General features: G+C 42.6%; 2 protein-coding genes and 1 long non-coding RNA gene across 6 annotated transcripts; 1 reads left to right on the top strand and 2 right to left on the bottom strand.

The window, feature by feature from the left end:
* Positions 1-2130: 2130 nt before the first annotated feature.
* Positions 2131-50769, bottom strand: NADK2 (NAD kinase 2, mitochondrial). Of its 2 annotated transcripts, none has more exons than XM_006116756.4 (12): positions 50075-50769; positions 40414-40502; positions 39741-39829; positions 36376-36457; positions 31836-31919; positions 28113-28249; positions 24633-24711; positions 14795-14938; positions 13159-13214; positions 13015-13068; positions 12391-12514; positions 2131-3900 (listed from the first exon to the last, which is right to left on the bottom strand). In XM_006116756.4, the coding sequence occupies exons 1-12, from the start codon at positions 50522-50524 to the stop codon at positions 3762-3764; spliced, it is 1527 nt and encodes a 508-aa protein (XP_006116818.2). In that variant the 5' UTR covers positions 50525-50769; the 3' UTR covers positions 2131-3761. The 2 variants fall into 2 exon arrangements, with proteins under 2 accessions (XP_006116818.2, XP_075788653.1); XM_075932538.1 differs by having other exon boundaries at positions 14795-14890.
* Positions 50770-50842: 73 nt separating this feature from the next.
* LOC142829972 (uncharacterized) lies at positions 50843-69145 on the top strand. Its single transcript, XR_012904952.1, has 2 exons — positions 50843-51091; positions 68569-69145. It is a non-coding gene; the product is annotated as an uncharacterized LOC142829972 (long non-coding RNA).
* On the bottom strand, positions 55791-106810 carry RANBP3L (RAN binding protein 3 like). Of its 3 annotated transcripts, XM_075932536.1 has the most exons (15): positions 106167-106809; positions 87837-87895; positions 87548-87584; positions 86719-86796; positions 85335-85409; positions 83931-84071; positions 83168-83313; positions 82507-82610; positions 79949-80033; positions 78970-79072; positions 75233-75363; positions 73870-73990; positions 73090-73232; positions 68624-68822; positions 55791-59021 (listed from the first exon to the last, which is right to left on the bottom strand). In XM_075932536.1, exons 1-15 carry the CDS (start codon positions 106429-106431, stop codon positions 58978-58980), a joined length of 1731 nt encoding a protein of 576 aa, XP_075788651.1. In that variant the 5' UTR covers positions 106432-106809; the 3' UTR covers positions 55791-58977. The 3 variants fall into 3 exon arrangements, with proteins under 3 accessions (XP_075788651.1, XP_075788650.1, XP_006116817.2); XM_075932535.1 differs by lacking the exon at positions 55791-59021 and having other exon boundaries at positions 64070-68822; positions 106167-106810; XM_006116755.4 differs by lacking the exon at positions 55791-59021 and having other exon boundaries at positions 64070-68822; positions 83931-83999; positions 106167-106808.
* Positions 106811-119868: the final 13058 nt, after the last annotated feature.

Genomic DNA, 119868 nt, shown 5'->3' with positions numbered 1-119868 from the left:
AGAATATAATAAAGACAAACAAGGTTTGTCATTTTCAAATTCTAAATTAGAAAAAGGTCACGTTGGCTTATTATATCCAAATGATTTAAAAACAACCACCACAATATTAAATAGAATTGGTATGATTGGTTAAAGCATCCATAAGAAACTAGGAAATCTCACCTACAGGTATAAATTTTGGGATACATTTAAATGACAACTTTCCCTTTTTTAGTTCTGATTGACTTATCTAACATTTCTTCCTGCTTAGCAAGTCAAAAGATTTTAATAAATATTTAAAAGAGCACTTGCAACAAAAAAAAGACAGCAAAACACAAGGCATGAAACCATTTCATATCTATCTTCAGATTTAATTTATTCCATGTACGTATCAGCATACCGCTGTTTCGTTTTAAAAAGCAAAGTCAAATTTTAGTTTAGCAAAATATTAAGCTGTAACTACTGCTTAACTGAAACATTCTGGATTAAATAGGCTGCTGAAATAGGTTATAGTTTCGGAATTAGTACCAGTTTGGATGGACAAATCAGACTGTTTGGATTTCCATATTTATATCAGATAGGCTGCCTATGTTTCTTTAAAAACACTAACATTTACCAAAAGTATACAGATTTTTACACTTAATTTGTAAAATAGGTATGAGCTCTTCCTACTGATTTATCCAATGTAGATTTCTGATCCCATTCTAGTATTTCTAATGAGCACAAACAACCAGTTGCATCTCATTACTTTTGTTTGTACTCCAGAAATGTAGTAAAATGATTAACTACAGCTACAAAGTCAGTAGAGAGCTGTCACATAAAAGTCATATGTGGGTCCTGCAGCTTAGCAGGCTTAGGACGGAAGTTTCCATCCCCGCTATAACCACCTTAGCATAGCCCAAACAGCACCTGCAGGCTCTCTCAGCGTTAACCCATGCCTTGAGCTGGGAAACTACTAAGCCATAAATAAGTTCGACCTTGGTCTCAGCTCATAAGAGTGATAAGAATGTCACTGAGCCAGTAGAAAGTGCCGCCCCTAACTGAGTCTCAACCGGGCCCCAACCTCGAGGGCTGACCGGGATTCCCTCATGCTGGAGCCATGTCCACTGCAGCTGGGTGCGAGGTAAAGTGAATGGAACGGGACTCCCCGCAGACCTGAAAGGGACGTAAGCATTCCAAAGAGCCTTTGACTCCTTTAAACATTGTTCTATAGTGCTTTTGCTAGAGTGTACCCTGTGAACTGTAGTAGCAAGCGTAATAAAGTACGTTATTCCTAATTGGCTCTGTGTTGAAGCGCATCTACAACCGTTGGGCCCCGGCCCTGTGAATTGACAAGAGCCCACGAGAGATCCAGGTCCACAAACTCATTTAGAGATTCTTTTTTAATTGTTATGAATCCAATTGATACTTCATACCAAATCTTAAAAGTAAGTTAAAGACTGGACCTATACTACCTTGGCAGTGTTGCTTTTCACACAGCAGTCTCAATTTAAGAGTCTGACACTCAAAAGTTTAAAAAAAAAATCCTTTTGTTGAACCTCGCTCTGTTCTGAATATTACAGCACATAATATTCTCATTTATTTGGGAAACTCTTCACAATTGTGGGTAAGTGGAAGATGGGAGTTTTTACCATACCTTGTAGTGTCCTTACTTCAGTAAGTTAAATCATACTGTTATTTAATGAATGTTAGTTAAAACATTTTAAGTGAAGTGTTCTTATAAAGTATTTAAAATACTTAACCCCAAAATAGCCTTTACACATTTGAAGTGTGTATTTACAGGGAACAGTTGCAGCACTTCAACAGCGGTGGATATTTGCCAACCAGCGTACCCCATTGACAGAATGCAGAAATTACAGTTGAAAGATGGATTATATCATATGTAACAATGAATTTACTGGAATACTCTCTGGTTCCTGCATAGTCATCTCTCTCTTAAAAAGAATGATTAACTAACATTCACTTTTAGAACAAATTTGCAGGGGTTTTTGCATTAGACATAGAAGAACATCTGTTTGGTAACAATAAAACCCAACAGTTTCAAAAAAGCTTATTTGGCAATTTTGACTCCACCTTCCCACTTGCTGCCCAAAGACATTTCAGGTGGATATTTATGCCAGATTTCAGTCTATAGTATTTTTTTTTTTAAAAAAAGAAAAAGATTGTATCTAAAGTGTGAACAACTAACTATTGCTAAACTAATTATAATGGCTTCATTGGTTTAACCATCTCAGGGCCCTTCCTCTTAATGTTTAATTGGAGTTTAACTTTTCATGCTGAGTGTGAAGAAAATAAGTCTATTTAAACTATTTATTTGATAAGCGTGCGTCATTCTTCTTGTTCCACCTATAAAATAAGAGGTTGACATGTAAACAAATATACTGACTGCCATGAGAATTTGAGAAAATCTTCAATAAAAAGCTCTTCTCTGAAGTAAGTTAACTCTACAGTAGAAACAAATCCTTTGCTGCTCTTAAGTCCTGCCCTTTAATTCACATGCTATTCATTCATCACCATTCCTGAGATGATCAGAGTTGCTTAAAATTATGTAGATAACAAATGGGTTTTCTCTTTTGCAGACATTGTGTTTAAATACTTACCTGCATGATGAAGTTGTCCTTGTGGGACCAAAGGCATAAATTGGTCACAGTCAGTTGAGTGTCAGCAGCATTTATATAGGACTCTTTATGCATAAATATCAAGTATCTGATTTGCCCTGTAAAATACTATCTCCATTCTACAACAGGTATAGAGCTTAATCCTGTGTCCCATCCATTAACCCTAATATCTCCCACATGTTTGGCATACAAAAAGAATTACATGGGTTTCACTGCATCTTCAGGAATATAGTCATGAAGCAGATCAAGTACACAATTTAAAACCAAATAATTTAAAATTGCTTTTTAAAAGTAAACAACCTATACAATTCCATACAATTCTCCTCAACTGTCTGATTGAAGAAACATTTGCTGGCTAGCAAATGTAGTCAATAAAGCAGCATAATTTGTTACAGTTAAAATAATTGGTATTAAAAAGTAGATTTATAGCAGGCCAAAAAAAAAAAAAAAAAAAATCTAGATTTCAGAAGCAACATGGGGAAGAGCTACCTCACCCCAAATAAATGAGTTTTTCTGGTCACCAGAACAAACATTTTCCAAAAAATTCCAAAAAGAGTATAAAAATCACTGGAAAAACTGAAAGATCTACCACAAACTATACTACAAAGTAATGTTGTAAAATTTTGAAAAGGGTACAAAAAATTCTCATTTCTGTTAGACCAACATCAGGATTTATTTTCCAAAGTCTATTCTTTATGCTTTCACCAACTCAATAAATCTTAGCATACTTTTCTGTAAAAGTAAAATATATATGAAAGGTTGAGGTGTTTGTTTTATTCAGTTCCAGGCTTCTATTAAATTGAACAGTTGAATATTCAAGGCCAACCACTTTATTTCATCTGAACCCATCTACCTAATTTTTTTTTAAAAAAAGTGTTCTGTCACATTCATCTTAAAAGGATAAAAAAAATCACATTTCACTGAAGTTAGATGTATGACTTAGATACATTTCCTCTGTGTCAGGTGCAAGCACAAAAATCAGTTTTTTCAAAGATCCCAAGGAATTAGAAATGACTTCAGGTCTCTCTCTCAATAGTCTTGCATCCAGAGAAGCAAAATTTCCAATTTAAAATACAGTATTCTGATGTACTGTCTATCTCTGCAGTGAGTCCCTTCTCTGGATGCAGGATTTAGCAGAATTTGATCAGATTGTATAAAATATCTTCATTCTTCTAGCAAAACAGTGCGCAATGCATCTTCTCTATTGATCAATATTGAAGCTATTGCCCCATCATTAAACTCAAAAGAAGTTCCTCCATCTACCACCATGCAAGCATCCCAACAACGTGACCGGACACAAACTCTGCAAAAAAAGAGACAAGTATTACTCTCAGATTTCCTATAAAATAGTTAGAAAAAACAGTACTTCATACTGTTGGACAAGTCTATTTCTGATAGACTGAACAGCCTTTTTTGTGTGTTGGTAAATCAGAAAACATCCTAAGCCAGGGCGCATAAAAACTGGCTATTTTAAAATAAATGTATTTAAATTTAAAAACCATCTAAGTTTGTTTTTATTAAATAAATCTATTTAAAAAGTAAATTTGAAACTGATGGCCTATTTTTAGGCCTAAACTCATTGCAATCTATTAATATCAATTAAATAAAAAATATGTTTGCAGGAAAGTTTTAAAGAAAGTCAAAGCACTGAAGTCACTGGGTCAGAAGAAGAAACCAGAAATTGTTGAACAGCATAATCAACTTTTGACAGCAGTAGCTTCTTGTGTATACAGGAAAAACACCTTTAGTTCAGTTTAATCAATTAGTTAAATTAAATTACTACTTAATTCACCATTTAGACACCAATTGGGAGTTAGAAAAGCTGGAAAGCTTCTATTTCTCTTCCAAACTGTGAATTAAAACTAGGAGTAGGAGGAGAAGAGCTACGAGTCATAATATCTTGAAGAACATGTTGGCAGTCTGTTCAATTTACTTCATAAAAATATTTGCTTCAATAAATTACATTTAAATGCAAAACATGTTTTGATAAACTTTTTTTCTTATGTATCCAGCACATTTAAGGTCATTTTATTTAAGTAGAATAATAGAATACTAGGACTGAAAGGGACCTTGAGAGATCAAGTCCAGTCCCCTGCCCTCACGGCAGGACCAAGCACCCTATGCCACCATCTAAATTGTGGAAGAAGATATTGAACAGAACGGTCTCAAAACAGATCCCTGTAGAACCCCACTTGTTATGCCCTTCCAACATAGCTGTGAACCATGTTACTCTCTGAGAATGGTCAATGGTTAATAATGACTCTCTGAGAATGGTTATCCAGCCAATTATGCACCCACCTCAGAGTAGCCCCACCTGGATAGTATTTCCCTAGTTTATTGATAAGAAGGTAATGGAAGACTATATCAAATGTTTTACTAAAGTCTGAGTATACCATGTCCACTGCTTCATCCTAATCCACAAGGCTTGCTATCCTATCAAAGAAAGCTATCAGATTGGTTTGACGTGATTCGTTTTTTTACAAATCCATGCTGGCTGTTATCACATTATCTTCCAGATGTTTGCAGATGACTCCATACTTCCTTGCTCCATTATCTTCCCTGGCACAGAAGTTCAACTGACTGGTCTGTAGTTACTTGGGTTATTTCCCTTTTTATAGATGGGTACTATATTTGCCCTTTTCCAGTCTCCTGGAATCTCTCCATGACTTTTCAAAGATGATAGCTAAAGCTTCGGATATCTCCTCTATTTGCTCCTTGAGTATTCTAGGATGCATTTCATCAGGCTCTGGTGACTTGAAGACATTAACTTTTCTAAGCAATTTTTTACTTTTTTTTAATTTTAACTTCTAAATCTACCCCATTTTCACTAGTATTCACTATGTTAAACATCCTGTCACCATCAATCTTCTTTATGAAAACTGAAACAAAGAAGTCATTTCCAAGTTTCCTATTGTTTCTCCCTCTTCCCTGAGCAATGGGCCTACCCTATCCTTGGTCTTCCTCTTGCTTCTAATATATTTGCAGAATGTCTTCTTGTTACCAATTTTGTGTCTCACTAGACTGAGCTTGTTTTGTGCCTTCACCTTTCTAATCTTGCCCTGCGTACTTGTATTGTTTGCTTATATTCATCCTCTGTAATTTGACTTAGTTTCCACTTTTCATACAACTCCTTTTTTATATCATGTAAGATCTCCTGGTTAAGCCACGGTGGTCTCCTGCCATACTTTCTATCTTTCCTACACAGTGGAATATTTTGTTTTTGGGCCCTTAATGTGCCTTTGAAAAACTGCCACGTGTCTTCAGTTGTTTTTCCTCTTAGTCTTGCTTCCCATGGGACCTTACCTACCAGCTCTCTGCCTACTAAAATCTGCCTTCCTGAAATCTTTTGTCTCTATTTTGCTGCTGTTCTACTATTCCTTAGAATCATGAACTCTATGATTTCACGATCACTTTCACCCAAGCTGCCTTCCATTTTCAAATTTTCAGTGAGTTCCTCTCTATTGGTTAAAATCAAATCTAGAACAATTTCCCCCCCAGTAGTGCTCTCAACCTTTTGAAATAAGAAATTATCCACAATGCAGTCCAAGAACTTATTGGATAATCTGTGCCCTGTTGTGTTATTTCCAGACATATGTTGGGAAACTATGTCCTATGGGACATATGTCCCAAGCAGTGTTCCTTCTAAGATTTTCCATCCTGGAGCAGGTCGAATTTTCATTTGGTCAGGTTGAAATTTCTTATGTGGAACACCAATATTGAGGTAGTATGTGGATGTGCAAAGAGCAATGCTTACAAGTATTTAATATGAAATCAAACAAAGAAAATTAATACTACCCTTGGCTGAGGAAGTGGGTTGTGCCCACAAGAGCTCATGATACTATTTATATATTTTTGATAGTCTAAGGTGCTACAGGATGGACTGAGTGCTGGCAGTACTGATCATCATAGCTTACTTCATTAATTGCTGCATAAAGTGCAAAGCAGGAAAAATAGAGGAACAAATCAAAGCACTCATTAGGGACACAGGCAAATAGGGGAAATAAGTTCCTTTAATTGGTTATGGAAGGCCTGTTTTGAAGTATCTTGTTAATTCACATAATTACTTTACTAATGTGGCTGTGGTTCCTGGTGGCAGCCTCCCATTGCCCACTGAGCCCACCATGTGGGTACAGTTCCTGGTGACACTTGGCCTTAACCCCCAGCAGCCTTATCAGCAATGGGAGCAGCAGCCCCTCAGTGTGGCTCTGGCCACCAGAGCAGCTATCCAAGCAGCTCTCGCCAATGCAGCCCTGTCCCCAGGCCATGGGAGCAGCTACGTCACTCACCTTCAGGTCCAGCAGGAAGGTTGAGAGCTGCTGCATGGCTCCAGGAAGGAGGTGGGCGGGCTCATAAATTTTTGTGCATGCACCTTAGAAGGAACCCTGGTCCCAACTAATAAAACCTTTTCATAATGCTCATTTCTGTACATTAATTGAATTTCCATTCAAATAAAGCTTGGATAATTCATAAGCAACAAAAATTAACCATTCAAGGTAGTGTTTTTCAACCTTTTTCATTTGCATAACCTTCAACTTTGAATAGAACTGCAGACCCCTTTGTAAATCTTAAACATGCTCTACAGACCCTCAGATGTCTGCGGAACATAGTAGTTTTCAACCTGATCAAGTAAATAAAAAACACTTAATTCACTATGCAATAATTAAAAAACTGAAAATTAAGAATCCTAATAAGTGTAAGATATGCTATATAGAAAGGTATATACATAACATATGTTTCTAGTTAGTAAAAAGAAATAGTAAATTTAGTGTAAAAACTGTATTTAACTGCAAAACAAGCTGTTTTTAATGTAATTATCAATCACTAAAAATCAACCACACTTGAGGAAAATAACTTTAATTTACAAATGCAAAACAAGATTAAAAATCAATTATATCTGTCCTCATCCATATAGAATCCCAATGAAAGGATGCATGATTCTTCAAGCATCTTTTCAAACAAACCTCAAACTGTATTAAACAGTAAAAAATAAACAGTATTAGCACTTTACTTAGGAGACTGTAAGAATCTACATAAAGGATGAAAGTAGCCACCCAAATGGAGAATTATTCTGTCCGCTAGGAAAAAAAAGACATACCCTACACAGCGTGACTGTTCAAACAATAAGAATGCAGCAGTTCAGATAAGTTTTAAAAAGAAACTACAATTCAGCCCATTAAATGCTGACTTGCTTATTGGAAGATTTCTTACAATACTACATGGAACATCACCCAGTTCAGCACAATGCTACATATTTGATGTCCAATTAACTCACATACATCAATTCATCATTGTATACAGCAAAAGCAATTTCAGCATTTCCAGTTAGTAGCTCTAGTGATTTTCAAACAAAGTAAAAGATTTACAAATTCTTCATTGTATGTGAAACAGACGTGGGTGGGCAGATAGGAATGATTTTACCTTTCATTGCTACCGAAGTGCAAGCTTGAAGGTGATATTGCTTATTAGAAAATCCCTTATGTAGCATTGGCCGATTACTGTTAATATTAAATGGGTTTCACTACCACATATTTTAAGCTAAAACTTAAAATGTATTTTCTAAAGGCAGCTTCTTCTAATACTGAACGAAACACCAACAGACATTACCACTATCATATTCTTCCAGATAACTTACATTTAAAATGAAAAGGAATTCAACTGTTGGGGCTGATCCTTCACAACATGTAGAAAGTGAGAATAGCATTAATAAAAATAAGTTTTGAAAAATGTCATATTGAACAAAAATGGGACAGCAATTAAAGCAAGAAGAATCCTAAGGCCATAAATCTACACATGCGAGGAACATAGTGATGGATTAAGACGTAGATGGGCAATATACAGGCAGTCCCCAGGTTACGTACAAGATAGGGACTGTAGGTTTGTTCTTAAGTTGAATCTGTATGTAAGTCGGAACTGGCGTCCAGATTCAGCCGCTGCTGAAACTGACCGCCAGTTCTGACTTACATACAGAATCAACTTAAGAACCCCAAGCATCCCCAAGTCAGCTGCTGCTGAAACTGATCAGCAGCTGATTCCAGGAAGCCCGGGGCAGAGCAACTCTGCCTCGGGCTTCCTGTAGTCAGCGCTGGTCAGTTTCAGCAGCGGCTAAATCAGGACCCCTGACCAACCCAGCAGCACCCCATCTGCTCTGCCCCAGGCGTCCTGATTCAGCCGCTGCTGAAACTGACCAGCAGCGGCTGAATCAGGACCAGAGCAGCTGGGGTGCTGCTGGGTTGGACCAGTAGCGCCCAGAGCGGCGCTGCGGGACCAACCGGCAGCACCCCAACTGCTCTGCCACAGGCGTCCGGAGAAAAGCCTAGTCTGGTGGGGGGGGGGGGGGCGTACTAGCTGCCCCCCCCCCCCTCCCCCCCCCCCCAGCAGACCAGGAAGACATGGGCGGCGGACCGAGAAGCACCGCAGTCCCGCCGCCTGGGTCCTCCGCGGGACAGCTGCGGGGCGTCTGGGCTGTCCCGCTGCCAGCTTCCCCCGCGGCTTTGCAAAGCCGCGGGGAAGCCGGCGGCGGAGCAGTCCAGGCGCGCCTGGGCTGCCTCACTGCCCGAGCCCCCCCGCGGCTTTGCAAAGCGCGGGGAAGCCGGCAGCGGAGCAGTCCAGGCGCGCCTGGGCTGCCTTGCTGCCCGAGCACCCCCCTCCCCGCGGCTTTGCAAAGCCGCGGGGGGGGCTCGGGCAGCGAGGCACCCCAGGCGCGCCTGGGCTGCCCCGCCGCTGGCTTCCCCGCGGCTTTGCAAAGCCGCACGGGGGGGGGGGGAGAGGGGGCTCGGGCAGCAGGGCTGCCCCTCTGCCCGAGCCCCTCCCCGGCTTTGCTCTGCGTCTTCCTGGTCTGCAGACCAGGGAGACGCAGAGCAAAGCCCCAGAGTACGCGGGCAGCAGAACCGCGAGGTCCCGCAGTCCGTGTACTCTGGGGCAGCCCCGTTCGTAACTGCGGATCCGACATAAGTCGGATCCGCGTAAGTCGGGGACTGCCTGTAGTCCTAAACCATGGTCAGAAGGTAACTGTTAATTTAGAAAACAGTAAAGTTTCTTTCCTTAGGGTCACAAAGAAAAGCTTAAACACATGACCCAAATATGTATCCCTGATGCAGCGATGTCAGCCTGAGAATGCAAAAAGATTGAAACAATAGCTCTGAGGTGTGAACTGGCCTATGTATCACCCCAGAAATTGGTGACAGAAAAATGCAGTATGCCCAAGTCCACAAACACATGCAGATTCAACCCCCACTACTATCCCTTACCCCTGCTGGGGAAAGAGAAGGTCCAGGCACGCTTCGGGGAGGAGGCAGGGAAGAGGCCTGGTGGGGATTTGAGAGAAGGGGTGAAGTGGGAGCCCCTGGCAAAATGTGAAGTGACACACATTTAAAGCAAGATCACACGTGAGGTGCGTGCTGATTGCACACAACATTGTGAGGGTATGTCTACACTACCACCCTAGTTCAAACGAGGGTGGTAATGTAGTCAACCGGAGTTGCAAATGAAGCCCGGGATTTGAATTTCCCGGGCTTCATTTGCATGTTGCCGGGCGCCGCCATTTTTAAATGTCCGTTAGTTCGGACTCCGTGCCCCGCGGCTACACGCGGCACGAACTAGGTAGGTTCCAGGAAACCTAGTCCGAACTACCTAGTTCGTGCCGTGTGTAGCCGCGGGGCATGGAGTCCGAACTAGCGGGCATTTAAAAATGGCGGCGCCCAGCAACATGCAAATGAAGCCCGGGAAATTCAAATCCCGGGCTTCATTTGCAACTCCAATTGACTACATTACCACCCTAGTTCAAACTAGGGTGGTAGTGTAGACATACCCTGAGATCTGTGCATGCCTTTTGCTCCTTTATATTACTTTTGCCAGCAATTTAATTTGCTGCTAATAATGGATCACTGTGTTGAAAAAGCATGATAAGGGAGAATCAAGTGTGAAATATTTAATTTTATTCTTGTGGTCATAGAGCATGTGATCAATCTTGCAGCCCACTGAGATGGAGGGTCACTCATGCCACCCACTCACTAGCTTTGGTTACCCATCAATGATTTAGAAGAATGAATATTATTTTCTAATGCTATCCAATGAATGTCAATAATTTCTATTTATCACAGTTTTCATCCACGACCGAAAAGTCTTAAGAAACCGACATCTTCTTCCAACCATACTTAAACAAGGAAAAAAGTTCCAGTAAAGCTAAAGACCAATCCTGATCCTCATGTTATCTTCAAATATGGTTAATTTAAACATAGCTTTTATTACATGATTGTTCTCTTTTGAGGTAAGAGTCGAATGTCCTGCCTCCTATCTCTGATGAAAGAAATAGGTCCCCGAAAGTCTTTTGCAGTATGAAAATGGGAACTACTTCAACTCTGCAAAGCCTAACCTCAGAAACAATGATAGAGATGCAGCCCTGTTAGTCTGGTCTAGCTGAAACTAAAGACACTATGTAGCACTTTAAAGACTAACAAGATGGTTTATTAGGTGATAATCTGTGGGCCAGACCCACTTCCTCAGATCAATATATGGAAGAAAACAATGTTACTGATCTCTGGCCTGGGTAGACTGCTGCTGCCTGAGTAAGTTTCATGTAGTAGGCTATGTTTACTCTGCACAGCTTACAAAGACAAGCCTTGCCACTATGAAGCATGCAGTGTAGCTCATCCTGACCGACAAAAGTTTTACCAATGAAAAAAGCCAGCAAAGAGAGCTCTCTCCTGCAGACAAATACCAGCTATGCTGCATGCTTTATTGCAGCCAGGCTTTAGCAGCGCAACTGTGCCACTATAAGGAGTGTAGTGTAGACACTGCCTTTGTCTGGACAGCTTTAGGAGGGAGGACTTATATTGAAAGCTTCAGGTTTTTTCACAGAGATAGGAACATTGTATAGATTCTTATGCTCATACTACCACCCATGCGTTTTCTGCAAGAAAAGTCTCACTAAATACAAACCTCCCCTTAGGCAAGGGTTCTCTCAGACTTCCTAAGAAAAGAGGTTTCTAGCCAGCCCACAGATCAACAATTCCTTTGCAAAGGAGCATTGGTTTGCAGAGCAGAAAGGGGAGAACATGGCAGCAGAATCTCACTGCTAGGAGAAAAACAGTGACTTGCCACCTTTATTGAGGATGACTTGTGTGATTTTTGGAAAGATAATTTCATAGAAACAAAGCAATCTTACTTGGAATTTCAAGATTTAACAAAAGCGACAAGGAGTCCTGTGGCACCTTATAGACTAACAGATGTATTGGAGCATAAGCTTTCGTGGGCAAAGACCCACTTTGTGCATCTGACGAAGTAGGTCTTTGCCCATGAAAGCTTATGGTCCAAAACATCTGGTAGTCTATAAGGTGACACAGGACTCCTTGTTGCTTTTGCAGATCCAGAATAACACGGCTACCCTCTGAAGATTATCCAGATTTTATCTCTGCACTATCCCATCTTTAATTTTTGTACCAAACAAAATAAGTGTAAATTTATACTCAAACAGAAGGTCTAAAATTCGGAATATGCAAATGGTGGTGACTAGTAATTGTTGAGAAGTCATCTTACATCAAAAGCTTCCTGCTTTAATCATTTTCTCATGCAACTATTTTGGGGGGCCTTGATCACATGCAGACCTCAACAAAGAAGGAAACTCCTTGATTTTATTCAGTTTGATAAATAGAGAAGAAGACACTTGCTTCTGACTCAATAAGGACAAAGAAACCTGAGCATCAAGCACATTTAAGTCAAGCTCTCAGACTACCTATTTTGTTTTACATATTAGTTAAACATTAAGTATTCAATTTCTTTTATAGGCAATACTTACTTTGAAAAGAACCCACGCTGCAGACTACTTGAGAAAACCCGGTTTACAATAGGCTCTCGAATACTGAAAAACATCTTTGGTTCTTCTGGACTATACAGCAGGGAGTCATTATATTCATTTGTTACTGTAAGCACAGAAATTGAATCATCAATGTTCAAGGTTGCACATTTCAGGCAGAGAAATAGTTCCACTATCAAACTGGTATTTAGATAGCATTTATGTTTTTTTGAAAGTGCTCAGTTAGAATACCAAGGATTTATCTTTACAGTTCCATTGCATGAGTAACCACTAACAGGGTCACTCAATTCATAATGGTCAATTCAAAATATTAGTTCTCAATTGTAAAGATCTGAAATTCTCTATCAAAATTTTTATGCCTGTTACAAATTAAAGTATAAAGATTCTAGAATTGCATGTATGATGATTCTAGAAATCATATGGTATATAATATTTAATTAAATGTGCTTCCTCTTAAGGAAAAACTGCTGTTTAGTGTAATAAAACACTTTTAAGTGCTGTAATTGTTAAGTAACAGGATACAACCAATATGACTTATTAAAAATATGTTATAAAACTATAACTTTAAAACTTTTATTTATTTTAAAAGTTGTGATTTTCACTAACCTTTCTGTACTAGTTCCCTGCTCAAAGGAAGATTCAAGCTCTCGTGCTTTTTAGCTGTTGAACCAAAGGAAGAAAGGGACCCAATTAGACTGGATCTTCTTCAGATATAATTAACATGTAATGCTTTCTGTGCTGTCAACTCACCAATCTTAAGGATCTCTTCAACAGCCTGGGTTGCCACCTTGTTAATATTATAAGACCTAAACAAAGAAGAGAGTGTTTGGTAAGTAAAGTGAGACAATCTCTTCCATAAAAATTTCAAAATTAATCAGGAGAAAAAAATGTTTATAATCAAATTTGAGCAAAGATAACCATTTCAGAAAATGCCTTAACACAACTGTTGGATTAAAAATGATCTACATTTTGGAAAGCACAGTAATCCAAAATTGAAGTCTAATTAAATAATGAAAGGATTGGAAACACACAGATACATTTACACAAATGATCTTAACTCTGCCTTTGTTGCCATCCTTAATTACACCAAAATGACAATTGTTTTCTTTATATCTAAAAGGATAATCAACTCCAAACTGGAAAATTGAATAGTGTATGTGCATAGCCCTCTTACCCTCATTCTTCCACCTACGTGCTGGACCTAGGATTGCCAACTCTCCAGGATTGTCTTAAAGCATTGGTGGGCAACCTGCGGCCCATTGGGGATTTGTGTGTGGCTAACCAGACATTTTGTTTACTACTGCTCTCATGCAGAATTGCCAGACACAGTTCTTAAGAGACCCTAGGACAGGAGAGGGCAATAATTTTTTACAGAGGCCACTCCAAGAATATTAATGGAGGAGTCGCAGGGCCTGAGATGGAGGCTGGGTGCAGACGGGAGCTTGCAATAAAGGACTGGGATGCAGGAGAGGGTGTGTGGTTGGGGGAGGGGGGAGAGAAGTTTGGGTGAAGAAGGTAGTTGTGACCTGGATTAGGGGGACTAGGGTTGTGCTCTGGGGAGGGGTTTGGAGTGCAGGATCTGGAAGGGGATATGGGTGCAGGAGATAGGGCACAGGGTTTGAGGTAGTAGATAGGGGGGCAAAGAGTTGAAGTGCCAGAGGCTGGCTTTGGCAGGGAGATTGTGCTGGAGGTGTGAGCAGCGTGCAAATCCCTTTCCTCCCTCTCCCAGACTCAGAGCTGTTCAAACAGAGCCCTGTAATGGCTGCATTCTCAGCACCATGTGGGGGACAGGCAGGGAGTCTTCCCTGAGGTTCCCCACTGCATCTGCGTGCCAGATCTGTAAGCTTGGAAAGGAAAGGTGGAAAAAAGGAGGCAGAGAAGGCTGTTTGGGTGATTTCCAAATATGCATCTCCATGCTTTCCAAAACAAGTGTCAGTTTTTTTTCTAGATTGCCGTTTCAGGCAGTTTTAAGAGATGGCTGCTCAACAAGAGTCGATAGTTCAGTGATATGAAATTGATGAACTCTCCAAGTCAGCCAGGCTGGTTCCTTCCTCCTTGCCCTCCATAGGCCACATCATCTACAGATGGATTCTTCCTCACATTTGCCAAATCCTATGTCCCCCAATCACTCTCCTGATCCTCCAAGGCCTTCCCTTTCCATCATGTAATCATCTGCCACTCCTAGCAAGAACCATCTATGACACATGATAGGCAGAAAAACTGAGCATACATTGATCATAATGATTTCTCTTTTAAATGATGCATGTGTTACTTATCAGATAGAAACTTGGTTTATGGCAACCCATATTGCCCAAAAAAATTGACCTGATGTACTAAAAGTTAAAGACAATGAACATATCGGAGAAAAGTAGTAACACTAACTTACCAGGCTTTTGACCCTGTTCCAGTGCATACATTGAGCCCTGAACTCTTCTGCTTTTCCCATGGACCATCATCAACTGATACCTCATAGTAGGAGGCCCTATGAAGCGAGAATTTAAAACTGGGTTTGCAGGATTTATAGTTCACCCTGAATAAGACAGAACACATAGCCTTATATCAGGCATGTAGAAATCTAGAATGACCACTTTCAAATATGCTGACAATTTCACAACAGATTTTTGTACAGATGATTGTTGATATAGAGCTAAATATTGCTTTGTGACAGTTTTTAGTGAACTACTTTGCTAGCAAAAACATTAATTTGCATTGTGTCATCTGCAAGAATCACAAAGGTAAGCTGTGTTGGTACCTTTCAAAGTTGTCCAATCAACACTAAAGTGTTAGTTTGAACTTTTTTGGGGGGGGGCGGGGTTCCTATAAAATACTTTCTAGTTATTACAAAATAGCTTATAGCATATTTTGAAAAAAATAGTGTTTTCTGTATTTTAACGTGAGCTTTTCTAAGCAGATTTCTCAACTGTTGATACTATTCCTACTGCATTCCATGCAGATTAGAAACTCTTTATAGTTTATATACTGGCCACAACTTTGCATACAGTTGCAATTTCTGCACTTTCAGAAATGCAACAGCTATCTCCATTTGTACAGTTGTAACTATCTTCACAGTTGTTGAACTACTGCATAAGCCATGCTAGTGCTATAATTTGGTCTCATGTTACCAGATTATACCAGAAAACAAACTGGTAGGAAATTCTATGAAGAGGAAATATTGTAATGCCAGTAAGAAAGAGCACAGCTTCAAACCAAAATTGTGATTACTTCAATAGCAAGTAATAAATCCAAATAGATTCTTAAAATAACTTTGACTTAATTAAAATCATGAAGTCTTGTTTGTGCTCTATATAAATTCCTTAAAAACAAAAATGTAGTAAACTAGCAGTCTTGTTACATGAGCATCTTGGAAAGCCATCGGTTTTTCATACAACAATGGCATTACACTTCTGTGTAGGCTACACTGTGTGGCATTTTTCTCAACTATTTTGCCTCAAAACTTCCCTGTGCTAGGGCTGCTGAAATATGAAAGTTAGTTCTGTTTGTAAATCCAATCTAGATCATGCAATGTAGCCTCCCGATAACAAGATGTATATCAGCAGCACACATTCATTAGTAATTTGAGTCACATTTCAAAAGATCTTCTTATAAAGTAACTACATGGGCGATGAAAGCTCTTATCTGGATAGACTGGGAATAAAACACCTTAAAAAAGGATCTTAATTAACTTTTTTTTTTTTAACATGAATGCAGAGCTTTGGTAGTGCACATTTTAAAATAACTCAACATGGAATTCAACCCCCATCCCCTATTTATTTTGAAATTGAACCTTTAATAACTCCATTCATCTGAAGAAGAGGGTTTTGCCATGAAAGCTCATGATCAGGGCTCGACAAATAATGCAGTCTACTCGCCCGTGGCAAGTAGACTGCAACCCAGAAGAGCTGGGTTTGGGCGATCTGTGCATGCTCATGATACTATCTACATGATACTATCTACATGAGCCCTGCTCATGATACTATCTACATGTTGTGTTAGTCTTTCCGGTGCTTCCAGACTATTTGTTATTTTTTAAGTTTTTTCAACATGGAAAGACGGAGGAAACTAAAATCAAGTTATTAACAAATGGAGCGCACAAAGTAGATGACATGTCAAACACAATGGTGAGCATTTATAGAACAGCCAGTAGTTATTCCAATATCATGACTCATTTTCTTTACTGACCTGTGAGTAAATTCTTATAGGGAACTTTAAAGCCTTTCCTAGTAGATTCTTTCCACTGTTGCTGGGACAAAAGCTTAAATAAGTGCTTGTATTTTTGTCTTTCTATGTTTTCATAAAGCAACCAGACCTGTGGCATCTACATGTCATCTCTAAATTATCTTCAAAGCATTGCACAAATACCAGTATTACCCTAACAGGGTTACAATACAATGTACAAGAAACAGTCAATCCTAGTTGTACTATTTTTGCTATAAGAATCTCTGATCCAGGACATGTTCCTAAAAGGAACATCTGCAACTGTGCTTATGGAATGCAATGTAATCAAATAGTGTTTTCTATATTATGTAGATTCAAAGAGCAAAAATACTATTTTCTCAAGTAAAAGGCTGGAGCACCTGTGCACCTCTATTTCAGTGGTTAACTGATTTTTCGGACTTGGGATGTAAAATCCCGTTTAGAGTTAAACCTAGGTATCTGGAAAACTAGAGGAAAAGGTAATAATAGAGGTTACCTACACTTCTGTAACTGTTGTTGATGTGTTGCACGCCTGTTCCACTGTAGGTATGTGTGCTCGTTTCATGCACACTTCTTGGAGAACTCTTTTCCCCTCAGTGGTACCTGAGAGGCAGCTCAAGCTCCCCTCTCTGTGTACTGCAGTAAGGAAGTGGAGATTTCCCCCAAGCTCCCTCAGTTCCTTTATACTGGAGAGACTCTGATAGAGAGGGGAAGGAGGACAGGCTGTGGAATAGACAGGTGCAATGCTCCAAGAAGAACAGTTACAGAAGGTAGGTAACCATTTTTTCTGTGAGTACTTGTTTGTGTCCATTCCACTGTAAGTCACACATGAGCAAACATACATGGAAGTGAGCTCAGAGTCTATCTGAACAGTAACTGAAGGACAACTCATCCGAAAATGGCATAAGAAGAAGAAAAAATTTGGACTGATGACCAGTTGCAGCTTTACAAATGCCTAAAATTGGCCTACGAGTCAAAAATGCTGCCATTGTTGCCTGTGTTCAAGAAGAACATGCTGTAATGCTGTCTAGTAAATCTCCAGCTCACACCAAGGCAGCAGGCTAATTCACTCACAGACTCATAGAAATCAAAAGTGTCAAAAGCCATCATAATATGTTGTAGCATAGTTCAAAGGAAATGTAATAGTATTGTCTTCATTTATCTGTAACCTTTGGACTGGTATATTACAATGTGAATCTCACACATACAACCTGCACTTAATTTGTCCTTAAATCAAAGGATGAGAATGAGTGTTTAGATGAGAATTTACTCAATGGTCTAGAACCACATGAAAACTAAGGGACTGTCTGGATGGATATAACTAAATGTACAATTTATGTCTGTGACTGAATTGCCCATTAACTGGAATTGAACCCTGAGAACTGTAAACGTGAAGCATGCTAACTTCAAAACAAGGGTTGTTGCAATCAGCAATGGGAAATCTACAAGCTCATGGTGTTATGGAACACCGTGCAATATGACTTTCCAGGGAAGACTGCTTGGATAACATGGAAATTAGCTACAACCTTGGAGAGAAATGTTGGGTGACTGTTTGCCCATCCTTCTAGCTGAGATGGTAGCCATTAAGAATGCTACTTTCATACAGAAGTCATGCGAAGAGCAACTTGCAGGAGTTCAAAGGTTACCCTTAATGGGTAACTCATGATGGTTGTATTACATCACAACATGGAAAGAAGCATCCTTTAAGTTGATGGCAACACACCAGATCTCCAGGGGGAATAACCACCAGTTTAACCACGTGGAATTTAAATCTTCTCCAGAAATGGATTTAATTATTAGATACAAAATAGAGCCTCTTTCATTTTGAATCAGAAAGTATTGGAAATAAAGTATTTCCTGACAGCAGAATTTCCTCTATGACCCCAGCTTGAAGAAGCTACAAGACATTCTACTGAAGGATGATCTCATGGGAGTGGTTCTTGAAGGATGGTTGTGGGAAGAAGCAGAAAGGAACTGGCGAGAATGCCTCAATTCTATCATGCATAACATCCACTGGTCTGATGTTATATGGTCCCCACTTGGAAAGTGGAATAAGCAGTGGGAAAACAAAGGAGGGAAATGGATGGAAGTACAGTAACTACACTCAACCAAAGCATTAAAATGTTTGTTTGAATGAGGTGAATGGAGAGAATGAACCTGCTGCAGTAGAGGGCAGTAAAAGACACCTCCTCTAACTCCTGCCCTTTCTCCTCAACTGAGACTGGGGAAGATCATGATATCTATATGGCTTCTGAGAACAGAACTGTTTCCTCTCTGCCATAATATTATTAATTCCAAGAGGTGTTAATGTTGCCTCAGAACCTTTTAAGCTATTAAGCCTTATCGAAAACAGAGACACTTTCAAAAATAAGGTCCTAAATGTTCTGCTGGGCTTCTGCACGGAGACAAGATGATTGTAACCATTAACATCTTCTCATGATGATAGCTGATGCCATGATTCAAGCTGTCACATCTGCACCATCTGAACTATCTTGCAGAGCAGTTCTGGAAATCAGATTGCCCTCATGGACCTTTACCTCAAACTCCTACTTACATCTTTTGGCAGTTTGTCTGTAAATTATATAATCTCCCAGATGGTGAAGGCATGGCAGCCCAAGTGTGCCTGCTAGTTTGCAATCATAAGTTGTAGACTACCTGTAAGTCCAATAAAGTCCAGGCTATTCGCTACTTTGCCTTTCAGGATCAATTCTTGGTGACCCTGTATCTCCCATTCATTAGCAGCTACCATGACCAAGGAACCAAGGGGAGGTAAGAGGTAGGGAGGAGGCTTTTGGGATCTCCAGTCTCCCAGCTGGGCTGCAGCAGCCAGGAGAGTAGAGGAAACTACTTGGATTACAGCAACTTGTGAAAAACCCAAAACTCTCTCCAAAGACTTAGATCGCATGAGGTAGGTGGAGGAAATGAAGGGTATGGGTGAGTGCTGGCATTGGTGAGGTGTGTGTGTGGCGGGAGAAGGAGCTTGTGGTGTGTCCTCTGACTCCCAGCTGGGCTGCAGTTGCAGATGCCTACAACTCGGATGCAGAAATCTCTCCCAGCTGGGCTGGGGACAAGGGGAGCAGATTGCATGGAAGTAGATGGAGGAAAAGAGAGGGTAGGTAGGTGCCAGCATCTGTGTGGTGAGATCACAGAACCCTACAGCTGGAAGAGACCTCAGGAGGTCATCGAGTCCAGGTCCCCTGTGCAAAGCAGGAAACGGGGGTGGGAAGTTTGTTTGGGGCATCCTGATTCTCATCTGGGCTGCAATAAGAGTCAGACCTTGTCTCAGCACAACAGCTTCTAGTGCAGGGGAGAGACGTGGGACTCTCTCTTGGGTGGGAGGGAGAGGAAAGCAGACTGCATGGGGGAAGGTGCCATAATTTCAGGTGAGTTATGCTGGCATGCTGGGGCATGAGGGTACATGGGAGATGGGGTGCTGCTGGGGAAACTCCCTTGTCTCATTAATGCAACAGAGGGCGCTTAGTCCAAGTACGTCTTCCCTTTTCTTCTTGAGGCTGTAATGAGGTGGAGTTGGTATTAATTACCAACTGATGGTGACAATTACAAGATCTGAAATATGCCAGGAAAAATATGATGAGGGGTGTGAAGGAATAAAAGTAGCACCCTGTATTTTTCACTGTTAGACTTAAAGAGCAAACACAAAATGGTGAATTTTCTGCAGTTCTAGACCAAAATATTTTTAATTTAGTATCAAGAGGGAAAGATATTGATTTTGGCCATGATGAATTTGTTAATAGGTGGCCATCACACCAGAGATGTTAGAAAGCTTGGGCTAAAATGTAATTTGTTTGGAGGGAAACAGATCCAGAGCAGAGAAGTAAGGAGGGCTAAGAGAGTCTGCATTAGCAGATTTTAATGAAGAAAATGACTTCATTTATTTTGGTGTTTTTCTATATAAAGCATTTAGGCTGCTTTTGTGGATAAGGATTCAGGCTTTGGTGAATGAGAGCAAAATGCCTAGCTCATGACAACTGCATGATTATATTTCAAACAAAGTTTACATAGGTATTAATAGCTTAAGGTAGGAAAGAAAAGGATTCTTTTAACAGATTTTTTTTCTGAGTGTTGTAGATATCTGGTACATGTTTTATGCTTTTATTTAGTGTCCATGTCTGATTTATTTATATAGCTGTTTTCAGAATATCTCATTTAAGTGTGTTTACTAGCTTGAGTTGTTAGAAAGGATGATAAAATATGTATTCCTAGGGAAGTGTTAATTTTCTTTTTATTTGAGCTTTAAATAAACATCTTAAGCATTGCTCCTTTTTAATTATCCTTTGTTTTAATATTTCTTCTTCCGTATCTATAAACTGTTTACAATATATATTTTATCTAGCTTGGTTTGTTTGTACTGGTAGTGCACATCCCCACACAACTTCAATATTGGTGTTGCACATAAGAAATTTAACCTGCCCAGAAGAAAATTTAGCCTGCCCAAAGATGGAAAATGTTAGCGAGAACACTGCCCGTCAGCACCGAGAAGCAGAGTGCCCGGTACCAAGGTCATAGCTTCGTCCATATGGGAAGTGAGTGGGTGCAGAACCATGAAGATTGGTGCCTCATTTGTTATGGAGTCACTCACCATTGGTATCACTGGTATCACCAGCATAGGTGGTTGGGTAAGAGGCTCTTTTGGCACCAGCGTTGTTGTACCTTGTGTTGCCCTTGGTGCCAGGGTGGGCATTTTGCTCTTAGATTTTGAGCAGAATGGAGGGTGTAGCTGCTTAGATGCTGTAGCCCCTTGGGACTTGTCCACACTGGACATGCCCAATGCCTGTCGGTCCAATGAGAATGGTGAGATCAGTATCAAGGTGGACTTTGGTCTGAGAGGCTGGGTTTTTTTTTTTTTTCAAGGCAGATCACTCCGTGGCGAGGGCTGCCATTGGCAAGTTTCTTAGCTGGAGAGTCCTGAGGAGGTGGAAGAAGAGGACCCTGATCTTAGGCCACTGCCAGGGACCGTTGTGGAGGTGGAGTATGAGACTCCAGTTCTGAAACCAGTCTGAGGGATTTCTTCATGAGGAGAAGTTTTAGTTGGAGGTCCCGTGCCTTGAATGACCTCGCTTCTAGTTTCTTGCAATGGAGGCATTTTTGAGGGATATGTGCCTCCCCAAGGCATCGGATGCACTGAGCATGGCCATCCAAGACTGAAATGGAAAACCATCAAATAAGGCATCTTTTGAAACTGGGGGAACCTGACATGATGAAGATCCCGTTAGAGAAGGGTATGGGAGAGGAGGGAAGAGAAGAAGAAAATATGTTTTTAAAAGATGGGTAGCAGGGGAACAGTAGGGAACCCAAAGTAAAAAAGGCTAAAAGAGGGGTATCTTACTGGTAAAGGTATGAAGCAAGGCTAGCTGCTGTGTTCTGACCTAAGCCTAGAGCAGTAGAGAAGGAACTGAGGTACGGTTGACAATACGCGCTGGTTGAACGCTTGCAATGCTGCAAGATGGCACAGTACGCACATAGGGTACTGCTGCTGTAAATCTCAGACTATACGCAACGGGCACTGAAACACATACAATAGAGCATCCAAAAGGACACTCCTTGAAGAAGGTCTAACCAGGGCTCGCCGAACCACGGCGAGCCCCGCTCACCAGCCGCGCTGCCCGAACCCAGCTCTTCCGGGTTATAATCTACTCGCCACAGGTGAGTAGATTACATAGTTTGTTGAGCCGTGGGTCTAACTATTTTCTTGCATCAATAAGTGGGACTGAGGAGTAGGGATGCGAATGGGTAACCAGTTAACCGGTTACCCGATAAGCATCATTGGGAGAAGCTTATTGGGGAACAGTTAACTGGCGCCCAGGAGCAGCCCTGGCAGAGGTGGCAACTAGAGTCTGGCTGACAGGGGTTTAGCGTAAAGTGCACAGGACAATTCCTGGCCAACGCAGCATCGTTCTGGCACTGAAAAATTAAACATAGTTCAAAAGTAAAAGCAGCTAAAACTAACTTAACTCCTAGCACAGGGGCCACTTCAGAAATTTTTTAAGTGGCTCCAGGCCACATCAGAAGGGGTGGGGCATCAAGCGGAAGGGGCAGGGCCAAGATACTTCCTGGTTCCCCTCCCCCAGACCAATCTGTCTGGGGGTGAGTGTGCGCCTTTGTTTACCCTTCCCCTCCCCTCCCCCCGGTGTTCTCCCTAGGTGCCCATGCCCCTGGTGTGGGAGGAGACTTCGCGCACTCCTAGTTGGCCGGAGGGTGGGAGCGTGCGCAAAGCCTCTTCTGCTCTGCCCTTGCCCTGAAAGCAACATGCAGCGCTTCAAAGCACCAAGTGCTCCTGGCAGGGCAGGAGGCGGCTTTGCGCATTCCCTTGCACCCAGATCCTAATTGGCCTGGGGGTGGAGGAGCAACAGGACCTCCATGGGCCAGATCCACCTGCTTGGTGGGCCAGATCCAGCCCGCAGAGACACTTTTGCCCACCCGTGTCCTTACAAGAGGGTGTATCCGTACAAAGGAGTGAGGAAATCATTTTTAACTATTCTAAGATTGCTTTGGTAACTGTACTTGGTGATAAGATGGAAATGAAGGCTGTCAAGGCAGTGGCGGGCACTTGAGTTGCCTCAGCAAGGAAAAAAGTTCTCTGATAATGGTGCGTAAGGCAAGCACACACACCTACAGTAGACTGGACACATGCAAGCACTCAAAGAAGAACAGAAATGGGATACAAAGGGCTGAAACAAGAATTTTAAACTTAGATACAAAAGTAGTCCAGTATCTTGGAGAAAGCAGCACTAAGCTTTGGATACTTATGGTCTGAATTTCTCTACAAAGCCACTCTCCCAGGACACAAATGCTTGAATGACAAGAATTATAGTGTTGCTAGTGATTGAGATTGTGGAAAGAAAGATCAGAAGTTTGGTTTTGACCATGTTAAGGTTAAATTTATGGCAAGACCTCTAGGAGGAGAGGCTGGACAGATCTCTACTCAGTCTCCATTCTTAGGCTACGTCTAGACTGCAAGCCTCTTTCAAAAAAGTGAACCGCTTTTTCGAAAGAGGGCACCCAGGCAGTCTGGATGCTCTCTTTCAAAAAAGCCTTGTTTGCATTCAAGAATGCCTTTTTTCGAAAGAGCACTTTCGAAAAAAGGCATTCTTCCTCGTGAAATGAGTAGTACCGCTGTCAAAAGAAAAGCCTTGTTCTTTCGATTTAATTTCGAAAGAACGCGGCTGTAGTCTAGATGAAAGTGAAGTTTTTTCGAAAAAAGGCTACTTTTTTTGAAAAAACCCTGCAGTCTAGACACAGCCTTAGTAAGTTAAGGATAGACAGGTAAATCTCCAAGTCATCATAAAGATGGTGATTGAAGCCAGCGAGAACATGAAGCCACCAAAACGAAGGGTGTAAAGCAAGGGTGGGGAACCTAAGGCCTGGGGGCTGGATACGGCCCCCATTTGCCTGGATCTGGCCCCCAAGGCTCAGAACTCCCCTCCCAGCATTGGGGAGCCAGTGCTGGCATTCCATCCCTCTTCCACTTCCCTGCAGGGCTGGAGCATACAACAGTCTTGGGTTCCATTAGGCTCTGGTGTGCAAGAGGAACGTAGGGAGAGTCTTTCTCCTTCTCAGTCCAGGGCCACGTCAGTAAGGATTTTGGGTTTTTTTGTTTTGTGTTGTTTTGGGGTTTGGTTTTTTTTTGGTTCTCTCATGTGCCGCCCCCCTGACTGATTTTTCTGTGGGTCAGCGGCCCCCGACCCAAGACAGGTTTCCCTCCCCGGAGTAAAGCAATAAAGGAACCCAGGACAAAGCCTTGTGTGATGCCACAGGCACAAGAATAGATCTGAAAGAATGGCTAGAGAGATACAATGATCATTAGGAATAGAGGTTATGTCACTCAATGGCTATATCACATCTTTGTATCTATTTTTGTTACCCAGTAAAGTCTGATATTCATGGGCTGAAAAGAAAGATGACAGCAAACACAATGATTACCAGCTGAATTTTCATAAACTGATATTTAAAACAAAAACAAATTTAGACTGTCACTCTTCAATGTTTAACAATGCAGAAGTTAAGGGTACCTGGATGAGAGAGACTCTCCAATGAAGACTTCATTTAGTGCTCTCACTGGCAAAAGGTGTGGTCCAGAAATGTCAGATCCTGCAGGTATTGGAGCAAATGACAGTTACTAAACAAATTATTGTGGTGAGTTTTAAATTACATTTCTAAAAACTGAATTCTCAAAATTTTCTTAATCCATTACAAATAGCAGTCACTGATTATAATTGAGATTACATAAATTTGGATTAATATCAATTTTCAGTTCATTAATATCAATTTTCAGTTTTCTGAAGAGTTCATTTTTTCTAGCTGAGACTTTTCAGGCTTGGTATCTACTCAAAGAAACACTTTCCAGGAAAGCTGAGAATGACTATAGTAACAATTCAGGCAGTGTCTTGCCAAAAAACAAGTGGAGAACCAGACAAGCTGAATTCCTCTCTCTATATCCTGGGTCTACCACCCATGGCTCATGAGCCAAATATAGCTCTTGTGGAGCCCCCAACTCAGCCCCTGCAGTTCTCCCTGCAGCATGGAGCCAGTGCTAGTGCTATAGTCTATTCCTCCTCCCCCTTTCCCCCGCAAGCTTAGAACACACCAGTGCTGGCTTCCTGCACGGGGCAGGCACAGGTGGCTGGGGGAGAAAGCCCTGATTCTTTGTGCCGGATTTGGCATATGGGAAAAAAGTCCATCATTTTTGGCTCCGTGCGCCGCTCTTTTGTTCCCCCGGCCTGTGGGGAACCAGGAACCAAAAATGGCTCCGTGCACTGCCCTTTCCTTTCCCTGGGAAACACTTCCTGCAGGCTTCCCCTGCAAATCCTTCTTGGCAAACAGGAGGCTGTGTTACACATGGCATGAAAGCAAGTAAGTGCCCCTCCAACCCTCATGCTCAGACCCTACACCGCCCCTCACTCGGTTCCCCTGGCCACACTCCCTGCCCTCCCCACCAGACAGCCTGCCCCATCCCGCTCCTGCCCCCTGGCTAGACAGCCTGCCCCAGCCTGCTCCTGCAACCTCCCTCCCACCAGACCTTACACCCTCACCTTCTGACCAGATTCTGCACCCGCAGCTTTGTCCCCCACACTTAACTCCTCACTTTTGGCCCAACCTCAGAACCTTGAGGGGCCCCTCAAAATTCACTAACCCTGGAGCCCTGACCCTCAGTTCTCCCTACCCTTCCCCCCACCAGCGGAGTGACATGTTTCAGATGGAGGTCAGATTAGTGAGGTTTGGGGGGTTTTGTAGTTTGTTTGTTTTCTGGCTTCTCACTTGTGGTCCCCGATTTTTCAGTGGGTCAGTGGCCTCGGTCCAAAAAAGATTCCCCACTCCTGCCATAAATACAATGTTGAACCCTTTTGTGTTGCACATAATATTTTACTTCATTTAAAAATGAAGCCTGGCCAACAAGCCCCCAATTGGGGACCAGCCCCCATTTGGCCCCCGTGTCATAAAACTCCAGCAACCCGCCACACATACCAACCCTGAGCCCATCACACACCTGAACCCCTTCCCTGAGCTCCTCATACCCCCAACATCCTGACTCCTGCACCCCCACATTCCCAATCTCCTGCCATAACACTCGTGCACTCTCACATCCCCCAACCTTGTGCCCTGAGACCATCATACACCCAAGTCCCCTACCCTGACCCCTCATACACACCAACCCTGACTTCTACACTCCCGCATCCCCAGCCCTCTGTCATAAAATTGACAGAAGATAGCCTGAATGCATGCATGAAGCTGGATTTGACCAGCTGTGATGTAAACTTCAAATAAGTGTGAAAAAGATGCAGAAGTCCCATTAAATAAAGTCTGTAAGCACAATGTTTTATTTGTGTTATTATTAATCATGTCAATTATCAATAATATTAAGTTGTATATTTTCAGTCATGCAAATGGGCATTCTTATACAGCTCTTTGTTGACCACTTATTCTGAATTTTGATGTAAATTGGCTCTTTGGTTTGAAAAGGTTGCCAACCCCTGCTTTATATAGTGACAGGTTACCCCCAAAAAAATCATAATTATTTCTGGTATTATGATGGTGACACTTGGCCTGCAAAAGGTTAGGGTTATAGCTTGAAGAATGGTTTGCAAAAAATTTACCTTACTGTAATTGTGATTCTTCAAGAGAATGTAGTATGTGGAAAACCCATTATTGTTACATTTGAATAAAACTCATGTGAGATCTGAATTTTTGAGTATCAGTGTCCATTGATGCCACACCTACCCTGTGTCTCCCCACGAAAACATAAAAGGCAGTGGGGGGGGAGGGGTAGGGAGGGTGGAGTGCTGCAATTTTCTCTGGGCTCCCCATCAATTCTATGACCATGTTGCTAAGGACTCCAAAATACGGGGATGGAGGGCAAGTTGTAATCAGTGTGGATCCCACATCTCAAAGAGCCCAATAACGGTAAATAAGTAGGGTAAGTAATCGTACTGTAGATTAGGAAGCATTCTTTTTCCTTCAAGTTTGCATCCCTGTGAATCCCTCTGTACAGAGGGCTCTGATGGTGAACATTCAGTCCACATAGATCAATATAATTCATGGCAGTGGTATGCCAATAAACCACAAGAGTTCAGAATATTAGATAAAATTTGAGTTTTAGACAATTCAGGCAAAGTTAAAAACTACCAGGTTGTACATTCACCAGATTCTGGATTGCTGCCATGGGTGGTAAGAAGCAACAGAGGGAGGTTCGTAAGATACCCCACCTCCCTGTGTGCCCTTGAACAGGAGCACAAGCACAGCGTGCACATGTAGCCCCAGACACTTCCATTCAAGACTCCAATCTCATTCAGCTAAAGCGGGATTCACACTGCAACATAGCAGAAAAACACTGCTTTGTCAAGAGGGGAGTCATCTTTGAAAGTTTGGGAAACTGTATAGTACATCTTATGGCCTGTTGATGCTAATTTTCCAGGGTTGGACAGCCAATCTTTCCCCCAATCTCCCTAGCATTCTTACAGTTAATACTAACTATTTAGGATGAAGGTTTTCAAGTCTGTCATAAAACATTCATATTACCACCTTTCCACAGACAAGGCAAATACCGAGAACTGTACAACAGGCTCTTTTTTCCATTTGAGTTTTAATTGTCAAAAAAAAGTAGCATTTTCTTTAAGGAATAATTTCACCTTAAAGAGCCAATAGCAAAATACAAGGAACACCATTCAAGAAGCTTGTGTCTTGCTTCAGGCTATGGCAGATGACATTTTTTAAATAGAGAGTCAACTATTAGCTAATTCTAGAAGCTAATATGTATATAGTCTCAGGTAGATATATTTCAACACTCAAGACAGAGCCCCTGCTTCAAGTTTGGGTCCCAATCCTAAGGACCAATCCCCATCCCCCTTCCCTGAGCTTGTGCGAATACATTTATAACAATTTTACAAGCCTACAATAACTATACTCCCCCCAAAAATATTACACAACCACTTGGCCATTCAAGTGAGCACTGCTAAGTTTTGTTGGTTACATTCATAATTCTGACTCCAACTTACTTTGATCATAGAATCTTCCATTAACATGGGCCCTGCTGTACTGCTCCTGGCTTAACTGCTGTTCATGCAAATCTACAGGAGTAGGGTTAATACCAGTTCCTTCAAGATATATCCGGATTCGCTGCCGCCACTGCCACCTTAGAGAAAGAGATAGGTACCAGTGTTGGAGTCAAAACATAAGGCCTCCATTTTCACTGCGTCACTGATGAACTCAAAACTTAAGTAACTAGATACAGCAATATTCTTTACAAAGGCAGGAGACAGCCAAATTCGTAAATCAGTTTAAAAAGCTTACCAATTTCTAGCACCAAATCTGTCAAAGATAATTCAAATTCATCATAGAATTTATACTAAACATGTATTTTACATCTATTTTTGTTTTGTTAAATGCTGACTGACAAATTCTCTAGGTCTAGAGGCATAACCATAGTTGAATACACACAGGGTATCAGCACTTGAATAGTATTTACATGTCCTTCCATAAATTGTGGCAACGATCTATTCCCCAGAGTAGAAAAACAATTCCTTCTCACGCCTCCTATTTTACCTGAAAAACTACAGCAGTTTCTTCTCCAATTTTGAGCAGAAAGCCTGAATAGCTGAAGCAGTTACAAATAGATGTTTAAAGGCAGTACCACGGACTTGGTGGTGATAATTAGATACAGCAACTAGTGGAAAACTCAACTTGCTTATCAAATCACAATATCCCTCTCTAAGAAGGCTCTAAGGGTAGCCTAAAAAAAGACTACAGATTGAGGAACTAAACAAAGGATTTTATTCCAAACAAGTTGAGCAGTCCTACAAGCCCACAGACAGAAGAATATAAGACAGAACGTAAGCAAGAGTGCTAATGGAACCTTTATACTAGGGATGTAATAGTATAATCATTTAAACTGTTCACTGATAAGGTTACCACTGACAGTTACATGCAGGCTCCCAGTCCCACTCCTAGGAAGCCAGCTGCCATACCGCGCTGCTGGATCTGTATGAGAGCCCGCAGCCTGAGGTGGCAGCTTACTCCTCAGAAGCTGTGTCAGGAGCGGGACGAGGAACCAGGAATGGGAACCCACTTAAAACAGGGAGATTTAAATGCATGTAATTAAGTTACCCTGGGAGCTGGTGTGCATGGAGAGCCGTAGTGGTCAATTGCGGAAGAACTTTGTACGTGCTAGTTTAGAGGTGGTGAGGCCAGCATTCTTTCCCCCTTTCCCTATATCTGATGAGCCAAAGGCAAGTCTTTGGGAACGTATGCCATTTAAGATAAGCATTGTTGCCAGTAAAGCAAGAACAAGTATAAAATAAGGGTAAAGGGCAAGAACTCAAACAATTCTGTTTACCCTAATGTACTGATCACGTAAATAGGGCCAAAGAACAAGAAGATCCAGATCAGACCAGATTGATAACTAACAGCTAAGCCCTACATCAGCATGTAATGAGTAAGCCCTGGAAATTTCCAAACAAGACAGGAAAACTGTATTTAAGGCTGCCTCAGAGCCTAGCAAATCGGACCTCACCGATGGGCTTTGGGTACCGGCGCCTCGGAAGCTGAGACAACCTCCCACTTCGTCCACAGCCTACCCAGGGTCCCAGGCTTGCAGGAAGGGACATAAGATATGCCGCTTCTTTGTTATGTTGATCTTCCAGTTATGGGGCTCAGCTGTTAGCTGTCAGGAAATAAACTACTTGTGTTTGACAGATACCTGTGTAGCGTCCTTTGCACTTTGAGAGCCCAGTGTCAGAACTGAGACTTACTCTTGCCGACTACAAGAGCAGGTTTTTAAGACAGCTCCCTGAATGTATCAGCTCCCCCTATCCGCGCCCCGAGCTGCTGCCTTTAATACAGAGACAGCAGCACAGGGCTGTAGCCAGTTCTTGTGGGATGCAGTGTACACCAGGTGCCAACTTTTAAACCAGCTCCCTGCGCATACCAGCTCCCACCTGCCAACCTGCACTGCTGCCTCTATGAAATGCAGCAGCACAGGGTGGCAGGCAGCTCCCCAGAAGGCAGTGCATGCCAGGAGCTGGTTTTTAAGCTGGCTCCCAATGGGTACTGGATCCTGCATATATCTGTAAACATTAACTGATGAGCCCAGGCTGCCACAGGCAGCAGAATGGGGCGGCAGCCAGCTCTTTGGGAGCAGGGTCAGCAGACAGGAGCTGGCTGCCTCCCCCCACTACTTATACTGAAAAGCTCACAGCACAGCCAGCTCCCCGGGAGTTGGGCCAGCCAGCTCTTTTTTTGGAGAGCCCACAGCTCCTGAAGAGCCCAGCTCTGCTCCTGGAGAGCCCACTGAGATTTTCAGTGATTAGACAGTTACCTAATTAACTGCTTTTTAACATCCCTACTTTATACCAAACCCATCTCACTATGAACCCCACTGTAAGCGGCACTGTTATCACTCTACTTTTAAGGCTGCCCCACACTTCCCATTATAAGACTCTGCTTTAGAATTTTACCAAACAAATCATCTGACTAAAATGTTAAATGCCACATGCCTGCCTCAGAATTTTTGGGGAACTTTTCAGACAAAATTGTTCAGACGATTCTGACCATTAGGCTGAGGGAAAATACATTTTGCCCACATTAAAAATATCTGGTAACCTTTTATAGTATGGTAACTATTTTATTTTCTAGCTCTGTTTTACCTGCATTCTGCCATATATTTCAAGTTATAGACATCTAGGATGATGATGTGCTTTCGCAGCACATTTGACACAACACAAAGAAGGTGCCAATCTGAAATTTCTCAGGATTGCTACAGACCTCAATCAAGATTTAACAATCTGAAGTGCCATCTAAAATCTAAGAGGGACAAGGTGTGTAGCATGCTTTCAGACTGTTAAAAAAGCGACACTCTGATGCAGAAACTAGAGAACCTGAATCACCAAAAGAGAAAAATCACTCTTTTTTGTGACATCTAATTCAGCTGATGAAAATGAACATATGTGGGTCGGCACTGCTTTGGATCATTATCAGAACCTATCAGTATGGACATGTCCTCTGGAATGGTGTTTGAAGCATGAAGCAACATGTGCATTTTTAGTACATCTAGCATATAAGTATCTTGCAATGCCAGCTACAACATGGCATGTGAATACCTGTCCTCACTTTCAGGTGACATTGTAAAAAAGAAACAGAAAGCATTATCTCCTGCAAAAAAGTAACCAAATTCGTTTGTCTATATAATTGGCTGAACATGAAATAGGACTGAATAGACTTATAAGCTCTAAAGTTTTACTTTCTCTGTTTTTGAATGCAGGTATTTGTACAATCAACTTTCATGATAAAGAAATGGCATAATACTCTTATGAAGTGGACTGCAAAATACAATGTTGCTCTTTACTGTGTAAATATTCCTAATAAATATAAAGTGAGCACTGTGGAATTTGTATTGTGCTGTAACTGAAATCAATATATTTAAAAATGTAGAAAATATCCAAAATATTAGTAAATGGTATTCTATTAACGATGTTATATTTTTAATCACACAATTAATTGCAATTTTTTTAATCACTTGAATTTCTAGTACAAACTGAATCTAGGTCTCCCAAACTCCAATTCAATTCTTTAACTATAAAGTAATCCTTCAAGGTGCTAAGCCTTAAAACTCAGTTCATGATTTCACATACTTACTTTCTTCTTCTGTTAGTAATGTTGCCCATCATTACACGTGTTCTCCTCAGGAAATACATTTTGTAAAAACAAAGAGCATAGAATCCTACCTGAACTCACCACGATAAAACTTCTGTAATGCTTCTGGAAAAGAGTGTGTATATCGCACAGGCAAACACAAATGTCCTTCAGATCTACAATGAAAAGAAGACAGAACAATAGGAGTGGCAGTCAAAGCTGTGAGTTGAGTGTTCTGATAGCTACATAAAAGCAAAGTTAGATTTTCATTTTCTAAAAGTGATTTGTGATCTCTCTCACTAGGAAGTCAGGCATTATGCAGTGGCAATAGGTTATAGAGCCTTTTACTTGTTGGTACATGATTCAAATACAGACAAAGATGCTAGTGGGAATTAATGCTATCCAATGGCTACTTGGTAGCCTATGTGAAAACAGAGTGAATCTACTCAACAGATGAGTTATTCATATTCAAATCATAAATAGCACATCTAGGCAATCTTGCTGGCAAATCTGGCAAAGCAGCAAACGGTTACAAAGCAAAGACACAAACCTACTCTGTCATCCACAAAGGACAGGGCTGAGGCACAATGGAAGAAGTGTGGGCAAACTTGCACTGCTTGTTCTGTAGCTACAAGACTTTGGTCTCCATGGTTGTCAAATCACTTTTCATCAGTATATATTCAAACACTTCTTTAAAAAACTGGCAGCTAAGCAGTATTTCTCTGCCCTCAATCTGAACTGACATATCATAGGCATTTGTTTTGTTTCTGACATGGAAACTAACAAACATGGTGCAAAAAGCAGACTGACAAAGGCTACCAAATATATGTGAAATGAGGAGGAAATTGATTTACTTACACAAACTTACTATGACCATAGGCATTACACTTGATCTATCTCTCCGTAAATGAAGAGACTATTTCTCTACTCATCTGAGTTGAGATTAAACTGTGAAGCATTCTCATACTATGATGACATACTAGAAGACTTGCCCAGCTCTTTCAGGGCAGGGGGCTTTCTCCCTTTCCCCTATCCCCTCCAGGGGCTGGGGAGGAGGCAGAAGGGCAAGCAGGGGCTGTCTCCCAGGCGGTGGGGGGAGAGGGGGGGGGCAGACAAGATGGCGAGCTCTACCTCTGCTAGCAACTCCCTTAATGGTAGGGCTGCCTGTGGTGGTCACTCTATAGTATAACTCTCCCCTGCAGACACACTGCCATCAGTGGTGAAGGAATATCTCGTTCCATCTCTCTACCCCCTCCCTTTCCATGTACTGGAAAACAGCCCCATTCATGGCACTTCCAATTTTCCTGACACAACCAAATCCCAGCCTTGCTTTAAGTTAGGAGACAAGAAAGCTGCATACCAAATTTGGTGGTCATAGCTCTTACCATTTAGGAGGCATTCTTAGACTCAGACAGACAAATGCACATTTCTGAAATATAGATAAATAGCACTACTAATTGTGCAGGTACTTTTTGGAAGCCTGTTGAAAGTAGATAAAAAATGTTTTAATCCCCTTTCTTTCTGGGAGCAGAACAAATATCTAGTGCTGTCTGTACACTATAGCATGTATGAACCTCATCAGTTTCTCTGCTTGGCATATGCACACTTATAAATAGACCAAAGAAAGAGAGGTTACTCTCCTTGTGTATTAACTGAAGTTCTTTGAGATGTGTCCCCCTACAGGGGTTTCACTGCAATTTCAATTGCATGAGTGCATGCGCACTTGGAGATTTTCAGTAGCAGTGCCCTTTCAGCCTAGATAAGTGCTTACTATACATGCACATCCTCATGGCTGGCACTTCGGTGACATAGAACTGTGTCCTGGGCTATACAATCTCCTCCTAAAGTATATATCAGCAAATTTATAACAAGAAATAATGCATGCAAAAATCCATGTCAAGAGTGAGTGGGAACCACAGTCCCTTTGGCTCCGTCAATAATTGATATGAACAGGTTGGGAAGATTTTCAAAACAGTTTGCTTTTATCAGATAGAAGGCAAATACCTTCTGATGTCTAAGATGTGCAGGATAGCATCCTCCCATGGATGACTTGTTTGACATGAAATTTAGAGAACATCTTAAGAAAGCATTTAAGATGGATGTAAAATCCCTCATATTTGAAAAATACTGAAAAGTGGGGTGGGGAGCAGGAGGAAGAACACCACTCAATTTCTATTTTCTGACTCTTTGGGCAGAGGCGATAGTCACCAAAAAGGACATCTTTGTGGAAAGATTAAGGCAGTAGCAGGGTTCAAAGGGAGTTTTCATAGGGCTCCTCAAGTACCAAATTTAACTCGCACACAGGAACAGATTCTTTAATATTAGGGAAATGGTTCCTTAACTTGTTGATAAACCTCAATGTTGTGGGGTGAGCAAGCACAAAAAAAATCCCTCAACCGCTCACATCGCTAGTGAATACAATGTTTCATTTATGTTATTACTAATCATTATGTCAATTATTATTATTATTACATTGCATATGTTCAGTCACGCAAATGGGCATTCTTATATGGGTCTTTGCTGACCACTTGTTCTGATTTTTTATGCCGTTTGGCTCTTTGGTTTGAAAAGGCTGCTGACCCCTGATCTTGGTCTTCTTGGTCCTGCCATGAGGGTAGGAGACTAGACGATAATTTTTTGAGATTCCTTCCAGTTCTAGGAAGACTATGATTCTATGTGTGTACAATCACTCTAAGGAAAACTATGTTTAAGCATCCATCTGATTTTCCACAGGAGCTGTTGGGTGCTTGGCATTTTTGGAAGGAAAAAAAAAAAGTCACAACTGCCTAACATTGATCTAAATGCTGAACCGTAGACTTCTATTTTTAAAGATCTTGGTTTTCAACATTAACTGTATATGGCCTGGTCTAGACTAGAAATTTTGGTCCTGCTGTTAAATTTACACCTGGGGGAATTCTGTGCCACTGCACGTGTAGACTTTATGTCCGTCCCCCCCCCCCCCAGACTTCTGCAGAAAAGACATTCTGCCCTGCCAAAGATCTGCTGTAATTACACCAGAGGCTGCCCTGGTGCCAGAAGAGGGCAGCTGGCTCAGAGCCAGAGCAACCAGCTGTGGAAAGGAAGGAGGAAAGACTGCTTTGCTCATAGCATCCTGCCCACAGGGCCAGGTGAGAAGGCAAAGGATATGGGGGAGATGGACAGAGCAGAGCGCATGGGGCTGCTAGAAGGTCACAGGAGCGAGTGGAGTGACAGCATTGAGCCAGGGGCTCAGTAGATGGGAATGCAGGGCCACATGGGGATGGGGTGATGGCCGAGTAGGAGTGCAGGGACAGATGGGGAAGATGTGTCAACTGAATGAGAGAGACTAGGGATGAACCACTGAATGAGGGTGGCTCCCAGGCTTCCTAACAATCCCTCCTCCATACCCCCCAAAATAATCCTGTTTTACACTTCTCCCAACAACACTCAACAATCCTTCAGGTTCATTCCCAGGCTCCTTCCCAGCAATTACTCACCTCTCTCAGTTCCTCCGTTACCCCCAACTTTCCCAAGCATTAACAATGTTTCTCAAGGGAAAGGGAAATACATTTCTTTATTTTAGTTTAAATGAATTATTATGCAGTTCTGTATTAATATGCCTGATAAGGAATGATGTAAAAAAAAATCCTGAATCTTTTTTGTTGTCTGTATCATTGCAGAGATGATTTCAGACAGGTATTTTGAAATAAGTTACCAAACTAATTGAAAATGGTGTGGATCTATAGTGCTAGTTTGACAAATAAAATATGAACTATGCAAAACTTTAAAACATTTTACATAGAATTTAATTTTTGATGCAAAATTGCCCCCAAAGTAGTTATTTGATCAGATAACTTGAGTGCAAGCAAATCTAGAAAATGTAAACATTTGTTAATGGACAAACATTTGTTTCTGGTTCAACGGCTGGGAACAAACTTGTATATCCTTGAAAAGCATCTGTGGAACTTTTTTGGGGGCGGAGTCCGCAAACCCACAAAAAAATCAGTCAGGGACCACACAAGTGAGAAGAAAAAACAAACCAACCCACCCTCACTGACATGGTCCCCAGCTAAGATGGAGAAAGACACTCTCCACATTCCCCTCACATACTAAAGCTTGGGGGGAGGGGGAGGAGGCTAATAGATTCTGTGTGTTCCAGCCCCATGGGAGTGCAAGCACAGACTCCTCAATGCTAGAGGGAGGACCCCCCCAAGCCTCAGGGATTGTATCTAGGTGAGCCATTAGGTTTCCCACCCCTGGCTTAGTTCATGTACATCCTATTAGCTTGAGCCACCTGTCAACTCACATTAAAAGATGACCAATAATTCTAGCCTAAGAAAAGCTCAACAGCTGCAAAAAGACTTTCAGGAAACAAGAAATATTCTCACCTTGAAACATTAATTAACCTCCATTTACCAAGTAAGTGTATGCTCATTTTTGGAGCCAGCATAGGATTCAAATAATAGTAGACTAACATGAAAATAGATGGAAAGAGCCACTGGCTACAGAGATAAGTAAAAATGTGTTTGCTTGGTAATACTGTTTACCTTAATAATGGCAGCAGTTTAATCTGATGTTAACGGTATTATACATTGAATAATAATTGTACTCTATATAGTATATACTTTGTTTTCCTAAAGGTGTTATTCTTACCTTTCTGGATCAGTATTTACTCCAATAACTGGTTTCAATCTGTCAAAAACTTTACTAGCTGCCAGCAACATTGTGCCATCACCTACAAAAAAAAAAAGTAGTAAAAAGAACAGCTGATTACTTTCAATTTAGTTTGGTATATTTAAATTCTTAAGTAAATGTCATATACAGACATTATCGTTGCAATCATATTTTTAATATTTCTATACAAGCAGTAGGTTAAATAGGTTTTACAAAAGCAGAATAGAACTGCTAACTCTCCATTTCAGTGCTCTCCACTGAAAACATCTGTCTGACTTTGAAATTAAATGTTGGATACTACCAAGATATTAAATGTATTCAGAATTGCAATGAAAATTCAATATGTATAAAAAGTACAATGGAGCACCACTTATCTGATGCTTGGACCATACATTTTGTATTGGCAAATGTTAGATTAGCATCTGTGGAGGACTGTGTGTATTAAACTGAAACTGAAATTTAAGTTTATCTTTTCTTCTTTGGCTACCTTTTCTAACAAAAAAGGACTTAATTTTTCAATCAAAACTATGACTATTACAAAAGGGGAAGAAGGTTCATCTGCAATATAATTCCTAACATTAATCAAGCACTTCAGAAATAGCATTTGGGTTTTAGTGCTGCTTCAACTGTATATGAAGTTCTCTTAAAATTATGGCCACCAGTTATTTTTCAAAGATAATGTTTTCCCAATGTCTTAGATGTTTCCCCAAAAACAGAGCTTTAAAAATCCACCACTTTAAGTCAAGTAGAAATCTTTCCCAAGTACTATCAACTTCTTTAAATATAAGCTCTCATTTGAAATGTTTAGCCCTCATATTTGCAAACAGGATCTGCAAAATGTGAGCAAAATGAACTAATATAGACACAAGAACACACTGCAAACAACTCCAGTTCCTGCTGATAATTATATTTTGCCAACCAAATAAAAACTAAACAGAATTCCATCACTGTTCACTGCTGCTACCATAAAATCTTGAGTATAATGCGCACCTACCTTTTAAATGTCAAAATCCCAGAATAAGATGAACTCTTATCTATAAGGCGCACCCCCATTATACTCGCAATTTTACGGTGTGTATATATCGGAAGGAAGGGGCCACTCCCACCTGCAGGCTCTCCCGGGAAATGCGCACCCAGCACCGGGGAGCTGCACCTGCCATGAGCGCCCGCTGCACAGCTGCCAGCCAGCCGCGCTGACCTCGCACCTGCCACAAGGGCCCCCTGCCCAGCTGACCTCGCGCCTGCCACAAGGGCCCCCCGCCCAGCTGACCTCGCGCCATGCTTTGTCCAGGAGCCTGGCGGGGAGGGTGAGTTAAAAACTTTACAGATGACCTCCTATGTATAATGCGCACTGCGGCTTTAACCCTTAAAAACTGTGAAAAAAAGTGTGCATTATACTCACGATTTTACGGTATTCAGAGTAGTGCATGCAATTCTGAAACTGACAAGAATCAGGCCAGTTTCTCTGATACTACTTTAGAAAGCAATAAGCAGTGGATCACCAAAAATCAGAGGCTAAAGGAAAGAGAAAAAGAAGCAACCAGAAAAGAGGCAGAGCAGCAGAGACCAGAGATTCCTTACAGCAGCAATGAGTTTCTTTTGTGGATGAAGAAGAGACGGTCCTTCCTGACATGCAAGACAGGAGATTTGGAGACCTCTGAATTCGTTATACACTTACAGGTTGAGCCTCTCTAGTTCAAGACTCTCTGATCTGGCAACATTCATGGCTTCCTTCGGCCATAGATGCCCCAGGACTGGAGCACTCGGGGAAAAAATGTGGCAGCAGGACTACAATGTTGCTGGACCAGAGTGCCCCAGCAGGTGGCAGGAGCCCAGAGTCCAGCAATCGGACATGGAGCCCAGCAAGGGAGCCAGTGGCCAGGAGCAGAGCCTGCGAGGGGAACTGGAAGTGGGGGCTGTCTGGGAACTGGGCGGCTGGGAAGCCCTGCAGCAGAGAGACTGGAAGCAAAGCCAGGCCAGGAGGGGAGCCGGACCAGCAGTCGGGAGCAGAAACCCAGAAGCTAAAAGCACAGGGGCTGGCATTGACCTTCCTTGGGCCAGCAAACTCATTGGTTAGGGACTACAGGATGTCCCTGCTATACAACCACCGGGTGACGCTTGTAGGAAGTGTGGCATTATAAGCCCTTCCATTGCCCGCTTTTACATTGCACAAAAAAAGACCAATTTGCACAAACAGAAGTCAGCTGAAGGGAAAAATTACTCACTTTACATCATTTTGCTATACCTTCACATTTTTTGGAACGTATGGTGACAGACTGCTGGCTAAGCCAGAGCTCTGCCTCTACAGCCTGGCTGAAAAGGCCAATTGCAGACAGCTGTGCAATCCCAGGCCTGATGGGCTAATGGAAGCAGCTGTGGGCCTCATTAGCCAGAGGGCTATAAAAGACAGCCAGAGGGGAAGTCAAAGTGGAGGAGCCAGGGTGTGGCTGAGTATGCTCCCAAGTCATACTCAGCTGAGAGGCTGGCTGAGCTAGCTGCTAGAAAACAAAATAAGTGTAAATAAGTGGTGGGAAATTGGCACTGACAAAAAAGGCATGGGTGACCGCACCAGAGAGGGTCTCCAGTTGGTTTGTGACCCAAGAAGGGGTCTCAAGGCAAGGGGCCAGGGTGAGGACCTTGTCACAGTATCTTGAACATCTAACAGGGATACCCTAAGGATTTGACTACAGGGTGTCAGACCTGAGAGGTCCAACCTGTACTAGCCAAAGGATAGCACTGAAGATGAAACCTACAAGAAGCATGTAGAGACACCTGCCTGGAAAGAATCCCAACAGCTGGTAGTGTATTTGTTTTGCACTGATCTCCCCATTTTTTTTTATGATCAGTCTTAAGTCCTCAGACTACTATTTTAGTTAAATGATATGCTAACTGGATGAATGTGAATGTGAGCAAGAGATTTATAGAGGGGTGGGGGAGAATAGCATAAGCCATGCTAGAAAAATAACTGTTCCTCTTTATTACCAGAGACACCTAAGTATGACAGTGTTTCTACCATAACATACTATTTGCTATTCACACAAGTATTTATCTGAGTGTATATTTCATGCTGTATCTCACAAACTTCCCCAAATCCACTAAACATTTGTGCTCAGTTTCTTAAAATTTAAAATTAAAGCAAGAGGGAAAAGAGGGTGAGTTGGCCAAGTCATTTAATTATGCCTCGATTTATTTTTGCCAAATTAATTATAGCAAATATATATTTACAGTAGAAATGGGTATGCTTTCTTATGAGTATTAAGCATTTTAATTCTTCATACAGCTTCAAACACATCTACTACAATTTATTTATTTCCAAGACACCTTCCCTGGACACAAGTTAATACCTCCTGCTGATATAACAGCATCTGCCCACTGAACTGTGTCTTCATCATAATCTCGGCGTTTAACAAGACGGACCTCGATCTGTTCGTTCCTGAAAGATACAGAAATAGTTTGACAAGAAACCACATAGAGCACACTAATTCAAGCTTTCAGCAAAACATGAAATAGGGATGTGAACGGGTAACCAGTTAACCGGTTACCCAATAAACATTCCCCTTTCCAGGAGAAATGTCAATACCAGCTGGTAGAGACTTTGCTGCTCTGTCCTCAGCACGGAGCAGCTGCTGTCATTGAGGGAGAAGTGCCTCTCCCCAGCCATACAGCTCTTTGCACCAGTCCCGAGCACCTGGCTAGGCAGGGCTCATTAAGCAACTGTGGGGCTGTGTTTGTGCGCAGCCTCAAGAGAACACTGATTTCAGACGTGGTAGGAATGGTCTTTGAAACTTTGTGACCAGGTAGCCAGCCTGTCAATATCACCAGGTCAGACAGCTAGAGTGAGCAAAGCCTTGTTATTACAGGATGCTAGTTCTTGCAAAACAATCCAATACAGATCTTGAAACAATCGTTCCCATACTTCAGGGACATTTAATAACCCCAGATATACTTAATGAAAAGTTATTTTAGTCTGTCAAAAATCAAACTTCTCCCAACCACCACTAATCTGTATGCTCTTACCTTAAACTGTCTACAACATGCTCCACATTTTTGGTATGAATATAGTGTCGCTCCAGTAGTCCACTGTAGTTAGATCCTTTCAATGCAAGCTGTAGAAGACAAAGTGACTTTGAAACAGCCAATCATTACAGTGAATGCTATTGAACAGAAAATGAACATACATTGGTGTAAAGTATCAGCTTAAGACTAGCAAAACAGAATGCATTTGAGAATTAGAATTATGATTATCAAATAAACTTGAAAAGATTTCATATGAATATTATGCTATAAAACCTGTCTGCAGAACTTGTAAAAAGGACAAAAACAAAGATACTCTGAAATAGCATTCTATACAAATGATAATTACATTATTTTTGGCATAGCTAGCCATAAGGAGATAATATTCCTCAAGCCATGTTTGAGATAAGCACAAAGTTGTCTAACAGTGTTATAAAAATGTAGTGTCTTAAAAACAAACAAAAAAACCCAGCTTTTGAAATGTGTCCCGGGAATCCATAAACACATTTTCTAAACTATTTGTATCAACTACAAGACAAAGTGAATAGTTAACAGTTGCATACTAGCATCGCACTCTCCTTGAAAAGAAGCTGAGAGATTTATTAAGGACCATTTCCTTTCAGTATCCTTTGAAGAACTAGTCAGATATTTAACACTACAGAAAAATGCACCTAGCTACAAGAAAGGGTAGTCCTGTGATGAGGAACCAGGATTCAAAACATCCATATTCAAATCCCAGGATGGCCACAAACTTCCCATGTGATCTTGGGCAAATCAGTTCATTTGTGTCAGTTCTTCCAATGGAGGAACGAGTATACCACAATTTTCCCCTTCATCTTTTACCTTATTTCTTTAGACTACATGGTCTTTGTAGCAGGGCTTGTCACGATGTGCTTATACAATCTTAGCACAATGTGATCCAAAAATGCAGATTAATGCCTTTAGATCAGAGAGAGGCAATAAGCAGCCTACAAACCATGTGTGATCAGCACTTTATTTTCCTGTGCATCCACAGGTATGGCCGCTCATCGTCCCTGTTGGCCGCAGATCACTGTTCCCAGCCAGAGGAAGCTGCTGGAAGCAGTGGCCTGGTTTGCACCCCTTCCTTACAACTTCCACTGGCCAGGAACAGCGATCCATGGCCAATAGGAGCTGCAAGCAGCCATACCTCTGGGTACACAGGTAAATAAAGCACCAGTGGCCTGCGAGGAGCTAACCTTGGCAAACCATTTCCAGCCCGCAACCCTCTTCTTGTCCACACCGGTCTAATTACTCTATATAGTTTAACAGCTCAAGTCAATAAAGAAACAGAAAGCTAGTCCAAATATCTAAAGATTGCTCAACACCACACTCTAAAGGGCACTAAGCAAGTGTCTTCCAACATTATACAAAAGCTATTCTCAGTAAAACTCACGTGAAATAAAATAAATAGAAGGGAAATATGAATACAGGAATAGGACTTTTCCTTTAAAAAATTATGTGTTTCTCTTAGCTGTGATTTGGACAACTAATTCTTCCCTACGGACAAAGAATTCCTCTTTTGTCTGCATTAATTGGCCATGTGGCCCTCTGAAGGTGAATTAGGACAGAGTTTCTCAACCAGTTGTACGAGTACCCTTATGGGTACTTGAGAGAAGTCTGCAGGGGTATAGCTACACAACTGAAATTTGGAGAGAACTGTATTTTTGTTTTAAGTTTTACAGAGCTTTATTATTTTTGCACTTTTTACACCCAAAAATTTGACCGCCCACCCAGCTACGATTAAGTTGTTTAAACAAATGTGTTGCAATGGTAGTCAAAAAATGTGTGTGTTTGAAAACTGTAGGTCCTAGGGATATTTTTTTTTTTAAAAAGGGGTACTTTATAAAAAAAGGTTGAGAAACACTGAACTAGGACACTAAGACATCCTCATGATCCTGCTTCGGAAAGGAGAAGTAAACTAAGACTCAGATGTTTTTGTATGAGTAATAAAAAATTTTAAATAGCAGAAAGCAATAATCCTGACAGGCAATAAAAGATGGCAGGTCTGGATGTGAATAAATTTAAAAAAAAATCCTGATGTAAAGCTAACAATTGGAAAATAAAGGCTGATTAGCCAACTGTCCTATTTCCTAACAAAAGGAGAACCAAGTAATGAGAAGCTGTTAAAATACAGAAGCAATTACTAGAACCCATATTTTTATTTAAATAGAAGTATTTTAAACTGAAGAGAAATAAAAATATTAGTGTTAATGATACCAGCAAACTACCTGTAATCAGTATAAATGTAAAATAGAAACATTTAGAAAACTTCAAAAGTTTTCTACGCTCAGTACTTGTTAGACCAAACATGTTTCCATTGTATTACAGTTATTAATAATGGTAAGCTTGGGAGCCTATTTCAAACGCTATTTATTTTAATGGCCGCACTAGAGCGCAATAATTTTTTATTCGTTTTCTAAAACAATCTAGCAGTCTGGTGAATGAGATTTTGAACTACAGTAATGCTGCTCCACGAACTTGTATTACTTGCTGATAAGAACTTTTAGGATTTGTCTACATTGGCACCCCTTTCCGGAAAAGGGATCCTAATGAGACCAGTCGGAATTGCAAATGCCGCGGGGGATTTAAATATCCCCGCGGCATTTGCATGAACATGTCTGCCACTTTTTTCCAGCCCGGGGTTTTGCCAGAGAAAAGCGCCAGTCTAGACGGGATCTTGTGGAAAATAAGCCCTTTTCCGGAAGATCCCTTATTCCTACTTGAAGATCCCTTATCCCTTGAAAGTAGGAATAAGGGATCTTCCGGAAACTCTGCCTCGGGCTTCCTGTAGTCAGCCGCTGGTCAGTTTCAGCAGCGGCTGAATCTGGACGCCAGTTCCGACTTAAGTACAAATTCGACTTAAGTACAAACCTACAGTCCCTATCTTCTACGTAACCCGGGGACTGCCTGTACACCACTCTGTTAAGCCTGTTGGGTCACATCACTCCTTGCTGGTCAGCGAAACTAATATCTGAGGTTTCTGCTGAGTCTTCTGATCAAGTATTTTAAGCTTCCAGGTCTTACCTTTAGTATTCCTATTTTTTATGTCTCTGTGGATTTTGCAATCTGTATAATTAGTTCTTTGTTTTTATTTCTCCATTCGGAGTTCATTTCATTTGTACAAACAATTTTAAGTAGAGGATTTCATTTCCAGTTCAAGAGAGGCATGGACAGGATTATGATGCATTCCACCAAGTGTATGTGCCTACATGGGAATTGGAAAGTCCTTGAACTATGACATCTAGTATAATCAAGTATTTTTATACTAAGGTATTACTTGCAAAATTTTATCATTCAATACAAAAAAAAATTAACACTAGTCACATGACATCAGTCTCCTAAACTCATCAGTGCCTGATCCATACTGGTGGACATACTGAACATAAGCCATTGGTACCTGTAGCACAGTGGTGGACAACCTGTGGCCAGGAAAGAGCATTCCAGAGGAAAAAAATCATGGCATTCCTTGAAATTCACACCTGCTGTCAGTAACACTGACTGCAGAGCTCAGCAGTCTCTGCTCTCTCTTGGGTCATGAAAGGAAGGTACTGGACACAGCACAGACCCTGCAAATCCAGGTATTAGTAAAAGACTTTCAGGCTCAGCTCCCTCTCTAATAAAACCTCTGTAACTGGCCTCCCAGGAAAAACACGGACCATTCTGTTCTACTGTAAATCCCATATAGTAAAAGGTTTATAGACTCTCAGGAGAGTCCATTCTTGCATCCCAGCCAGTTCTCTAAAGAGACCCAGAAGGGGCATCTTTGGTGAAGAGAAGACAATAAACCAACTTCCTTGGGGACAGAGAGATCATCAGAGTGAATTGATTTAAATCAAGTCTATTAAAATCATTGATTTAAATAATTTAAATTACCTAAAAAAAAAATCATTGGTTTAAATCAAGTTTCCCACTGATACTACTTCACATATTTCTTCAAAAAGTGCAAATCTGACCACAAGAACATGTTAATTTACAGCTCAGTACAGTATTTTACATCATCTTAGAGCAGGGCTACACAACTTTGGAAGCCCCAGGGGGCCACAATGATACTCACAACACATGCTGAGGGCCACAACTTAAGTGTGTTTGCATATACAGTAAAACTCCGATGGTCCGGCATCTGACGGTCCGGCACTCCTGATGGTCCGGCACCATCAGGAACCCGGAAGTGCTCCGGGCAGCCGGACCATTGGAGCTGCTCTGCCCCCAGCTTCCCCGATTCAGCCGCTGCTAAAACTGACCAGCGCTGAATCCGGGAAGCAGGGGGCAGAACAGCTGGCGTGCTGCTGGGTAGGTCCAGTAGCGCTGCCCCTCGGGGCTGCGGGACCAACCCAGCAGCACCCCAGCTGTCCCGGATTTAGCCACTGCTGAAATTGACCAGTGGCTGACTCCAGGAAGCCCGAGACAGAGCTGCTCTGCCCCAGCTTCCTGGAATCAGCCGCTGGTTTCAGCAGCAGCTGACTTGGGTACACCTGGGACAGAGCAGCTGGGGTGCTGCTGGGTTGGTCCCTGCAGCGCCGAGGTTTGGCGCTACCAGACCAACCCAGCAGTGCCCCAGCTGCTCTGTCCCAGGCGTCCCGATTGAGCCACTTCTGAAACTGACCAGGGCTGACTCCAGAAAGCCCGGGGCAGAGCAGCTCTGCCTCTGGCTTTCTGGAGTCAGCAGCTGATCAGTATCAGCAGCGGCTGACTTGGGGACACCTGTGGCAGAGCAGCTGGGGTGCTGCTGGGTTGGTCCAGTAGCGCCGAGGAGCAGCGCTACGGGACCAACCCGTCAGCACCACAGCTGCTCTGCCCCAGGCGTCCCCGATTCAGCCACTGCTGAAACTGACCAGCAGCGGCTGAATCGGGGACTCCTGGGGCAGAGCCAGACTATCAGAAGGGAGGGCTATGAGGGAGTCTGGGGTAGCATCCCCCCACCCCACCCCAGACCTCTCACAGCCCCCCCCCTTCTAATAGTCCAGCATATCTGATAATCCGGCACCCCGTGGGTCCTAAAGGTGCCGGATTATCAGAAGTTTACTGTACATGCAAATATATACATGCATGTTAAGAGGTGAGTAACTGGGTAATCATTTAGTTGATACACTTTGTATCAACTACACGATTAGTTGATAAGGAAAAGCGCATACTCCCGCTATGGTTCTTCAGTTTAAATGTAGTAAGAGCCAGGCACACAGGCAGCCTAGCTCCTTCTACATTTAAACTGCAGAGCTACAGGGGAGGGAGAGTCTCCTGGAGCTGGCAGAGACCAGGGTTTACTCAGTCCTGGCTCATGCCCTGTCCAGCAGACCCTGTCTGTAGGGGGCCCAGCGGGGAGCTGGGACTCCCCATGGACAGGTACTGCTGACAGAGCAGCTTCTGTTCACAGCCATCCTGGGCTGCCGCAAACAGAGGCTGCTACTAGGGAGTAGCCCCAGTGTGACCTCCTGTGGACAGGGACTGCTGCCAGAGGAGCCTCCCCTGGCCCACCCGCACTGCTGCCTCTGAGAGGTAGCAGCGCAAGGGGTGTGGCAAGTGGCATGGCAGAGATGGTGCTGGCTGAATCGGCTTTTAAGTCATCTCCACCCCACACCAGCTTCTGCTCCCCCGCTCCCAATGCCTCTATTATAGAGGAAGCAAGGAAGGGGGAGGGAAATGAGAGTAGTCGACTCAACTACCTGATAAGCCTAGGCTTATAGGGTAGTTGACTAATTGACTACTCTTCTACATCCCTAATTCTGTCCTTGAATATTAGGAAACACCGATACTAATAATTAGACACAAAGAAGAGTTAGAGCTAGGAATGTCAACATGTAGTAGACTACATGATTAACCGATAAAGCTAGGCTGATAATTAATCTTACTGACGCATGCCCAACTTACTGCCTCTGTATCAGAAGCAGCAAGGGAAGCAAGCGGGAACCTGCTCCCATAAGCACCGGATCCATAGAGCCACATGCCTCCCTCACAACCACACAGAGTGTGAGGTGGACAGGTGGGAACTGGTACATGCAGGAAGCCGGGTTTCAAGCTGGCTCTCAGCACATGCCAGCTCCATGTAGCCGCTGGCACCCCCTTGCTACCTCCTTCAGAGGCAGTGAGGAGAGGCAGGCAGGAGCACTGGCTCTGCAGAGCTGCCTACCCCCCACCTCTTCACACTTCTGCCCGCAGGGGGGCAGTGTCAAGGAGGCTGCTGCGGAGCAGCCTCTGTCCACAGTGGTCCCAGTCTAGATAGCACTTAACTGAATAATCATGTAACCACAACAAAACTTAGAGGTTATACAATTATTCGATAGTCCCCAGGGGGCAGGGCTGGCTGCCAGTGTGCTCCCAGCCCCCCACCTGTGGACCCCCCCGTCACTCTGTATTGCTGCTTCTGTATCAGAGGCAGCAGTGCAGGTTGGCCAGAGGCAGCACTAACCCTTGTTGGCAGGTGAGTCTACCGTGCCATGTCTACGGTGAGTCCGCGCTCCCAGCGCCTGACAGCTTCTCCGGCCCCCAGCCTTATGCTGCTGCCTCTGATTTTAGAGGCAGCAGTGCAGGGGAGGGAGCAGGCAGCTCTGCAGATCCAGTGCAGGTGGGAAGCCAGCCTAAAAGCCATAGGTATCACATTCCACTCCCCCCACCCCCAACCACCATTGCTTCTTCTGATACGGAGACAGCCAAAGGGGTGGGGAATGTGTGTAGTTGATAAAATTAACTGCTTAATCCTAGGTTTATAGCTTAATCATGTAGTCGACTACGCTTGACATCCCTACTGGTGTCTATGTGTCTAAACAAATACCCCAATCACCAGGGCTCGACAATGGCAAGTAGATTACACCCTGGAAGAGCTGGCGCGGAGCGATATGCGCATGCGCGGAGCACAGAACCACGTGGCTGGCAAGTGGGGCTCACCGCCATTCAGCGAGCCCTGCCAATCACAGTGGTACACAAACTCATGAAAAATTTCTGGCTTTCACTACTCTGCAGGTTCCAGACTCTTAAATTTGAGCAGGTAAACAGAAATGTCAATAAATATGGTGGATCCAAAGAAAGTGAGAATAAACAAGAAGTTATTTTCACAACAGCATTTTATGTGTACTTAGACATAGGCTTCTGGAAGGCCCAAGGGGAGGATTTTATAGTGGCTGAGGTGGGATATAAGGATCTGAATATATAGCTGTGGTGGGGAAAGAAATAACACATTTGGGATATAGCTGTGACAGTGACAGGAAAGGGAGAAGTCAAAAATAGCCCCCATAAGCCTACAAATAAGGCTAGAAACCCAGAGCTAAGGAAACAATGGTATCCCTTTCTCTGCATGAAGGGAATCATACATATATAGCTTTTACCACATACACAAAGCAAATATTAGGACAATTCTCTTAGTCTTATAGTAGTTCTTGGAACTTCTCATCCAGAATGTAACTGACTTACATGAGCCTTTTGAATTACCATATCACAGTATTACTGGACAGATTAATCTCAGCAATTGCAGCCACCATAGGAAATATAATTTCAAAATTCACAAGAAAGAAAAGTTTTAAAACAACAGATTTGTGTTCTTCTAATGGCACTCTATAAACATGGAAGACATCAAAGCTGTATGAGTGTTAAATCTGTTGTTGCCCTTAGTTTATCAAAAAGATGCAGAATAAATCCTAACAGGCTAAGACCAAAGCTATATCTGAAAATTTCAAATGTCTACCATTTTATGTCTATACTCCTGCCTACGGTGTCACTTAGGGTACGTCTAGACTACATGCCTCTGTCGCCAGAGGCATGTAGATTAGGCTACCAGACATAGTAAAATGAAGCAGCTGTTTGTCGGCTCAGCGCGATAAGTCTGGACGCGCGGGTGTCGACATCAAAGGTATCTGTCAACCACCCAGGTAAGCCTCCTGGGATGAGGTTTACCTGGGTGGTCAACCAATACCTTTGATGTCGCCACCCGCGTGTCCAGACTATCACGCTGAGCTGACAAACAGCTGATCAGCTGTTTGTCGGCTCAGCGCAGCAGCCATGTAAATTTAAATGAAGCGGCGATTATTTAAATCGCCGCTTCATTTTCCTATGTCTGGTAGCCTAATCTACATGCCTCTGGCAACAGAGGCATGTAGTCTAGACTTACCCTCAGAAAGTTAGGAGACCCCAAGTTTGACAGTGGATTCAAACATACAATAAACAGAAGCAGATTCTTGGTGCAATGCACATTCTTACAAATGAACTAGGCAAGCCAAAACCTAGAATACTAGGGGTTAGGTACTACTACTTGTATTAGGGATGTGAACTATTATCCAATAATGCTTATTGGATAGTTGACACACTAGTTGACTAGTCGCCTCCCCCCTTTGCTGCCTTTATCAGAAAGAGGTAGCAGGATAGGGGAAGAGGCGCTTCAAAGCAACAGCACTGCATGGAGCCTGGGGCCAGACCCCAGGAGGCTCCCGGGCTACACACGGCTTTTCAAAGCAGTAGACCCTGGGCTCCACATGGCACTGCCACTTTAAAATGCCACATGCAGCCTGGGGTCAGATGGGGAGTTCTCTGCTGTCTCTGGGCTCCGTGCAATGCTGCCATTTTGAAATGCCACGGGGATCCTGATGCCAGACTCCCCGTGGCATTTCAAAGCAGCAGCTCCACATGGGAGACTCTGAAGCTTTGAAAAAGTGCAAGGAGCACAGGGCCAGCAGGGGAATGCTTGCGTCCCCTGCTGACCCCACGCTCCCCACAGATCTTTAGCCTTTCAAGGATAGCAACACTCCTGGGGCGGCTGTTACACTTCAAAGCTGGAGGCAACCTTACTGAGTAATCTAATAGCCGATGCAAATTGCATTGACTATTCGATTAGCCAATTAATCTAAATTTAACATCCCTAGCTTGGATGATGGAACTAGCTGCAATAATCTCAAACTCAAAAGAACAAATAAACAAAGAAAGGCTGTGAGGCTGCTGCCAGCAAATCAGTTTCTATTTTAACATATCCTTTTGGTTACTTTGGTGATTAATCTATAAAGGATGTTTCCAGCTGATATTACACAATGATAGTTAGTTCATTTGTATGTAATGTCCTACAATCAGATCACTGTCAAAGTTTTGAATTTGCTGAGACTTACATTGTTTGTTTTCATTAAACCAGTTAGTAACACTAGAAATCTGAACTGTTCTCCTACTGCCTATGAAAGCCAATGTATGCAGCGCTGTGCTAATGTCTGAAAGCAGTGTTTGAAACTGCATGGTTGTTTGCACTATTTTGTAGCCCTCCTGGCCCCAGGAAATGAGAAAGATATGAATGAGGTAGCAACTGGTATTGGAACAAGTACTGTTGGTGAGACAGGCAAGCTTTTGAACTTCACAGAGAGAGAAAGCTTGTCTCTTTCATGAACATAATTTGGTCCAATAAAAGCTATTACCTATTCCACCTTGTTTCTCTCAAGCTGAACAGTAAAAAAAGTGCACCTCCCTGAGGCTGGAGCCAAGGCCATACTGAAAAGCACATGTAGTTTTAAGGATCTCAGAGTTTCTTGGCTCTAGATGCCTACAGACAGAGCTGCCTGTTCCCCCACAGAGGCTGATTTGGCCTGCTTCCCTGAACGGGTGAAACCGGGACTACCCAAGGGGGAACCGGAGGGGCCAGGGAACGAGCCTGGCTGGGGTTGATGAGCTGTGCTGCACTCACCAGCTGTTTGAGATCCTCCTCCGAGAGCCCCGCGTAGCGGTAGCGCTGCTGCTCGAACTCGTACCTGGTGGTCTTGGCCACCACCACCACCCGGGAGGGGCGGAACCCACGGCCACAGGCGAGCCCCGCGCTCCTCCCCCGCCGCGACAAGGCGAACCCCGAAGAGCTCTGCTGGCCCAGCGCGGAGGGAGCGGGTGCAAGCGAGCCTGAGCTCTCTTGCTGGAGGAGCCGCAGCGGTGCGAACCCGGCGGCGGCAAGGGCGGGGAGCAACGACTCGGCCGGGCTCAGCCGGCTGCGCGCGAGAAGTCGCCGCTGAAGCCCGCCGGGCAGCCCGGCCAGTGGAGGCGAAGCCGCCGCAGCCGCCGCTTGGTATTTCAGCAGGGAGCGCAGGGCGGCCGCCCGCCTGGCAGCGCAGCGGCAGCCGCATAGGAAGCCCGGGTAGCAGGTCATAGCCCGGGGCCGTAATGGCCGGGAGCCTGCACCGGGAGCCCACCCGTGGCGGCTCCAACAGCGCAGCTCTTCGAGGGGGCGGAGACAGATCCGGGCAAACCAGAGCCCGCTCCCTCCAAAACGCTAAGCTCACATAGTACGTGCGCGCCAGCCGGGTCCTCGCGGACCCAGCGCACTGGTCCGAACGCACTGCGCACGCGCTGCGGGCAAAGGCTGGTGAGGGAGAGGGAAGACAGGCACACCCACCCACTGGAGCACAATATGAACTGCGCATGCGCCCGACTCAATAGACCTGCCACCCATAGAGGGGAACTCTCCCCGCCCACTGGTAGGAAGACCAGCACATGTCAACCAATCAGGGAGAAGAGAACGCCAAACCTAGGAAGGAGTGGAGTAAGAGCCCACGGGGTGTTTATCTACTTTAGCCCATAGAGAAGGGCGTTCTGTGTTGGGAGTATTATGGGTTGCGCATGCGCCTGTCCCTTCCCTTCACCCGTCTCCCTCGTGTGCCCATAGGCCTAGGAGTGGGGAGGGTCAAGAGCAAGCGATTGGATTCGAGTTGAGGAGGTGAGTGCGCGAGCTGAAGAACAACTGCCGTCACAGAGCCAGTCAGAACCGGCTCGGAGGGGGTGGGGCGTGGCGGTTACGCAGGGGAGTTGTTGACTGTGGGCAAGGGACGTTGGGCTGTCAAACTGCGTCCTGCCTCTGGCAGCTTCCCAGTCTGCATGGAGTGCGGGGTCACTGCCAGCCAGGGTGTGTCTAGACTACAGGGTTTTGTTTTTTTTAAAGTGACTTTTTTTAAAAAACTTCCGGTGTCTAGACTGTTACCGTGTTCTTTCGAAATTAAATTGAAAGAACATGGTGGTTTTTTGGACTGAGGTAAACCTCATTTTACAAGGAAGAACGCCTTTTTTCAAAAGTGCTAGGAATGTAGCCGTGTTAGTCTGGTGCAGCTGAAACAAAAACAGGACTGTGTAGCACTTTAAAGACTAACAAGATGGTTTAATAGGTGATGAGCTTTAAGTGGGTCTGGCCCACAGTCCTGTTTTTTGTTTCAGCTGCACCAGATTAACACGGCTACATTCCTAGCAGTCCTGTTTTTTGTTTCTTTTGAAAAAAGGTGTTCTTGAATGCAAACAGGGCTCTTTTGAAAGAGAGCATCCAGACTGCCTGGGTGTTGTCTTTCAAAAAAGACTATTTTCAAATTGTTTGGTTGTGCATTCCCTACTGCAAGATCATCTAACTTAAGCCATTGTTGAGGGTATGTGGTTGTGTATAATGGGATACCCTTATTTTTTTAGTCATGGAAAATATTTCAGAGCTAGAAAATCAAGTATTGGACCATTAGAATTTATACTAATAGTATTACTTTGAACTTATACAAACTTAGGATATTTAAACTTTCTTGAAAGTGTTTCTAACTTAAAACTCACACATCTGATGTAATATCCATGTTTACATGGGAAAATGAGGCACAGAAGTAAATGACTTGCCCCCAAGATCACCAACTCAGAACTGCTGATTCAGTTCCCAATCCTGTGTTTGGCTGGAAGGCCAAACTTCCTTTGATTTAGCATAACTGTACTTATATTATTGATTAATGTTCTATGTCTGCTTCATGTAACTAGTTATGAAAATGTAATAAGCATAAATCATCCACTTTTGCTTTTACCATACTTCTTATATAAAATTTATATCTTTATATGTGGGAGCCTGGAAAAAACATTCAGCATTTACTAAACATTTTATTATCTTCTCTGCTTCCAGGCAGAGGCAAGGTATGGCAGAGCGTGGGGGGGGGGGGGGGATGCAGAGGAGTCACATGCTACCCTAGATTGCTCAGTCACATGATTTGTACGAGCCACCTCCTGCAGGGGAGCTGCACTGGGTAGGGAGAGGCAGAGGCAAAAGGAATAGCAGGGCAATGGGGGGAGGGAAATAATAATACTCCAGAGAAGTAGATTGTTTAGGAATTTGACTGCAGTGTCAAAACTGTCTCTTTAGAATGAGGTGTATATAGACTGATAGGAAAGAGGTTATGTTTTCTGAGGTCTGGTTCTCCTTGCAGGCTCTGAAGATCTGAGAAAATTCCAATTCCATCTGCAGGAAATCTATCTGGAACATTGTGCAGTTTGGGACCTGCTAAATCTCTTTGGGTATGTCTACACTACAGCACTAATTCGAACTAACTTAATTTGAATTAGTTAATTCGAACTAGGCGTTAGTCCTCGTAGAATGAGGTTTACCTAGTTCAAATTAAGTGCTCCGCTAGTTTGATTTAAATTCGAACTAGCGGTTTGCATGTATAGCTGCTATTAAAGTTAATTTGAACTAAGGGCTTTTAGTTTGAATTAACTTTTTAGTGTAGACATACCCTTTGTTGCAGGCACATGAAGGCCTGAACATTGTCCTTGAATCTGTAAGGGTGTAGAGCAAGAAGCCTGTTCTTCTCTGAAAAGCTTAGGCCAGGCCCTAACCTGTGGGGCATGGAGGAATGTTCAGTGAAGCCCAGAAGGGCCTGGGCTATCCCCCATGGGAAGTGGGAAGGGAGTGCCACCCAGTTCTTGTTGCGGCCCCAGCTGTGGCCCTAGGTTCCTGGCCCCAATCTGGCCCCATTCCTGGCCATAGCTTCCAGCTCCCAACCCTGACCACAGCTCCTGGCTTCCCACTTGGACCATGGCTCCAGCTGTAACACTAGAGCCATGGTTAGGCCCACTCTCCGCTACAGTTCTTCTTCTGGCTGTGCTCCTGGACTCAGCCCCCGTTTCCTATTGCAGCTGTAGCCCCACTCCTGGCCCCGGCTCCTAAACGCAACCTTGGGGTTGGGGTTGGGGATGTTGATCAGGCAAGGTGGAACATCAGCCAAAAAGTTTGGGGATCACTAGCTTAGGTCCATCAAATGGGATGTCTTCAACAGTATTCTGTACCTCTAGGAAGTCCAGAATACTGTAGCCAAGATGCTCACTGCATGACCACAGCAATGGATAGGTGTGTTTCCTCTCCTTGACAATCCATGCTTATATTGTACAGGGGAAACATCTTCAGTATGAAAGTGGATTAACTTCACTTACCGCAAATTTCAAATTTGCAGATAATTTTTTAATGACTGTAGTGTTTGTTAAAGACAACATAGCTCTGAAGTCTGCATTTTTAGCTTGTATAGGAGAGGGAATAAGAGAGAGTACGTCTACACTAGCTCCCTAGATCAATCTAGGGAGGCTAATGAGGGCATCCAAAATTGCAAATCAAGCCCGGGATTTAAATATTTTTAGAAATTGACTAGCTCGAAGTAACTGCCCGTGTCTACACGCGGCAGTGAAACGGGATTCCGATTTAAAGCCCCTAAATTTGAATTAGCTGGTAAACTTCATTGCAGGAGGAATACCATCTAATTCGAGTTAGGGCTTTAAATCAGAATTCTGTTTCACTGCCACATGTAGAAGCGGGCAGTTACTTTGGGCTAGTCAATTTCTAAAATGGCGACCGGCCAGGAACATGCAAATCAAGCGCAGGATATTTAAATCCTGGGCTTGATTTGCAATTTTGGTTGCCCTCATTAGCCTCCCTAGATCAATCTAGGGGGCTAGTGTAGACTTACCCAGAGGGAATAGCAGTGTAAACTTCTCTGCCAGCATGCATCAATTTTAAGTCATGGAAGAACTACCCCAAGGAGAAATGGAGTTTAGTCTCCATACATTTTCAGTCCTTGGCCACTCTGCATAGATTGCCAGTAGCAGTGAGTTTCAGTGACAAATGTGATGGCGGTTTGCTGATGTGGACCCTTATTCACTAGGAAGAGTACTGAACTAAAAACTCATTTTAAATAGGTGAATGAATGATAGAAAATGGTAACAAGTTTGAGGTAGAGATTTAGCCTGCGGATCTGAAGGTGAAAGGCTCTAAATTTCATTACCAAACACTTGGGCCATGTTGATCATCAAACGGTTTTTATCAGATTGCCTATCAATCTATCAGAAGCAGATAAATTTTAATGTTGACTACTACATCATTCTTTTTCCAGAAAAGGTGAGTTTTCAGCTACTTTTGAAAATTATAACTGAGTTAATGTTTAAGGGTATGATTCTGCATTCCTTGTATGTTCAAATCTTTATTGGTTTCAGTGGAAGTTTTGTGTGCACAGGTTATATACTGACTATTTTTCACAATTAAAATACAGGCAGTCCCCAGGTTATGTACAAGCTAGGGACTGTAGGTTTGTTCTTAAGTTGAACCTGTATGTAAGTCGGAACTGGTGTCCAGATTCAGCCGCTGCTGAAACTGATCAGTTTCAACAGCGGCTGAATCTGGACGCCAGTTCTGACTTACATACAGATTCAACTTAAGAACCCCAGGCATCCCCAAGTCAGCTGCTGCTGAAACTGATCAGCAGCTGATTCCAGAAAGCCCGGGGCAGGGGCTTCCTGTAGTCAGCCACTGGTCAGTTTCAGCAGTGGCTGACTTGGGGACGCCTGGGGCAGAGCAGCTCCTCTCATCGGCGCTACTGGACCAACCCAGCAGCACCCAAGCTGCTCTGCCCCAGGCGTCCTGATTCAGCCGCTGCTGAAACTGACCAGCAGTGGCTGAATCAGGACGCCTGGGGCAGAGCAGCTGGGGTGCTGCCGGGTTGGTCCAGTAGCGCCCAGAGCGGTGCTACGGGACCAACCGGCAGCGCCCCAGCTGCTGTACCACAGGCGTCCGGAGCAAAGCCGCAGAGCACGGGGGCAGCGGGACAGCCCAGACACGCCGTGGCTGTCCTGCTGCCCTTGGGCTCCGCGGCTTTGCTCTGCTTTGCTCCCCGTCTCCCTGGTCTGCAGACCAGGGAGACGGGGAGCAAAGCAGAGCGGAGACGGGGAGCACGCGGGCAGCGGACAGCCCAGACGTGTCTGGGCTGTCCGCTGCCTGCGTGTTCCGCGGCTTTGCTCCCCGTCCCCCTGGCCTGCAGGCCAGGGAGACGGGGAGCAAAGCAGAGCAAAGCCGCGGACAGCCCAGACATGTCTGGGCTGTCTGCTGCCCACGTGTTCTGCCGCTTTGCTCCCCGTCCCCCTGGTCTACAGACCAGGGAGACGGGGAGCAAAGCAGAGCAAATCCAAGGAGCACGCAGGCAGCGGACAGCCCAGATGCGTCTGGGCTGTCCGCTGTCCGCGTGCTCCGCCGCTTTGCTTCCTTTCCCTGGTCTGCTGGAGACATAAGTCGGATCCGCGTAACTCGGGGACTGCCTGTACGTTGGTCCCCCTATTGAGCCTGAATTTTTAAAAAAAGTGACAGGTTTCCTTTTTTAAAAAAATATATTTATTTTTATTCAGAGGTATAGTTGAGACACAGAAGATGACATCTTGTTAGACTGAAAATGTATGTTATCAGTAAATTGTTTGGCTAAAATTGTTTTATATGCTGCAATAAATTCAAATACTTTAATTCAGTATTGAGAGTATTTCATAGTAATGTTATTTTTAAAAAGTAGAGATTATAGTGCAACACTAAAATAGCACAAATAATTTAATGCATCAAGATATCAACATTAAAAACTCATACCATGAATATGCATTTATATGGCTCCATCACTATTATAACTGAACACCTCCAAAGTAGTTAAAAAGAGAAACAACATTTCTTTCTCCCTTCTCAGCTCATAGGTGATGTGGGTGTGTAAACTTTCAGGGGGGAAGAGCAAACTCACAAGATATAGGTCATTCATTTAATTCTGAATTATCACAATTCCATTGTATCCGTGTATCTTCTGGGTATGCATATCAGGGCAGCATCTATGAAAGTTCTGTATCTCACTCCTGAGCCTTCCTTTGTTGAGTTTTGTGGTTGTAAACTAACATAGTTGTTGTGGGAGTCATGGCTGCAAATTGTTGAGGTACCAAGATCTTGTTCATTGGAGAGTTTGATTGTCAAGATAAATTTGAATCAAACTCAGCATTCAAAGGAAAACCAGTTCAGAGAATGGAGAAACTCACCAACATTCTTATTATGACCTGTTGCTGAGTACATGGGCTGCTGCCTTTAACAACAGTTGAAGTTTTTTTCAGTGTGTGTAGCTTTTTCTTGATGTGAATTACAATAAAAAAGTGGAGCTCAGTAATGAGAGATATCTATTGACAGGTATGAAACCGATCAGCAGGATTAGTCAGTCACAGAAAAGGTGCATTTTTATGGCTATTTGCCATCAGTAAAAGTAGATGCAAAAGGCTCCCAAAACAGTGACCTAACTTGAGGGCAGATGCCCTTACAATGGCATTTCCATTTTTCTATCAGCATCACCTCAGCCTTTCCCAGATTCACTTTTAGCCAACTGCTCTTCATGCTGGTGCTAATTTTGTTGAGGCATTGGAAATTCTGAGAAATAGTACGATTTATTATTCTTTTTAAACGTTATGGAGCTGAATGTTCATTGTGTGCTGGCATCTAAATCCATGTTTCACAACTTCTCCCAACAACTTCATAGAAATGATTAATGAAATGGGAGGTACTCTGTTGGTGGCACCTTTTGAGAGAAGTAACTATTCAAGCCTCTGGGTTTATTCTCAAACAAAAGGCAGAAGCCATTTCAGGGTATTTTTTTCACATCTGTAGCTGCTGGTGGTGGAAAACAAATAATTTATAATCAATGGTATTAAATGCTATAGTGAGGTGAATATGGATATTTCCTTATTTTTGTTGTTGTTGGCAAGAAGAACAGAGAGCATCTGTGTATCAAATGCTGTCTTTGTAACATGCAACGGCCTAAGAAGGATCCAGTATTCTTGTTTCTCAATCTGCTTAGTTCGAATAGAGGTTAGACAATGGGCAATGGTTGGTGGGGTTACTACCATCAAGTGATGATCTTTTTAGTACTCGTTGGATTATTGTATGTGTTAGCATGGCTGTTAGACATACATCATCAAAGGAAATAGTGTTCAGGGATACCAGTACTTAATAAAGCTATTACATGTATCTGTAGTTTTAGTTCACAGATTTAAGGCAAAAGTTGAAACAGATCTCCAGAAGTATTGTATGTGCATCCATTTGCACGTGCCATCTGTGCAATTACTTATTTTGTATAAGAAAAGGGAGTTTTCATAGACTCGAAGCTGGAAGAGACCTCAGGAGGTCATCAAGTCCAGCCCCTGCCCAAGGCAGTCCAATCCCAACTAAATCAACCCAGCCAGGGCTTTGTCAAGCCGAGACTTAAAAACCTCTAAGGGTGGAGATTCCACTATCTCCCTAGGTAATCCATTCCAGTGCTTCACCATCCTCCTAATGAAATAGTTTTTCCTAATATCCAACCTAGACCTCTCCCACTGTAACTTGAGACCATTGTTCCTTGTTCTGCCATCTATCACTACTGAGAATAGCCTTTCTCCATCCTCTTTGAAACCTCCCTTCAGAAAGTTAAAGGTTGCTATCAAATCACCCCTCACTCTTCTCTTCTGCTGACTAAACAAACCCAAATCCTTCAGTCCCTCCTAGATCATGCACTCCAGCCCCCTTATCATTTTGGTCACCCTCCGCGGGACCGTTTCCAATGCATCTACATCCTTTCTATAGAGGGGGCCCCAGAACTGGACACAGTACTTCAGATGTGGCCTTAGAGAGCTGAATAAAGGGGAATAATCACTTCTCTGGATCTGCTGGCAATACTCCTCCTAATGCACCCTAATATGCCATTAGCCCTCTTGGCTACAATGGTACACTGTTGACTCACATCCAGCTTCTCATCCACTGTAATCCCCAGGTCCTTTTCTTCCTGAAAAAAATGCAGAAGAACGCTTCTTGTGCAAGAGGGGGTTTTTGCGCAAGAAGGACCTGTGTAGAGGGCTCTTTTTTGCGCAAAAGCCTCTTGCGCAAAAAGCGGCTGCTCATTAATGATGCAAATAAGGCACAGCGATAGTCCACGCTTTGCCTCATTTGCATATTTTTTGCACAAAACAGCTCAGTATAGACATAACTAAGGAGTTCTGCTTGAATATGGACTGCAGTATAGGATCTTAAATGTTATCAAACAACAACAATGGATTTTTCCAATAAAACTACATTTAACGTTTTCATGATACACAGCTTTTTGTGGATAAACATTATATAAAGAAATAATAAATATACATTCTTATAGAAATATCACAATTCTATCAATACGATGAGTGAACTTTGATAAGATATTAAATCCCTCACTTTATTACTGTCTCTATATACAATCAATTCCAGATCTGAAGGTTTTGTAATGCTTCTTGAATAGTGGAGACCATCCTGTCATTCCCCTTCCACTACAAGAGATGAAGATTGAAATCCTTAAAGTGCTTCTGACATCTGTATCTGCTGTATTAAGCTTATGTTGCCTTAAAAGTTAATCTTTGCTTGAAAATCATATAGTGTAAGTGCATAGGATTTCCTTATACAAGGATCTGCTGAGATGGTTTATGATTTTCAGCAAAATGAGCTACTAATTATATTGTTCTAATCATATGTAGTTGTCATGAGCACACAACAGGCTGTCTGCGTATCCATCTAGAATGATCTGAAATAGAATTTAATATATCTGGTTATTTCATTATGTTCACACTTTGAATCAAATCAGTATTTCATAATAGAGTAATAGGTTAAAGTCAGGATATAATATATTTGTTGGTTATATACATATAATTTAATTAGATAACCCCGGAACAGCTATACACACTTTTGCAGATAAGTCAGCATGACTACTCACTCTGATCTTTAACTGCTACTTAAAATCAATCATTCTTCATTTAATAAATTGATTTTATATTTTACCTACAACAATGTGTCTTTGGGCGATGTGCTTGGGGATCCTCAGATCAGACTACAAAGACTACTATATGTGTATTTCATACCAAGGGAGTTAACTAATACTGTAACAAGCTTACACTGACCAGGCTTCAAACCAGTGCAAGACAATACAGTTCAGGTATGCAAGGCTAGGGAGCAGTGTTCCCTGTAAGCTGTGCACTTGTGCAGCTGCTCAGGAGAGATCTAAATGCTGCCCAGCTGATTAGCAAAGTGCCTACAGCTAGGTTTTTTGTTTCTAATTGTGGCGCACATTGGCACTTGCCTCGGTGTTTATAAAAATTATTCTACAGATGGATGGAAAAAATCCTCACATGGACTGAAAAGATTAGAGGGAACATTAGTGGGCAACTTGGAGGAACTGGCTGGAGCCTCTTTATTGCTGATTTATGAGTGGCTGGGAAATCATTCACGTAACTCAGCTATATCCCTGCCTGTGGGTGACTGTGTAAGTACAGTGCCTGTCAGATACTTATAGTTTGATATTAACATTACAGTGTGAGACACAACCCATGCTGGTGGGTTTGGAGGGCTCAGTAGTTCCTTAGTCCATGTTGTACCCCAGGGACCCTTTCACAGTGGTGCAGAAAGCAGGGTGAAAGGCACTGCAGATGGCATTTACAATATTTTCAGTGAGACTAAGTATGGTGGCTGAGAACAGTCAAAGAGGAGGTTACCAATTTGTCACTTTCTGTTTGCTTATTTTGGAAAGGGGAAGTAAAAACAGAAAAAGCTGAAAGATAGGCAAGAGTGATGCAATTGTAAATTGTTCAGACTGCTGGGGACAGAAGAGAGCAAGTACATTTTGAATCTTGGAGCTAAAGGAACTGAAAACCAGCTCAGATACAAGTTGAGGAGTTAGCACATCAGCAGACCTTAGAACTGCAAGCCAAAGCAGGTGAGGAAAAGGAAAAAGAGTGGAGACACCAATTGCTGGAGAACCGGAGCCCTCCCTCAAAGTCCATCCCACTTTTTAAAAAATGAATAATTGGAAACAATTGTTTCCTGCATACAAAAAGTTAGGCAATGTTACAGAATATTTTACTACCTCTGAGAGGCTCTTTGTGATTCATGAGATTTCCGAGGACAAGAAAATCCCCACTTTGCTTACAAAGTTAATTGGTAAAGCTCTGAATATATTCAATAAAGTGCCAGTACAGGATGCTTTAGATAACTGTATATTCAAAAAAAATTGTTTTGAAATTATTTCAGATTATCCCTGGAAAAGACAGAATGAAATTTAGGACTCGGAAGAGAAATGCTAGTATGAGTGAGGATATGTAAACAAAATGAAAAATTTGATGGGGGAAAAGGAGTTGAAGAAATGTTTGACCTTGTTGCTCAGAAGCACTTCCTAAGTGTCTGTAAAGATGACATGAAACAGTCTCTATAGGAATAAAATGTGAAAACTGTGGATGAAATAGCATCTTTCGCTGATGCCTTTGAGAAGTCTTATACACTCATTGAGAGTAAATCACAAAAGGAGGGGATTAAAATGGGTGGGAAGCAGTATTTCTGTTATACCTCTGGAAAAAAGAAGGGTGGCTGGGAGATTGGGCACTCATCTCTTCAATTAATCTAATCCCCATCTATCTCTTCTTCCTGTTTAAGTGGATTAGGTGTCCTAGACCCATCATCCTTGTTTTTTATCCTTACCCAAAGACTTCCAACAGATCTGTTTCCTATTTTCATCTCAACTTCAGGCCAGATGTATACATTTTTTATATATTAGGCAACAACTAATTTTTTCTCTGCCTTCCAAGCTCTACCCTTCTATACAACTATTATAATCATTCGTGTGTATTATCCAACCAAGTCACTGATAGGGATGTTAAATTGCGTTTAATCAGCTAATCGAGTAGTCAATGGAATTTCCATCAACTACCTGATTAGTTGATTGGGGGGGAAGGGGGTCTGCAGAGTCTCAGTGGGGTTAGCAACTGGCCCTGGGAGCTAACCCCGCTGTGCCTCTGCCTTTTAAATGTAGTAAGAGCTGGGTGGCTCAGCTCTTACTACATTTAAAAGGCAGAGGCACAGCGGGGGACTGGGCATGAGCTGGGAATCAGCTGTCCCTGCTTGCACCCAGTCCCCACTGTGCCTCTGCCTCCTCTGCCCCCCATGAAGGCAGTGCTGGGGGAACTGACATTTAAGCCAGCTCCCCCCACCCCAGCATCAGCTCCTGCTCCACCCTGCTTGCTGCCTCTGACAGAGGCAGCAATGGGGGTAAGCGACTAGTCAAGTAGTGACTTGACTAGCAGCTTACATCCTTAGGTCCTGATGCCAATTATGTCATTTTTAATTTATTAACTAGCATTTCTGGTTCTTCCTGCTTATTCCCCACATTTCTTGCATTAGTTTACACACATCAAAGTTTCTGATTTGATTTCCCTTATATATTGTCTCTTCTCCCTTCCCTATCCCTGCTATAATGGCCCATGCTTCCCTGAGATTCTGAACTTTCTCTGAGGTTTCCTTGTTTGTAAAATACCTGTGTGCTTTTGTATCCTGCCTCCATCTGTTAGTAGCATCTGTCTTCCTAATCCCACCGGTATAGTCCCCATACTTATCTCTTCTCCTTTATTTGTGAGGATCCACATCTACAAACTTCTGTCAGGGGTCAAGGAAGAAAGGAATGATGGAAGTAAAGGGAAGCATCCCTTCTAAGCCCTTACCAGCAAGGAACTGCTGGGATTTAATCCTCTCTTCGGAAAGCATCAGATGTGAGAGTCATCTGTCTCACAGTGAGTTGTTTTGGCCTAATAGCATCAACTATCACACTTCACCAAGAACCATTTTTTCTAACATCCTCGGGATCACTGCATCAACTCTTCTCACAGAATAATGGTTGTTTCCACAAACTGATGTGATCATAACACTCTAGGGGGCCTGCTACTACTCCAAGACCTGAAGTCACAAAGGAGTTTAGGCATAATGATGCTGAGCATTGCAATGCATAATTTTTAGGTGCCTGGAAAATCCTTAGCATCCACAAAGCCTGAGATAGGAAAATAGGTTCTCTATACAATGAACGGGGAGAGATAGGCAACTAAGAATGCAATCCACAGAAACCCATAAACTAGGCAAGGAATCACCTAAACTGGTCAACGGGAGATGCCTATGAGAGGAGCATGTCCTAAGCCCTGTCCTTCTCAGGGAGTTTGGTACCTAAGTCCAGGCTGCAGCTAGGAACCCATCTCTGCTAAAAAACCATAGCCAGGAACTCAGGGACAGTAGGTAATGAGAGCAAGGGAAGGCACTGCCTTCATAAACTGACAGTAGTAGCCCTGCCCATGCTCCACCCAAGTGCCCTCCAATCTGTGTGCAGCAGGCTGTACTTGGCCCAGTGTTGGGGCTGGTAGCTGGAGGGGGAGAGGGCAAGGTGGAAGGGGGTTGGGTCTGGCAGGGCAGCCTATCCTTCCTGGTCCCTCAGCGCTCCAGAGCTGGGAAGGCTGGGGCTGTTCCACTTACTAGAAGGGAAGAGACTAGGGGGAGCCTGGGGTGCCCTAGGGTTGGAGGCACTAGCCCGAGGCAGGGGCCAGACTCTGTGGTGGAGGGTGGGCTTGGCTCCATGGGAGGGGGTGGGTTGTAGATGGGGTGGGCCTTGGGCAGAAGAGGTAGGGCTAGATGCTTGCCTTTCCCAGTTAGGGCTTCACCCACCATGCAGAACCCCTCTCCTGGAGCTGTGTGGCTTAGACACTTACTCCATTTCTTTTGGATCAGGAGTGGGCAATAATTTTAGATGGGGGACCACTTAACTTATTTTTGAAGTGGCCCGAAGCCACCCCAGCGGAAGAGGTAGGGTCAGACAGACAGAGACAATCACCTACAGTATCTTTACAGAGCATTGCTAAAACTGAAATACCCACCTGGAGAGATGAAATAACAAATTGACAGAGCCAAAAAAGTACCAAGTCACTAACTACTTCAAGACAGACCCAAAATAGAAAATAACAGAACTCTTGTTATTATCTAAAGTCCACAACTCAGACCCCTCCAACGCATTATACACAATCTACAACCCATCTTGGAAAATGATCCCTCACTCTGAGACCTTGGGAGAAAAGCCTATTCTTGCTTACAGACAACCCCCCAACCTGAAATGAATTCTTTCTGGTAACCATGCCACATAACTACATCATAAGTCTCCAGGAACCCAGCCCTGCAACCAAAAATGATGCCAACTCTGCCCACATATCTACACTGGCAAATTCATCACTGGAGCCAACAACATAAGCTACCAAATCAAAAGGTCATTTGACTGCACATCCAGTAATTTGATCTATACCATCAAATGCCAGCAGTGCCCCACTGCTATATATATTGGACAAACAGGACAGTCTCTGCGGGAAAGAATCAGATATACATAAAGAAAACATACAGAAACCTATTGGGGAACACTTCAATCTTCCAAATCACTCTTTAAAAGATCTCCAGGTAGCTGTCTTGTCAAAAACCAGTTCTACAAGCCAGATCCGCAGGGAGGCATTGTAATTAGAAGGGGGAAGTGCGGTGATTCTCAGCGCTGGTCTGCCTATGTGCAACTCCGGTGCGAGGAGGCGGGGTGCGAGCCAGAGGGCGGGACACCAGCAGACGCCAGATGCTGGCGTGACGTGGCATCCTGATGTCACGGCCAGCGACCGCTGGATTCAAAAACGCTCCGGCAACCCCTCAAAGTGGAAGGCAGAAGCCAGGTAGGGGCAGGGATAGGGGCTTGGGCTTGTGCTTGTGCTGTACTGAGGGGAGGGGAAGAGACTGGAGGGGAGGGGAGGGGAGGAGAAGGGAAAAATATGGGGAAGGGGCTTGTGCTGAGGGGAGGGGAAGGGAAGGGGGTCAGGAGAAGAAGAAGAAAAGGGAAGGCACCAAGGGACAAGGGTGCAGGAAAGACAAATGCCAGGGGGTCAAGTGCAGACAATGAGGAAAAGGGCAGGAGGGGAGGTGTCAGTGGGAGGGGGGACAGGGTGATGCTGGGAGAGGAGAGGATAAGGGCATTGAGGGCTGGAGGGGGAGGTGCTGGGAGAAGGCTTGAAAGAAGGGGTGGGCATGAGGAAGGCGGGGATGGAGCAAGGCATGTGTGAGGGCACAGGGGTATGAGGAGAATGGGGGCAAAAGGTGGTGAGGGGGTGGGTATTGGGGAAAAAGGGGGTAGGGGCAATGAGGGAAGGGAGAGGCACTAGGAGGGTGCAGGTGCCAGGGGATTCTGGGGGTGAAGCAGAAGGGCAGACACCTGAAGGAGAGGGACCACCACCAGAGGAGAGATGCAGGGCAGGTGTGTAGAGGGAGGTGTTAGGAGAGGGGATGAGGAGGGGTAGCTCACATGATCAGAGTGGGGCTACTGGAGGAGTGGGCACAGGCGGGAGAGAAGGGCTGGTGGAGGGGGGCAGGTCTCAGGAAGGCTGAGGGCAGTGAGAAGGGCAGGAGTCAGGACAGCAGAGCAGGGTGAGGGGCTGGGGGGCAGCAGGTACCAGGGGAGCTGATGGAGCACGGGGAGGAGACATGGCAGCAGAGGGGAAAGGTAGAGGTTTATAAGATATTTATTAATAACTTGGGAGATATTAATAACTTATTAGCAATTGGTAATTACTGTTCTTATTCTTATTAGGAATTTATGCCATTAAAAATACTTTGGGGGGAGGGGTGGCGAGTCCCTTTTTTGTCTGGCGAGTAGAGTTTTCCATAGTTTGTCAAGCCCTGGGTATAAGAATAACAAAAGAGATCAAGATAAAGCAGTAAATACTTGAGGCCACCCAAAGATTTGTTGAAAGGGACTACAAGTACTATTGTCAATATCACTTGGACACAAATGAAAGAGAGGTGTGGCTTAATGATCCAGGAGAAACCAGAAGAAGGTTGCACGAAATTCTCTTATTTTGTGCACCTAAAACACAGTTCTCAGATTATTTGTCATCTGCTATCTCAACAGAAGTCTATGAATGTAAAAATAAAGATTTACCTTGGAAATCTACTCTTCTGTACCTTTGAGATTACTTTGACCTTTATGCAAGAATTAGAAGTCTTTACTGTCAATAATTCTGGAAATGAATCCAGCTTCACCTGAACTTTTCAAATTAATTGAAACCCTTCTGGAAGCCAATGAAGACTATTTTGGAAGGACACAGAAGGCAGTTGAAATAACAAGGGCGTTTTCATGTTAAGTTATTTGGAAAAGTGCTTACTGTTAATATTTTCAATTATTTAATCAATTTTAAAGTTCTGGCACTCATTTAAATTAATTCTGTATACCAAATATGTTAATTTAAAGAAAAACAAAAAGATTACTATTTTCCCAATTGCTTAATGGAATAAGAATATTTGCAAATGGATACGTGGGAAAAAGTTCTGTTTTATAATTGTATGTTTTGTTTAGTGAACTGAATATTATAGAGATACAACAAATGATTATGGGAACAAATATTGTAAACTGTCATATTTTTGTTAACAGGAAAAAAGGCGTGTTTGATTCCTAAAGTAAACAGTCACTCATAACTGTTACTTGTATGTTATTTGATTCTTGTTTAAGAATTCTTTTAAAAAATAAAAAGAGAACAGCTTGCAGCTTCGTTCGGAGACATGTCATGTGACTAATGATAATTCAAACATCACTGCTGTATTCCTCCCAAGAGAAGACACAGATGCAATTTAGAGCCCCTATATGCACAATGGTGGCTCTCCTGGGTGAATTTCCACACTTGGACAGCTTAGTGTCTGCCTTCCTCTAAGGCAGGGGTGGCAATAAGCAGCCTGCGGGCTGCATGCAGTCTGCCAGGGTTGGCCCCAGTAGACTGCCAGACTTCATATAACTGTGCATCCACAGGTATGGCCACTCACAGCTCCTGTTGGCCGTGGGTTACCATTCCTGGTGAATGGGAGTGTAGGGGTTCCCCCTCTTGTGCGGAGGGGCTTACGTCCGCCCCCCTCAGTTTCTCCGTCGTTAGCGCCTCGAAGTGACCGGCTTCGCTTGGTTCCGTTAGGCGGTTGGGGGAAGGGGGTCCGGGCCCGCCCTCGCTCCGGACCCCGGCCCAGGGCCCTAAGGTCAGGGAAAGACTCCCCACCTAGCAGGGGGGGGTCGAGACTCCTAAACTCCCCTGCTCTCAGGGTCCGCGTCCCCGCCCTGGGCCACTTCTTCCCCCCAGGTCCACTTGCCTCACCTGGGTTCACTCTCTGGTCCCGCCCAGGGCCTCCAGTATCTGCGTCCGTCCACTGGCTCTTGGGGGTAGTGCGCCTCCTCGGTCTCCCCCCTGCTTGCCGGCCTTCTGCGCTCATTTAAACTGCCCGCCGGGCGCAGGCAGATGATGTCACCGCCCTCGTCGGCCTCTGGCCCCTCCCCCGGCCGGCCTCCCCGTGACGTCCCTCCTCCCGCCTCCTCCCGCTGCTCATTGGCTGCGTTGCCCGCCAGTCCCGGCTCGTCCCCCGGCCGGCGCATCGGCCCTCCCTCTCCGAGCCACGGCGGGGGGGGGGAGCTTCCCCCCCGTGCTCGCGGCGTTCCGGCAGTCTTCAGGAGGGGCGGGGCTACCCTGCCACAGGGAGCTAGGGGAAGTGGTGTCCTGGTCTGCGCCACTTCCTGCAGCTCCCATTGACTGGGAATGTCAAAATACAGACAACCGGAGTTAAACAACCATCCCTACAGATGCAGACAATAAATAAAGTGTCTGGCGGCCCTCATGAACTTCACCTGGTCCATGAGTCATTTATTGTCCATCTTGCACTAAGGAAAGACCACATTCAACACTGGACACTATCTCTAGAGTCCCTCAACTTCTCTGTGATTGGCCCCAGCTACTTTATAGGCTATGCTAACTACCATCGGAATGGGGTTTGTGAGCATCTTGCTCCAGTACACCCTGCTTTATGTGGACTCTTCTTAGGAGCTGTAATCTTTGTTCCATTGGTGAAAGCAGATTAAACCTGGGCAGCATGAGTAGCCCCACAGATTTCCTGTTAGGCAGAATCTCTCACTTTATCAAAGTTATTAATGTCTTATAGCAACATACCATTTCTTGGTGCTTGCACTGTCAACCAATTTTACCATCCATAAATGACTCTTAGGGTATGTGTACACTGCACACTTATTTGGAAATAAGCTATTTTGAAATAGTTATTCCAAAATAGCACATCTACATTGCAGGGAAGCCTCAAAATTAGTCTGAGGAAGACTTCTTTAATGTAGATGTGCTATCTTGATTTAGAGCCCCAAGAGGCACTGGGGAGGAATAACTTAGAATGGCCCTCGTGAGGGGCTATTTCGAAATAGCAGCAGTGGAGCATCTACACGTGCCTTATTTTGAAATAGCTATTTCGGAACAGGTGTTATTCCTCATAGAATGATGTTTACAGATTTTGGAATAAGCCATCAGTTCTTTCGAAATTAATTTGAAACAACAAAATGGCTGTGTGGATGTTCGCCTCGTTATTTCGAAATAACACTAGTTATATCAAAATAACGGTGCAGTGAAGATTCACCCTTATAAGTCTATCAGCATAAGTTGATGTGCAAAAGAAATCAGCCATTACATAAGTTTGGATCAAATGACCATTTTTATTGTTCAAGTAGAGTAACTACCATGAGCTATATGCAGCAGTGATATAAGTGGACTCAGCTCCCACTAAAGTAGTTGGAAATTGAACTTAGCACTACTTATCACTTCAACTGAGATATTCAAGTATGGGTTCAGGAGCTTTAACTTTAAGCTTGAAAATTTTTAACCTGTACATCTTGACATGAATTCCTGTATCGAAAAACTACTCTGAGGATTGATTTTAAAAGAATTTGGTACTGCTGACACAAGCCTGTCAAAGTATTAAAACTATTTCAGTGCTGGAGAGATGGTTACCAAAACATGGGCACTTTGATGGAAAGTAGAAGTTTAAAAAATGGGATTCTCAGTAGGGATGGAAATAATGTGTAAAAACAATGACCATCTAACCAATTAAAATTCTATCAGTTATATAGTTTAATATTTAACCGGGAAACTTGGTATACTGGGGGTACTGCAGCACTCCTTTGTACATGGGGATCACTGCTGCTGGCCCCATGCCCAGGGATTCCCACTGCCAGTCCAGCATGCCTGGGGTCCCAGCTACGGACCCCTTCAGCCTGGGGCTCCGGTGCCACTTGTATTATGCCCAGAGTCCTGGCTGCAGGCCCTGCAGCCAAGACTCTAGCCATGCAGCAGGTCGGCAGCTGGGACCAATAGAATTTAATTGTTAACAGGAACCAATAAGCATCAAGCTTACTATTACACATTGACTTCCTTAATTCTCAGGGCACCAAGAGAAGTTCAAAGAAGCACAAAAGATCCCAGGAACAACTCAGCTTACCTGATTCACTGCTGCTTACTTGAGTTATTGTTTCATCTTCTTCATCATCATCATCACTATCACTGTTTAATGGTTGAAAGGCTGTTTCGGGCTCTGTGTCAATTTGATTGGCATCCAGTTCTTGCTCAGCAGAGCTTCGCAGTGCTACAAGACGGTGATGTATTGCTGCATACAGGTACCCAGTATCTTTTGAACTTGCCTGAAGAAAATTAAGTACATACAACAATTGAAGATAACTGCAAAATAACTGACTGCATCCTGACCAGTATCTGAAGTGCAGATGCAAAGAAGAGAGATTTCAGATGGACTGGAAAGAGCTAAAATCACTTCAAAGATTTATTGTCCTTTGGAGTCAAAATAATTTATGTACGATTCCAATTGAGTAATTTTAAGAAAATCAGCTTCATTACAAATAATATCAAGTTAATCTAAATGGTTTGTGTTTTAGAATTTGTTAAAAATAATTATATGTTTTCTTTATTGGTATGATGGATCCAACATTAAAACAAAAATTATGATTAATCTCAGTGAATTATTCAATGTTTATTAAATACATAATCTGGCTTTTGTGCAACTCCCCAGTAATAAAATATACTTCTGACAATAAAACTGCAGGAATTTTCACAGTCCATATGTAATATTTGTGACTAGAAGTAAGTAAACAGAATTAGCAACTAAAAATGAGATTTCTCTGATTAACAGATGAAAAGATGCCATGAATTCTGCTGATGAAGTAGGAAGGAAATTATTTACCAGGGAATAGCTGAAAGCATATGGTCTTCTGGGGTCTGATACTCCACTGCTTTGCACCATGTGGATTCGTTTATACCTGTACAAATTTGGAGTAGAATCATACTAGTTGTATACCCAATTTCTACTCATTTGCACAAGTGCAAGTGTCTGTATGAGTTGCAAAGCAGTAGAGTACCAGGCTCTTCTTCCATGCTCACATTTGCAGCAGCCAACAACTTTCCTTTTACCATAGCCATGCACAAAAGAAAGCAGTTACAAACATTCACAGTTGTTGTTTCAGAAGAAATTAACTCAGTTGTCAACTGAGTAATGTCATCACAGGACTATGTGGCTTTTCAGGAACAAAGCCTAAGATTGTAAATGTTATAAATTAGACTCAAGTAGCTGCCTTTTTCAGTGGTTCTCAAATTGTTTATATATATTTGAACCTGAAGCACAACTGAGCTATTCTTTTAGGCATATCTGAGGAACTGTTCCAGACTGAGGTGTCACTAGAGGAGGTTTGGGAACAAATTGATAAATTAAATGCTGATAAGTCATCAAAACCAGATGGTATCCATTCAAAGTTCTAAACAAACTCAAATATGAAAGTGCAGAGCTACTTATTGGGATACTTATGTTTATCCTGGCAACTACAACCTAACTTTAATAGCAGGCAAATTGGTTGAAAATATAGAAGAGAACTGATATATCAGACATACAGATGAACATGACTTGTTTGAGAAGTCAACATGGCTTCTCAAAAGGGAACTCATGCTTCAGCAGTCTGTTAGAATGTATTTAGGGTGTCACCAAGCACATGGACATATATGATCCAGTTGACATACTGTTCTTGGACTTGCAGAAAGCCTTTCACAAGATCACACCAAAGACTCTTAAGTAAGAAGTCATAGAATAAGAGAAGGTCCTCCCATGGATCAGTAATTGTTTGAAATATAGAAAACAAAGGGTAGGAACAAATAGTCAGTTTTCACATTGTAAGAGAGATAAATATCAGGATCTGTACTGGGATTGTGCTTTTCAACATATTCATAAATAATCAGGGAAGGGGGTAATAGTGATTAGGATTGCCAGATGGTTTCAACAAAAATACCGGACACATTTGACATTGCATCACAATCTACATTACATCTTATTTAGAAAATACCGAACATTTATATTTGCTCATTTATATTTTCTCAATTTGTTTCCTGAACAGAAAGCTCAAATACTGGACTGTCTGGTTCAAAACCAGACACCTGGCAACCCTAATAGTAATATGGCAAAATTTGGAGAAGACACAAATTTACTCAAGATAGTTAAGTCCAAACCAGTGTGTGAAGAATTAGAGAGCGAGATCGCACAAAACTGAGGGTATGTCTATACAGCTCTGTGTAGCTCCAAATAAGCTACACAATTCAAATTGCGTATCTTATTTCAAGATAGTTTATTTCAAAATTTGGCACTGTCTACAAAATAGACCACTATTCTGACAAGTCCCATAATCCTCATGTAATGAGGTTTACTGGGACATCAGAATAACAAGCCTGTTATTTTGGATATATTTTGAAATAACAGGCTTGTTGCTAAGATGCAGAAAATGGTGTTTCGTGATACCAGACATATCCTGAAATAGTGCCACTGTCTAGATGTACCCTGAATGACTTGGCAACAAAAATGACAGATTATATTTAATGTTGATAAGTGCAAAAATAAGGAATATTGGGGAAAATTACCCCATGTATACATAAAAAATAAAGGGCTCTAAATTAACTGTTATCACTCAAGAAAGAGCTCTTGAAGTCATCTTGAGTAGTTGTCTGAAAACAGCTGCTAAATGTGCAGCAGCAGACAGAAAGCTAAGAATGTTAAGAACCATTAAGAAACAGTAACACGGAAAATATCATAGCACTGTTGTATACACCATAGTATGCCCACACCTTGAATACTGTATGCAGTACTGGGTACCACCATAGTTCCCTTTGAGATGCACAGTTGCAGAGCTGTGTACAAAAAATTATCCACCAGCAGAGTTACACAGCAGTGTGCTGGTAGAAGATGAGCTGCTGCTGTTGCGGGAGACGGGGGGAGGAGAGGAATAGTGAGTGAGGGCTCAGCTGGGAAGTTTTTTGCTTTCCAGGACTGCATCCAGGACCATGTAATAATTGCCCAGCTGCTCCGGGGCTCGGGAGCCAGGGCTGCGTGGAGGTGGCAGCTGCTCCCCCAGCAGTCAGGACCATGTGATGGCAACAGTTGCTCTGGCTGTTGGAGCAGCGTCCACTTCAAAGAGTGCACTTCCATGACTGTTTCCCCAGCTATCCAGGTACCCTCCCTAAAACAGAGTCCTATTAATTGTTTCTGGAACTCAGGAACCTGCCATTCTATTTTCAGCTCTGCTGAAATCCTTAACATTAGTGCCTCGCTGTACAGATAGAGAGAGGAGCAGAGGTGAATGTAAACAGGTGCACCACCATCGTGTACAGCTCCAGAAAGAGCTGGCTGAGCTGCAGCAAAAGTCAGCCGGAAGCTATTTAAAGAGCTGGCAGGCACCTGGGTTGCAATAGGACAGTACCTATAAGAAATTTTAAGTTACTTTCACCACTGGAGAAGAGAACAAACTATAAGCCATGTACGTGGTTGGGGTCGTCTAGCACATGCCATCAGGGTACCATGATGTAAGAAGGGGGCTGGTAGAGATTTTCTAACATTCAAGGCCAGAATCTAGGGTGGTGATGACTCATGCAGCAGTGTGCCACAGGTTCCCAGCACTGCTGCAAAGGAGGGGAAAGAGTGCCCTGCTATGGATTACACCTTGTTGTGCCAGTGGGCGTCTATGCTATTTGTGCAGCATTATGCAGTGTGGCTCCTTTTTTGTGAAAAAGCCTCTTGCGCAAAAAACAGAGCCTAATTAATAATGCAAATGAGGTGCAGCGATATTCCATGCTTTGCCTCATTTGCATATTTTTTGCACAAGTGAGGGCAATATAGACATAGCCTAAATGTGTTAAAAAAAGAATGAGGTCAGTTCATGGAGGACTGGGCCATCAATGGGTCTTAATCAAGTTGGCTAGGGATACGACCCCATGCTCTGGGTTTCCCTAAATCTCTGCTTGGACAACTAGGGATGGATTACTCAATAACTGACCTGATCTGAACATTCCCTCGAAAGCTTTTGGCACTGTTTTTTAGAAGACAGGATACTGAGCTAGATGGACCAATGGTCTGACCCAGTATGGCCATTCTTACATTTCTTGTGGAACACCCACCCTTCTAGTCACAATTTCATGGACTACTCCCCACATAGTCAACCACAAAGATCACTTTGAATACTATTCCTGTGGCAACTTAGCAATTGTTTCTATGCAGAAGGAAAATCAGGAGAATGTGTTGGCATATTTTAGCCATCGTTTAATGTTATTTAATATCATGGAGTAGCCAGTACCAAAGATCACTGAACTCCATGGACCACAGTCTGGGAACATCATCTTGTAGAAAATTGCTTTAGTGACCCCAGCTAAGTGTCTTATACAGTGATCTAGTTGTCTCCTAGGAGCATGCTAGACCTTCAGCTTTTTGCACAAAACAGCAATAGACAGCAATGGCAAGTCTGTATGTGTTATAGCCCTACACTTTTCACCATAAGGAGGCTTGCCAGACTTGGAGGCTCATGAGAACAAGGAGTCTGAGCTAAATTGCCAAGTTCTAGATAATGTTCTTTTTCAGTTTTTGCTTACCTGTATTAAAAATACTTTAACAGAATTGTCTTCTATGTCTGTTGCAGTGATGCACAGACTCTTGCGATTTGGTCTTTCTATCACCATCTGAGCCCAGAGTTTGGTGTTGAGAATCAGTCTTAAACTGCCTTGATTTCGCATAACTAAAAACAGGAATGCTTAAATATTAGACATTATATGGAAATTGAAACTTCCATTTTGCTGATTTTTTTCAGTACTCCTATAAAAAAATCATGTTTTCATTAACTTTGCATTTCATGAGATTATAGCCTAATATTCTGAAAGAGATGGGGGATTAAATTCTTTACTATGTTTTAATATTTTTAAAATTTCTCACAATATTTTATACCTTTTTTCAATTGATATAATGAAACAGTCTTTCAGAACTACAAATATAAGAAGTATAAGAAAGTACTGCTCAATAAATGGCAGTGGTGCAAGTACACAAAAGTTCTTACCAGTACGGGCTAGCGGGGGAGGCACATCAGCTAAAGGGAAGGTCATGTAATCCTCCCTATGTGACCCTCACATGACTCCACCCTGCCCCCAGCCTGGGACTCCCACACTCTTCTCCTTCCCTCCTCAATTCACATTACCGGAGGACCACAACAATTGCAGTGGCTAGGGATGTTTGGAAGGTAACTAATTTTAGATTGGAAAGTCTTTGAGCAACCTGATATAGATATAAACAAACCTGGATGCAGGATTAAAAATGTTGTGAGATCCAATCGACTATGGAAAATGATAGCACAATTAAGAAATGGGACTGATTTTTTGTACCTAGCCTTGACTGTAAAGTTCCATATTTGTTGCTTGAAGTATCATTAAGTCTCAGGGATCCTCTGCCTCTTTCAGTCCAGGATAGTGATAGTTTATTAAATACAAACAGCTTGCAGCTGATCTAAAGGGAGAAAATTATGGAAATTGACAACCAATCTGAATTTTGTTGTTTCAGTTAATGGAACCGCATACAGTTTTCATATCTCTGAGCTGTAACTTTTTACTTTACTGTTTGCATAAAATTAGATAAATTTTAAAAGGGAAATAAAAATTGTTCTAATCCCAGATTTATACTGAATACTACTAACCAGGCTATGGGGAACATATAGCGTAGAAATACACTTCACTTTAACTTTTCAATTTTAACCTATCTCTGTGAAACCTCTGACATATACATATTTCCTGAAGATGTCCCAGAATGCATCATCCTGTGACATCATTGAAATCAGAAGTTTCGTGCAATCCATTGTACCAGCACCATCATAAATTGAAGCTAATAACCCACAACATGCAAATTTCCCACATATGCATGGGATAGGGGATTCAAGCAATCTTACAATGTTATATCTTTTCATTTTTAAATGTTTGGTACATATGCAAGTGTTATTTGCCAAGAAAACAAGAGTCATAAGAATCTTGAGTAGCAAGATTAATCCAGATGGCCTAAGAGGACAATCTTCTGTTCCCTTGGAATTCACACCTCCAGATCAGCTGCTAGAAGTGGGCCTCATCCTCCTTGATTGGATCACCTCATCATCTCCAGCCTGATCCTGGCCTGCATATTTATTCCTGCCTCTGGAAATTTCCACTACATGCATCTGACGAAGTGGGTCTTTGCCCACGAAAGCTTATGCTCCTACACTTCAGTTAGTCTATAAGGTGCCACAGGACTCCTCGTCGCTTTTGCAGATTCAGACTAACACGGCTACCCCTCTGATAAGAGGACAATGATGTACCTTAGTTATATTATAAAACCACTTACTTTGATAACACCTTACTTTAAAAAAATCAAGTCTTTGTATTTATAAAGTAACTTTATGAGTACTTATAATTTGGTGCTAGGGATTACTGACCTATTGTGAAGACAGTTATAACAGACAATAGTAGAATAAGACTTTGGCTCATGATTTTGGAAGTTGAAAGTTCTCCATATTCAATGCAGAGCATATACAATGAAAAGCTACATACAAACTGTAAAATTGGTTAACAGAAGCACATTTTTAACAAAGGGGCAAAATTATTAATTGTCCACCAAAGTAGTAATACATGCATATTCATAACATTATAAGTTACAGTAGACCATAATGTTTTTTCTAAACATAAGAAGAAAGGTTCACCATGCAGCCTTTTGGAAAATATGTACCTGCAACACGTTGTGTTCTGTTTCTTCCCCTGTTATAACTTGAACTTTATCTAATAAATATTTCTTTGCTGGTTTGGAAATGTGATCAGCAGCTGATTCAATTAGTATTGACTTCTTGACAAAAAATGTTTCTAAAGGAGAAAGAGAAAGAATAGAAAATCCTAAAATGTCTGTCCCCAGAGGGAATGTTTTTAGCATGTCAATAAAATGTCTATTTGTATTGTCTATGTCTTTGTATGTTCCCCCTAGTCTAGATATCAGTCAACAATTTAATAAATTTCAGGCATTCCAGTATATTCTTCATAGAATAAAACCGCAGTCCAGGGTTCTGTAGAGGCACATTGGTCCACCCACAGGGGACAACTAGCAGGATCAAATCTAGCTAATAGTTGAGTTTTCAAATCAAATTATTTTGTGACATTGCTGCTCAGAGTCATAGTCATGAAAAACATAAGGCCCGTATATAATAATGGTAATAAGAGTGGTGTGAATGTTTAGCAGGAAAGAACATGAACAACTAGCTAAAACTATAGTTGAAGGGACTTGTTCATAAACAAACTATTGACTGAAATGTGTTCACAAAGTATTCATTACACAATTGTTAATAGCAAATACATTTGTAAAACTCAAAGTTTATTCAAGGAAAACTTGCAAATAAAAATAGTCTAATCAACAAATATTCATTATTATCAGGGCTCGACAAATAGTGTAATCTACTCGCCTGTGGAGAGTAGATTACAGCCCGGAAGAGCTGGCGCAGAGCGCAGAATTGCGCGGCTGGCGAGCGGGACTCACCACCACTCAGCGAGCCCTGATTATTATGATAATCTAGCTCTAATTTTGAGTCACAAGCTAAATGACAGTTGTTTTCTGGAACTTCAGGGGGTAGCCGAATTAATCTGTACAGCCGTGGTCATCAACCGGTCGATCACGATCGACTGGTCGATCGCGAGGCCTTGACCAGTTGATAGCGAAGCGTTCGGGCCCCCCCATTTTTCCCTTACCCCAGAGAAGCCCCACTACCTACCTCCAGCAACAACGGAGGTAGTGCCGGCTTCCCGTGGAGTGGATGGAAGTCCTGAAGCTTCGCACCACTTCTGGGGGTTACAGAAGTGCACTGGCTGCTCCCCTCCCAGAAGTCTGTGGCGTGCCGGGCACGCTGTGGGAGGGGGCATCGGCCCCGGAGGAGGAGCGCGGCGGCTTCCCTGTGCCACAGGAGGGGTGAGTCGGCCCCGGGAAGGCACTTGTGGGGAAAGGCACGTGTGGGGGTTTCCCCGCGCCGCAGGAGGAGGAGTCGGCCCCGGGAAGGCACTTGTGGGGGAAGGCACGCGCCGCAGGAGGAGAGATCAGCCTCGGGGCAGGCGCGCGTGGGGGGAGAGGGGGTCGGCCCCAGGGCAGGCGCACACAGGGGTTTCCCCGCGCAGGGGGAGAGGGTAGTCAGGCCCAAAGGAGGTGTACACTGGCTTCCCTCTCGGGGGTGGGGGGAATCCCGGGAGGATGTGGGTGCAGGAGACTCCTTGCCCCTACTGGCACCCTGCCCCCTCGGCCCCCTCTTCTCTGCCCCCTCTTCTCACTCCCCAGCCACAGAACTCTGTCCCCGCTCCCGTCCCCAGCCACAGAACTCTGTCCCCAGCAGCACCCTGTCCACAGCTGCAGAAACCTATCCCCACTGGCACTCTGTCCCCTGCTGCAGAACCCTGTCCTCTCCCCTCCCGGCACCGTTTCCTCTCCCCTGCCCCCAGCCACAGAACTCTGTCCCCACTGGCACCCTGGCCCCTGCCGAAGCACCCACTACCACCCTTCCAGTACTATGTCCCCTGCTCCCACCAACACAGTTGGGGCCACATTAGTGAAGTTTGGGAGAGAGAGGGGTTAGAGGAGGGTTTTTTTGCACCTCGCTTGTGTGGCTCCAACTGACTTTTCTGTGGGTCAGTGACCCCTGACTCAAAACAGGTTCCCTGCCCTTCTCAGAAAGACAATGCAGAAACTTTTTGTGTTTGACACAGTATTTTATTTAAAAATGAAGCCTGGCCAACAAGCCCCCAACTGGGGCCTAGCCTGGCCACAGCATCATAACACTCCTGCACTCCCCTTTCCCCCAGACCCTAAATCTGAGCCTGTCATACACTGGAACCCCCTGCCCTGAGCCCCTCATATCCTAACCCAATTCCTGAACCCTCACATCCAGAAGTCTGTGGCTTGCTTAGTACCCTAATCCTACATCTGACCCCAGCACTGCCTGGCCTGGAGCCCCCTCCCTGAGCCAGCGTCCCCTTATCCACCTTCTCCTGCATCCAGATTTCCTCCCAGAGCTTGCACCTCTCACCCCTTCCCACACCTAAATCCCTCATTCCCACCCCAGAGCCTACACATCCTGTCTCAGCCCAGCGAGGATACGGCTAGACTGCAGGTGTTTTTCAGGATTCCAGAGATATTCCAGAAAAAACTCTTCTGCATCCAGGGATACATTTGTTCTTCCGCTTCTTTTAGTGGAAGAGCAAACATGATCTTTCAGTCACCCCTATATTCCTCTTTCCACAAGGAATAACGGGGCTTCCAAAGAAGTGGTTTTTCTGACATTTGGTCCAGTCTAGACAGGCCAAATGTTGGAAAAACCTCTTCCTACAGAAGAATTGGGGGGAAAAAGCAGCAGTATAAAGAGGAGGAGAATAGAGAGGGCGACGCTTCAAGGAAGGGGCGGGGCAGTAGATCTTGGCTTGTTCTGTCATTTAAAAAGTGATCTTGGGTGTTAAAAGGTTGGAGACCACTGCTATACAGGATAAACTTAAAAAACAACAAAAGGTCTGGTAGCACTTTATAGACTAACAAAATGTGTAGATGGTGTTGAGCTTTCATGGGTACAGCCCACTTCTTCAGATGACTGGAGATATGAGTTTAGGATGTGCAAGCCCAAGGGGAAAAGGGGCAGGGGATGAAAAAGCGAAGGAGGCGGGAAACAAGAAGCAGAGGAAATGAAAATAGCAAAGGGAAAAACAGAGCTGGTGCCTATAAGCATCTGAAGATTGGATAGTTAAAAGGAAGCAGATAAGGATCAAAGGGAACTAACACAAGAATCCACACAAAAGACAGGACTATGCAACACTTTAAAGACTAACAAGATGGTTTATTAGGTGATGAGCTTTCGTGGGCCAGACCCACTTCCTCAGATCAAATTGTGGAAGAAAATTGGCACTACCATATATACCAAAGAGATACAATAACAAAAAAATGAACACACATAAAATTGTCAAATCAGATTTTAGAATGGGGGGAGAGGAGTAAGAGAGGGAGGTTAGTGTCTATGAGATAATTATATTAGGGGTGATAATTGGGGGAGCTATCTTTGTAATGGGTAAGATAATTAGCATCTTTGTTAAGGCCCATTCGTAAAGTGTCAAATTTAAGCATGAATGACAGTTCTGAGGCTTCCCTTTGTAGTCTGGTATTACAGTTAAAATCCACACTGAGCTGTTGGCACCTTCACTGAATATCAGGTAGGTAATGTCCCAGCCATCCATTTTCCCCATTGAGGTGATGATGATCAGAGTGAGAATTGAATTTGTGGACTTTTTTTCTGGACACTGAAATTTATGGTCCACATTCCAATAGTATGCTAATGACTGGATAACTTTAAAGTAAATAGATGATAATTCTGAATACATTAAATGTGATGTTTTATATGATGCACTGAAACTAACCTATTGATAGAATCTCATTGTATTTGTTTGCTAACTTACCTGTATGTGAATAACCAATACAAAATGTTTCAGCATCCATGGTTGTTTTTTCTCTCTTACGTAGATCTGTTTCACTATGTAGGTTAGGGGATTTTTGAGGACTCTAAAAATCGAAGAAACAAGGAAAAAGCAGTTTAAGAAATGGTGAAGTTTACATGTTTGATATTGGTAGCAAGCTGAAAGATCAGGAATGTTTTCGATCATATAGTACACAGCAGAGATAAAGATTAGTTGAAATAATAGCTTAACATGCATACTTTACTCCTACCTGCAAATACTGACATAGGATGTAAGTAAAAAAGCATTTGGTATTTCAGTCAACAATGGAACTTTGTCCACTATCTTTCCAAACTAATTCCTTAATTTACTGGTCACCCTATGTATCCAAAATGTAAAAAACGACATTGTAGAACTTAGAAAAAAATCACTCTGAGATATTTTAAACTTTTATATTTAGCTGATTCTGCAGTGTTATAGGTTTCTTATCATGCACATCTCCTGTGTATTTGTATAATGCTAATCAATAATTTTCTTGAGAGTCAGAGTGCAGAAATTCTACAGCTCTGAATTTTTAAAAGTCTAAAGTGGTTTGTGGTGTTGCAGAACATTGCTAATATTGATTTTCCTACTGAAGGGACAAGTCTAAAATTTGGGCCACCTAAATTGCATGCATGAGTTGTGCACATAAGCCAGTTGAGCATATCCAACAAGTAACTGTCTGTACAGAGAAGCACTGACACATATAATTACCCATTTTGTATTGATCCTGTGCACAGAAACACATTTAACTTTACTCACATGATTTGACTTAAAAGTGATGACTCTTGCATAAGCATTTACAGGACTGGGAGCATTGTGTGTACATTTAACAAATGTGGTGGTCACAGTATAGGTTACCACTTTGAAAATGTGGTCCTCAGTCTTGAAATGCCAGCTTTTTCAGAAACAGAAGAAAAATGTCAATATTTACAGATCTTACCAAAACTCTCTCGACCATGTTTTCTCCAAACACAAAATTAGAATTTCTGTTGTTTAAAACAGTTACATCTTCAACTGGCTGATTTCTAGAGGAACAAAATACATGAAAAATATCAATTAGACTTTGTAAAAGATACAAATAGAACATCTATACATGTGTAATTTACCTTTCCATATCTTACGTTAAAAACAATAGCTCACTGGAAAATCATCGAGAATACTTTCTTAAAGGATTTTAGGGAGATACATAGTATTTCATGTAGCATAATGAGAATGTTCCTTAAAGATTACATAGTAGAAAAGACACTGTTGCAGCATCCCAGGAGCAGTATAGGGAAAGAATTATGCATCAAAGAGGCACACTTTTCTCCCTACTACTTCTTACTCTAGCAAACTGCTACGCTCCCTGTGTCCCTTAGATGCGTTTGCCACAAGATCCACCCACTCCCTATCTTCTTCATCTGTTCCTGACCATCTGCTTGGGCAGTACAGAGGGTGAGGTGTACAGATTACTTCATCATGCCTAGAATAGATTATGTCCATGCTGCAATATATACTCAAATCTCTCAGACTCAGGCTTAGACATGGGGTCCTAGGACCCTTCTGGGATGGAGGGTCCAAGCCAGAGTCAACCCTTGACCCAGGGTTCAGGCCTTAGTGCTCTGAAATATTGATACAGCCCTGCTTGACTTTGGTCCAGGAGTCTACCAAAAGTGTCCCATTATTCCACAGACCATCTTCTTTTGTCCTCTCTATTGTAAAAATCTCCAATAGATACAGCTGAATATAGAAGCCTCCTGTTAGGGTACATCAGCAACTCAGTGAGTCAGCTTTAACCCTTCCATTTTCTTCCAACCACCAAAGGAATAGATGCAGATCAGGATAAGTAAAGAACACAGCAGAGAGGGAAGGAAGGAAGGAAAGAAAGAAAGAAATTCAAGCCCTCTTCAAAACCATCAGCCAGACCAGATTTGGCCCACAGTCTGTCTGTTGGCTACCCCTGAGGTAGGATAAGGGCTAGGAGTAGAGCTTGGGTAAGGCTGGGGCACAAACAGGTTCAAGAGTGGGCTGGAAGTATTGAGAGTAAGACAAACTGCAAGAAAGTAGGAGAGTTCCTAGCCAGGTAGTGTTATTACACAGACTTATCTCCAGTTTTGGTGGGCCTGGAGAAATACCCGAGTGTCCTGGTCCTCTGACCCTGGCTCAGACCAGGGAGAAGTTGCTGCTGCATGCCCGATGGTTAACTCATTGCTGGAAAGGTAAATCAGGGAAGCTAGGTTATTGCTGCATAGCTGAGTGATGATTCAGTTCAGCTGGATTGGAGGGACAGCTGAGAGCACAGCCCTAGTTTGGCCATGAGTTTGTCTCACAGTTATGGCCTCCAAAATGTGAAAGGCCTGACATGTTAGAAAAAATCTTTTGTTGCAAAGCCACTGACCATCTTCCCACCCTCAACCCAAAGAAACCATGATATTTTTGTAATACAAAAGCAGCTTGGCATTTATAACATAGACAATGGTATGTAGGACTGTAACTGTGGTTAACCAGGCTGTACCCAGGGAGATTCAGTGGACCAAAGTCTCCCTTTCACAATATACTGCAGTTCAGTTTTGAATATATCATCTGATGTTCTTGAAATTCCACATGCATTGATTCTATGCTCCTCCAGTGAACTATTTGAGACAATACCCTTCCTTGTCTTGTCTTGTTGCAGGACCCTTGACCTCCACTGGCTGCTACACCTCCATTGTCTGACCTCTGTGCAGTTATGAGCCTGGCCCAATTTACCTTCACAGACTGTTCCAAGAGGAGCATTTCATGGTGAACTTGAGTCAACCAACAGGTCCAGTACCAGAAGTGGAGGAATTTAAGATTGGAGAAGAGGCATGCCAAGAAGCATGAGGAAAGACTTAGGCAAGGGATGGGCAAGACAGCCTCCATGAGCCAGATCCAGCACACCAAACCGGTTCATCTGGCCTGTGGTCGCCCTGCTACTCCCTCACCCCCAGGCCAATCAAGATCTAGTGATGGGCGAGTGCATGAAGTCTCTTCCCCCCTGCCAAGGCACGCAGCACCAGAGGGAACCACCAGTTGTTCAAAACAGACAATAGGCTAGGGTGGCCACATTTCAGGAAGCTGTTATGGAGCCTGGGATATGCATTGTTTGACTCAGGTCTGCATGCTGCATTGTTGATGCCAGAGCCCCAGGTTCAAGACTGAGTTAGAAAATTCTTAAAGTTGGGTTAAGAAACAGACACTCAAGTCCTGGGTTCACCAACACAAGTCAGCTGATTTGAATCCCATTAATCCTGGACTTTCACTACAATGTAGACATACCCTTAAGTCCAGGTAACTCGTGCAAAGGTGTAAGGGGAAGTTCTTACTCCCCTTCACAGGCATGTAGTTCAAATTATAATCTGTCCTTTTTGGCTGATCTTTGCATTTTTTCAGGTAACAGCTACATAGACAAATGTAAAGCAACAAACCAGAGGTCAAAATCAAATTCTTGCTATTCTTTAGGTACACAGAAAAAAAACCTACACCTTTTTACTAACTTACCCTATTGTTTTAGGGCTAGAAAGGTGCATGAAGATGGATGGCCTCCCTGTTTTCTCAGAACTTCCTGAATTCGCTTCTGGCCAATGAGAGCTCTCTTCAGACAACTGGAAACAATTAATATAATCAATTGAAAACGTTGGAAACTATTTTGGGGTCATCTTGAACTATAAATAGTTTTTTCCAGAGGTTTTTGCAAAGCCAAATGAATGTGGGAAAGAATTACTGACAAAAATAAGCCCATGAATGATGTGGCTACTTGCATGCAGGAGTTAAGATCATTCATGTGGTGATCTGCAGAGACAGGACTTATTTATTGTGTGAAGCAAGCCAGTGAAATGCCTAACCAGATTTTTAAAAATTTCTTAGTAAATATTGTTTCCAAACCCTACCCCAAATTCAGACTGAATTACAAGTTTATAGCATATGCACACTCATCAAGCAACTGCGTGGGCAGTTGACAAGAGTTGGATTTTCCCAATTGGCACAATTGCTCCTGTGAGGTCAGAAGCAAAACTCCAGTTAACTTGAATGGGAACTGAATTAAAATAATACTGAAGATTTCCCTGCAAAATAATTAATTTCAGTGAAATATTATGGAAATAATATTCAGGTATATGGAAAAACCAGCTATGTATATTTGCCATTAAAGTTATATTTTTACCTGAAAATTTGCTTTCTCTTTAGCTTTGGAAAATGCCAATGTATTTTCAGTACACATCTGCCTTCCTTCCTTGGATAGCTCAGACTGTGGTGGCTGTAAAACAGCAGGTCTTATGACAGACCACTGCTGAATTTGTGACAAGGGTCCTTGCAAAATAAAAAATAAAAAGTTAATATGTACAACCTTTCCTTCAGTTTTCAATAACACATTTTTGTCTTTCATTTTTGTGACTCATAACATAGATGTGTTGTAGAGTTTTAAATTAATTGTATTTAGTGTCACTATTAATACCTGCCTACCTGTTTTTAATTCCATCTACAACCCCTGCCAAATAAAGGAGTGATGTAATATTTAAGTAAAACAAATCTTTACCAATTGTCATAAATCGATTTTATTGTTATATGAAGCTTGATCCTGCACCCATGGAAGTCCTGCACCCAGGAGTTTTGCCTTGCCTTCCATGGGAGCAGAATTCAGCCCTTTATGTAACATTATGTAGCAGACATATATACTAAGTGTGATAATCATTCCTGACCAGTGGTCCAGAAGATGGCCCATGAACCCCTTACGTTTTCAAAATAGGGCTTTGAGTGGACTTAAGTGGTTTACAGGCTCATAATACAAGCCTTCTGAACAATAGGTAAATTTCAGCTATAGAGTGTAAGCTACATGTGCCAGGGACTATCTATGTTTTACTGCTCTGTACAGTGTTGAGAACACTGTGGATGAACAACTAATAAATAACAGTATTAACAAAAGTTACCTTTTTCTGTTCTTGTGATGTCATAGTTTCTTTGGAGAAGGGCTGAGGTCATGAATATGTTATTCTTTACTGCAAAAGAAGTGTTTATCCACAATGTTGAATTGTTAATATGCATTTCTGTAGCTCCCATCATTGCAGCATCTGAGCATCACACAAACATTAATGAGCTTATTTCACACACCTCTTCAAGGAAGGAAGGGGAAGTGATTTCCCCAGGAACTCTAAGGCAGAGTCAGGAACTGAACACAGATGCCGTTGGTGTAAATCACCACTTTAACCACAAAATTGTCTTTTGTTAGCTCTACAGCTCAGTGCACAGCCACAGGTATGATAATGTCATCCAGTCAAACTATCCTTTCCCAAGAATACGATGGTGAATGATGGAGATCTAGCAGGTGCTGGGAGTGATGACCATCATGATAACTGTAATGCTGGTCAGTGTGCGGTGCTGCTTCTGCCTTCATATGGTTTCCAAATTCTACCCAGAACTATTCAGAAGGGCTGCCAACACTGTCCCATCAATAGTATGCTTTAAAACGACATGTCTTTTTAAAGGTGAAATGCTTGTTCCATTCCAAGAGGATTCTGGTTTGTTGCCATACCAATTTTGTACCCTTACCAGATTATTATTGATTATGGGTTTCCAAATACTTTTAATTCAAAAAGTTTTCAATCTGGCAGTCTGCTTCTTGTTTCCCGCCTCCTTCGCTTTTTCATCCCCTGCCCCTTTTCCCCTTGGGCTTGCACATCCTAAACTCATATCTCCAGTCATCTGAAGAAGTGGGCTGTACCCATGAAAGCTCAACACCATCTACACATTTTGTTAGTCTATAAAGTGCTACCTTATTGATATATATGAGGGTGATCCCTCTTAAATCTTGGCTAGAATGGTGGGTTTTCCCAGTATTGAAAATGGTGTCACAGTACGGATAAATATGCAAACCACAGTTTTAGTTCAAACACACCTAGCTCTCACCATTTCTTTAACTCCATCTCATGTTTACTGTTCATAATATTTGACATAATATTTTATAGGTCAATCTAGCCTTCTACCTACTTGCTACAAGCCTTTGTAAATCTCAGAAACATCTGAGTTGCAACTAGTAAACTGCACAACCCAGTGTAGAGTATGGCACTGACTGCTTGCATCCCATCCAATCAGCAGCTGTTCTGCATGCAGAGTATTCTTTAGCACTATGGGATGTCCAATACTGACTGAGAAATCAGTGCCATCTATTGAATCATGAACACATCTTGTTGAACATCATGAAGTTCCTTTTCTTCATTTCACACACAGATTTGGCCTAGCCATTAGCTTAGTCCCACAGAAATAGCAATTCTATTTTGTTATTTCACTGATTTTCTGTTTTGTGTGAATATGTACTGAATAATATTTGTAATTACCTGGCTGTGATGGAGGAAAAGTAAGAAGAGTAGTACAAGAAGATGATCTCACTCTTTTCTGAGAGAGTGCTGTATCTAAAGATGTGAGAGACTGAAATTATACTTTATTCAAAGCACAGTATCTAAATATGGATTTTTCATGTTTACAAAATGTTCTGCCATGGATGACCAGAATCTATCTGTACCGGCAACTACAAAGGCTGTGTAGTGTAGACTTCAAATTTCCCACGTTGCTAACATTAGTGCAGTTTCTACATAGAGAAGGACCTGGCAGCTGCCACCATTTTGACCATACCATCATCTAGACCAGGGTTTCCCAACCTATGGGTCGGGACCCAAATATGGGTCACCATTACATTTCAAAAGGGTCACCAAGTGTCTCCTCAGGTGGCTCTGCCCTCCCTCCTCCCCCCCATTTTTGAATTGCCTTGGGTCACCAAGTCTTCCTGAATTGTCAAAATGGGTCCCCGCTGATCTAGACCTTTTCAGATGATAAGTGCTACACTAGTCTACACTGGTAGGCCTAATGTTGCTACCACCAATGATACCAAATACAAAAAGTAGGGAAAATATAGTTCAGGCATAGCCTAAAATTCTGACAATGCTAATCAGTCTTTTTTTTAAGTATGGAGCTGTTCAGGACTAAGTAGATACAGGAATGATCTAGGTGTAATTTTAAGGATAGATAAGATTAGCTTATTAGTACCCATTTAACTAAATGAGGGGGCCACAATGGCAGGGTGAAACAAAATATGATTTACCTACATTAAGTCCCAAATAGTGAGGCAAGCATCTGGCCCCATCACTACAGGAACAACACACTTTGAAACAGACATTATACTACACATACTCAGTACACAGTGGTGTTATTCAGTGAGTTGTGTTAGTATTCATTCAATATTGTGGAAATAACCCCACCAACTTGAAGGGGTCTCCAAGTCAGATGATAACTGATTGGAGGGGAAAGCCCTTGACATAGCTTCTTAATTCTAGCCCCCTCCCACCTCCGCAGCCCAGGATTATGAGGTTGAACCATGAATATCTTCACATGATAGAAAATTCTATCTTCTCTTGACCTAGTCAAAGAATTCCAGGGAAACTCATGATTGAAACACATGGATCTTTCACTTCCTTATGTGGGAATAACTCATGTTTGACCTGGGGCTCTCTGTTAATTTAAAACCAGTGTTTTTCATACTTAGGAAGGTGCAAGTTTCTCACTGAGTATAACTTGCAGACTAATGTTGATATTTAAAAGTTTTGGTGACTTGGAATTATTCTAACCAAAATGTGCATCTAAATAATGAGAAAAATATTTTTCTTGCTTATCAGTCTAGAAAACATAATTACTACAATTATAACTGATTTGAGCTAAATGCCATACCCATGTAAAACTGTGAGTCCGACGTTTGGAAAGTGAAAGATGAAGACCTTGCCCGTTTCCTGGAACAACCAACGAAATCTAAGAGAAATATAGCATATCATATCATACACCATAAAAATCAAAATTTGCAACAGATTTCAGTAAAATATTGCGTGCAGAATTCTAATGTTAAAAGTCTAAATTAAAGTCTGATTTGGACCCGACCTGAGTACAGACAATCCAACCTAACCCAAGAGTGTTGAATCATTTTCAGATCCAACTCAACCCAACACTTCCCCTTGGAACCTGAGTCAGTGTAACTGCGTTATCTCGGGGCAGTTGGCATGCTGAGGCTTCCCACTCCCCAAGTGTCATGCCTGCAAATCATCTCCAGCTGCCTCCTGCCCGTGGGGTCAGTGCAGTGGGGGCTGAGTGCCTCCTACTGCTAGCCACTGCTGCCTCACTGTGCTGTGTGTGCTGCGGAGTGAGAGACACTGCAATCTAGGGGTAGCAGCCACTGTGCTGACTCATGGTGAGACAGAGGTGCTCAGAGCTGTCAATAACCAACCTGACCGGAGAGGTTTTGGGATGTGTTTAGACACAACCTGACCCAAACCCAACATTTGTAATTGGATCGCATTGGGGGCTCTTGATATCTCACTAAAGGCCTGATCCAAATCCCACTGAGATCAATTCCACTCCCACTGACTTCAGTGGGTTTTGAGTCAGGCCTTCTTTCACTGTGTTGCAGGCTGTATAGCACTACGCTGATTTTGAACAGAGGGCTGAAACAGGACTCTGCATCCACAGTACCCTTCCATGTATGGGGTTTTAATTATGCAATTATTACCATTTTCAGCCTTGCAAACCAGGTCTTCTGCAGGCCTCTAGGAACAAAAAAAGAACAAAAGGTGTCAATGGGTATATCTACACTGCAGGAAAATATCCCAGGCTGGCCTGTGTTAGCTCACTCACATTGGTGGGACTATAAAATGCAGGGTCAATGTTTGGACTCAAATTGACCCCTGGCCTATGGAATGCTTCCCCCTTGAGGAGTCCAGGCTCTGCAATCAACCCCTTTATTCCCTGATTTTCAGGCTGTTTCAAGACGAAAGCAAATGAAAAAGCTTAAATATTACCTTGAAAGGTCGTCCTTTCTTTTCAAAAACAAATATGGGCTGCGCAATAACTGACGTCTCTGGAAAAGGAAAGAGGTCAGTTTTAGACCATATGAATTAAACTATTTATCGAAATGCTGCTTTTACTAACCTGAAAATCACTGAAGATTTTTTATCAAGGCATATATCATCTTCTAAAAATATGGGGCTCTGTCCTGCAGGGCTTTCCCAGACAAAACTCCCAGTAAGCCTACTGTGAATTGTGCCTAGGTAGAGCTGCAAGATTCACCCCCATATTTTTCCAATATTAGACCAAAAATAATGCTTTCATCCAATAGGATCCCAAAATACTTTACAGACTCTGGTCTTCAGGCTATTTCCTCTTCATTTCAATAACAATACTAGATAGATTTAACAGATATTTGGGGCCAGATTCTGATGTCTTTACTCAGTTTTTGCTTAGACTTGGTAAACAGTACCTTATTACACCACACTTTCTTATATGAGGCTTGATATTATACCCAAGCTAATGGGTTAATGGGGTGCAGCTCTGACTTGCATGGCTGCAGGATCAGACCAATTATTTCCATCCCTGTAGTATCTGAGCCCCTGTCAAAAACATCTCTTAATTTCCTCCAGAATTCAGTAACTAAAAAATGTTCCCCTGCAACCACTTCAGGCAAGTCACTCCTCTCCCTCCTTGAATCTCGTCACAGGTTCAAGATCTTTTCCCACATAAAATTCATAAAACTCCTTGTCATAACTTTCAAGACTATGCATTGGTTTGCCCCAGCACACCACATCTCTCTCATTTCCAATCATTCACTGTTATGGACCTGATCCAAAGTCCATTGAAGTCAATGTATCTACTTCAACTGACTTTGGTGGCTTTGAATCCCACCCTTTGCCCTTTCATTTTCTCACTATGATGTATCCTTACCTGGCTACTTTTTGGTGCTATTCCATACCCTTGGAAAGTTACCTCTATTCCTCTCTGTCAAACATCCTTCTTCTCCTTCAAGTTCCCCTCCCCATACTATCGGTCTCTAATTTAAAAGATTCAAGTTGATATGATTTTCTATATTATTTGTATTAATTTTTCATCATCATCAACAACCATGGGCTCAATGCCTGTTGGTGTCCGATACCTCCCTCACTATTGCCTTCCATCTTTCCCTGTCCAGTGTGGAGTGGCTTAGTTTCTGCAGACTAGCTCTGCACCAATCTACTATATCATCTACCCATTCTCTGTGGGGTCTGCCTCTCCTATTCGGACCATCCATTATGCCGAATAGCAGGGTCTTAACTTTTCACTCGTCATTCATTCTGCAGGTATGCACAAATAGCTGTAACTTCCATTGTATAACCTTCTTCAGTAGGTTCTCTTTGGGCTGTATCTTCTTATATAATTCCTCGTTGGTGACCTTCTGCATCCATCCTACTCTCAGGATCTTTCTATAACAACTCCTCTTGAATGGCAATATCCTTTTCTTCGAATCTTTTGTTATCACCCATGTCTCACGTCCGTACAACATGCTGCTAAATACACACGTTTTCAAGATGCTCAGTGTCGTTCCAATTGGTATTTGCTACATAGTGACAGTTCTGTGCTTCACAGAAAATATTCTGAAAAAATCTGCTCCCTGAAGACTTACAATCGAAGTTTTTCAATGTGACTACTCATACAAGTAAAGTTAAGCATGTATGTAAGTGTTTGCGTAATTGGAACTAGAATGAGGACCATGACAAATACATGAGTATTTAATATACAGTAGGAAGGAGAAGGAGGAAAAAAATATATGAGTTACGGAAATGAGCATGTATAGTCAGTGAGTTAGGATTTATATAATTCTTGATGCTTCAAAAGCTGTGGAGAGGTTTGTTTTAAGGTGGAAACAATTTTTATCATCTTCAGAAGACAGTTTTTAGGAATGTTTGAAAGAGAAACTATGCCTCATATAAATCATTATTTTTATTTGCTTTAATCATTGCTCCCCCTTATCCTTTCTTTCATGTGTTATCTTCATGTTCAGCGTTTGTCTAGTTTAGAGCTCTTGTTTCCAGTAATGAATGGCCCAATGTAATTGCAAATGAAGAGGCAAAATTTGGCTCACTTAGATTATTTGGTATCTTCACACAAAGGTAACCAGATAGCTAATGTGAAAAATTAGAGCAAGGGGTGGAGGAGTGGGGGAAATAGGCACCTATATAAGACAAAACCCCACATTTTAGGACTATCCCTATACAATTGGAACATCTGGTCACCCTATTTGCCATTCTACCATTTAAAAAAAATGAGATGGCTGAATATACCTCACAAAGATGTGATTTGTATAACAGGACTTACCACAAGATTGACCTATTAAAATCTCTATCTTTTCCCCATACATACAGTTCTGCAAATATAAGAATGTGACATCTTTATTTTGGTTTGCATACCCACTGATAGTCACACCATTCTAATTGCACAATCAGTTGCATAATGGTATAATAAGCCATCCATTCGTGCAGGAGTGGCCAAACTGCAGGTTGTGAGCTACATACAGCTCTTTTACAGTTAAAGTGCAGCTCATGGAGCCCCACACAATCCCCCATTCTCTGCCTTCCAGACTGAAGGAGCAGGAAGCTCAGGGCTTCTGCCCAGCAGTGGGATAATGGGATTGGGGGCTTCTGCCAGAGATAACTGGTGCCTGCTGAGATTTGGGGAACACAGTGTAAACATCCTCCCCAACAGCTTAAGTCATGCCCTCACAGGCACATACACCCTGTTACTCTGTGGCCCCTCCCTGAAACTCCCAGATGTTACCTCCCCATGGGGAGGCAGTGATCAAATCCATTCCACTTCAGCCACAGCTCCCAGCATTCCAGCTCTAGCAGCTGCAGTGCAGTGAAGGGTCCCAACTGCATCATGTGACCACATGAGGGTCACATCTGGAGAGGGAAGAAACATGACCCTGCATGTTGCCCCATGTGTCACTGTTGGCTTTTGCTCAGCAGAAGGGGAGTCTCATGGCTTCAGCAAGAGCAAGGGCTGAAGCTCTGAGCAGGCATCTCCCATGGAGCTGGCAACTTGAAACCCCCATCCCTGCAGGGTGAAGCCCTGAACCACACAGGCAGTGGCACACAGCTGAATCTCTGAGACCCTCCTCCCTTCAGGGCTGAAGCCCTGAGATTTGGCAGGCATCTCCTGTGATACTGAAGTCCCAAGCACTGGAAGAAGCACCGTGGCACTTAAACTTCTGAAGATCGTCATATGCAGCTCGGAGGGGCAATAAGTTTGGCCAATCCTCCATTAGAACTTAACATTAGTAATACAAATGTTTCAACAACTGTTAAATTACCCATGTAAACAAGTATTGTTTATAGAACCCAGGCGCAAAAAACATGCAACTGATTATCAACAACTGAAATGCACTGGTAGTAGTTTAGAAACAAGGTAATCATTATACCAATTAATCACCCCTGTAACTTAATTTTTTACAGTTTTTTAAAATTTCAAAGTAATTTACAAATATTTTGGCAGTCCTGACTCTTATTTACACCTGCTTACTCAAGAGCTGAATTTAGCCACATCAGTATTTCTGGCAATGAAATGTTAACAATTCTGTGATCACCAAGGATGTCATGGTTGCCACTATATTAGTCATTCACAGTGAGAGCTTTGGCTCCCCAACCACAATGCCCTACAACTTTAGCTAAAGGAAAATCTCTATTAGCTGATAGCAGCAATGGGCATTTGCTGTAGCATTTAGTTGAGCAATTCCAATTCCGTCCAGCAGAGGGGGAATATTACATATAATCCAGCAGCTCTCAGTTTTTCAAGACTACTGTACTCCTTTTAGGCACCCAATGTGTGTTGTGTATCTCAAGTTTCACCACTTGCTTACAAAAATCAGACATAAAATACAAAAAGGTGTATCAGCACCCTATTACTGAAAAAAGCTTATTTCTCATTTGTACTATATAATTATAAAATAAATTGACTTGAATATAAATGTTATACTTACATTTCAGTGTACGGTATATAGAACAGTATTAACAAGTAATTGCCAATATGACATTTTAATTAGTTGTGATGTGTATTTATTAAATACAGCTATTTTCTCCCTCCCTCCCCCCAGTTATTAAGGTTCAAGCTTAAATACTAAAGGACACTTCAAATTACCTCTTAAAATGTAAAATCCAGCACAATATTTTAAAGATACTGTACATTTACCATTTTAAAGCCTGGAGCACATAGCATTAGCAAAGAATTAGAGAAACCCACTGAGGCCACATCAACTTTCACTGAGTCAGCCTGGCAGGAGATAGAAGGCTGCAAGAGGTTAGGAAGCCCTTTGCCAGAACACTATTATTAACTTCTTTCTTAATTACATTTGTAAACTGGGATTGCTGAAGAAAATTTACAATTTGTTGATTTATGGCAGGAAATTGTGGAGCTAGGATATTATGGTGCTCATTAGACATTAATAGGTGTATTCTGTTCTAGAAAATATAATCACCATTAACTCCACTTGAACTCGAGGAAAGAGTATTCTCAGAGCATTTAATGAGAAGTTACTAATACCACTTGGATCAAGTCATGTCATTTTCAAGGATCTATGCTGCTGCTACCAAAATCAGGGGAAAGCCCTGTAGTGTGAGTAGTGTGGGTGTTAAGGCCACTCTGCTTTTTTCCTGTAGCCTTTTTTCCATTAGTAATAAATCTTCATAATGTTTTTAAAATAATCTTTGTAAAATTATCCTATGTTTCAAATTCTAAGAAACATTTAAAAACCTTCGAGCATGTTTAAATAAAATTCTTGTTCATCCATTCTCCTAGGAATGAGTGATGTACTGTAGGCCTAACTAATCAGTGCTGCAAGACCAGTGCTATTGGGGAATTTGTACACTCATATGACTGTGGGTTTTGCATTGCTGAGCAAAGTTGATGCTGTCAGGGCTGCTGCATGATGGGCAAGGAAGAGGGAGGAGAGGGACAGCTTCTTTGTTTGTTTACCATTAGCAGGGGGCATACAAACTGGCACAGTGTCCCAAGGAAGAAGTGGCCCTTTGTCATTAGCAGCAGCAGCCACAGACATATACACAGAGCCAGGAAACAGGAGGGGTAGGATTGGGCAGCACCGCCTCCTCATTACAGGGAGGATGACACACAGACAGATACAAACTAATGAGTGACTGGATAAAACTGGGTTGCTCCAGTCTTGAGCTGTTCAGCTACTTTTGGGTGAAGGAAACTGTTGAAAAAAGTCACCACTGATGCCTGCCAAAGAAGTTGCCTCTGAATGCTAGGACTGGAATAATCCACCACTTTCAGCCAAGAGGAGTGCCTGCCCATAAATAATCCTTACAGATTGGACTCCTTTTGCCTTTCAAGTGCCCTGAAGCTGCTGAATTACAAAGGACCTGGCCTGCTATCTCTCACCTTGAGACCTGTAGAATAATCCCATGCCCTTCAGCAAGCATTAGATTTGCCAAATTGTCTCATTTGTGAATCATCTATATGGCAAGGCATGGTTCCAATAACTTACTTACATGTGAAGAATTGAAACTCTGGATCTGATATTTATTCTGCTCTCCCTTAGATGTGAAGGATTCAGATCTCAGTTCTAAAACGTGTGCAGGTGTGTAGAGTTTCTGTACATAAAGAGGAAAGCAAAATATTTGAAGTCACAAAGGTCCACGCATGTACACAAAAGTGGACTACTAGAGCTGAGACTGTATGTATGGGTCTCAGAAATATTTTCCCCTCTGGCAGTTTTGAAAGGGTCCCACTTTTGATGAAGGATTGTGCAAGATACAATCTTATTCATGTTTTTTAAATCAAAGTAATTTAATTGGCCACATCTGGAAAGCCCTGAAATGTTAAAAAGGAAATGTAGGGTACATTATGAAAACATCTCTGTGGCTTTTACTTCCTTAAACAAACCATCCAAAACAGGATGATGAAAAAGGATGCTGGGAAATGTTGGATGATATAGTAATTATGGTACAAAGAGACTTCAACTTGGTCTTGCGCTTATTGTACGAGTATTGCTGTATTTTTTAAGCACAGTCACCTCTGTGCTCAGGTAATAGGCTCTATCAACTGCACATGCATAAATGGAGATCATGTTTTTAATATCTGATGTGGGGAGAAAAGAAAATCAGACTTGGAAAAGCATGATTGCTGGATGCTGAAAGAGCACAAAAAGCATTAAAAAGAAAGACAAGCAAGGATATAGCTGAATCCAGGATATAAAATTTGTTTACATTAACTTTGCCTATACTGTGAAAAAGTCTGTTTACCGAACTAGGTGTGTGGTACTTTCAGTCCGCAGTACAAAATGGTAAGGTTTACTTTTAATTCTGTTGATTTTATGGTTTCTCAAAGTTGAAGTTTTTTGGCTTCTTGGTTTTTGCTTTTTTTTTAAATGTAAGGTAGTTTTTGGCTGGTTTAGGTTTAATGTTGCATATTTTCCTGAGGACAGGTAAATAATCTGTGGTCTCTAAGGACAGTGCCTTAGCTTCAGACATCCCCTTCTCAACCTAAAAAGGATGAGAGGTGGATTCATGGAGACAAGACAACAGTTACAAACTGTTTCCTCTTTGTAGTCTGCAAAATTAAGTCATTTTCTTTGCATTTTAAAATATAAAAATAATTGTTCTGCCTTCGGTGTTCTTGGTTTCACATTTTTGTAGGCATCTGAGAACATTTTAAAAATATATGGGCTACGTCTAGACTACATCCCTTTTTCGTAAAAGGGATGTAAATTAGACGTATCGCAATTGCTAATGAAGCAGGGATTTAAATCTCCCCTGCTTCATTAGCATAAATATGGCTGCTGCTTTTTTTCGGCAAGGAGCTTTGCCGGAAAAAAGCACCAGTCTAGACGTTGATCTTGCGGAAAATAAAGCCTTTTCCGAAAGATCCCTTATCCCTCTATGAGATTTAAATCCCTGCTTCAGTAGCAATTGCGATATGTCTAATTTACATCCCTTTTACGAAAAAGGGATGTAGTCTAGACGTAGCCGTGGGGTAATTATAGACGTGTATAGCCACCAGTTTCAAATGTGGATATTTCAAGTTAGGTACCTTAATATGCATTAATACACCTAAACAAAAATGCCTGTATCTCTTGTATATTCTACTCTAGTCACTCCCACCGACTTCAGTAGTAGCTGTGAATGCCCAACAATTCTAAAAACCAAGCCAATTTTTACATGGATAAAGATTCCTAAATTTAGGCACCTCCATTTAATAAGGTCAACTCTGTTTTACTGGGTAGTTGAAAATCTGTAATTTTCTTGCCAACTTTGTAATTAATCAATGCTGAGTGCCTTAGGATAAAGGGAGTGTTGTAGCCATTTTGGGACTAGAATTTTAGACAGACAAAGTGTGTGAGGTAATATCATTTATTGGACTAACTTCTGTGGGTCAAAGAGGCATGTTTCAAACTAAAGAAGAGCTCTGTGAAACTTTACAGCTTGTCTCTTTGCCCAACAGAAATTAGTCCAATAAAAGATATTGCTTCCCTGGTCCTATCTCTCTCATATTAAGAAAGTAAATAATTGATTTTCTCATACAGAGTTCTGTATTCCGTTCTAATCTATCACTCTTGCTAATGTTTCATTAGAAAATCAAGAAGCCAGTTAATTCTAACAGAATCACTGTCGTAAAATTTAGGATAGCCAACCATTCAGGATTGGCCTGGAATGTCCAAGAATTAAAGATTAAGTCAAGTGAACAAATCCCTAGGCATATATCCAACCAAAATTGGCAACCCTACAAAAAGGGTCCTCTTCTAATCCAATCCCCTGGACTCAAGGCAGGACTAAGTATTATCAGAACCAACCCTGACAGATATTTAGTCTGCACTTAAAAAACGTCAATGACAGGGATTTCACAAACTCCCTTGACAATTTATTCCGGTACTTAACTTCCCTGACAGAAAGTTTTTCCTAATGTCCGACCTAAACATCCCTTCAGTTTAAGCACATTACTTCTTGTCCTATTTTTCCCTTCCTCTTTTAACAACCTTTTGTGTACTTGAAAACTGTTAGTGTGTCACCTTTAAGTCTCCGCTTTTCCTGACTAAAGAAACCTGACTAGAGAAGCAAACATGGCAGGAGACCAGATTGGCTTATAGGGGAAATCCTTGGTGAACTTAAGCACAAAAAGAAAGCTTACAAAAAGTAGAAACTTCGACGAATGACCAGGAAGGGATATAAATGTATAGCTCGAGAATGCTGGGGGGGTATAAGGAAGGCGAAAGCTCAACTGGAATTGCGACTGGCAAAAGATGTGAAGGATAACAAGAAAGGTTTCTACAGGCATGTTAACAAGAAGAAGGTGATCAGAGAAGGTGTGGGGCCTCTACTGGATGAAGGAGGTAACTTAGTGACAGACGATGTAGGGAAAGCTGAAGTACTCAATGCTTTCTTTGCCTCTGTCTTCATGGACAAGGTTGGCTCCCAGACTAATGCGCTAAGTGATGCAAGATGGGATGAAGATGGACAGCCCTTGGTGGGTAAAGAACAGGTTAGGAATTATTTAGAAAAGCTAAACGTACACAAATCCATGGGTCCGGACTTAATGCATCCGAGGGTACTGAGGGAGTTGGTAATTATCATTGAGGAGCCTTGGCCATTATCTTTGAAAAGTCATGGAGATCGGGAGAAATCCCGGATGATTGGAAAAAGGCAAATGTTCCCATCTTCAAAAAAGGGAAGAAGGTTACCTCAGTTCCTGTAAATTCATAAAAGGGATCCTTAAGGAATCAATTTTGAGGCACTTGGAAGAGAGGAAAGTGATCAGGAATAGTCAGCCTGGATTCACAAAGGGCAAGTTGTGCCTGACCAATCTGATTAGCTTCTATGATGAGGTAACTGGCTCTGTGAATGTGGGAAAGTCAGTGGATGTGATATTCTTTGACTTTAGCAAGGCTTTTGATACTGTCTCCCACAATATTCTTTCCAGCAAGTTAAGGGAATGTGGATTGGATACATGGATGGTAAGATGGATAGAAAGATGGCTAGAAGGCCGGGCCCTGTGGGTAGTGATCAACAGCTCGGTGTCTGGATGGCGGTCGGTTTCTAGCGGAGTGCCCCAAGGTTCAGTTCTAGGATCGGTTTTGTTCAATATCTTTATTAATGACCTGGATGAGGGGATGGATTGCACCCTCAGCAAGTTTGCAGATGACACTAAGCTAAGGGGAGAGGTAGATATGCTTGAGGGCAGAGATAGGGGCCAGAGTGACTTAGACAAATTGGAGGATTGGGCTGCAAGAAATCTGATGAGGTTCAACAAGGACAAATGTAGAGTCCTGCACTTGAGATGGAAGAATCCCAAGCATTGTTACAGGCTGGGGACCAACCGGCTAAGTAGCAATTCTGCAGAAAAGGACCTGGAGGTTACAGTGGATGAGAAGCCGGATATTAGTCAACAGTGTGCCCTTGTAGCCAAAAAGGCTAATGGCATATTAGGTTGCATTAAGAATAGTATTGCCAGCAGACCCAGAGATGTGATTATTCCCCTTTATTCGGCTCTGGTGAGGCCACATCTGGAGTATTGTGTCCAGTTCTGGGCCCCCCACTACAAAAAGGATTTGGACGCATTGGAGAGGGTCCAGCGGAGGGCAACCAAAATGATTAGGGGTCTGGAGCATATGACCTACGAGGAGAGGCTGAGGGAGTTGGGTCTGTTTAGCCTGCAGAAGCAAAGAGTGAGGGGAGATTTAATAGCAGCCTTCAACCTCCTGAAGGGAGGTTCCAAAGAGGATGGAGAAAGGCTGTTCTCAGTAGTGACAGATGGTAGAACAAGGAGCAATAGTCTCAAGTTGCGGTGGGAGAGGTCCAGGTTGGATATTAGGAAAAACTATTTCACTAGGAGAGTGGTGAAGCACTGGAATGGGTTACCTAGGGAAGTAATGGAGTCTCTATCCCTAGAGGTGTTTAAGTATCAGCTTGACAAAGCTCTGGCTGGGTTGATTTAGCTGGGATTGGTTCTGCCTAGAGCAGGGGGCTGGACTTGATGACCTTCTGAGGTCCTTCCAGCTCTATGATTCTATGAAACCCAAAACCCCAATTCTTTCAACTTTCCCTCCTTGGTCATGCTTTCTACACCTTTAAATCATTTCTGTTGCTTTTCTCTGAACTTTCTCCAAGTTGTCCACATTGTTCCAAAAATATGACATCACGTACTGACCACAATAGCCTAGCTGACGTTACTAGGCAGATACCAACACCTAGCTTTTATATAGCTCATATGACAAATATTATTCAGAAATCAGCTAGTCAAATTTGAAGAAAGTAAAATGTCAGTGGTAATTAGTAATCTTCCAGGAAAGTAAGCATTAATGCTAGATAATAACTACACCGTACAGCAGGGCTACTCACCACGTGGCCTGTTTGTTTGTGGCCTGCGGTGCGGTTTGGGTTTATGCAGGACTCAACATGCATCTCTCGGGTGGGAGCCAAAACAAAAAAGTAGTCAATATAGTGGTCTTCTGTTGATATGTGTTTTAGTAGTTAAATTCCTAGATTGTCACTGCTCATTAAAAGTGCTGTCCTTTGGGTGGAAATCAAGTAAATATTGCATTTTATTAATGTCAGCAGAACTGACTTAAATGGGGCCTGTATGTTGTATAGTCTTGCCTTAATCTTTGTGTTCATGCCCGTCAGTGTGAAAGAAGCTATTTGCATATATATTTGCATGTCTATACAACCACACTTTAGTTGCGGCCCTCGACATGTGCTATGAGTATCACTGTGGCCATTGGGGCTTCCAAAGTTGAGTAGCTCTGTCTTACTGAGTGAATTCAATATTCAAAATTAAGCTTAAACAAGAAAAAGATGTATTTTAAGTTTCCCCATATAGCAGCCAGTGTTTTTCAGGCTGTTTTGCTGATGTTGTGCTACTGGCCTGCTGTAAGGCAAGTGCCTCAAATTTTCACTGTTATCTTTCACTTAGTTCACAAATCAAGAGCCTTAAAATGGCCAATATAGATGCATAGAATCATAGATTCTATATTGGAATCACAGAATCATAGGACTGAAAGAGATCTCATGAGGTCAAGTCAAGCCCACTACTAAAAGCAGGACCAATCCCAACTAAATCATCCTAGACAGAGCTTTATCAAGCCGGGACTTAAAAACTTTGAGGGATGGAGATTCCACCAGCCGAAACATATTTTGTCTAGCAAAACTGAGAGTAGAAACTTTGTTGTACATGTTTTGTGATATGGTTCTTTACAAATTAGTGGAATCCTACTACCTGACATCTTTGGATTTTTATTCTCTCTCATTCCAAATTTTGGACTTTATAAGAGCTCAGTGAAATGCGGAATGCTCAATTTTTTAAAATACGGAAACTATTAAATTAGAATATCAATATTTGTGAGTATAATTTCCACCCTTATGTTTCTTGGTACAAGGTTGTATAGAAATTCGCAAGCTTCTGCACTCTACTTGTACTGTATGATTTTCACTAATCTTTTTTATTGTTTGCAGAAATTAATACTGCAACACTTAAATGAAGTAGTGTAAAAATGATTTAATTGTATGATGAATCTTTAGGGAAAAAAATCAGGATTAGTTTAAATGTTTTCTAAAAGAAGAAGCTTACAGCAGTGAGGCCTTTTTGTTTGCCACTTTTAGCATCAAACCACAGCCATTATTACCAGAAAATTGTCTGAACCAAATTAGGCCTATCAGTGCTGTGTAGTATGGTAGTATGTAGTATACTGTTAAGTACAATATGATATGGCCTTGTCCACATTTTTCTAAAAGTAAATAGACTCCTACATGTGTCCTCCTGTAAAACCATGAAGGAAGTTTTATTCTTGATGTCAGTGTATTTCCATTTTGCTGAGTTTGCAGACAGAAACAATGTCAACATTCTGGAGACATAAAACTATATTCACCTTAATGGGTTACTTTTAAACCACAAAACCTAGTTAGAATAATTTGATTGTTTACCCTCTTAAACAAACCGCCAAAAGATAAACACTCTGCTGAACACAAACCTGAATGAAAGGTATAGCTATTTTAAAACAGGTTTGGGATTTATGTTTTCTAACTCCCAGGAAACGATATTCAGTAAATAAAATTAGAATATATATGGCATGTTTTGTAGAAGTTTTAATGCTAATATTCTATAGATGTATTGTTTCAAGTAATATACTATTTAGCATTTCTTGTGACTGTCTTAGGAGAAGGAAAGAGAAAAATCAGATTCCTCACTCGTGATTTTGGTGATAATTTCTTCAAAGGTACTTGGCTATTACAATGATGGACACACACTCACATGAGACAAATAGACAGGCAAGCAGGTTTGTAGAGTTGCCAATTGTTCAATTGTGCAAACCCAAAGATCTTTGCTCTGCCCTCTGTCCAGCCCCTTCTCTGAGGCCTCACCCCTGCTCACTCCATCCTCCCTGCGTCTGTCACTAGCTTTCTCCCACCCTCACTCACTTTCACCATGCTGGGCCAGGGAGTTGGGGTGCAGGAAGGTGGGCTCTGAGACATGGTTGCCAACCCACAGAAATTTCATTTACGGACAAAATGGGAAAAATTTATGGACAGACAAATTTTTTTACAGACATCATTTTTATACTATATTAAGATGACATAAATGGTCAAAAGTGAAAAGTAATCGTTGTCATTCATACATCACTAGAACAACATGCTATTTAACTCACTTTCATAATTTTAGTTAGTCATGGTCCTGGAAGTTTTCCATTTTGTGATTGTGCATCCGAACACTAAACTAAAACATCCGATTTCTGCTGCTCCGCAGTAAAATGGCTGAAGCAGCACAGACGAAATTTAATTGCTATAGAATAATTGCTGTTTTTTGAATTTGTATTGCACTTTTACGAAATTTACAGACACCTACATTTTTTACGGACTGGACGGACATGTCCAATTTTGGCTAATTTTTTATGGACTGTCTGTAAATTTACTGATGGTTGGCAACCCTGCTTTGGGAGAGAATTTGGCTGCAAGAGGAGTGGAATCTGGGCTTGGGAAGAGGATTGGGGTGTAGGGTGCAGACTCAGAGCAAGAGTTTGGACATGAGATGAGTGCAGGCTTGGGTCCTGGGAGGGAATTTGGACGTGGGAGGAGTGTAGGGTTGGGCTCTGGGAGGAAGTGCGGTATGTGTGCTGGACCAGTGGATTGGGGAGTTGGAGGGGGCCAGAGGGCTGGTATTTACCCCAGCCAGGGTGGCTCCCAAGGTATATCCCTCTGGCAGCAGCTTCTCATAGGTGTGGGGAGGGGGAAAGGGTCTCCACATGCCAATCCCCACAGGCACTGCACCACAGCTCCCCTTGTCTGCAGTTTCTGGCCAAAGGGGGCTGTGGAGCTGGAGCTCTGGATGGAGGCAGTACATAGAGGCTGTATCTACATCGGTGCAATCTTACACAAAAGCAACTGCTTTTGCGCCAAAACTTGCTGCCTGTCTACACTGGCTGCGAGTTCTTGCACAAGAACACTGACGTTCTAATGTATGAAATCAGTGCTTCTTGTGCAAGAACTATGATGCTCCCACTCAGGAATAAGCCATCTTGCGCAACTTTTCTTGCGCAAGAGGCCAGTGTAGACAGGCAACATGAATTTCTTGTGCAAGAAAGTCTTATGGTTAAAATGGCCATCAGAGCTTTCTTGTGCAAGAGAGTGTCTACACTGGCATAGATGCTCTTGTGCAAAAGCACATCTCTTGCGCAAAGGCACATGCCAGTGTAGACGCTCTCTTCTGGAAGAGTTTTTGCAAAAGAACTCTTCCAAAAAAGAGTTCTTGCGCAAATCATGCCAGTGTAGACTTAGCCAGAGACTCTCTGCCCCTGGAGGGGCTGCAGGGAGGGTGCTGGCCACTTCCAGGAGTTGTGCAGAGTGAAAGCAGGTAAGGGAGTTTGCCTTTGCTCTGCTGCAATGCTGGACAGTTAGCATCCAAAATTTCCCAGTTTGAATGAAAGCTCCCCCACAAGACAAGGCGTGATTCCAGGAGACTCCAGGGTAAGCGGGAGAGCTGTCAACCCTACAGGTTTGCCCTACCATTTATTAAAATGTATAAAGTTTAGAATAATGAATCACATTTGAAATCATTACAATATTATTGTCATGTGTGATGTTCAAAAGCTATTATTGTTAGGGACAGAATAAAACTCATATAGTCTAAAATACAGGACAGTTTCTAATCTACTATAAATCAGCATAGCTCCAGTCAGAGTCACAACATTAATTTTACACTAGCTGAGTTTTTGGCTTTACATTTGCCCCAGAAGAGCACACATCAGAGTTAAATTGTGTACTGATATTTCCATTCTCCTTTAAATTCCACATCAAAACATAGTTCACTATTGTCTATGATCAGAAAAAACATAACTCCCTTAGCAAGATCAGAATCCACATATTAGCACAAAACTAGTCTGATGCTTTTTTACATAAACTTATTTTCAGTTCTAAAACTGCTTCTTAGAACATTACTTTTAGATACAAAGCAACAACTGTCTATATTCCCATAGATACACTGCAGCCAAAAATCAGAGAAGCCTTATGGCTAAAAACAGGACTTGCCAAAACATGCAGGCGAAGTATGGTTTACATTTTATAGATCTGATGAAACATCACAATATAAAATCATAGTTAGCTCACAGGCAAATGGGTGTACAAAAAGGATTTCAGCCAAGATCTCGGCTTTGAAATGCATACTCCTAGCTTTCACTGCCAAAACTCAAGTGAGGAACATTACATGAGACAAATTTAAGGATGCAGGAAAAACAGTAATTTAAGAGTCCAATCTATAAATGCTGGGCACCTCCTGCAAGACTTTTAGATAAAAACTTTCAAAAAACAATAGTCTGTAAATAGGCTCCTAAATTCCTATGTATGTTCCTAAATAACAAGCCTGATTTTTAAGTTCTGAGCAGCCAGGAATTCCCAATGAAGTCACTGGAAACTGCTGATTATTCAGAATTTATGAAAACCAGGCCAGCAATTTAGAAACCTGGAAATATGTACACGCGACCCTATATTTAGACTCTAAAGTTTAAAAATCTTGGCCTCAATGTCCTTTACTGTACTGGCTTCAAATTTAAAAGGAGTTGAAAGTCCTCAGAACCCTAAAGGATCACGTCCAGGAAAACTAAAATAGTCCCCCTACTTGGTACATAGCCAGTCTTAAATCCACATGATAGCATCTCTCTTAGATAAATATATTTTCTATTAAGATTTTGTGAGTCAAATAAATGCTTTCTTAAAACTGAAATGTGCTACATCTACTATATTCCCTTTATCAGCCACAAAAAAGGCAAAATTGTGAAAAACAGGCAAAATTGTGAAAAACAGACTAGAATATTAGACTGGAGGTAAATTTGTCTCTACAGTCCTAAAAGTGACTATCTTTCAGGAATACCACATCATCAAACTGTGATTCTGTCAGATTTCACAAGCTCAGTAGAAGTGTCTAGGTATGTCTAGACTGCAGGGTTTTGTTGTTGTTTTTTTTGAAAAATGGCTGTTTTCCTGAAAAACTTCACCTACGTCCACACTGCTATTGCATTCTTTCGAAAGAAAATCGAAAGAACGCAGGGGTTTTTTCCGACATTGGTAAACCTCATTCTATGAGGAAGAACGCCTTTCGGAAAGAGATCTTTCAGAAAAAGGCGTGTGGACATGGAAAAGGGAGTTTTTTCGAAAGAAGAGGAAAGAGGAAAAAGCACAAGTGCCCTGGTGACCACTCCGTCCATAGTAATCACAGCTTAAATGTGATATAGCGTCCATTCAGTGTGGATGCTATCTTTTAAAAAAGCAGATCGCTTTTTTGACGCACTTTGGCAGTGTGGATGCTCTCTTTCAGAAGATCTCTTCCAGAAAAGCTTCTTTCAAAAGAAGCCTGCAGTCTAGACATTTCTATTGAAACTGGGATGACAGAAAATTTTGAAGTTTTGGAATTTGCAGCAGAACAGAAATTTCAGGTTTTAATCAGCTCTAGTACCAATTGCACTTGTCTACACTTCAATTAAACACCCACAGCTGGCCTGTGTCAGGTGACTGAGGCTTGGGCTACAGGGCTGTAAAATTCCTGTAAAATTCCAGTGCAAACATTCAGGGTCAGGCTGGTGCCTGGTCTCTGAGACTTTGCGGGTGGAAAGTTCCAGAGCTCAGACTCCAGTCTGACCCCAAACATCTACACTGCAATTTATAGCTCCATAGCCAAGCCTCATATGTCCAAATCAGCTGACAGAGGCTAACCACTAGTGTTTTATTGCAGTATAGACAAAACCTATATTTCATTTAGAAATTCATGTACCAAACAATGTGCTGATGAAAGACACTACATAAAGGCAAAAATACACTGTCATCCTAAGTTTCAAATAGCATGATATCAATACAACTTGTTGGAAAAGTTGTGACTGGAATGAGATGGGGAGTTACAGAGCCCCAACAGCCTCTCTCAGACCAACAATGATTCAAGCTTGTTCAGGAAACAGATTCCATTTCTGTTGTATTTAGGAAAAAGGAAAAGGACAGAGCACATCCAGCTAACTAAAGCCAATTAATGCTTCTTAGCATCACCTTTTTGTAATATCTTCCCTATGTTATTAGGGCCCAAGCCTGCAACTCCTTCATCACACAATTAGTTTGTACTCACAGGAATAACCCCACTACTGTCAATCATGTAATGACTTTGTAGTATTGGGCCATTTCTTGGTTAGGCTATATTCACCCTTGCATTAATACTGTACTAGCCACAACTCTTGTTGCTGTAAGGTTCAAACAACATCTGTGTTGAGAGCGAGTTACTCGAACGTTGCTTTTTATTACTCCATGCCTAGAGCATGCTTTTATAGCATGGATCTATGAGAGGTTTTTTCTAAAAATATCCTTGTTCACATTGGTCATAATAACTTGGCTACAAGCCTGCTCCCCATGATGTTTACAAATACAGCATATAAATACATTAGGTACATAGCAGTGGCTAGCACAGTTCAAACCATAATGTGGACATTAAATAAAGCTTAATAAAGACTTTTTAAAACTTCAAAGACTACAATTTGTGAAAAATATCCGGCCTCCTTTTAAACAAGCGGGGTTGTAAGTATTTTTGGAAGTCACATCACAATAAAGTAATTTAAGCAGAGCTGTGATGCCAGCAGTAACTGTGCCACTAAATGAGTGAGACTGTGCCAAGAGCAAAGAATTGCTTAATAAACACTAGAACTCCTTGACATCCCGATGTTCACTATTATTATATATAACCTAACACTTCAGCCCATGCAGCAGTCATCTTAGGAAGGGTCATCATAATTAGCATACAGTTAATATCTGTAAAGCATAATACAAATATTCAACATCGCAGCATCCCAATGAGCTAACCTAGTTAAATATTAGTTTCCTCACTTTACTTTGGAGAAACATACATAGAAGTTAAGGCCTTGATCCAGCAAAGCAAGTAAGTACATACTTAATTTTAAACATGAATAAATGGGACTACTCATATTGAATGTTAAGCACCTGCTTAAATGTCTTACTGGATTTGGGCCTAAGTACTTTGCCCAGAACTATAAATTAAATCAGTGTCATAACCAGGATTACACCTCAGAAATGCCTCATTCCCAGCACCATTCTCAGTACAGTAGACTAGCTCTCAGTTTAGCAACAGTTTGTACTATCACCCACAGATTTATTTTATTGGTCAGTAATCCAGAAAATGTTTCCTGATAGCGTCCTTCCTCCTTTTGAGCTGCTGTTAATAATTTCAGATGAATCACTTTCAAATGCTTTCTCTTCCTGCTCCTTCAAAAAGCTGTGATTTCTTTTGTCTGGGTGTGTAATTATGGGGCTCTTTGGTGTGCCCAAGTGAGCCAGCCTTGCTCTCGTTGCCAAAGTGCTTAACATAGGAGGCCATAGCATTAAATTAGTGCAGCCAGGACCGTGAGTGCCACTTCCACAAGCTGCGCTAGGCCAGTCCTTTGAAAGCTGCAAAAGTTCTAGTGACACAGAACTCAGCAGCCTTAGGAGCAAAAAAAGACTGACTGGAGTTTAAATTTATAGCAAAATCTAGACCACTCTAAAATATCAAAATGTAACACTTGCACATGCAGGCTTTTTTTAACTCAGCAGGAAGCACACAAAGATGCTTGTGGGGATACATTGGTAGAATCATCATTTTAAGAATTTAGGATGAAAACACATTTCATGCCAAATTCTGTCTTAATTTATACCATTGCAACACCATTAATATTACTGGGATTGCACACGTATAACCGGGAACAGAGTTTGGCCTCTATACCTAACACTATCCCATTCACCAAAAATATATTTACTGTGGGAGCACAAGTAAAAAAACATTAGTCATACAAAACCTACCCGTGTTGCATTCGTTGGTGCAGTTTAATTCACTGTTACCCGAGCTGTGGAACCTACTGATGGTTTGGTTTTGCAAGTGAGTACTGGTACCAGTAGCTTGGTTCATGGTCCAAATATCACTGGGACATCCTCTTCTTTTGATGAGGTGAGATTTATCCTTCATATGGTGCGCAGAGCTGACTGTAATATTATTACTTGTACATGAAGGTCTTAGCCCTGCATATAATGCATTTATTTCACTAGCAGGAACTTGCTGATGTCTCATACTTATATCTCACAGTTAAAAAAATACACATAAGCTTCAATTCATCTGGCCCAGAACTTGTGCTTTAGTCTCACCAGCTCTTCTTTTGAAGATTAAAACAAAACAAAAAAACCCTCACATCTAATTTCAGTGGTTTAAAATGCTGCATAGAAACTATGTTTTCCAAATAGCTGTCCAAATGCAACCAATTCCTGTTTTGCAGTCTTCTGTTGAAAGAGCTTCTAATGCAGAAACTCAAGATAATACCTTGTTAAAGCAGTTACACCAGATTCAAAGAGCACTGCTCCATGGCACAAAATGTTGTAGATGAAGCAAAGTAAGCATTTACTCAGCACGCTCTTGTTTTACAATCTCTGACAGCTAAGTGTAGAGTCCTTAACAGAGGCTGGTCTTTGGGAGGAGATATGTAAAGCCAGAAGGATTAACATAATGGGGTGGGCAGTGAATGACGACAGAGTTGCTTTGTATCACACTTTCCCAAAAGGGGATAGGGAATGGTTTCAGAAGATTCTGTGGTTTTTTTAGTCATTGAATCCTCATAGGCAGAACAGCTTCGTATATAAACTCTGATTGCCTTGTTTTACTGACAATAGTAGAACAAATTAGCAAGTAACAGAAGATTTGTGAGGGTAAGTGTGTGTGTGTGTGTGTGTGTGTGTGTGTGTGTGTGTGTGTGTGTGTGAGTGATTTGATGAAAGTTTAAAATATCTTCCATTCATCAAAAGAAATGCAGTTCCAAGCACAACATAGAGAAAACTGCATGATTTCATGTTGTATTTTTGCAAAGATTTCTAGTGGTCATTTTTTTATTAAAAGGAAAAAAAATGTTCTTCATTCAATTAGGGAAATATATCAACATACTTCTCAACTTTGCTCAGCTGAGTAAGAAAAGTGTGCCAACTCCAACCAATCCAGAAATACATCACTCCAATTATACATTTTTTTCATTTCAGTCACTTTTAGAACATTATAGAATGCATGCATGTTACAAAAAATTGAAAATATTCAGAATCATTATGGGCATAATTCTGCAACTCTTACTCATGAAAGTATTTTTCATGCAGATAGCACAATTAAAATCAATGGCCAATTACAAATAAACATCTAAAGAAATCTAGAAAGAACCTCACTTCAATATTCCTTCCAGTCCCTACAACATGTATGTTACACTGTGGAGGGGCGTGGCACCACGGCGACCACCGTGCGGGCCGCTGTCCTGCCCCTCCGTCCTCCCTCACTCGAGGTCTCCGTCCTTGATGCTCCATACACCCCCGGTGTCCTGCCCCGAGTCCGGCAGGGTCGGTCTACAATTAGCGTTGACTCACTGGCATCTGCGCCGGCGGGGGAAGTTAGAGGGGCTCGGGCCCGCCCTCACTCCGAGCCCCGACCCAGGGCCCTAAGGTCTGGGGGATGCAACCCCCCCAGTCCTGGTTGGTGGAGGATAGGGTCCCCTTAAAACACCAACCCCCCAGGTTCCTGTACCCTGCTCTGGGTCGCTTCCTACCTCCCTCGTCGCGTCGCTGTGGCGGCGGGGTCTCCTGGGTCTCCGGAGCCGGGGCCCGAGATGCGTCCGCCTGGCCGCCCTCCATCCGGCGGCTCCTCTCCCCTTGCTCCAGCGGTGGCGCTCCCTTTGAGCGTCCCGCCATGATGACGTCTCCCGCGGTGGGGCGGGGCTGCCTCCTCTGCCGGCAGGGGTCGGCCCGCCGGGCGCCTGCGCTGCCCGGCGCGGCAGGGCCGAGTTGGAGTCCCGGCCTCTCAGCCTGACCGGGGCTGCGATGGTGCGGCCGGGCGCTGTTCGCGTGAGCTCACACTCGGCCCCGCCCGCGGCAGAACAAGCCACACAGGGCAGAAGCCGGGGCGGAGCTGCCACCTCTCCCCAGCACGCCAGGGATGGCGCTCTGTCCGTGCAGGGCTCGGGCACTGCCCCGTCACACACACCAAGACCCCTTATGCTTACAAGTAATTTACACCTTGCTTCCCATCATCTCAGAACTTGTCTCACTGATTCTAACTTTGAGTCTTTGAGGGTACGGCTACACAGCAGCATTATTTCAGAATAATAGTCATTATTCCAAAATAACAATGAGTGTCTCTACACAGCAATTCCATTATTTCAAAATACATTTGAAATGACAGCTTATTATGACTTCTGTAAACCTCATTCCATGAGGAATAATATCTATTCCCAAATAGCTATTTTGGAATAGCAGTAGTGTGGACGCTCTACTGCTGCTTTTTCGAAATTGCTCCTCCCTAGGGCTATTCTAAGTAATTACTCCCCAGTGCCTCCTGGGGCTCTCAATTGAGGTAGCACATCCACATGAGGGTGGCCTGCCTCTGACTAATTTTGTGCTATTTTGAAATAAGCAATTTTGGAGTATTTCCTCCAGAATAGCTTATTTTGAAATAAGCATGCAGCGTAGACGTACCCTGAGCGTAAGGAAATCTAAACTGATGTAACATGCCTGTTATGGGGCCAGAAGAAAGTAATGCGGCAGGCAAGTAACTAGCAGGGGGTAATAAGAAAGTGACAGTTAAAATAGCCATACACTGCTGGAACCTACATTCCAAGTTGCCAGCAAAAAATGTAAGTTACAGTAATTTGGACTCCCTCACACGTTGGTAAGTGGTTATAAGCAGGTCTCAGGGAATCTAACCAAGTTTAAGAGAGTCTGACTCACACCAGACTACGTATCACCACTGAATGGCCCAAAGAAACTACTTCTATGACAAATGACTGCTGTGGTAAGTAAAGGCTGAAAGATTTGGTCCTATTGCAAGCATGCTGATGGGGGAGAGGGCAATTCAAAGGGCCCTGAGGCTCCAGCCTCCACCATTGCCACATTAGCAGCAGTGGTGGCTGGAGCTCTGGGACCCTTTGAATCACTGCCACAGTGTCAGAGCACCATTCCGCCATGCCATGTGACTCTGAGGACTGGGGGGGGGACATCAATCTAGGTGGAACTGAGAGCTGGCTGCCCGACTCCATCCCTTTCAGGGGCACAGAGCTGCCTCCCCACACACACACCCTGAGGTCCGCAGTGGCTGTCAGCCTTGCTGCTCTATAGTTTACACAGTATTTGCTTATGTGATCCCACAAGCCCACAGATTACTTTTCTGTAAGGCTTTTACACAAGTTGTGTATTAGTAGAGTCCACAGATGTCCGCTTTATATCCATGGGTATCCGCAGCTCATTTTTGCAGATATGAATGTGGATACAAATTTTGTATCTGTGCAGGGTTCTCTGTACTAGTACCTTTCCCTACAGTGCAGCCAGATTAGAGGGTTTGATAAAACAATGAATCCTAGAGGCATTTAACTGGTCGCTAAGATTAAAGTAAAATAGAAGATTAATTTTTATGGCACGAAGGTGCTATCTGTTCTATTCAGTAGAACAAAGAACTAGCAGCTAAAGACAAAGAGAGTTGCTGTTTATGGCAAACACGGTGTGGCCTGTGATAGTATATAATTTTATAGTCAAAGCAGGAATTTATGGGAGTCAGCAGTCACCAATTTACAATGTAACCATGAGAGAGAGCGCTAAATATTTGGATAAACATGGGATCTAAGTTAATTCTCATGTCATTTAGGAACTCTCCCTTATGTATAAGCACATGTAGAAGAAATATCTTAGCAATTAGGTGCTTCTATAGTACCAAGTCTGAGTTCTGCAAGGACAGTGCAGACTAACATTGACTCACTGAATTCCTGAAACAGGTATGCCTCGTGAAACCAGATTTACCTGCGCCAGTCGACAAAGGCTTCCTTGTCGACCGCAGCGCGTCCAGACTGCTGCGATCTGCCGACAAACAGCTGATCATCAGCTGATCAGCAGAGTGCGGCAGCCATTTAAATTTAAATGAAGCAGCAAATATTTAAATCGCGGCTTCATTTCCCTCTGCCTATGAGCCTCATCTACACGGCTCCATAGACACACCCTTACAGTCCATTTATCCAATACATATTCCCTTAACTTGCTGGCAAGAATATTGTGGGTGATTGTATCAAAAGCTTTGCTAATGCTGGCACTGGGGGCTTTGGGAGGACCAGAAACAACTTATTTGAATATTCATCATTTGCTTAATGAATATGCAAATATGGAAATGAATGTTACCAGTCCTCCAAAAGCTCGTGAATGAATTTACTGGTCCCCGTGTCAAAAAGTTTGGGAACCCCTGGTTTAGACATTGCATCCCTAGGAATATAAACTACCAATTTGTTTCTGCTCTTCGGTATTGTCATCAGATCATGATGAAATGTCTTTGTGGTTAATTAGAAATATAGTAATCTTTAACCCAATTTGCATTAATGTCATATCTGATAAACTGAATGAATATATTTCAGGCTGCATGTGGGAGATGGGACATTGGTCTTTATCAAAGGAGAATGACGTATTTACTAGATTATCCAGATAGTGCCAATTGTATTTTATACTTTTATTTTTTCTGCAGCAATAATATTTTCTTCCTCCCCTTTGATTATTACCCTAATTGATGTTACTCTTGCTTTGCAGGATCTGCCCCTAAGACATTTTTGGCCAAATTCTGCCATCTATATTATACTCCTGTGTAATATCATTGACTCCAAATGGTATATGTAAATGAAAGTGAACTGCCACTCATCTACCATTAGAAAGGGATTTTCACCCAGGAACAAATGTAATAACCCCAGAATGTCAATGACCGTCCTTGGCCTGTAGTTTCTATGTTCTCTTCTGTATTGCTGAAAGTTAGTTGGCCAAATTTGCCCTCAGTTATATCTGTGCTACTCTAAATCAACAGGGTGTAACAAAGGTTAAATTCAGACAGTGTGTGCTCTATTGCTCAGTTGTTTTCTTGTCATTTTCACTCTCTTCCCCTCTCGCTCTTCTTACTGCTTGATCATTATTATGAATATTTCAATAGCTTCTAAGGCTTCAGCTAGGATTGGGGCCTGAATAAACCAGGTGTCATACAAACACAAGCTAAAGAGGCCCGCTTGAAAGCTGTTTTGGCTTTTGCAGTCAAAAAGACAAAAAACAAACAAAAGGGTGGGTGAAAGGCAAAGGGATCTGAGTGACCTAGCACACAGCTTGCTCGTTCTATTGCTTTTGTTTTATTTCATTGCTAAATACACATTGCATCATAGAAATATTACGCAGTATTGAGGGGGATAGAAATATTATATAATATTGAAGGGGAGAAGAGAACTGACAGGCAACCACAGTAAATAAAAGAAAGGGATGGGAGAGAGAAAGGAAGGAACACCACAGAGGAGATAGAAGGACAGAAGTGGGAGAACAATGACAGCAGAAAGATTGTGAGGAAAAGGGAAGGAATGATATCTGTCAGGGATGGTTTCTAGATGGTGTTTGGTCCTGCCATGAATGCAGGGAATAGACTAGATGAGCTCTCAAGGTCCCTTCCAGTCCTAGGCTTTTATGACATTGGGGCAAATAACCATTCAGCAGTCAGAAGACTGTCCAGAGTTCCCATTATAACATGTAATCTGTGGACATCACTGAAGTTATGTGCATGTTTGGGGGGATATGGACAAAGCATTGAGCTGGGCCGTTTTCTGTCCCATTTCCTTGCTTGGAGAAGCTAACTCCAACTCTTTTTTTGCTTTCCCCAGACCACGTCAGTTTTACATCCCAACAAGCCACAGCTGCCAGCTCTTCTCTCCTGATCTGGAAACTCAAGACAGTCTTTAAGGGCAAGTTTTCATTTTCCTACTCAATGGATATATTTACACTCTGTTTGCCTCACATAGGGATGGGGCGCATACAGCCCATCATAGGGTAGATCTGTATTCATGGTAAACGTACCTGCTGTAATCAGTCTGAGAGATTTGGCTGTGTTCCCTTTAAAGCCAACAGGAGCTTTAGCAATCATTTCAATGAGAACTGTACTATATCCTACCATTCCAGAACTTTGGAGTGTTAAGGTTTAGGACCATTTCTAATATGTTGCCTTCAACTATTATCAATCACCATTTTAACTAGTTTCTTCTCAATCACCATTTTAACTAGCTTCTCTTCCTTTCCATGTTTTCCGATATTTGTATGATGCAAATGGGATCGATAATGGTTAATTATTTCCTAAAAGTAGTAAGTAAACAGTGCTATTTGAATGTTATGTGTGCTCCCCCATGGACCCTGACACCTGAAAGTAGATTATTGTGAACGATGTGATGCCCTAAGAGAGGAGATGTTCACGATCTAGATTGTGGGGACACACATAACCTGGGGTGATTTCCAGAATCTGGCCCTGTATTTATACATACACGGTGAGGAATGGCACAAAACACATTTCCTTCAATGAGTTTTGAATTTATAATGAAATTAAAAGTCATCAGTGATGCTGTATTACAATAAAAAAGCCCATTTTATAGTCCTTGACTTTAATGAGAATTCTATGAACAAAACTCTGTTTATCTGTTCTCTTCTGATATCTCCACTCATGTGATATCATTCAACATAGAACCTTATTGCCAAGACAGATACCTGCATTTCTAATGTATTCCACATGATGATTTAAAGAAAAGAAAAGAAATAAAAACCAATATAAGTCTAATTTTTCTGCAGGAAACCTTTAACAGAAGCAAATGGATAGATGGCACAGTAGAGACTGTCTTTTACACCACCATTAAAGAACTTGGGTCATGGGCCTGGGCTGGAAATGGTGAACTACAGCCAGTGGGAATTGCGAGGCGCCGTGGCTATAGACACTTGAATAAACAAAGCTTTATGGACCTGCCAGAGACTTCTCTGAGTGGGCCTGTGACCCCAAGTTTGAAAAACAGTGCTTTATACAACTCTGGCAATGTAAAGGAGCCTTGAATTTTTTCCACTTTTTATACTCTTGGGCTACGTCTACACTGGCCCCTTTTCCGGAAGGGGCATGTAAATTTCACTAGTCGTCGTAGGGAAATCCACGGGGGATTTAAATATCCCCCGCGGCATTTAAATAAAAATGTCCGCCGCTTTTTTCCGGCTTTTAAAAATGCCGGAAAAGAGCGTCTACACTGGCCCCGATCCTCTGGAAAAAGTGCCCTTTTCCGGAGGGTCTTATTCCTACTTTGTAGGAAGACCAGAACTGATGGTCTCTAACTCAATGCACTTTTAACGAGGCTACAGTGTATGTAGATGAAGAGGCACTCTCTTGTCTATAGAATGATGCTGCTTTGGCAGTGCACCTGAAAGATGAACAGTCATGCAAAATCCTGTGTTTGGAAGCTGTGGCCGGGGGAGACTTGAATTAAGTTTGGATTCTCCCCAGCCCGCCCCAGCCCAGGTACTGGACCTGCTGGCCACTTCCAGGGTACAGCACAGAGCTAGGACAAGGAGGGAGCCTGCCTAAGCTTTGCTACACCACTGATCGAGAGCCACGTGTGATAAACCTATGCTACAAATCCTGCCCCAGTACTGCCCCCCAAAAAACCTGCAACCCCATCCAAAACCCCTCATCCCTGGCTCCCACCAGAACCTGCACCCCCAACCCAGAGCCCTAATCCCCTTGTACTCCAACCCTTTGTGTCATCCTAGAGCCCCCTTCCACAACATGAACCCCTAATCCCTGGCCTCACCCAAGAGCCCTTACTCCTGCGTGTGCCTCTCTCTCCTGCCTCAGCCTGCAATCTTCTCCCACAAATCTCCAAATCTCTCAGACCCACTCCTCAGCCTGGAGCTCCGTCCTGCACCTCAAACTCCTCATCCCTAGCCCCCACCCCAGAGCCAGTACTTGCAGACCAAAGCCCTCCCATCCTCCTCCTCCCCCACTCTCAATCAATAGCCCTCTCCCACATTCTAAATCCCTCAGCCCCATCCCCTGGCCTGGAGTCCCTCCTCAACTCCAAACCCCGCACCCTTAGCCCCTCCCAGAACCCATCCTCCTCCTGAACCCCAATTCTCTGCCTGGAGCCCCCTCTTGCACCTTGAGCTCCTCATTTCTGGCCCCACTGGAGAGCCTGCACCTGCACTTAGAGCCTTCACCCGCTCCTAAACCCCAATCCCTATCCTTGTCCAGTGAAAGTGAGTGAAGGTAAGGGACAGTGAGTCACCAAGGAAGGCAATAAGCAGGGTCTTAGACTCATGAAGGGGCAGAGCAGGGGCATGGTCTCAGGAAAGGGGTAGGGCTAGAGTGTTCAGTTGTGTAGTTAGAAAGTTGGCAAACTCTACAGCCAAAGATAAAACAAAATCCAGTGTCTGGAGGCTGAAGCTAGACACTTTCAGACTGGAAACAGGGTGTTAACAGTGAGGACAATTAACCACTGGAACAGTGTACTTATGGTCACCATGAATTCTCTGTCACTGGCATCAAGATTGGAATTCTAAGGCCTCTGTTATACAAGAGATCAGACTGGATTACTACAGTGATCTCTCCTGGTCTTGGAAGCTATGAGCATAGGAGTCAAGATGCAATCCACCTGCTATGTACAAAGCAAGCAGAAAGAATTATGTACAAAAGGCTTCTGCATGGGGTGGATTTTATCCCAAAGTGATCAGGCTCTAAACCCTAGCACTTTTTTCCTCTGCAAAGGCAGCATGCCAGTATTTTTTCCTGAATTTAAAAAGAAAAATGGAATCTCTTTATTGTTCATCTTAACAGAACCAAGCTATGTAAAGAAACAATAAGGAAGATAAATTAAAAATTAAATCAAGGAACAATGTTAATTGCACTATACCCTTTAACTATAGAACAAATCAAATTATTTCTACAGTACCCAAATAATTCCAAGTGCTTTCCAGACAAAAAAAAAAAGTCATGATCCTTGGCCCAAAAGAGCTCATCACTTACATGTAGGTATAACAGTTTAGTAACATTGAGTTTAACAAAATTAAGCATATCCTAAAAGTGTTCAACAAAGGATTACAGAAGTGGCAATGTGAGTCTAGTGGTTATTAACACTGCTTCTGTTGGCCTCTTCCTCATTTGTGCAGGAAAACACAAAACAGTTACAGGGAACAGGGCAGATTTAGCATATCATCAGCCTGGTGCTCTCGCTTTTTATTTATTCATTTAGGGCCTCATTCTGCCATCCTCATATGCAGAGTAGTTTACTACTTAATGTGAATCTAGTCCTTTCTAAATTTTATTGGCAGAGATGTTAATCAGTCAGCTATCAAGCACTCTTCCCATGTTCTGGGTGTTCTTATAACATCAATACTTTATGTCCTCAACATTTTCATGTCATATAGCAACATAATATTCTGTCATTCCTGCATGACGAAATAAGATCAACAGGAACATCATACTGTAGCCAACATAAAATTGTTCAGCTTTCTAGATCCAAACCATTAAAGTTTGTATCTGGAGTTTTGGTTTAAACCCTTCTCTAGTTCCAAGGCCCCAGGCATTCATATCAGGCCGCTTGCAGTCTAGTTTGCTTCTGCGGTTATTGTCTATTGTCAATAGTTTCCTATAACCTTGTATGCACACTCCTCTCAGTGCCGTGGTGGATTTGACCAGTTCCTCCTCCTCTTTCTGCACTTTTTTCCAGTCCCAATCTCTGATTGAAGAGGGGGAATATAGGCCATGCGCATGTGCCAGCTCTGTGACATGCTTGTCTGTTTAACTATGTGGCAGGGCAGCTGGAATGGAGGGAAAGCTTAGATGGGTAACAATCTGTGCCCGATACATCAGTAACACTTACAACATGTTCTCATTCCACCTGCCCCCAGGGGCCCAGAAGACTAGAGCTAGGGATTACAACACAAGAGGGCACTGAATGGGTGAAAGGGGGAGAGGGAGGAGTTTGTGCAGGGAGAATGCACATTACTGCCATCTCCAGTTACTGCCTGAGCACACAAGCAAAGCTGATTTACTGCATACTGGCAGCAGTCGCAGGGCTTGTAAACAGGATACGGCTCCAAACATGGGCATAGTCACGTAGAAGGAAGAAAGATAGGCTCTGAGCCCTTCTGGCCCTGGGTCATTTAGCACAGCAGCATGTCAGAGCCTGTAGGGAGGCAAAGTACATGAGGAAGCTTGGTGAAAGCAGCGAGGGCAGGACAATATTTCGCACTACTAACTGGAGAGTCACAGGAGCTGCCACTTTAATCTGCCCTCTGGGATTACAGGACAAACACATACACATACGGCAAAACCAGAGCTAGTGGTTGCTGCAGATTGGAGGCCCACTGGAATTTTACTAGTACAATCAGTGAACAGATCTAGAAGCTGAACTCACCGAACCCTTGGGACTGTCGCTAACTGCACTTTCTAGGCATCTTCCTCATGCAGGATATATCCATGGCTGGCGAGTATCAGAGGCAGGAGACGGCAAATGCCGCCCAAACTGCCAGGCCTGGCCCTGACCGCACTCCACCTCTAGGTCCCCACTGCTTCAGAACAGCTCTGTCCAGTCTCCCTAGGCTGCCCAGGTTTCAGCTGAACCCCCAGCCAGGGGAGACCTTACCTATCCACATCCCAACCCTCTCCCTCAGCCCTGAACCCCCTCTTGCACTGTGAAGCCCCCATCCCCAGCCACACCCTGCAGCCCTCACCCTTACACCCCAATCCTCTGCCCAAGCTCACAACTCCACAAAACACGCATCCCCAGCCCCACTCATTCATGTATGTATATATATAGGCTTACAAGACAGGTTGCAGGAGGTGAGACTTGGATTCATTCTGGGCACCACCAAAAATTATACAAACCTATTGCTCCTGGCGGAGGAGGAGGGGAAGTCCCCTGCCATTCAGAGTGGAGCACCTGGACCCCCGGCTTGCACTGGAGATCTCAGAGCTTCTAGTCGGCTGGCTCCACAGTCAGAAGCCTGGAAGCCCTGTGGTCCTTCACTTTGCAGCAGCAAGGCAAGACTACTCCAGAGCCATGGACCCTTGAAGCCTGGGGTCCCCAGCAACACTCCAGGCAAGTTTTCAGGAAGCCAGGCAAGTTGCCTGTCAAAATTGTGTCATTTCTGTGGAACATTTTGGTTTTGACAAATTTAGGTTTTCCTATGAAAAACAATTTAATCAGAAGATGCTACTCAGGAGATCCAGGGTTTACTCCCAGCTTTGCTGCTAGCCTCCTGGGTGTTCTTGTGCAACTCACTTTATCCCTTTATGCTTCAGTTTCCCCATCTGGAGAAAGGGGTAAACAGTGAGGTGGCAAAATTTGCAGATGATACTAAACTGCTCAAGATCATTAAAACCAAAGCAGACTGTGAAAAGCTTCAAAAAGATCTAACAAAACTAGGTTATTGGGCAACAGAATGGCAAACAAATGTTAATGTTGATAAATGCAAAGTAACGTACATTGGAAAAAAGAATCCCATATACGTACAACATTTATCTATAACCACTCAGGAGAGAGATCTTGGAGTCATTGTGGATAGTTCTTTGAAAACATCCACTCAGTGTGCAATAGGAGTCAAAAAAGCAAACAATTTTAGCAACAATTAAAAAAGCAAGAGAGAGAGAAAAACAAACAATATCTTATTGCCTCTATATACAGCCAGTCCCCGAGTTATGAATGAATTACGGACCAAACACTTGGCCGTAACTCGAAGTGTTCGTAACTCGGATCCCATTGAGTTACATGGTGACCGCGCTGTTCATAAGCGCGGATTGTGTTCGTAACTCGGAGGCCGCTTTTACGGCCGCTTTGGTCGTAAGTGCAGATGGTCGTAAGTGGAGGTGGTCATAATTCGGAGACCAGCTGGAAATCAATGGTACACCCACATCTTGAATACTGCATACAGATGAAGTTGCCTCATCTCCAAAAAGATTTATTTACAATTGAAGGGGTTCAGAAAAGGGCAACAAAAAAGATTAGGGGTTTGGAATGCCTGCCATACGAAAATAGATTAAAAAGACTGGGACTTTTATCTTAGAAAAGAGGAGACTAAGGGGAGATATTATAGAAATCTATTTAATCTTAACAGGTATGGAGAAAGTGAATAAGGAAAAGATATTTACTTGTTCCCGTAACATAAGCACTAGGGGTCACCAAATGAAATTAACAGGTAGCAGGTTTAAAATAAACAAAAGGAAGTTTTTCTTCACACAGTTCACATTCAGTTAGTGGACCTCCTTGCCAGGACAGGTTGTGAAGACCAGGACTTTAACAGGGTTTACAAAAGAACGAGATAAACTCTGTGAATTTACGTCCATCAGTACTTATTAGTTAGGATGGGTAGGAATGGTGTCCCTAGCCTCTGTTTGTCAGAAGCTGGAACTGGATGACGGGAGAGGGATTGCTTGAAGATTCCATGTTCTGTTCCCTCCCTCTGGAGCATCTGGCATTGGCCACTGTCAGAAGACACGATACTGGGCCTGATGGACCTTTGATCTGACCCAGTACGGCCATTCTTATGGTCTGATGATGAATAAAAATATCTATGCCCTAAAAATCTCAAAAAGGGCAGTAAGATACCTAACTTCCATCTGTACCTTTGAAAATATTCCCCCTTGACTTTAAAGGCAATGTTCCAGACCCTCAGTTGATATAAACAGGTGCCATTACATAGAGTTCAACTGGAATGCTGCCAATTTTTACCAGCAAGAAACCAACTTGATTTAGGGGTTTTTAAAACACCTGTATGCACAGAAGAAATGCCCCACCTACCTGAATGGATGGGAACTGGAGAATAAGTTATTTCAGAAAAAGGAATTAAGGGATAAGAAAAATATCCTTTTCTAGTTTACCACCATTCAGCACAGTAACTCACAGGGAGAAATACACTCACATTTCCAGGAATTATTAGGCCCCTGGTTTCTTCTCGAAGAGGAAAGCATTTAGGTCTTGTGATTCTCAGAATCTTTCCTACCCACAACGCTGTTGCAGACAGAGGTACATCCCAATGTTTGCTTAAGACTTTGAAACAAAATTCAATTTTAATAATTCATTTCCCTTCCTTTTGCTGAAATTCTAAAATAAAGCAATTGTATGAATCAGTCAGTTGTGTGTTTTGTTTCCTGGAAAGTAGAACTGCCTCATTGAGATCAGATAAGAGAATCATAATAATTTCTACTACCCTGTAATCTATGAATAGACTAAGGCCAATAGGGTCCATCATAACCATCTATTTTGACTTCCTGCACATTGCAGACCATAGCACTTCACTCACCCACTCTTGTAATTGACCCATAATCTCTAGCTGGATTACTGAAGACTTCATGTTATAGAAGTTTATAGCAGTTTAAAGCTGCAAGTGACCCTGGCCCCATGTTGCACAGGAAAGTGAACCCTCCCCCCACCGGGATCTCTGCCAATATGACCCAGAGGAAAAATTTCTTCCCATTCCAAAATATGACAGTTAGACCCTGAGCATGTGGGCAAAAGCCACTCACCATATCCCTGGGAAAGAATCCTCTGTAGTAACTCAGAGCTCTCCCCATCTAGGGCACATCTAGACTTGCTTTCACTTTCAAAAGAAGATATGCAAATTCGGTGGGCATTTGCATATCTTCTTCCGATTGCTTTTTCGAAAGTGGGTTTGTTTGGGTTTT

The sequence above is a fragment of the Pelodiscus sinensis genome, chromosome 6 (genome assembly GCF_049634645.1).
Source record: "Pelodiscus sinensis isolate JC-2024 chromosome 6, ASM4963464v1, whole genome shotgun sequence".
NCBI classification, from domain to species: domain Eukaryota; kingdom Metazoa; phylum Chordata; order Testudines; family Trionychidae; genus Pelodiscus; species Pelodiscus sinensis.
This window is presented reverse-complemented; position numbering and strand designations above follow the sequence as displayed.

What these genes read in the sequence shown, in the direction of transcription:
- RANBP3L (XM_075932535.1), bottom strand. Translation starts at nt 106,431, where the DNA reads ATGAGACATCAGCAAGTTCCTGCTAGTGAAATAAATGCATTATATGCA. An exon ending in TATTGGTTATTCACATACAG is followed by an intron (nt 75,364 to 78,969) that starts GTAAGTTAGCAA and finishes TTTCTCCTTTAG; the next exon opens with AAACATTTTTTGTCAAGAAG. An exon ending in AACTTTACAGTCAAGGCTAG is followed by an intron (nt 73,233 to 73,869) that starts GTACAAAAAATC and finishes TCCTGTTTTTAG; the next exon opens with TTATGCGAAATCAAGGCAGT.
- NADK2 (XM_006116756.4), bottom strand. Translation starts at nt 50,524, where the DNA reads ATGACCTGCTACCCGGGCTTCCTATGCGGCTGCCGCTGCGCTGCCAGG. An exon ending in TGGAAGATTCTATGATCAAA is followed by an intron (nt 24,712 to 28,112) that starts GTAAGTTGGAGT and finishes CAATACCTGCAG; the next exon opens with GATCTGACATTTCTGGACCA. An exon ending in GGAGAGTCTCTCTCATCCAG is followed by an intron (nt 14,939 to 24,632) that starts GTACCCTTAACT and finishes TGTCTTATTCAG; the next exon opens with GGTGAACTATAAATCCTGCA.